Source organism: Toxorhynchites rutilus, chromosome 3 (assembly GCF_029784135.1).
Source record: "Toxorhynchites rutilus septentrionalis strain SRP chromosome 3, ASM2978413v1, whole genome shotgun sequence".
Classification (NCBI taxonomy): Eukaryota; Metazoa; Arthropoda; class Insecta; order Diptera; family Culicidae; genus Toxorhynchites; species Toxorhynchites rutilus.
In genome coordinates this window covers 192,393,768-192,515,663 of record NC_073746.1, presented here as the reverse complement: position 1 = coordinate 192,515,663, position 121,896 = coordinate 192,393,768, and the positions used below count along the sequence as shown (strand labels likewise).

At 40.6% G+C, this 121,896-nt stretch overlaps 3 protein-coding genes across 12 annotated transcripts in view; 1 reads left to right on the top strand and 2 right to left on the bottom strand.

Annotated features, from left to right (window-relative positions):
* Nucleotides 1–15,942: 15,942 nt before the first annotated feature.
* On the bottom strand, nt 15,943–67,571 carry LOC129775276 (uncharacterized). 6 transcript variants are annotated; one of them, XM_055779790.1, is made up of 23 exons: nt 67,511–67,571; nt 66,955–67,064; nt 54,280–54,343; nt 48,949–49,052; nt 41,240–42,673; nt 40,981–41,183; nt 40,537–40,918; nt 40,316–40,476; nt 40,049–40,251; nt 39,497–39,990; nt 39,184–39,434; nt 34,728–39,083; nt 33,218–33,383; nt 32,912–33,157; nt 31,788–32,852; nt 27,353–27,454; nt 23,469–23,833; nt 22,936–23,399; nt 22,500–22,653; nt 22,232–22,430; nt 17,542–17,747; nt 16,321–16,437; nt 15,943–16,257 (listed from the first exon to the last, which is right to left on the bottom strand). In XM_055779790.1, the coding sequence occupies exons 3-23, from the start codon at nt 54,334–54,336 to the stop codon at nt 16,226–16,228; spliced, it is 10,761 nt and encodes a 3,586-aa protein (XP_055635765.1). In that variant the 5' UTR covers nt 54,337–54,343; nt 66,955–67,064; nt 67,511–67,571; the 3' UTR covers nt 15,943–16,225. The 6 variants fall into 6 exon arrangements, with proteins under 6 accessions (XP_055635765.1, XP_055635768.1, XP_055635766.1 ...); XM_055779793.1 differs by having other exon boundaries at nt 67,552–67,569; XM_055779791.1 differs by lacking the exon at nt 67,511–67,571 and adding an exon at nt 67,192–67,494.
* A 43,585-nt stretch (nt 67,572–111,156) lies between these two features.
* On the top strand, nt 111,157–114,466 carry LOC129773769 (uncharacterized). Its single transcript, XM_055777413.1, has 2 exons — nt 111,157–111,249; nt 111,313–114,466. The coding sequence occupies exon 2, from the start codon at nt 113,363–113,365 to the stop codon at nt 114,464–114,466; it is 1,104 nt and encodes a 367-aa protein (XP_055633388.1). The 5' UTR covers nt 111,157–111,249; nt 111,313–113,362.
* A 4,841-nt stretch (nt 114,467–119,307) lies between these two features.
* Nucleotides 119,308–121,896, bottom strand: part of LOC129778432 (neuronal acetylcholine receptor subunit alpha-7) — a 117,861-nt gene continuing 115,272 nt past the window's right edge. For all 5 annotated transcript variants that reach the window (XM_055785324.1, XM_055785321.1, XM_055785323.1 and 2 more), the window contains one exon: nt 119,308–121,896. This exon is cut by the window's right edge and continues 374 nt beyond it. The gene's annotated coding sequence lies outside the window, so the exon portion shown is untranslated.

Sequence of the window (121,896 nt, the reverse complement as noted above, 5' to 3'; positions counted from 1 at the left end):
CAGCCGTTTTGATTCAGTCCGCACTACCTAGATCACAACGTATCACATCGCATCGTATCAGCCAGACAACACAATCAGCAATGTCTGGTAGAGGAGGAAAAGTCAAAGGAAAGGACCGCTGGAGCCGTGCTGATCTTCAGTTCCCCGTCGGTCGTATTCACCGATTGTTCCGCAAAGGTAATCATGCTGCGCGCGTTAGTGCGTAACAATAGAAAAAGCTGCATCGTTTTTCGTTATCTTCGCCATCCTTCCGTAGCGCTTTGGATATTGAACCAGACGGTCATTCCTTAGCGTTTCACTAGAGAGTTTACAGGAATACTTTCCCACCATAACCGGATGCAAGCTTTTGACGTAGGACTACGTCTTTCATTTCTATACCGGGATGTAAAATCAAAGTTTCGAAAACGAAAGCCATACGCCGGAGACCGAGATTTTGATCGTAAATAGCTCCTAAACAACTGAACGAAATGATATGATAAACACTTCATTCAAAAGATAAAATGTCTACGCGTTATATATTTGTTACTTTTTGATCCAAAAACTTGTTTCAATAACCTTAAAATTGCTTTCAAAACAGGCTATTGAAATCACCAATCGATATATAAAGGGTGTGTCACATCACGGAACGGAAAAAACGCTGTAGAAATTTAATTTTTAGGAATTATATCTTCAGCTTTCACTTATAATCATATAAGAGTGTATAGATCACGTTGGCCATGCTTCACTGTCAATTTTTCGTAAATTTGGAAAAAATGTCGTCGAACGAAAAAGAGTGTCGTGAATTAATCCTGCGCACTCATTTCGAGAATCCGGAGTTGTCACATCGGGACATCGGTAAGATGCTGGGAATCGTCCAATCCACGGTCAGCAGAGTACTAAAACGATATTTCGAGAACCTAACCATCGACCGGAAGGTGAAGAACGGCAAAAATGGATGCTCCGTCAGTGAAAAAGATCACAAGCGCGTAGTTAAGCAGTTTAGACGTGATCCGAGAAGTTCGGTCCGGGATGTCGCCAATATGCTGAATTTGTCAAGTTCATTCGTCCAGCGAACCAAGCAGCAGGAGGGCCTGCGTACATACAAGGTTCAGAAGGCTCCTAATCGCGACGAAAGGCAAAACATGGTGGGGAAGACGCGAGCCCGGAAGCTGTACACCGAAATGCTGACGAAGCCGCATTGCCTGGTAATGGACGACGAAACCTACGTCAAAGCGGACTTTCGTCAGCTGTCGGGCCTGTTGTTCTTCTCCGCAGAGGACAAATTCAGCGTTCCGGAGGAGGTTCGCAAGCAGAAACTATCCAAGTTTGCCAAAAAGTACATGGTGTGGCAAGCGATCTGCTCTTGCGGAAAGCGGAGCGCCCCCTTCGTGATGACCGGCACGGTAAACGGCCAGGTTTACCTTAAGGAGTGCCTACAGAAGCGCTTACTACCACTATTGAAGCAGCACGAGGGCCCGACCATCTTCTGGCCGGATCTCGCTTCGTGCCACTATTCAAAGGACGTGTTGGAGTGGTACGAAGCCAACGGAGTCACCTTCGTGCCAAAGGAAATGAACCCGCCCAACGCGCCGGAGCTTCGCCCAATAGAGAAATATTGGGCGATTATGAAGCAGGCCCTCCGAAAGAACCCAAAAGTTGTCAAATCGGAGGCGGACTTCAAGAGGAAATGGATTTCTGTTCAAAAAAAAACTACAACCTGACGTTGTACAGAACCTTATGGACGGGGTAAAGAGGAAGGTGCGAGCATACGGGCTTGGGCTCGAAGTATGAATAAAAAGAAAATGCCAAAAGTTGTTTAATAGTTTTTATTTTACTGTCTAAAATTTTCAAAAGGATCGGTCTACTGGGCGAATTTCTACAGCGTTTTTTCCGTGATGCAATTTGATGTGACACACCCTTTAAGCGAGCGCCGATTGAAAATCCACTCAATTATAATTGAACAGCGATTGGAGCATATTGTCGCTGTTGTGGCGAAGCTAACTCCGTTCATCATGAAAGCACTAATGAATGGTGTCACCAAGAGTCTGTTTGTGCATCTTAGGCCAGAAGAGAATTCAGAAGGAGAGTAATGTCACTGAAAAAGCGACCAAAAGAGCATCAGCATCGAAAAACGGTTCCGCTTGAGGCATCGGAGTAACCGCCACACACATACACGCGAGGAATTCTTTCATTTGGTTGCTATTTAGCATCGATAAGATTCCGGAAAGATGTAATCGTTGCTGAAAAATAATCTGCCAGTTCCCCTTGGAATTGAAAAATACATTCAAGCGAAAGAGTTTGTTTGAATGTTTTTTATCCATATAATACTGCTTCGATCGAATACATTTGGTTTTGTGATTTTTCAATCAAGTGCAATAAGCAGGAAAGAAAAAATATCATATAATTTTCAATCGATTATTGCTCAGTCGCCGAAAGTTTCAAACTCAGAGAGTTCATTCCCCTCTAGTTTGCCTTCCAAATTTGCCATCGTGAAACGCATTCATTTCTTTGTGTGGACACCGACTTGACAACATCGTTGTTGAACGAGCTGAACGACGAGGGATCGAGTGCCTTTCTCAAGGCAATGAGGGTGGAGGTGTAGTGCAGGAGTAGAGTAGAGTTTTCCAAGGGCCTTTCTCAAGGCTAGAGACGAATGAACTGAAAAAGTCTCTATAGTCAAAATCCGAACCGAACCGAACCTGAAATGCATTCATTTTTCACGAGGACATTGACTGGACGAGTTGGACGGCGAGGGATCGAGTGATTCATTACTTGACCTGACCTGAACTGAAACGCATTCAGTTTGTTTCGATCTGTGAGGGAGCGCAGAAAAGCCGATCCATCAGGAGGAGAAGAGAAGGCGACCAAGAGAGTATCAATATCGAAAAACGGTTCCGCTTGAGACATCGGAGCAGCCGCCACACAAACACATAAACGCGCGGAACTCTTCGTTTGGTTGCCATCCAGCATCGAGAAGATTCTGGAAAGATGTCATCGTCGCTGAAAAATAATCTGCCAGTTCCCCTTGGAATTGAAAAATACATTCAAGCGAAAGAGTTTATTTTAAAGTTTTCTATCCATAAAAGACTGCGACCAGACTGTGACATTTGGTATTGTAATTTTTCAATCAAGTGCGATCTACGTAAGATCACGTCTTTCGGCAACTTATTAGAGGTGCAATGAATCTTAAGGAGGAGTTCCCTCTCTACGCGCACTGGCAAACAATGTTTACTCAACAATTGCTCGAACGAGAAATGGGTGTTGTGAGAAAGGATGAGCGAACGCAAAAATTATGTAGACTGATTTGATGCAACAGATGTTTTGTCTATTGGAAATGGAATACAAATCATATCACAATACAAGCAATGTATTATATGTTAGTCACACAAAAGTTGTATTTGTTATATACAACTTTTGTGTGATTGCTTCTTTTGCTGAATATTGTGCCTCCAACGTTTTCGTAATCTCCCAAATATTTATTTATTCATTCATTCAGAATTAATTCAAATGCAACTAAAAACAAATGATCACTAAATCAACCATAGTCTTACGTCACCCTTGCGATTATACCACAGATATAACCCCCTTCCTGTTTTTTCAAAGCTTTAAAACGGTCCTAAATATAACATGTTTTTTTACAGTAACAGTAAGTCCGAGACCAGGAAAGGGGAGACCTCCTACATACCCTAGCTGCCATTACGACAGCTGATTTGGTTGGATTACTCGCTTATACCGATAGTTCTCACTACTCCTTGCGTCTCCCGCTGTTTTCCATTTGATTTTCTGCATCATTTTCCAGCTGGTGACGCGCTTGCTAGCGACATATTTTTCTCCAGTCCACACCTGGATAGAAGGTAGAAGGTTCCCCTACTGCCCATGTCGTCGGTGGTGTTTTTCAGGAGGAACTCCCCTTGTTTTTCGGTAAGTGAAAAATCTTTTCTTCACATAGGGAACAGTTAGATCGGGTCGCCCTCGAGGCGTTGTGTGAATAATAGCTAAAGACAATTTCTAAACATCTTCGATATTTGTCACAAGTGACTGATGTTATTGTTTACAGTCAATCGCAAAATTAAGTATACAACAAAGATACTCAATAGTGTTGGAGTCCGGTGATATCGGAGGTGTTTTGAGTAGATTGGGACATTATAGAACAGGTATTCCCGCATGATGAGGTCAGTTTGCTTCGGGTCGTCATTCTGTTGAAAGTAGAAATCACGAGGGAGAGCCAATTTCTGCACAGGACACTGAAGGTTACGTTTCAGGATGTTCAACGAAGCCATCTTGTCCATCGCCGAATTGATAAACTACACGGTTCCAGTTCCAGAAACCGCCATCGTACCATACATCATCTGAATGCCGCCACCGTGTTTTACCGTGGGAACCAAATGCTGAATCTGAAGCACCAATGAAGTGCGCTGCTTGCCGCAGATTCTGGATCTGTTGAATTCTCGACATAGATCGATCAAATTCACGGTTGAGAGTCGGATGGAAAACTCCCTTTCTTGGACCTAAAAGAAAAGAGGAACAATACTCTAAAATATGGCATCTATCGGAAGCCGACTCCAACCATTATGGAGTACAGAAGCAAGCGGCTGTCCATTCAATGGCTCACCGCCTTTTCAACATTTCAATGGAAAAACAAGAATTCGAAGCGGAAAAGAAGAAAAGCCACGTAGCTGCCCCCTTGAAAGGTTACACTGAAAGGTTTGTGAATAAGATCCTCAAAAAACACGAACGGAAAAAACATCGCAAAACGCGATAACACTACAAACACAAAAAGAGGACATTCAGACACATCAGCCTTCCATTCTACCCGAAAATGACAAACCCGATTCAAGGGATCCTGAAACAACACGGTTTCAAACAGCATACAAGAGTGCCCATACGGTGAACGACCTACTGTGATCTCTCAAAGACAAAATTCCGCCGGAGGAAATGTCTGGTATCTATGAGATACCGTGTAAATCTTGCCCGGCGGTGTACATTGGTCAAACCCAGCGAAAATTAAAAGTACATTTGAGGGAACACAGGAACGCCGTGGAAAACAACAGACCCACAGAATCAAGTGTGGCAGTTCACTCTACGGGGCAAAACCATCAAATCGATTGGGACAACGCGAAACTCACATGATTTCAATATTATACGCTTGGACCGTGATGACAGATACGGAGGGGTGCTATTGGGGATCAATAAGTGCCACTCATTTTTTCGAATTGACCTTCCACCTATTGGAGGGATTGAAGCTGTTGCTTGTCATGCAAACATCAGAGGCAAAGACTTCTGTATTGTCAGCTTGTATTGGCCTCTGAGAGCTGCGGTTAGCCACAAGCAACTTGTTGACATGTGCTCACTCCTTCCTGAGCCACGATTGATCTTGGGAGACTTCAACTCTCACGGAACTGCCTGGGGGGAACAGTACGACGACAATCGTTCATCGATGATATATGACTTTTGTAACAGCTTCAATATGACCGTTTTGAATACTGGAGAAACAACACGTGTTCCTAAACCTCCTGCTAACCCAAGTGCTCTTGACCTCTCGCTTTGCTCGAATTCACTATCGTTAGATTGCAAGTGGAATGTAATCCAGGACCCCAACGGTAGTGATCACTTGCCAATCAAAATTTCCATCACCATTGGGTCGAATTCTTCTGAATCTATAAACATGGCATATGACCTCACAAGACACATTGACTGGAAAAAATATGCGGACGCGATTGCTCTAGCCATCAATTCCAGAGATGGTTTACCTCCATTGGAGGAGTATAACTTCCTTTCTCGTTTGATCTATGACAGCGCAGTTCGCGCTCAAACGAAACCCGTTCCAGGTTCCACCATTTCTCGAAGGCCTCCCAATCTATGGTGGGATAGCCAATATTCCAAGCTTTATATAGAAAAATCGAATGCATTTAAAGCTTTTCGGAAACGTGGAACTCTTGAAAATTTTCAAACGTATTTAGCCCTTGAGAATCAGTTCAAAAATTTGGTCAAAGGGAAAAAACGTGCTTATTGGCGAAATTTCGTGGGAGGTTTGTCACGAGAAATGTCAATGAAAAAATTATGGAAAGTGGCTCGAAACATGAGAAATCGCTCTTCAACGAATGAAAGCGAAGAATATTCACATCGATGGATTTTTAATTTTGCACGAAAGGTTTGTCCCGATTCCGCTCCCGTGCAAAAAATTGTTCGAGATATACCACAGAATAGGTGCGATCTTGATTCTGAGTTTTCGATGGTAGAATTCTCTCTTGCTCTCCTTTCATGTAACAATTCTGCTCCGGGATCGGATCGAATTAAGCTCAACTTGTTGAAAAACCTCCCTGATGTGGCGAAACATCGCTTGTTGAATTTATTCAATCGGTTTCTGGAACATAATATTGTTCCAGATGATTGGAGACAAGTACGAGTTATAGCTATTCAAAAACCCGGAAAACCCGCGTCCGACTTCAATTCGTACCGCCCAATAGCAATGCTGTCTTGTATACGGAAATTGTTGGAGAAAATGATCTTGTTTCGCCTTGATCGATGGGTTGAAACGAATGGCCTACTCTCAGATACACAATATGGGTTCCGCAGGGGCAAGGGGACAAATGATTGTCTTGCGTTGCTTTCTTCAGAAATTCAAATGGCTTACGCCGGAAAAAAAACAAATGGCTTCAGTATTCTTGGACATAAAGTCGGCCTTTGATTCAGTTTCAATAGAGGTCCTGTCAGACAAATTACACTCTCGGTGTCTGCCGCCTCTATTGAATAATATGTTATATAACTTGCTTTGTGAGAAACATTTGAATTTTTCTCACGGGGATTCGACAGTAAGTCGGGTCTCCTACATGGGACTCCCCCAGGGCTCATGTTTAAGCCCCCTTTTGTACAACTTCTATGTAAGCGACATCGACAATTGCCTTACACAAAATTGCAGCCTAAGACAACTTGCAGATGATGGAGTGGTGTCTGTCGTAGGATCAAACGAATCCAACCTGCAATACCCTTACAAGATACTTTGAACAATTTTTCAACCTGGGCCATTGGGCTAGGGATCGAATTCTCCACGGAGAAAACAGAAATGGTGGTTTTTTCTAGGAAGCATAGACCAGCAAAACCAAAGCTTCAACTTTTGAGTAAACCGATCACTCATGCTATGTCATTCAAGTATCTTGGGGTCTGGTTTGACTCCAAATGTACTTGGGGGCCCATATTAGGTATCTGAGTAAAAAATGCCAACAAAGAATAAACTTTCTCCGTACAATTACCGGTACCTGGTGGGGAGCCCACCCAAAAGATCTTATAATGTTGTATCGAACAACTATTCTCTCAGTGATGGAGTATGGCAGTTTCTGTTTTCAATCAGCTGCCAAAACACACCTCATTAAACTCGAGCGAATTCAGTATCTTTGTCTCCGTATCGCGTTGGGATGTATGCCCTCAATGCATACCATGAGTCTCGAGGTTTTGGCAGGCCTACTCCCACTAAAAGATCGCTTCAATTTATTATCTCTTCGGTTCCTCATCCGGTGTAAGGTTATGAACCCATTGGTGATCGGAAATTTTGAGCAGCTGATCGAGCTAAATTTTCATTCTGGATTCATGAGCTCATATAATGAATTCGTCTCCATGCAGGTTGATCCTTCTTCGTATATTCCCAACCGTGTTTGTTTTCCTGACTACATCAATTCCTCTGTACATTTTTATCTGTCCATGAAGCAGGATATCCATGGAATTCCAGATTATCATCGATCGGGGATCGTTCCTACGATTTTCGAAGCAAAGTATGGGCGTCGCCTCACGACCTGTTGAACACTATTACATTGTAACGGATAGTCTGAGCTCTGTCGAAGCTATCCGTTCAGTGAGGCCGGAAAAGCACTCGCCGTACTTCCTTGAGAGAATACGAGAAATTTTGAGTGCTTTATCCAGACGCTGTTATGTCATTACCTTTGTCTGGGTCCCTTCACATTGCTCAATTCCGGGTAATGAGAGGGCTGACTCATTTGCAAAGGTAGGTGCAATTGAAGGCGAAAATTATCAGCGTCAAATCGCCTTCAATGAATTTTATTCTTTAGTTCGTAAAAATACCATCGTTAACTGGCAACGCAAATGGAACGAAGATGAATTGGGCCGATGGCTCCACTCAATTATCCCTAAGGTTAGCCTCAATCCGTGGTTCAAAAGTCTGGACTTGAATCGGGACTTTATTCGCACCTTCTCCCGACTCATGTCCAATCACTGTTCGTTAGACGCGCTGCTTTTTCGTTTTAATCTTGCCGACAGCAATCACTGCGGTTGTGGCCATGGTTACCACGACATCGAACACGTTGTTTGGTCGTGCGAGTTGTATCTTGTCGCCAGATCGAATTTAGAAAACTCCCTTCGGGCTGGAGGAAAGCAGTCCAATGCGCCAGTGAGAGATGTGTTGGCTCGGTTAGACCTTGATTACATGTCACAAATATATGTTTTCCTTAAAGCTATCGATCTTCGAGTGTGATTGTTCATACATCCTTTTCCCCTCCTTTTCGTCCTTCGCGAGCTATCGGTTCCCTTCCTACTAACATTAGAATAAGTTAAATTGTAAATACATATTAGATGTAAGGATAGTTTTAAGAATTGAGTGTGAAGGGTCAGTGTGAATGAGAATGTGATTGTGAATGTGAGTGTGAGTGTAAACACACATCTCCTTACATCCCATCCTTTTCCTAATGAAAAAGTGTCACCCTTCTAAACTCGAGTCGACCGCGAGTAATCGGTTTCCTATTTCATTAACCATAGAATAAAGGAAACAACATGTTTTTTTTTTATCCAAAATATATATTTTTATTAAGGCTCATATGGCGTCAGACTAACGGGGCCGGGAGTTCCATATTTCGACAATGTTTGCTTACAACTATGTTAGTAATATGTAACCGATTACTCGCGGTTGGCTCGAGGTTAGTATTACAAGTGTTCTCATAATTGGTATGTTGCAGTCTTCGATGCTCTGTACGTGTGCCCGACACGGGATACCTCCTATTGGGATGCAGCTGACCATTAATCAGCAACGCCCCCCTAGTCTGTACCCCATACCTAGCGTGGTGCGTCTTCTCGAGTCGAGGAATCCAGGATAGAATGGTCACTAGCCGGCGCAATCATCAGCTCGTGTAGAGTTGTCATGAGCGGTACAACCTTTGGTTCTTGTTGAATGATCAGTGGACTGCACAACCTTTGGCCCGTGTATCTGTAAAGAGTGTGTGTATGTATTGCCGCGACTAAGTAAAAGTTTATCGTTTGGATAGGAGGGATATGAAACGGGGACACAACGAAGGAAACATCATTAAACGTTGACATCGGCGTTTCTGAGGAACAGGTATAGATGAAGCAGAAGATCAGGATCACGGCTACCTAAGATATCCCGGACGGGGATATCCGATTGTCTGCCTTGTGCTCTCAGTGCTCTAGAGAGCTGAGAGCGAGCAGCATGGAACCGGATACACGACCAGACAACATGCTCGATGTCGTGGTAGCCATCGCCACAATCACAAAGATTGTTTGCTGCGAGTCCAATGCGATAGAGATGCGCGTTTAGGTTGTAGTGATTGGACATAACCCGAGATATCACGCGAATGAAATCACGACCTACATTCAATCCCTTGAACCATGCACTCGTCGAGACCTTAGGGATAATCGTGTGTAACCAACGACCGAACTCATCTTCACTCCACATGCGCTGCCAACTTACGAGCGTATACTGACGAGGAATGTGGAAAAATTCATTATAGGCAATTTGCCTTTCAAAAAGTGTGCCTTCTAAAGCGCCCACTTTAGCTAGCGAGTCCGCTTTCTCATTCCCCGGAATCGAGCAATGAGAGGGAACCCATGCTAAGGTAATCTTGAATAATTTTTCGACCAAAACACTCAATAGTTGTCTTATTCTTGTTAGGAAATAAGATGAGCATTTATCAACTTTCATTGAGCGGATTGCCTCTATTGAGCTGAGACTGTCTGAAAAAATAAAATAGTGGTCGATGGGCAATGTTTCAATGATCCCTAATGCGTAATATATCGCACCCAGTTCAGCGACATACACGGAACAAGGATCTTTGAGTTTGAAAGAGGCACTGGGATTTTCATTGAAGATGTCGAAGCCAGTGGACCCGTTTATGAATGAACCGTCAGTAAAGAACATTTTATCAGATCTAACTTTCCCATATTCTGCCGAAAATATCGGCGGAATAGAATCAGAGCGTAGGTGATCTGGGATTCCATGGATTTTTTGTCGCATGGACAGATCAAAAATGACAGAGGAATTGCAAAAGTATGGGAAGCAAACTTGGTTGGAGATGCCTGGTGAAGGGTGCACGTCGTGGGTAAGGTACTCAGGGTATAAAGACATAAAACTTGACTGAGGAGTCAGTTGGAGTAGATTTTCGAAGTTATCAATCACCAATGGATTCATGATCTTGCAACGGATGAGAAATCTGTAGGATAATTCTGTGAACCGAAGAGTAAGCGGGGGTACTCCTGCCAAAACTTCGAGACTCATCGTATGTGTCGAATGCAAACACCCCATGGCTATACGCAAGCAACGATATTGTATCCTCTCCAGCTTGAGAATATGAATCCTGGCAGCTGTTCGGAAGCAAAAACTGCCATATTCTAACACTGATAATATCGTTGTTTTGTACAACTGAATGAGGTCTCCTAGATGGGCACCCCACCATGTTCCGGTAATTGTTTGGAGAAAATTGATTCTTTGCTGGCATTTCTGTTTCAAATACGCAATGTGTCTCCCCCAGGTACACCTAGAATCAAAATATACACCCAGGTATTTGAAAAACATAGAGTGTTGGATCGTTTTGCCGGATAGGTGAAGCTGGAATTGGGCGGGTTCGTGCTTCCTAGAAAAAACGATTTCAGTTTTCTCCGTAGAGAATTCGATACCCAGATTTCGAGCTGCCATGAGAGAAAATCATATGCTTTTCTGACAGTAAATTGTACAGAAAATTGTTAAGAATTGGTGAAAGTCCACGATTATGAAGCTTCTCTGAGAGAATTTCCATGGAAACTGAATCAAATGCCCCTTTGATATCGAGAAAAACGGAAGCCATTCGTTCTTTGCGAGCAAATGCGATTTGGATTTCAGAAGATAGCAGCGCGAGACAATCATTTGTCCCTTTACCTCGGCGGAAGCCAAACTGCGTATTTGACAGCAAATTGTTCGTTTCGACCCACTTGTCCAAACGTAGAATCATTTTCTCTAACAATTTACGAATACAGGATAACATTGCAATCGGCCTATACGAGTTGTGATCGCAAGCCGGCTTGTTGGGTTTCCGTATGGCTATCACTCTCACTTGTCTCCAGTCATGCGGGACAATATTCAGCTCCAGAAACTTGTTGAACAAGTTCAGCAAACGCTGTTTTGCCAAATCGGGAAGATTCTTCAACAAGTTGAATTTAATCTTGTCCGACCCCGGAGCTGAATTGTTACATGAGAGAAGGGCAATTGAGAATTCCACCATCGAAAAATTCTCATAATCGTTTTGAAGTGGAATGTCGCGTACGACGTATTGTGCAGGAGCGGTGTCGGGGCAAACCTTCCTTGCAAAGTTAAAAATCCAACGGTCAGAGTATTCCTCACTTTCGTTTGTATGGTTCTAGCCACGCATTTTCCTAGCCGTATTCCAAAGAGTGCTCATAGCGGTCTCCCTTGACAAACCATTGACGAACTTCCGCCAATATCCACGCTTTTTTGCTTTAATCAAACCTTTTAGTTTGGCTTCTAGAGCTTGGTACTTTAGAAACCATTCCACTAATCCAGTTTTCCTGAATTTTTTGAAAGCGGATGATTTTTCAAGGTAGACCTTTGAACATTCCTTGTCCCACCAAAGTGATGGAGGACGACGTCGGAAAGTGGTAGCCGGTACACGTTCCTTTTGAGCTTGAAGTGCGCTTTCGTAAATCAAACTCGATATAAAGTTATACTCTTCGAGTGGAGGAAGTTCATGCATTGAAACAATTGCTTCAGATATTATTTCCGCAAATGTTCTCCAGTCAATATTCTTCGTGAGGTCATACGAAATATTGACTGACTCACGAAAGCTTGATTCATTAGCGATCGATAAAATTATTGGTAGGTGATCACTACCGTGGGGATCTTGGATTACCTTCCACATGCAATCCAGGGATAACGAAGAAGAGCATAGAGATATGTCTAGCATGCTTGCCCGTGCAGGAGGGTTGGCTATTCTGGTTGATTCCCCAGTATTCAAAACTGTCAATTTGAAGTTGTCGCACAGATCATAAATCAAAGTGGCACGGTTGTCATCGTAGAGTGATCCCCATGCTGTTCCATGGGAGTTGATATATGCTAGTTGAAATATAGTTAAGAGTTTGGCTCCATTAAACTTATGTAACTGAGCCTGTAAAAATAAACGGATTAATAAAAAAAACGCGAAGCTCAGAAAGTGTGTCAGGAAGGCTTCCCATTTAAATGCAAGGGAATCCATGTTCATTCACACTGCTGAATCGCCGCTGACTAATAAATTTGAAGCTCCAATTATATCGCCTTTGTTCAACTTGACGAAGAATAACATCTACTGATTCTACTTCTTTCCGACGTGTATATGGTGAAATATCCACTACATCATGTCATATTATATATTTCGTATTCTTCATTATCAAATCCATAGTCACCTATCGGTATCGGAATTAACATCGACACTACAATTTTCGCTAAATGCTCCTTTTAGTTCGGTCTACAGAACTCTAATCCATCAAATTTTGTGCCCTGAAAAGGACCGTTGATTATATGCTAAAGTAATAGCACGCTCTCCTCGGATACGACGGACCAGATGGATATCTTCGGGCATGATGTGACGCGTTTTGCGTGGATAGCACAAAATTTGGTATCTTCGAATAGGCCTTCTACAGTGCCATAACGGCGGAACTTTGGAAGCGCAAGTCGGTTTTGAAGTCTTGGGCAATTCCACGAACCAAACGCTGCAAAGGTAGCTTGCGGATCAGCAATTCGGTCGACTTCTGATAACGACGAATTTCACGCAAAGCGGCGGTTCCTGCTCGGTAGCGATGAAGCTTCTTCACACCTCCTGTGGCTGGTGCGCTTTTCCGAGCTGCTTTCGTGGCTGTTCGGGAGAAAATAATGACGAAAACAAAGGAAGCGTCATGTTTTATACTCATCCGTTCGGTTCAACTGCAGAAGAGAAAATTTTTTTTTATCCCTTTTGTTTATTTTAGGCTCATTAGCATTTTAGCTGTAACAGAGCCGAATTTTAATCGTGTACATGTCACATATTTATCATATCTATAATTAGCACATTACACAGTTGCCATTTTTCGGCGTTAGAGTATTCCCTTCTATACCATTGAAAATGGTACACATTTACACAGTAGCCATTTAGGCGAAAGAGTTTTCTATCTGTTCTTCCATTATCCACAGTTAAGACTGGACAGCGGAGACAGTCGTTGATCCATTGTTGAGTTATTTATAGAACAGCAGCCCGATGTTTCTTGCAGAGCAGAGCAGTTGTATGGATGAATCGATCTTATTTCGACCGTGGATCGATCTCCATCGCTGATGATTGTTGCGTGGACGTAGTTATTCTGTAACAACACAAAGATGGTCCATGGGGGCCCTGAGTTTTGAACTCACGATCGATCGCTTACTAAGCGAACGCGCAACCAATGTGGCTACGGAGACCCCCCAGAAGAGAAATGGAATTGGAAGAAAAGAGCATAATGCATAGGCATCTGAGTGCGACCGTCCTCATCTCACATCACCGCATCAACTGAATGGATTTCCAGAGCGTATGCGAGTTTATATACGGTTTCAATAACCTATTTTCTAAGCAATTTTAAAGCTATTGAAACAAGTTTTCGGGTCAATAATTGACAATTCAGCCGGAAAAGAGGTACAGTAATCGTTCGTTAACTGGTCTGCTCTTAACTGGGCGGTCCTTGGACCAGTTAAAAAGCAGAATTTCGTAAACAATCGACGCCATATTCAAATGGAAGATTTGCTGTGAGGGACATTCGAATGTAATTTGAAACGTTATGAAAATTGACATTATTTTCGCATGACAAAAACATTGATTAAATTACAGAAAAATAATTTCCTCAAATTATATTTTATACCTGTTGTCGCACTCAATGCGAAACATCCATTGGAATCCCTTTTGTTTATCCAATTTCATGATCAACGCGGATCAAACAATTCATTGAAGTTCCCCTTGATTTTATTTGACGTTTAACATGCCCGACAAGTTAAAACGCGAATGTCGATAGCTAGTCTCCCCTTTTCGCCCAGTTAGTGAATGTTTACTGTATTAACGTTCAAAACCTTGTAGTCCAGCGTCACTCTCTCGTTTTCAAAACTTTGAACTTACATCCCGGTACAGAAATGAAAGACGTAGTCATACGTCAAAATGTGTTAACCAAGGCGCGTAGAAGTATATCCTAAGGTGGACCAACTTGCTAAAACTAAGGCGCCTACACTGAGAGAAATAATTAGTAAATATAACGAATTTTTTGGTAAATACTACCAATCTATAGTCATTTTCGACCGTACTAATAAACACATATGTCAAGCAGAACCATGATTCGGACGCCCAATATCGGCTACATTTTCTCGCCGAAAATGCACGTATCAGAATTATATCCTTATTATACCTCCGTATTGCCTTATGGGAACAATGAAAATGGTTAATACGCGCTTTTCTCACCAATTTTCAGATATGACAATATACAAGCTTACTAATGTTATCGAGTAAAATATACTAATCTCTGGTAGGGATGCGGGTTTGTTGACAATATGTACAAAAAAATTTGTACATTCTCCTAATTTTGCATTACCAAATGTATTTAGTAGTTTTCGACCGAGGATTTTTCTAAGGGTAGAAGTATATACTAAGGGGGGCCAACTTGCTAAAACCACTCTTCAGCCATCTTGGAAGTCTACTGTGTTTTGTTTGTAAACAAAACACAATACGCTATTGCCGAAGCTCGCTCGTGATCAGTCTATCTCTTTCACGCTACAAGCAAATAATTCCCCTTCTACTATCTTCCGTGCTGTTTTCATATACCGCTCCCCTAACCAACTTAGGTACGAAACGGCCTCACCTAGTACCATAGACCCGTCTTGGCTAAAACCACTCTTCAGCCATCTTGGAAGTCTACTGTGTTTTGTTTGTAAACAAAACACAATACGCTAGTGCCGAAGCACGTTCCTGATCAGTCTGTCTCTTTCACGCTTCAAGCAAATAATTCCCCTTCTATTTTCTTCCGTACTGTTTTCATATACCGCTCTCCTAACCAACTTAGTGACGAAACGGCCTCACCTAGTACCATAGACCCATCTTGGTGTTAACGATGGGGCAGACATGTTTAACACGTTGAGCCCCGTACCGTTATTGATGCGCATTTATTAAGTCCGCCACAAGAGAGCGGAGGCGCTCTTAAAGGGAAGCACTTGTACAATATCAGTGTCGGACTCAGCTTCCAAAGATATTTATTTGAGTCACATTTCGGCATCCAAAAATAAACCACATTTTATTTATTTTCTTACTTTGTAACTGTCAGTCCCAGTGAATACGCGGTTCTTCTCTGGACATCTTATCACGTATAGATGGTCGTCAGAATTGAACGAATACAGAAGCGCCTCATTCGATTCGGTTTACGAAACCTACCATGGAATGACCCGTCAAATCTATTTGCTAATCCTGCCCACTGCATGTTTATCAAAATGGAAACATTTCATGCTGGGCGCAGAAAAATCCAGCAACTGATGGTCTTCGACATTCTACGTGGCAACATTGATTGTCCTCAACTCTTGCAGGACGTTCCTCTGTACGTGGATTATGTGATATAAGCGATCATCATTGTAAACTTCATCAGTTCATTTATTTAATCCCTACAATTTATCATACATTATACACTGTAATCTAAAACGGTTGAATTGAGTTAATAAAAACTGCATTTATTAAAACAGTGAAAAGAGAAATAATTTTATTGAATGTCTCTAAACTAGACTATTAGCTTAATTTAATCCATTTAAAATATATGACAATATTGCTTCAAAACATAACGACAAATTCTAAATAGGCGCAGAGATTATTTTGATTGAATTTATTCGTTGAACCAATTTTGATTCATTTCTACAATATGCAACTAAAATAAGTGAAGGTACTAAATATTCTCCCTGGATTATGAACTATATGGTTGAGTATTGCATCAGTGGAAAGCTGATAGATGAAAACAATTAGTTACCCTCACTATCACTATCACTTTTTTCTGTAATGAGAGAGTCGTTAAGTCGTTCAGATATAATATGAAACTAGTTATAAACTTTCGTACCTTTTTTACTGGTGTAGGCGTGTCTTTTCAGTCTATCATACAAATCTTCCTTTGTCCCATATAATGAAGCATTCGATCGTGCTAGTGAATTTAGCTTCCCATTTGTACCATGCAGACCTACGTGAATAAGAAAAAAAAATCGGTGGGTTATATCTATGATATAATCGCAAGGTTGACGTGGGACTATCTTAGCTTAATAATCATTTGTTTGTATTGATCAAATTTTTGATTAATTTAAACAATTTCCGAATTCAATATATTTGCGTTGTGAGTAAAAAGTTTGAACGAATGTCATGTCTCTAGTGTCTGCACGATTTTACCAGGTACCTAAGTTTAGAAGACCGTGTTAGGAAAACGCGCTCTAGTCTGCACAAAGGCAAGCAAGTACAAATGTACTCGCAGTTTGCATGTATTTGCAATGCCGATTTCCCCAGACACCTTGGTTTAGAAGTCTTTATAGGTAAACAGATTTCAGTCGGAACAAAAATACTCCCGATCTGCATGAATTTGCAATCCCAATTTCCCTAGACACCTTGGTTCTGAAGCCTGTATTGAGGAAACATATTTTATTCGGAACAAAAATGCCCCCGACTTGCATGTATTGGCAAAGCCAATTTCCCCTCGCTCCATGGATTTGAAGTCTGTGTTAGGGAAATACATTTCAGTCGGAACAAAAATGACCCCGACTTGCATGAATTTGCAATGCCAACTTCCTCACGCTCCTTGGATTTGAAGTCTGTGTTAGGGAAACACATTTCGGTGGAAACAACAGCTCCCCCTACTTTCATGCATTTGCAATTCCGATTTCCCCAAGGCTGCTTGGTTTCGAAGTCTGTGTTGGGGAAACCGTAAAGCGGTCCAATCAAAACGAGGTAGTTAGGGCGTTTAGATAACACTTAACATTTTACAGTTATTCAATTATTTATCTAATGAAAAATAACATTTCATTAATTGCGATAGATGCGTAGAAATATTCCCTATCAATTGATGCAAACATCTTTCCAATCCAGTAGAAAATGTTCGAGTTATAAACATTCGAAATCTTGCATTTTTTCCTGCATGTTCAGTGTTTATGTTTTCATTTTACCCCCATATATTCCGGTTAGACGTAGTCCCACGTCAAAAACACATTAGTCGATTGAACCAAATTAATCTGTAGAGATATTTAGAAGAAAAATCACTTCTTAGTTTCTTAGACAAAAAATTAATTCTTCAACTCACCTTCTTTCATATAGTTTTCGTTGTAAAAATTTGGCATCTCCCATCCATCTTCCTCGTCGTCATAGTAATGGGCATAAGTGCTGTGGTGGGATGGAGCTATACTTTCTGCATATGGTGTGTGTGCTCCGTAATAAAAGTTAACCTGAGATCCTGTTTGATCAGCTGCTGGCGATAATATTTTTTTGGGATCGCGTCGTTTATTAGCTCTGAAAAGTTGAAATAGAAATTGAATCACGATTCATATACTAACCTTTTGCAATAAGTCGTGTAGTCGGGTGAATATGTCAATGTTTCACCATTTTATTCAGAATATTATATTCAATTTTAATGATAATCTATGAGGCTTCAGTCTCTTGAATCTTAAATCGTATGACCCTCTCTGTAGGGGGTTCAAAAACGTACGTAGGTTCAAATGACCGAGTTATGGTCGAGTTTGACATTACTGTCCCCTGTAAAACCGCTAGGTTTGACATGGGTCTTTTTCTTTTGTTGTATTATTACGAACAAGTTCCGATTAGTCCGGTCGACTTGTAAATAGGCGAGCGACAAGAGGCGAATCTCCGCACGAAATCGACCGTGATGTCCGTGTCGAGGATACGCATAGTCCCCTCTCATCCACTTTTCTGTTTGGATCGCAGGGCATTCTTATTTCAATCATTAAATTGAATCTAGAATTACTTCCAGTATAGAAATCAACGACGTAGTCCTAAATCATTTCAATTGGGTTTTAGCGAAATTTAGGATTTTGCTTCAGATTCTCTATTTCTCCGTATCTTAATTTCTGAAATGACTCTGCAATCATTTCTTGAGCTTTTGTTTGACGACTTCCAAATTATGTTTACATAATTTGGAAATGGGGTAGTCACTTTTGGCGACTGCTGCTGACGTTCTTACAACAGCCTTTGAGAGCTGATCAGATCAAAAGCTGACTATGGATCAACGAGTCCAATGACTTCCGTGCAAACGAAAGTCATTGACAAAAGCGAGAAACATAACGGTGGGAAACTACAGGAGGAACGTGTGCGGTGTTGCGTGTGTTGACGATTGGAAACATGAAGTAATGGCACATTCCACAACATTTTGCTCTCACTGTGTTACAGTAGAATTCTGACACAGTGGACCGTTGATTTCTCTAGTGACTCGTGGGATACAAAAGAGTAAAAAACAAAAATCAAACAGAAGAGCAATGTCAGTCGTTCTAGTCGAAAAATTGAAAACAAGTCAGATGCTTCTACCAGCACTTCAGGTAAGCCCGCTGGATGATTCAGTGGAGGCGGGTCATCTCAATCACTGAAACAGAGGTTCTGATTGAATCGCTGAAGGTAAGTCAGGTGCTCATCGAACTACTAACAACCTTCCGAGTAACATTAAGTCCGTCTGACATGACACAATGGATGCGTATCCTTCCATTATCTGAGCCACGGGATATACTGGAACTGTTGGCAATGTGGGTGGTAATTGAGCCCCTAAGTGAAAGGCTGTTGTCAACCAGGCCACTAGCAGAACCTCAAGTAGCCTTAGAGCGACTAGATGTAAGATCTTTCGAACGGCTACCCCAGAACAAACAGCCAGATCTGTGGCCTAGTTTGTCCGAAAGAGAATAAGGATAATTATTCGATATCACTTTGGTTCGGATCATACGGTGAGGGAAGTCGTCGATTCTCAGCACTTGTTATGGTCCTACGTCTCTCCAGCTATGTCTCCGATATTACCCACCCGTCTTTTTCTTGAAACACAAATCGGAGATCGAGGAGAAAATTCGCGAGCACTTCCAGTTGTTGGAGATATGTGCTGAACAGGTAGAACTGCGAATGATTCGAGGTTTACAGCGAATCATTCGTTCCAATTAGAGTGGTGAATGCTCGAGAAGGGCAGGGTGGCAGTTCTACGAGGACGAATCGATAAAGGCGAAGTATTTCGCAGCATAGTCACCCCAGCATAACGGGGCCTTTGATCGAGATCTGAGTTCTTCTGGATGCAGATATGCACAAGCGAATTCGGGCGGAGATTTAGTTCGGCAGGAAATCGGCTTTGTATCACTTGCGGTTGTTAGGATGCGCTGGTTATGTGCTGGTTCCGTCGACAAAACGAAAGAAGTTAGTCATCAAGGGGTGGGGATGATATTTGTCGGGTACTCCGCCGAGCACAAGGCATATAGGATACTGAATACGAAGACGGGAGAAATCCAAATCAGTCGGGATGTTCGTTTTCTGGAGTTTGGAGATGGATCCAACCAAGACTGGGGATTCGAGCTGGAGCAAATCCTGGAGGCAGCGACGGAATCAAGTGAACGAACCGCACAAGGTGAATTATACAGACTTTTGGAGGTGATTTCCATGAAGAAGACGAAGGCGTGCGAAAAGGTTTTTGTCACGACAATAACAATGTCTGGTTTCGCGGATTGAGTCCGGTTCATAAAGTGGTCGGTGGTACAATGCTTCTATCAAAAATCTGAGACCGATGACGATCTGGTTTTCGTCCCTGTAGTAAGTACGTTCCGTGTGATGTTGGTAGTGACAAACAAGCGGACTAATGACTAACCATGTCGACATCGAAACGGCGTATTTTCACGCGTAGTTACAGGAGGAGATCTTCAAGCGTCAGACTCCGAGGTATGAGTCTGTCTGTCGTGACGTAGCGTCTATGAACTCAAAAGGCAGTCCGCGTCTGGAACATGTAACTCGACGAGGTATTGAAACATACCGGTCTCTACCAGTCGACGGCAAATCCGTGTATTTATATTCGGCAGAGAGTGGGTAAGTGCGTCTTTGTGCTGATTTACGTTGAAGATCTGCTAAACGGAGAAGTTATCCGAGGTGATCGAAGGACTGAAACGAAATTTCACGATCAGCGTGGTGGGGAACTGCCATTTTGTCTTCTAAAAACATGTTCGTATGAATAATAAGGACTACTTCATTGACTTGTTCGGAGTTAGGAGGAGTTAGGAGTCCCATTTGAAGCGATCGATTCGGCATGCATGATGCGAAGCCGTCCAAATGCCCGATGGAACCTGGCTTCCAGTAGCCTACCAAAAGTAGGAGATTGGTAGAAGGTTGCAAACGCTGAAAACATATCAAAGTCTGATTGAGGTTTGCTCTATGCCACCGTTATTACCAGGCCTTATGTCTATATTCATTATCTATTCGATCCTGGGCAGAAGAGTCCAGGAGTTATCCGAGGAGGATTGGAACGAGGCTAAGCGCATACTATGTTACCGCAGAGACACGTTGGACAAGGTGGTGCATATAGGCAGTGTTGTCACACGTACATATTTATCTGAAATGGTACAGGTTTTTTCGTTATTTTTGGTACAGATTCTGTACGGTACAGAGTACAGATTTTCGTCAAAAAGTACAGATTGGTACAGATTTTTTCCATTTGTGAAATTTCTTACACTTGAACAAAGCAACATTGGGGGACATGGCGACTTTTACGCGGCAGTATCGCTTGGTGCTGCTGATCATAAAAGCATTTACCAGGGCTCTGCGTAGTCATAGTCAACTGAGGAAAGTCAGCTGACTATCTGACTGACTTTATCCGTGTTCAGTTAGTTATGACTTTTGGCTTCTTCACGCAGTTTCTCCGCCAAAACGACTAAACAGTCAGTCGGGCGTTTAGTCGCTATCTCCCTCTACCGACTCGACTATATCATTTCATTCTTCCCAGTCAAATTGTCCTCATTGCATTTTGAAGTGACTTCCCCCAAAACGAAAACGTTCCTCTTTTTCTCTCTTCCATATACGTGAGCATGCATCGATGTTTGAGTTCAACGTGGTTTGACATACGCTACAGGTGAGCTAGATTATTTTGTATCGTACACGAAAATTACTCACCAAATAAAACAGCGCGCAGTGTGTGTGCGCTAATATTATTATTAACTAATATTAACTCGAGAACCTTTTTTAGCATACTTGATAAATGTGTAAGTTCGTTGGTTTAAGTTCACGATGGGTAGACAATAAACCGTCCATTGATCGGGTAACTTCTTTTTTGCATCAGAAATCATATTTTCGTTCCTCTTTATATGGACGTAAAAATAAGATTGTGTGCGCGGGTATAAAATTAGTGTCAGGGGCAAATGGAAGTGTGGATTGAAGTCAGTTGAATGAAGAGGCAGATTTGTATTCATTAGTCGAGTCAGTTGAAATAACCACTGACTGGACAAGTTCACCAGTCAACGCTAGTCAAGTCACTTTTGGTTGTGGGCGACTGCCGAAGCATTTCTAGTCGAAGCGAAGCTACTGAGAGTAGAGTCGGTCTTCATTTTTCACCTTCGAAGATTTCGGGCCCCTATCATTTACAATGCAATGATTGATCAGTTTCATAATGTCGAAATTCCTTACAAGGATCGTCTGAAAGGATTCGCGTCGGACGGTGGGACGTATTTTTTGCCCCAGATCAACAGATTGAATCGTTTGTTCCAGGCTAAAAAACCTGAAAGATTTTTATTTCATCATTCACACTTATATCTGCGAGGAATCTTACGTTATTTCAATGTCCAATGCTATTAAATATGAAGATCATTTGAAATGCGACAAGAATTTTAGGTTGGAATAGCAGCAGACGAAATTATCAGTAATGTTTATGTAATGTTCTCTATTGTCTCGAGAACATGACTTCAGTATAAAATAGGAGCATTTTCGAAAGTGACCTTTTTGTATTGTATAAAAAAAATCTAGTTCCAACTCACCTTGCGCAGATCATCCAGATTAATAACACTATGAGGATAATGAAAATCACTGTTGCTGCAATGCCACCAGCAATATATGCGAATTCTGATCGTTCAGTGCACTTGACTCCAGTAAAGGAACCTTTGCATCTGCAGGAAGGAACGCCCTTAATGTCCTTAATGCACTGTCCTGAATTTTCGCAGAATCCATCACAAACGTCTTATAAAAATAGAAAAAAAAGGTTAGCATAATCATCAATTATTAATATTTGCGGTTTCCAATAAGTACCTGTACATTGCATTCCAGTTCCGTTGAATCCAGGTTTACATTCACATTTGAAATCGAATGTTTCCGGCATTAGTATGCAGAACGCATTCGGGTCGCAGTGCTGCTGTCCATCAGATATATTTGCACATGGATTGGTGCACTCAGATTTGCTAGTCTGTAAGGTAACGTTGGAACGTTCAGTTTGGAACATGAACAATTTTTTTGACTAGACCGGGATACACAGAACAATGTTTACAAATGCCAAGTCTACAAACAAAAAATAAGTTTTTTCTATTGCGGAAAATTAATCATAGAAATATTTTGAAATCGAATTTGTCCATAATATATCCCAACAAAAATTATTTCCAACAAATGTTCCAAAAAAACATGTATCCCTAATCATACCGTAATATATAATATAATATAATATAATATATGATCTTAGTATACAACTCACCGCAGTGTTTGTTTTCGTGCTGTGGTTAGGTGGACAAGGTATACAGAAGGTTTGCTGTTGTTCAGGCTGATAGTATCCTTTGCCACATTCTACGCAATAGTTAACTGTCCCGTTGAGATATGTACCGGGAGCGCAGACAGGGAGGGAACATTCCTCAATGCTGTATGATCCTAATTTAGATGTTGTTCTGCCGGATGGACATGCTGTGCATGCTGGATGCACTCCTTGTGTTCGGTATGTTCCACGTTGACATGCTTCACATTTACCATCTAATCCTAACTGCATTCCCGATTTGCACTCATCTCTGCATTCCGATTTAGAAGTTGCTTCAGCTATTCTTGTTGTTTGGCCAAGCCCACAAATTTCACACGAAAATGAGCCTTCGTTTGATTGATAGAATCCATATCCACATGACTGGCATAATCCCGAATCTGTATCTAAATACTTCCCAGCAGGACAGCGTTCTGATAAAGATATGTGATGATAGAATTATACACAAATATTTGATATTATATTTTCCTAACAATAATTACCTTTACATTCCGCAGCAGAACGAGCCCCAATTATAGAAGTAACACCGGAACGTCCTGCGATATTTGGACAGCTTTTACATTGAAGTTGTCCTATTTCTGACTGATATGATCCTTTTGGACAAGAAATGCACGTTTTGCTGGTGACATTGAAGTATGTACCTACTGCACATGGTACGCAGTCGGATGCTATTACTACTTGTCCGATTGGACATGAGTATTCTGATGAGAGTGATAGCGATCCTGGATCAGCGAATGTGTTCGGTAGAATGTCTTGCACGTCGAATTGGTTTTCTTCCAATATTAGTTTCTCTAGTAAAGTTTGGACATCAGATCTTTCACCATTCACCGAGTGTACTACTGGATCACTGCAAAAAACCACAAAGCATGAACTTTGAATTGAAACAATTTTCTATTTCGCGACCCCGTATATATCCGTATATTAGATAGGAGAAAAAGGAATCCATTATTGCAAGTAGGTTATCCCCAAGTCTTTTGCTGATTACTGTTCGGTCAGTCACAGGGTGTTGAGAATGGAATCCACCCAGAATGTGTTTCTAATCATATAAATTCACGCAATGAAGAATCGCGTCATTGTATTGGATGATGAACTTTGTTTTTAAGAGTAAAGTGATAGGGATTATAAATAGACGGATTGCGTCGGCTGGTCCCAGCTTAATTCGGTATTCGGGTCCCAGCTTAAGGCGCACCCAGCTCGAAGTGCAGAGACCGAGAGCGGCTTATGCTGACTATGCTAAAAAGGTTACGTTGTCATAGCAATTGCTCTAAGCTGTTGAAAACAAACCAAACCACAAACGGAGGTGGGATCTTAGTGGTATAGGGGGAAGGGAGGAAAGGGGGTTTCTGTTCACCCTGTAGGTGCGGATCGAAACAGCGTCTGTTCCCCATGTCAGAAGCGGATGATCATTGCCCTCGTGCCTCCGGTGGCACAGGGAGTTGCTGCAGGCCCTGCAGCCCTACGTAAAAATGAAACGCACATGAAAATTCACAAATAATTTCGAGGCAGGAAAATCGGAACAGACCTAACACGAACACGAACTATAGATTGGTAACTCGAGACACGTAATTGTAAGTCTTGAGAGTATCCGAACTCTTACGGAAATATTGAGAGTTTGTACTTTCACCATTGTAGCGCTGCAGTAGGTGTGCTAGAAAAGTTCCATGGTGCGATAGTTCTAAAATTGTTATACCATAAGTTAAACCAAAGCTTTGGACACGTGATTGGCTGGTGGTCTCTCAACGAAAGAATGTGCGAATTGGAAATGCGAGGTCATTTCTTTCACGTCTATAACGTCTACATCTGGGTAGCACCGATGACGATAAAAAAGAATTCTATGCGTAGATAGAGCGTGAATACGATCGTTGCCCAAACCACGACAACAAAATCTTCATCGGTGATTTAAACGCTAAGGACGGTCAAGAGGAGAGGTTCAGACCGGTAATTGGTAGGTTCAGTGCACTTCCGTGAACCAACGAAAATGATCTAAAACTAAAAAAAGACTAAGACTAAGACAAATCAACCTCGTTTTGATCGATGGTTGACATTTCTCCGAATATCTCAGTAATGGTGAAACTGCTCAGTCGTCAATAACATAAGGTACTAACAAATGTTCCAAGCGCTCACCGCGGTACGCTTATTACGGATGCGACGACTGCAGGAACCGAGTGTCTTGAAGCTGCATTACCGGGGGTAGATGATCTGAATGCAGCTCCCCTCGATGAATACTGAAGTGCCATGAAAGCAGCAGTTAGTGACACAGGAGAGATCGTCATCGGATATGAACAACATGCGAACAACAACGAATGGATTGACAACGAGTGTCGAGCGCTTCCGAGCGAGAAGGATTCAGCACGCGCAGTAATGCTGCAACGATCGACTAGATAAAACGTGGAACAATACTAACTTTAGATCAAGGCAGCAAACACACCTCTTTCGGGGAAAAAAGCGCCGCCTGGAAAAAAAGAGTGAGGAGATGAAGCTGCTTCATCGTTCTCGAGAATCGCGGAAGTTCTTCAATGAACTAAAAGCCTCGCATAAGGGCCGAAATGTGCAGGAACAATGAAGGAGGCATCAACGACGAAGTACTACCCCCGACTATGGGTGAAGTTAAGGAGACCATTGATCAGCTAAATAACAACAAAGCAACTGATAAGCGCAGCGGAGCTCTTCAAGGGAGATACGGGAAAATTTTTAGACCAAGTCCCTATGCAGCACATCTTCGTCGAATACAAAGCCGCACATAATACAAGTGACGGACGATAGATTGCGAGAACAATTGTGGGACAACCGTGCATTTGTGATCTTGGAAGGTGTCTACAAAGATTTCGCCGTCTATCACCAATAGTAAGCAAAATTGTTGGAAGTTAACAGACTGAATTCATGAACAATGAACAAGACTGAATTTATGAACAACGGAGCAGATTTTGACACTGCAGTTGATCCTCCAAAAATGCCACGAGTTTCAAGTCCCTACGCACCACGACTTCAATGCTACATATGATTCAATCGATCAACAACAACCATGGAGAATCATGGAAGAATATGGCTTTTCCCGGAAGCTGACAAGACCGATTCAGGCAACGATGAACGGTGCAGTGTGCGGATCTCATGCGATATGTCGGAATAGTTTGAGACTCACAGGAGACTTTGGCAAGGCGATGGACTCTCCGGTCTGCTGTTTAAAATGGTGCTGGAAGGCGTTATGCGGAAAGCGGAGTTCGAAATGCGGGACACGATTTTTAAGAAGTCCGGTTAGTTTATTTGCTTCGCTGGTTCTGTGGACATAATTGGAAGAAAACATGCGACGTTTGCTGACTTGTATACCCGATTGATACAAGATTGGGATTGCCGGACAGTAGGCCCACAAAGATGGTGATGGATTTCACCGTCTATCGCCAATAGTTAGCATAGTTATTGGAAGTTAACAGACCGAATTCATGTCCGGTTGTTTAACAACAGAGCAGATTTTTACACTGCGGTAGATCTTCCAAAAGTGCCGCGAGTATCAAGTCCCAGTACATCTTTGTCGTCTTCAAAGCCAAATATGATTAAATCGATCGACGACAACTATGGAGAATCATGGACGAACACGGCTTTTTCCGGAAGTTGACAAGACTGATTCAGGCAACGATGAATGGTTTGCGGTGCAGTGTGCAGATCGCATGCGATATGTCAGAAAAGTTTGAGACTCACCGGAGACCTTAACAAGCCGATGGACACTCTTGTCTGCTATTCAAAGTGGTGCTGGAAGGCATTATGCGGAGAGTAGAGTTCGACATGCGGGACACCATTTTTAAGAAGTCCGGTCAGTTTATTTGCTTCGCCGATTCCGTGGACATAATTGGAAAAAGACATGCGACGTTTCCAGATTTGTATACCCGATTGAGCTTGGGATCTAAACGCATTGACTAAATTGACTAAACACATGTCACATAGTTGCTCCTGGTAGTAATCGACTGCTATGAGGTCGAGATGGCCGAAGATTTTCATCAACAACCGTGAAACTGAAAGACATGTTGTTAGAATGCCGAATCTGGAGCCGATCTGGCGTGGAGGTAACATCCATACTTCTCACGCTCAAGATCACGAGTTCAATTCTCACTCCCGACATTCTTCCAAAATGGAAGGTAAAAGTGACGAACCAGCCAGAAGCGTTGAAAGTCACTATAATACAGAAAAAAAAAAAAAAAAAAAAAAGAATGCCGAACAGTAGGATGAATAGAGTTATAAAACAACCAAAACCGAAATTAAATTAACAAATGATGTGACATATTAAAAAAACGTTTTTACAGATGTATCAAATAGTGCATTGAATGAGTGCTATCTACAACTTTGGTTGAATTGTGAGTATACAGGTAACACGTACTTGACTGCAGGGAAAATCATTTCCAGTGTGTAGGTGTCGCCATTTTGTTGTCTGCTCTGACGAGAATCGCTTCCAGCATTTTGTGTATCAGCATCGTTGTTGCTAAAAAACGAATTATATCCATACAGTACATTTCGTAAATAATAATTTAATGGAATAGTTGTGATAGGTGTAATACGTGATAATAAACCTAAATAAGCACTAATGATATAAGATATGGCACAAATAATTCAATATCATAGTAACTAGTCCTTAAAGCGATTCAGATGTATATTCATGGAAATGATAGTGCAAAGAATTCTAGAATCCGGTAAATCTGGTGGATCTGACCACTGATGAAAATGGTGGATCCTTCGGTTGAAGAAGGCCTTGATGCCAGGTTCTTTGGTCTTCATAAAGACCGTTTGGATACAGCTTGCACTGGAGAAATGAGAACACAGGTATACTTTTAAACGCAAGTGATTTATTCTCGCGAACTTGCTCTGTTTAAGGATGTATACGGAATGGTTGCATGGCATTGGTAGGAATCGGTTTGTGTGCTGTACGTCAGAAAATGTTACCGTCTGTTGTTATGCACCACATTTAGAATACACTTAAGACATTTGCTCAACATTTGCGTTGTTAGTCGCGAACAACATCGCTAGTCGAATTGCTCAATCATACCAACCGAGGGCCCTGAGAGCAAGCAGTATACTACTGTGGATTGATTTGAGATAGCAACTTCGGAGACATGGAGGAATGTCTACTCTGCATGGTTTTATAAATAATGGTCCTGGATTTTTTTCAGATTCTTAACCCAAAGAGGAATTTTACTGATTTTCGACACTACATACAAGCTGATTTTCTCGCAAAATAAATTATTCTATGTCTCAGAATATATACGAGGGCAGTCCGATAAATACTTAACCTACGAAAAAAATTGGAATAGTGGCGATTTATTTCTCATCATTATCTCCTTTTAGCTCGATACCCTTGACCAATTTGGCGGAATTTCTGTTTTTTCCATTTTCCTAAAATCCGCGGACACGCCCGCTTCTATACACGGTCAAAACAAAACTACGAGTCCGATTCGGCTGAAATTTTGACAGTAGCCGTTTACGAGAATGTGCTATACAATAAGGAATCTCTCTTGCGATACTGACACCGTTGGGCGATGAAGCTAAGTTCTTAGGGGTTGTCCACGTGGACAGTAAAAGCATGATTTCAGACACCCCCCTCCTCCTCTGAGGACAAGCGTGGACATTCCTTATACCCCTACTCCTGTTGTCCACGTGGACATTTCTCCAGTTCTCGGAAGAAAATCAAGAGAATTCTTTATTTTTTGCTTAAATTTAATTACAAGTTTGTTTCAATTTTCTATTACATGTTTTTATTAATAAAAATAGCCTTATTAATAGTAACGATTTGTTTTAAATTCACCAATGTTCACCAGTGTCCAATTTCTGTTACTGTTCATTTAACTGATCCGAAGATTTAGAATAACATTAGTTTACTATTCGCGATAATGACAATGGATTGGTGGATTGAACACACTTTGAAACTAAAAATTATTAACCCTCTAAGACCCAAAATTTGTATTTGTCTAAAGAAGCTCATTAGAGGCGAATGAACTGCAAAGTTTAAAGCCAAAGAAAGAAAGAAGAAGCTCATTCCGCTTTTTAACTCGAATTTACGGCTTTCAACATAAAATACTCCTAGCAGAAATCTGTCAGCATAAAAACAAAGTGTGTGATAGATGAAAATATTCTAAAGACGTTCTAGTGGGGGTTTACATTGATAATAAAATCCGTGATGCCCGTCTCAAAGCGGGGTTGGGTTGTAGAGGAATAATTAAAATTTACTTCTCCGTATCAAACATGTTTTCTATGTAATTAATTTTCGAGTGGTGAACAATTTTAAAGGAAAGGTATAGATTTTATATTGTAGTGATCGATTTTAGCGGTAATATCATAGTAGTTAAGTCAGGGTCAGGACTACGTGTTTCAAGTAATCAAATAACACCAAGTCAAAAATTCCATTCTAAATTGAAAGTAATATGTCTCAGAATCCGGATGTCGTAACTAGATGTTGACATTGTACATTCATGATCGCGGATTGCGAGATATTTTCTTGTCTTACAGAAATCTTAACATTTGATAATCTGAAGATACAACCTACTTCGGGGTTATATTCAATTGCCCAATATTGTTTTAACTCAAGATTATTGTGAATGATTTGCTCTTCACTATTTGCTACAAATGTGTATTTGGTGCTCCCATGGTCGAGTGGTTATCGTCACATCCCGTTCTGGCCGGGGGCTTTTTCGTCAAAGAAATTTCCTCCAACTTGCACTGAGGTCACGCGTATTTTAGAGTTTTACACTGCTGAATACATTCAAGGCGTGATATTGGGCAAAGATATCTCAACTAAGTACTGCTAATAAAAATGACGCAAGTAATACCTACGTTGAGAGGCCCAAAGTTCCACTGGGAACGTTAAAGTCATCCAAGTCAAGTCATGCACTTTCGTTGCGTTTATGAAACGAATCGTAGATTGAAATGCGTTCTTTCAAATGTTTTCCGATAAAGTAAACCCTTATTCCGGAATCCGGTCGGATTTGAAATTAGCACAATATTGCGTTCTTTCATCTGATCGAGTCAAATCCAATCGGGTTGTGCAAATGTTGCAACCTTGGATTGCAGTATGTAAAAGTTGATCTCGTTCGGATTGCGATCTGTCAAATCCGATTGAGCTCCGGAATATGGGTTAAAATGTAGTCCATACATTGTAGCGTTTTTCGTACCCATGCTGCACCAGGTGCTCATGAGCGGTTTTAGACATCTGTAGCGAATTTATCAATTCAGGTGTCGTGTACCGAGGATTAATCTTGATAAGTTTCTCAATTTGATTGACATCAATAGCAGCATGGTTTTGCAGACAACCCATTAGAAGCGTATTACAAAAATTACCAGATAGCAATAAAGAAAAACATCATTGCAAGAAACAGATCTCCACAGCCCGTGCACTCATGGAAGATTTTGTTGTTCGTTTCAATTTTCGGAAAACCTTGGGAGCTTGGAAGCAGAAGATGAATCGAAACCTGCACATAAATCGTGATTTTTCATACTACAAACATTTCAACATTCTTTGTGTCTTCATTCTGACGAAATACATGGTCCTCTATTTATTACCGATTAGAATAAATTGATCGATGCCTGTTCATGCGAACCGGCCGTATCTGAGCAGCAGGCAATCACCCAGAAGGAGGAGCTTGAGGTGCTGGTGAAAAACTTGTACTCATAATGAAATACGCGACGTACTTGATGCTAGAATTTAACGAATGGCAGGGGACCGGGTACTTTACGTTCCCCAGGTAAGCGATGACGTCGAATATATCGTTCACATCAAGTTCTCGAGCTCTCTGACAGACGTGAAGGGAATGTCCAAGCTGCTCTTCTTTCGATTCATATGGTGAACGGGGAGATATATAGTACGAAGTGCTTGCCGGAGTTGGGAAGGTGATGTGGTCTTTATGCCGAACCGAATCAGTCCATTATGCCAAAAGATCACTGGAGGATGGATCGGAGATAAACATTGTCGCGAAGACCACCAACCTTTCCAACATTCCCCAGCCGCGCCCGATAGAAAACTTTTGGGCGAATGGCCAAAATAGAGAGACATACGACCACCAAAGCCACGAAAAGGTAAAATAACAAGCCGATATACATCTTTTCATCGGCCATGGTTCAGGTTCCGGCCAACTTCCGTAAGACCGCCAAGTGCTTCATTTACGATACTTCATCAAACAACTCTGTCTCTTCCTGTCGAGTATAGACTAGTTCTTCCGGCTTATTTAAAACGTTAAGCCCTGACCGAGCTAGGGGACCAAAGATGAACTTTTCGTCTGACTCACGTTGGTCCCTGCGGATAAATAGGGGACTTTTTTAAAAATCATTTTCCAATTTCGTTCCAGTTGACACTATCTGAACAAAAAGCCTAATGTCGGTGCGATGAAACCAGCTCAACGTATTAATCTTTGGATGCATTAGAAGCGCTCTTGAAATAAAATTTTTATTCAGGTTCATCCATTTGAGAAAATCAACTTGATCAAATTGTGATATTGAAATATATTGATATCGCGGGACATTTTGCTGAAATGCTGGATTGTCCGCGGGACGCGGGACGTCTGGTCAGTTTATACTTTGATTTTATATTTAATAATAAATTTGGGTTATTCATGGAATACAATGGAGGCCCTAATAGGCGCAACGGTAGAGAAAGTGTATAAAAATAGCAAACCAATAAAAGTTAATGAATCTAATGTATACCACATCATATATTTCGGTTAGTGAACTGCAATGCAAGTGCAAGGTTATGTCTAGAGTAGGAATATTGTTATTTCAACAAATTTTACAGATATTTGTAAGGTATCTAATGGAAATGTAAAATGACTTACCTCTGAATTGGTATTCTGGTATCTACAGAATAAGTCCAAATATCGTCTTTCGTCGCTCGAGCTTGTCTCTTCACAATATCGTTATTGTGTCTATATTGATCACACTTCACGTTGATTTGTAGGTTTTTGCATTCACGTGATCCCTCGGCCGTATATGAACAGAAGTTCCAATCTCGGTTAAGAGAATTTATTGCGTTCTTAACTTTTTGCCGTAGAACACTTTGACCAGCTTCATTGCACAGAACATCGGATGGGAATAACATTCCGATCTTGAAAATACGCTGTGCTGGTTTAGCTGGTGAACATGAAGGGTACACAAGAGTGGAGGCAAGGTCTTTTGTTGGCCTCCAAAAACCCTCTGCTCCGCATGTATAAAAATCAGGTACCACTTCCGAGAACTTCAGTCTCGGATTACATGAAATACTGCATACTTTAAACTCTCCCCCTGCACCCCAATCCTTACATGTTTGGGAACCACCAATTGGGTCAGTTAATGGAGGGCAGAAATGTGTGGCCAGCGTAATTTTGAAGCTGCAGCTAGCCGTATTTCCTGAAGCATCATAGGCTATATATGTTATGTCGTAGCTGCCTAGTAAGAAGCTTTGGCCCGGTCGCCGCCCGTTTCGTTCTATAATTTTGGTGACACCTGTATTATCCGTAAAGCGAGGTTCATCCCAATGAACGATTGAAGATCCATTCTTCGCTATTATCCACATATCAGATGGACAGTATTCCATTCTAGGAGGCTCTTTGTCGGACTCTAATTGTTTGCATTGAGAACCAACATAGCCATATTCGCATTTTTTTCTGCCACAAGATGAAGGCACTGATCGTTCGATACCGCCGATACTTTCTTCATATCCTGCCCAGTTCAAAATCAAATTTTTGTAAAGAACCGGTTCACTACGACAGTCTCTGACTTGTTTTTGTATTTCTGAAGTAACATCCAATGCTCTACTCCATATCTGGAATTTTGAGATTTTTCCTTGGAATCCAACTTCTGTATAAATAGTTTTATTAGGTTCATTCGCTCTTGTTGCTGGTTTACCTAAAACTGCCCACGCGCTGACAAGAAAATAAATATTAATTATTTTTTCATTATTAAGTGAATTCTCACTACTTACTATGTGGGAAGCGAGCGCCCTGCACCATACTCAGATTTACCAGCAATTAATCCTTGGGTTATAAGTTGCAACAACCCAGTTTTTCCATTCCACACGATGGCGACATGATGCCATTGACCATCGTTTATTGTTGAGTATTCTCTGAATGCTAAAAATGAATCCTGTAGATCCGGGAATAATGATATCTGGATACCACTTGAGTGAGCTTGTAGGATGACTCGTCTATCCACAATATCATGCGGGTTACTAAAACAATCATATATTAGTCTCTAATGTTTGGAATAAATGTAATTACAAAATACATACTTCACAGCATAAAGTGTTGCGAATATTCCTGTGTCATCTTTCTGAGTGAATTGAACCCAAAATGCAATAGTGAAACTGTCGGTGGCTCCTGTGTAGAAGGGCACCACCTGAGCAGCAGATGATCGTGATGGATCGCTAAAATACAGGTCATAGTCCACTTGGATAGCTGAAATATAATCAATCATGTATATATCGATACGTGACCGGAATAAATCACCGCAGTAAACTGCAATCGTAACAGAAACAACCGCTTAGAAAATGTGTAGTAGGCTAGGTATAGTAGGTAGTAGGAATAAACCTGACATTTCTATTATGAAATTATTTTCTCGTTTTTGATTTTAGCCGTCGGAAGCGGCGGTGTCTCGCACGCAAACATATGTTCCGGTGATTGCCCGGTTAGTTTTAAACATAGGATACGATCCTTTAACAATGTCCGACCGAGCTATAGCAAGCGTTTCATTAACCCTTTCACTACGGCAGTGTGCTCCATCGGAGTATGTTTGCAAAAGTATGCATATCGCGCTTGAGCGATCGATGTGCAGTTTCATCCTGATGTTGTCTACAAACGACGCTCGTACACACAAGTAAGGACGTCGGTTAATCGTTCGATTAATTCAACTAATCGAATATCTCAAAAATCAGAATTATGAATACATCGAATAATTATAACAGTAATCGCGATTAATGAAAAAGGGAACCATTTTTTCAGAAAATACAGTGTAAAATTTGTTTAACCTCAAGGTGTTTTGTCGAAATTCATCGAATTTGTTAAACCATTTACGGTTGAAGCATAAAAATAATTCCTTGGTGGTGGAGGAGATTGTGAAGAATTCAGAAATTTTGAAACAAATCTGCTATTTCAACAACATCCGAAGAACATGCAATTTTGAACAGAAAATCTTTTAATCGTCCTCTAAAAATCGAGAAATGGTAAATTTATCAATATACTGAAATACCATTTCATTCAAAAGCCATTAATCTTCACCATGTTTGGTTTAAAATTATATTTAATGTAACTTTTAAATCGGATATATCGGATTCTATAGCAAACTCAACTTGGAACGTTTTTGCAGTTGAGTTATTAATTAAAGAAAAAGTTGACGAAGAGAAATCGATCAAATGTGATTGTAACATTCTAAGCCCCTCAATTATGACATCATAATATTTTTCATTATATTCATAATTATTCATAATTATTTTGTTCATTTCGATTACAAGAAATAAATATTCGCTCGATTAATCAAATACTGAATGACAATTATTCGGATGAAGCGAATGAAATGGCCCCTCGATTAATCGATAATCAAATAAACGAAAAATTTAGACATCTCTACATACAAGACATCGCGTGGATGTCGTTTTTAGACGACACTCGCACATACAGGCCGTCGCGCGGATGTCGCCTATAGACGACGCTCGTAGTGAAAGGGTTAAAGGAACCATAATAATAACTAAAATTAATCGTATTTGAAAAAGATTCCGAAAATAATTGACTATGAATTATACTTACTTTTTCGACAATCATCGCCGGTGAGGTTGAATGGACATTGGCAATAGAATCCTTGTGTGAGGTCAACACAAGTTGCTCCCGGAGGGCAAGAATTGTCTTTGCAGTCTATAATATCTTCGTCACAGTTTTTGCCGGTAAATCCAGGAAGACAAACACATTTATAACCTTCTCCGTGGTCAATACATGTAGCACCGTTTTTGCATACCATTGCATCACATGCATCGTACTCATACTGACAGCCAATTCCGGTATAGTCACTAGAACATGAACAGTTCAATCCGGATCCATAATCTTTACAATGACCTCCATTCATGCACGGATTTCCAATGCATCTGTCAGGTGCCGTTTCGCATTGTTTACCGTCTGTTCCGCTAGGACAGACGCAGAAGTAATCTTCAAATAAGTCAATGCAGCGAGCATCGTTTTTGCAAGGATGCGCATGTTCGCAAGTTGTTATTAGGACTTCACATTGGTAACCTCTCCAACCTTGTGCACATTCGCATTCATAAGATCCAACGCGATCTTGACATGTACCTCCATTCAAACACGGTGCGCCCTCGCAATCATCGATATCTGTTTCACACAACATTCCTGTATAACCATCTCGACATAAGCAAACAAAAGCATTATCTTCATCGATACACCTTTCTGTTCCAGTTGGACTACACGGGTCGCTCAGGCATTCGTCAATTTCAGTTTCACACTGTAAACCAACAAACCCTGGTCTACATTTACACTGGAACCCATCAAGTTGATCAACGCACGACGCTCCATTTTGACATGGATCACTAGCACAATCATCGATGAAATGTTGACAGTTTTTGCCTGTATATCCTGGATCACAACTACACTGGTATCCGTCTATCATGTCTATACATTCGCCATTATTTTGACACGGTTCGCTTAAGCAATCGTTTATATTAATATTGCAGGATTCACCTGTCCAGCCCGGTAAACAAACACATTCATAATAGAAGAATCTATCTATGCACGTGCCATGGTTGCATGGTTCCGATAAACATAGATCCATTTTCTCCTGACATCTCTTTCCAGAAAATCCATTCGGACAAGAGCAACTGAAGTCATCCACAAGATCCGTACAGTTTGCTCCTAAGAGGCAAGGGGACTCTGCACAATCATTCGTGTTTATTTCGCAAAGCTGGCCTTCCCATCCGGGATGACAGTCACACTTGAAACGACCTTGTTGGAGTGCAATGCATGTTGCATCATTTTTACAAGGATTACCGTTTGCAGTGCATGGGTCAATGGTTATGTCACATTCAACACCAGTATATCCACTGCGACATAAACATGTGAAATTATTGTATCCTGGTTCATCTTTGCACATAGCTCGAGAGGGACATGTGTTGTTATCGCAGTCACTTTTTTCTTCTTGACAGTTAATTCCACTATAGCCTGGAGCACAGGTACATTTGTAACCCTGGGGAAAATCTTTACATGTTCCGCCATTATAGCACGGTTGTGATGCACACTCGTCTATATCTATTTCACATCGTCGCCCTGAGAACCCGGCAGGACAGAAACACTGTATTTCATGGCCCATGGGTACACATAATCCTCCGTGATGGCAGGAATTTTCGTTGCACATAACCGGTTTACACTCTTCACGACTAGTAGCGCCTGATCCTTCCGTTTTCAATCCAGTGGGACATTCGTTACAGGTTAGCATTCCCTCTAGATTCTGATAGAAATTTTTAGGGCACGGCGAACATGGTGCTAGTCCTGTAGGAGAATATTGCCCTGCTGGACATTTACTGCGACATTGGTCTTTCGACTGCGCGGCAGGCTGGAACGTGAAAGTGTTGATAGGACAAACTTGGCAATCCTTAAATCCACCTGTTGGTGGCTCACTGGAAAATGAATTTATAGGGCATTCTAAACAAGGAACAAGACCTGTAGGTGAATATGTTCCGTAGCCACAAACCGGAACGCAAGCTTTCAAATTTTTTGATCCATCCTCTTTAGTATATGTTCCCGTAGGACATTTATGGCACGATTCCTGACGTTCTCTATTTTGATAATATCCCTTAGGACAAGAGGTGCAGGTTTGTTGATTTTCTCCAGCAAATGTACCAGCTGGACAATGCAAACACCGAGGAACATCATTCGTATCCATATTAAGTACTTCTCCTGCGGAACACGTAAAACCCCGTTTAATTGAGCTTTTCAGCGCTCTTAAAGGTGGGCATTGATTTCCGACTGCCGACACATTCGAGATAGGTTCAATTACTGCGCTCGCATATGGAACACTTAGGTCGAAGATTAGATTTAGAGTTGAGCCGCATAAATCGTACAGTTGTGGTTGCTTGACAGCAGGTATGATGGATAGTATGAAGTCGATTTGGATCATGTTTTCTTCTAGAAGTATGGGAACAGCTTTGATGAACGATACATTCATGTTTACGTTAACAGCTGAGCAACGTTGGGATAGTATGTTGTCAAGATTTGGATAGTGTTTGCTAAGTAAATCCAGATATTGTGGTAAACATGATTGAGATACTGCTCCGTTCGCTCTGTATATGGTTGTTGCCGTAACACGATAATCAGCCTGCTGTGTATTTTCGGATACACAATCGGGAACAACAGAAGATGGACTCCACAATCGTTTTGTTTCACAAGAGAATTTCTTGACGATGTCTGCATCTGTGAATCTATAGCCTGGTTTACATGTCGCTAGGCATTCAACCCCTCTATCAGTTGTTTTACAGTTTATATTTCCATTACTAGGAGGCTGCAAATCCCAATCAACACATTGCGTAGCTTGCACAGAAACTTGGAAATTACACCTAGCCTTGTTATTGAATTTATCAGTTGCAACAACCGTTACATTCTCAAATCCTCCAATCGGTATGGTGGCAGTTTGTGGGAAATATTCTATTGTAACATCATTTGTGTTATCCGATACTTTTATACGTTTTCTAGTGTCGTTGAAATTAACAACATAACTGTCTTGCTTATCCACGAGTTCGATGACAAAACTTTGGGGGCAACTCAAAGAAGGTGGCGTAATGTCAGGTACGGTAATGTTGATTTCACAAATTGCCACATTCCCATCATAATCAAAAGCAACGTATTTAAGAATCGTATCTTGGAATATATAGGATGGTAATTTGAAGCTTTGTGGTTTCATTTCTAATCTTGCAATCGATCCTGAATTGTCAATAGCGACAGGCTCTGTAAAGTTGACCGGTAGAATGGCTCCGTTTTGATCGCGTTTTATTACAATTGGCTGTTGTGGGCAATTTTGGAACACAGGTGGTTCGTTATCCACGCACGGGGAGTATCCGTAATCATAACCAAGCAATGGATCATTGCTTGGTTCGTCGCAACCCATCAACTCAAATTTCAAACATGCATTATCCATGTAGCTAACGATTCCTAAAATGACAAATCTAGCCTGGACGAATTTCGGCAACGTAATCATTGCCAACTCTCCATAATTTCCTGGATCTCGCATAGTTAGATTAAAGTTGGGGAAATAAACAACATAATTTTCAGTCTCAGACTGCTTGTAGAAGAATCTGATTTCTGTAGGCCTTCCCACAATATCATTTGTAACAACGCCTTTGACGAGTATTGCTTTGATCCTGTAAATTTTCCCCAAGTCAACACTAACATAGGTAAAAGCTTCCTGTTTACCACACCACCCTGTAACCGAGTTCAACCGAATATTTTTTGCTTCGTAGTTTGGTCTCTCTGAAGTAGCATTAATTGCACTATCAGGTATTATACCTGATGACAGTCCTAATGGTTTTATAACCTTACATTCTGGTTCTCTTATACATGTGATCGGCCTTGGATTTATCAAAATATATCCGGGTCTTGAACATCCAAACAACACTTCTGATCCTTGTTCATAGCTCTTAGTGATTTGATATCCATCATTAGGTCTTCCAGGATCTTCACAGACCGGTCCCTCACAACGCAAATCTCCAAAATCCCACACACCATCTTCCATGCACCTGACTACATTGTCGTTCTTTGAACTCTGTCCAGCTAATTTGAATGTATTTTGACATCCGAAGAAGAAAGAGCTTTGATATTTTGTATCTCCTCGTTGGCCGTATTCGGCACCGGGTGTTGACATAGGTTCCCCACAATCAACACGTGGACACGAAGGTATCGTGCCGGAAAGCCAATAGTCTGGATAACCAGGTTTCGGATCATACACACATTGCCTGAAAGCTGCAAAAGCAGTATTTCTTAATATCCGTCCGGGTATATTACAGTTTAACGTAACGTTTTCCTTGAACGGTACTAATATGCTGTTCTTGTCCTCACGCAGTACCACTAATCCTTCATTCTTATCATCTGGTAGTGACACACACTTGGCATCTGTAATGTAAACCATATGTCAAACAAGCGAATTAAAACCTTACATTTCATGATAAACTTTGTAATTTCGTTGGCGATCAATTTATTAAACAAAACTTACAAATGCACTCGGGAGCTGTTGCATTCCATTCTCCGGTAGACATGCAGAGCAAGGATGTGCTCCCCGATATAACGTAACCAAAATTGCATTGAAAATGAGCAACGTCTCCAAAATGGTGTTCTGTCTTGTTGGTCAATAGTTTTCCGTTTTCGGGAGAAGTCAATGTTGGACATGTTACAGGAACACATGTTTTATTTCGTTGATAAATATCACCATCGCGGACTCCAGTTTCGCTCTTATCGACAATGAATCTAATACAAATAGCAAAAGGAATTGCAATACATATGGTATCGAGTTATTTTATATAACATACCCAGCCGTTCCATTTTCAGTAAAAAGCTCATATCCATTATGACATCCACAGGAGTAGGATCCTGGAGAATTGATACATTTTTGATGACATCCACCATTGTTGTTTAAACATTCATTGATATCGATGCAGTCAATGCGTGTGCATCCCATTACTTCTAACTTCAAGCATGGTGCAATTACAAAGTCCTGAAGTCTGAATCGCACATAACGAGCCTCGATCGGTATAGGTAAATTCAGAATCGACAATGTTGGTTCTAGTATCCTGAATTCTACGGCTGTCCCATCTGGATTGGCGTAATCTTTGAATATATCCGTTAAATTATTTGTAAATTGAATACGAATTGCAGAAGTAAATGCCAAACTTCCATCAAATCTTTGTACTGACGTGGTTCGAAACCCTCTAATAATAGTTGGTGCTTTGAAATCGATCATCACCCAGTTAGCACCGGGTTCCATTGAATTTCCACACCAACCAGCTGAATTTAGTCTCAAAAGCTAGAAGATATATACTCAATAATGTTGGATGTGTTAAATGTATACATTACAAATCTACCGTTTTATCGTATCCATCTTCCGTTGAGGATATAAGTATACTGTTATCAGAGATTCCACCAGTAGCTAATCCTAAATCTCCAACCGGTCTACATTCGGTCAATGGTGAAAACCCGTCCTTACATTGACAATGGAATGATCCCTGGGTGTTCATGCATTCCGTAGAAGCGATATCGCAAGGCGAGGTTACGCACTCATTTATGTCTGATTTGATATACACAAAAGCAGTCAGTGGCAAGAATTTATGATCACTTTTAGATTAAATTACCTTCACATGTTGGTATAGCATCGAATTCTTGATCTGCATTGCACTTAACAATATTAGGCCCAACTTGTCTGTAGCCTTTGTGACACTGTATGCGCACTTCGTCTCCATAATAATATTGACGTGTCCGATCCACATAGAATCCATTTTCAATGTTAGGGAACCTGTGATGCAAATCGCAATATGTTAATGCCTATGTGTGAAAAATTTAATACCATTGTTACTTGTAACATCGTTTTCGAGTGCATACGGGTACACTACTGCTCCAAGTACCGTTGGACATGCATATTAATACAGGTTGACCGCTTCGTTGATATCCTGGATCACACTCGTAAGATACGATTGTACCGTAGCTTCGACCACCTCCATTTAGGATAGTGACATTGGCATGAGAAACTTCTGGTAATGAAGGACACTGTGAAGCGAGGCAAGATGGTTTTCTCTCCCAATTGCCATCGGCTAAACAGGAGATTTTTTCGATCCGGATCCCCGATGCGAAAGCAAAGCCAGCATAGCATTGGTACATTGCAACACCTCGATAGGTTACATTTGTAGATCCAATTGAAAACCCGTTATCTATCTGAGGAACAGGTCCGCAATACACCTCTGAAGTGAGAATAAGAAACGAATAAAATAATTTGAAGGCGTAGTGCGGCTGCTAAATTTACCTTGACATTTCGGAATGTAATCAATGCTCCATACTCCACCGTTTTGACATGTTGTTACTATTTTAGATTTTCCTGTAGCAAATTCTTGACCAGTCGGACAGGTAAATGTAATTATTGTACCGAAAGCCGTATCGCGACTTGATGCCAAAGCTCCAAATCCAGGCTTCAATTCAGGACAATCCGCGGAAAATTCAGCCAACCATCTAGAAAATAATCTCGTTAAAAATCAGATAAAATAAGTTATAATTGGTTAGTATACCCCTTTTCGTTGTGCAAAGCATCGGTGGTAAATTTAATCAGAATGTTGCCTGATGACGCAGTGAGTGTGATTTTGGGCACAATGTTGCCTGTAAACCCATCTCCCGGGTGCAGGCGTAATCCAGATGTCGATGATCCATCAAATACTTGAATATTATCGCTTTTGTGTATGTTGAAATGCTTGAATTTAAATGAAACTGGGCCACTCCCTGAATTTTTTATCTTAATGAAGCATTCTTGATTGTTAGGATATTTCGCCAAGCCATAGGCTGGCGAACTGACAGTTCCGTTCGCGGCACGTACAGTGGCAGTGCAACCTTGAGTATATTTAATACTAAATCCTTTTTTGTATCCTCCGAGCGACGTTTTGAAATACACATATAACTTGTTACCAGTAGATATAATTATGTTATTCCGGTCATCAACCGACGTGCCAGTTAACCGAGCCACTGGTTTGGCACGCGCATTGTCTCCGTTGCGAATTAAGATGAAATCTCTTCCTGTGTTAAGATCCAAATCATTAATTTCCAACGAAATTATGCGTCCGTTCTGTGTTTTTATAATATACAAGCATTCGAGTCCTCCAGGATAACTTTTGGGATAGCCCGGACTGCTGAATGTTTGACTTTGAGTGGTGGCTTGTAGCGTTCCACCGCATGTTTGAGGTTCTGTTTTCCAGGTTGCTCGGAACCCTTTGCGCTCAACGCTACCATCAGATGCAAATTTAATTATCATGAAATTTGATGCCGTGATAAATGGTTTGCTGGTCAAATCGTTTTTACCGGATAATGTAGCTAGTGAAACAGCTTTATTTTCAGTTCGACCACCTACCAATATTTGTACGGTATCAAAATGCTTTTCTGTGTCGAACTCTTGAAATTGTAGAATAATATTAGTTCCTTGAGGTCCTTCGAGGGTCCATTTGCAGCTACTTAGAGCGGAATATTTTTGAGGAAAGTTCGGAGATTCTATAACATCTCCACCAGATTGCATGTGGAAATGACAAGAACTGGGACAATCCAGCTCGTCGCTACCATCTCCACAATCATCATTTCCGTCGCACTTGAATGCTTGGTTCACACAAGCGCCGTTCGAACAACGGACTGAATTTTGTAGACATGCGGATCTTTTGCACATGAACGGCAGGAGATTTTCACATGTCTCTAATACCCAGGTTTGTGTGTTGTTCATGTTAGAGGCTGCTACGCATTCACCATTTAGTGGATTAGGCTGTTTCAAAGCCCAAAAACCTGAATACTGTGAAACCAGTCCTCCTGATGTAGATTCCAGTGTATTCGTCCTGAGATCGTCCAAAGACGCTAATCCTAACCAATACATGTTAGCGGTTCGACCTCTGGACTCACCAAAAAGAGCGATCTCTCGAGTCGCTTTGTTTTCTTCAAACGATTCGATAGTAGTAAGTTCAGCGCCATATCTGTAAAAGGTGTGATACAATAAATATGTGTGCAAACAGATTTGTAGCGGTTCAGTGTAGAGAAAATTAACAGTAATTTTTTAGTTGAAGTTAGATTAAAATTACATGGCCTGATCGTATAATCCTTAGGGTGGGTTTAGACTAGGGATATATTCATTTGAAGAAATATGATGAGATTTATAGAAATCGCATCAACCGTTTACACTAGCGTGAACTTCTATAATGAATATATTCATATCTTCGGTGAATTTATTCACCTGAAGTAGAACTGCATCCAACTTTAGTGATTTCTCACCAATGGGAAATTCACAAGCGTTTACATATGTTGAATTTATTCAAGTTATATATACCTCGAATAAGTGTATCATATTTATTCTCACCCGTTTACACCTATTTTCACGTGAATAAATCCATCTATAGCTATAGATCTCCCTAATGTAAATCCGCCATTAGACGAGACATGCTAATCCGCGATGACGAATTACAGGGTGTTCAATAAGTTCGAATATACCTTTTTACCATTGTGTAGGTGCACACCATGTGCATTAGGTGTATTGGTTTTGGTGTCAGCTTTAGCCTCATATAGGGGAAGTGGGGGCATAGTGGTCACCCTAAGGAATATGCCCATTTCCAACGCCCACATTCTGATATAATTCTCGTTTCTCGAAGAGTATTATAGTTCAACTCATTGTTCTTAAAGATAACAAACGGCTTTTACTATAAAAATTTAAAATAGTACACATTACATCATTGGAAAAAAAAGTGAAAAAAAAAGTTTTTTTTTGCTTGGAGGTAAAGTGGTCACCTAGTAGGGGCAAAGTGGTCACCCGCCCATATTAAGCTAAATGTGATAGATTTATGAATTTTTTCATCAAAATTTGTTCAAATCATATTTGTTATAGTAGGTACATGCATGAAATAATCTTCGCCTATTCACCTAGAGTCTCAATTTAAATTTTCTCTTGCATACAAAAGCGTAGTAAGTAACATATAACGTTCCGCATAATGAGGCTTGATTTAGTTGGAGAGGCATATTCATCCAGGGTCAAAGCTCCAAAAGGATCTTCTTCAAGAGCAGAATGTGATGAGGTATATCAGCTTTAGTAAACAGAACATTGTAAGTTGTTATTCACCCATAACCCTCACCTTTGCCCCCAAACATGAAAATAACTTCTATGCTAATTAATCGCTGAGATTAAACGAAATATCTGTTCACCTCTCCTAGAATATATAAACAGTCGTCCGAACTGATGATTTGTCCAACGTATCAGATTGAATAAACTAAATTTCACGAGAAATTCCTTAGATACTATCGAGAGAGTAATTTCGATACTATCGAGAGGCTATCGAGAGAGTAATTTCTGTTTTTATTTGTATTTTGACATGCGACAGCTCTACTGAAGCACAGGGTGACTCAAAAGTCATTAAATTCTTCAAACACTTTGCCCCCATGACAAATTTGCCCCCACTACCCCTATAGGCTAACTGACGCGCACGGTGTCGATTTGCTGTCACATGTTGTTTGTTTACCGCGCAAGATGAAGGAGAACCGCGACGTCATAGTAAAGTTATTTGCGAAAGGTGAGCGAGCCCGTCTTCCTGTACTACCGTACATCGGTACTGGGAGACGGGCTCGGCCAACGGTCGTGCAAGATCAGCCCGACCGCGTTAGGCGAGGACGCGAGCAATGAGGTGAGGAAGCGGGTTTGTCGAAAAATGAACCGCTTGATCCGGAAGACTGCAGCTGACCTGGATGTGCCGATCGGTATACAAGCCGTACAAGAAACGCAAGGTTTCACGGGATAACTAAAGTTATAACAAAGAAAAGGCTGGACAGAGCCTAACTGATACTTTCGCGGCACGCAGGTCAGGAGTTCGTGTTTTCTGATGAGAAACTCTTGTCTTGCAACAGCCGCCCAATGTCCAAAATTCGATATGAACAGCGCCGCGTTGGTGATGGTTTGGGGGACCGTATCCATACATAGAGAGCTCCAACTGGTGTTTATCGCAAAAAACGTGAAAATCAACGCCACGTACTATAAGACAGAAGGTTCTGGAGAAGATTAAGTACCGGCACTTCGGGATCTCAACAGAAAGGATCATTACGTCTTTAGGGCGCACCGAGCTACACGGCGAATATCGTCCAAGCGTAGTGCCGGGGAAATACGACTTTTTTTTCGATAAGACTTAGTGCCCTCACAGTTCCCCGATTCATTTTGTTCCAAAAAAGTTATACTTGATGGAAATCGCAAACCGAAAATCAATTTTGGACACCCACTTCGAAAGTTCGACGTGGTCAGGTTCAAAAATCGAGAAGCCATTGAAATTGGCTAAATCAACCGTATGTAGCTTTCTCGAACATTTCCGTGAGCGGCATACTATCGATCGGCAGGATCATTGCAAGCGTCGTAGGGGAGTTAAAAATCGAATACTGCATCTAAAGGTGTTGAGAACGAATAGAGTAAACGGACTAGACGTCCCGCCTTTCAACAAAATGTCTCGCGTAAGATTGCGTCCCGCATTTAGCAAAAGAAACGAAAATGTCCCTTGATGTCAATATATTTCAATATTAAAATTTGATCATGTTGATTTTCTTAAATGGATGAACCTCAAAAAAAAGCTTTTATTTGGCAGACTGTTCAAGAGCGCTTCCAATGTATCCAGATATTAATACGTTGAGCTGGTTTCATCGTACCGACAGTGGGCTTTTTGTTTAGAGAGTTTCAACTGGAAGCGACAGCAATAAAATTGGAAAATGATTTTTATAAAAGTCCTCTATTGATCCGCAGGGACCAACGTGAGTCAGACGAAATTCTCATCTTCTAGCTCGGTCAGGGCTTAACGTGTTAAATAAGCCGGAAGAACTAGCGTATACTCGACAGGAAGAGGCACGGTTGTTTGATGAAGTATCGTAAATGAAGCACTGGGTGGTCTTACGGAAGTTGGCCGGATCCTCAACCAAGGCCGATGAAAAGATGTTTACCTTTTCGTGGCTCTAATGGACGGCTGTCTCTCCATTTCGGCCATTCGCCCAAAAGTTTTCTATCAGTTGCAGCTGGAGGATGTTTGGAAGGTTTGCGGTCTTCACGACAATGTTTATCTCCAGCCAATCCATCCTCCAGTGATCTTTCGGCATAATGGGCTGATCCAAGGTTCGGCATGAAGACCACATCACCTTCGCAACTACCGGCAGGCACTTCGTACTATATATCTCCCCGTTCACCATATGACTCGAAAGACATGGACATTCCTTTCCCTTCTGTTAGAGAAGGACCTTCTTCGAGAACATGTTGCGGATGATATATTCGACGTCATCGTTTACCTGGGGAACGTGAAGTACCCGGTTCCCTGCCATTCGTTGAATTCTAGCATCAAGTACGCCTCGTCTTTCATTATGAGCACGAAAAGAAGTTTTTTCAACAACGAAAAAGAAGTTTTTCATTCCTTTCGCCGGGAAGAAGTTTTTTACCAACACCTCAAGCTACTCCTTCTGGTGATTGCCTGCTGCTCAGATTCGGCCGGTCTCGTCTGACGGCAGGAGCGGCAGGGAGAGGATGTTGTAAATACCAGATAGGCTATATCTGGCGGCCAAAAGTGCCTCAGGATGTCCAACTCCTTCGCTGTGGGGTAGAGCTTGCAGTATGAAAAAATCGTGAAGTTGCTAGACAATGCTGCGAATCAACAGCCTTGAATCATTTTTGTTGTAGGCCTCATAAACGTAAGATTTGAGGAAAATTTGTTCCATTAAATTATCTTTCATCGCCATCCGAAATTAGTCCATTTTTTGTATGCATACGTTAACACTAAAATCGATGAAAAATGGATTGGAATTTTCGAGCATTCCATTCAGTAATATGAAGAAAATTGTAGGATTTTTCATTTCTTTCGCCGGAAAGAAGTTTTTTACCAGCACCTCAAGCTACTCCTTCTGGTGATTGCAGATGTAAACAAAATCTAAACCACCGATAAATCACAACTGAGTGCCGATTCTTAGAAAGAAATAATACAGATCAAGTTTAACTGCAAGAACATATGTTAAGAGTATCTTTTATTTTATTTTTTTATCACCCTCCACTCACCCCCACACCAATAGGCTCATAGGGAGCCCACTAGTAGTGGACACTTACTAATAGTTAAAAATAAATAAATAATTGAGGACAACGCGGAGAGTAAAATACTAACTAATAAACTATACGGAGTGAAATCCCAGTGAAACTTAGTTTCTTTGAAGGGATTCACTTAAGATAGGAGACGAAAAAAAGTAAAAACAAAAACAGTGATAACATTTATGGCTTTGAGGCTGTTTTGAACTAATTTACAATATAAGAACACAGAAAAGAAAATTTAAAAACAAAAAAGAAACAGGACACGAAAGCAGAATCTAGTGGCCAAATCACGTGTCCGGAAGTGAGATGAGATTCTTACGAAGTACGAAGGATGCATCCGATGCATCAAATTCGTTTTTGCCGATAAATTCGCAATAAAGCTTATGATCTGCCAAGGTATTTGCAGCGGCGCGCAAACATTTGGATTCCAAAATGTACAAGCAGGTGTGCCCGAAAAAACGTATTTCTAACTCATAGTGGGTCTGTAAAGTGTTGGCCCAATTTTGGCCCACTATAGCGGAAAAGTACTACAGTGGTATCAAAGGGGGAAAAAAAGAAAGGGACATCAATTCACGGAACTGCCCTCAATTCCTCAAGAAATGAGAAATATTGGGCAATTGTTAATAAACAGAAGTTGAAGAAGAGTGGAAAGGTAACTCGGGATGCCACAGAGATGAAGAGATGGTGCAAAAAAATGGTCGCTCGGTCGCTCGGCAACAGAGTATCCCAAACATGAGTGGTATTCCTAGAAAAGTTCGAGATTTCATCAAAACCAAATCGGAATTATTTTTTTCCCTATTTTCCCTTCAAGGGGGTATTCTAGTGTAGAGACACGAATGTCGGACGTTTTTCCGAGCTTCTTAAAAATAAAACAAAGAGTATTTTTAGTAACCAGTATATGATTATATGTATATCTTTTAACAATAAAACAAAAATTGAACGGAGAAAAAAAAATTCATAACTAGAATAGTTGCAAGCTGATGAAGTGAGGGGGTTCAAAAAAAAGTTGTACCATGGCGAACACGATTCCAGCCCTTCTAGTTATCTTAAACAAAAAAAAAACGAACAGATTCTGAATCAGTAAAGATGTCGCTATCGCATGAACCTCGGACAAGTCAAAAACATCTTTTTTAACAAAATAACGGCCGTTTGAAAAACAAAATGCGGTTTAAAACGTTTTTTCTTACGTTTTCCGATTTTTTTAAAATACTAAAATTTAAAAAGCGTCATTTTTCAGAGATTCATACGATAGAGAGATGCCTGCAGATTGTATCCAGTAGAACTTGATATATCATGTACGCCAGTTTGAAAAAACTACTTTCGAGAAAAACGCGTTTGAGGTTCATTGTTATGGCCGTACCTGGGTAGATACCGCATCACTAAAATGGCTCTAACGCAATGAAGAAAGGGATTTTCAATAAGTCCTTTCAAGAGTATATTCTTGAATGCCAAATCCATAGAAATATGAAGGATTTTTTTTTTATTTTTTTCAAATTTCTAGACTAGAAAACTGCTTTAAAGTGCGATGACTGTCCTTCATTTTGGAGTACTCAACATCTCTATTTCATAACAATGGTTCCGAGATAGATCCGCTTTTTTGCGTCGAGATACCAAATGCTTCAAGCTTCAAAATATTAAAAGCTTGATTACGCGTCCGCTTACTAATCGAACGGTACTAAGTTTAAAATTCTGGGGCCACAATAGATCATCGCGTCTGGCTTTCTTTAACGGGAACAGATTCAAATGATATAGATTCGTTTGATGAGCAGGCCATAAGAAATCATAATCGTTCAGTTTTGAAATTCTTCACAATCGAAAAGAGCATTGAAGCCGGGCTAGCACCACCTGCTTTTTTGCCGATTATGCCATTTTGTTACGTTTGACCCACTTGACTGATTTTTCGATTCTTTTACAGCAAATGAAAGGTTTTCATAGCTTTTTATATGATTTTCGAGAAGCTTGTTTACGCGACATATCAAAGTTTGAGGAACGTACATCTTTTCGTTATTGAGATTGTATTTTTTTTTTCTAAATTTCAACACTGATATATGATGAATGATGAATTTTCGAAATCATTCCTGCATTGACAATGTTTTGCCAAAATTGTTTTTTTTTCAAACATTTTAAACCTATATGATTCAAATGCTTCCAAATATAATAATATTTCACCTTTTACATAATTCGGCAGATTTCTCCCAGGAGTGCTTGACACTGAAGTATTTGTAACAACTCAACCCTCGTAGTTCCCAGCCGGTAGAACAAGAAAGTGGATCCTGAAAAAAGGAATGAAACTATTAATTTATTGTTGGGCAATGTTATGTTTTACAAAATAAAATATGTGTAGCTTTGTAGATTTTTTTTGTTGAAACCATGAGCATGCTCAATAATCATCAACAGCATTTTAGAGATTTCAATATAGTGTTTCATCGAAGGGATTGCAATGTTAAGGCGAATTTGCGGCTTATCACGAAATGTCAGCGTTTACCAATTTTTTTCTCGAAACACAATTTCAGATCGCTATTTGGTCAAACACTTGGGAAAAAGATGTTTCCATCACATAGAACACGTATTTAATACGGAATGGTCGATTTTCATTAGAAACTTGATTTCAAAAACGCTCTATGGCCACATAAAAATCATTTTTCTCCAAATTTTTCAATTTTTTATGCCGTAACAACACTTCTTGAAGTGAATAGTAGATTGTGTCCAGCTTTGAGCTCAATCGTTTCCGTATTTTTCGAGGTTTTTGACGCGTACACAAACCAACAGAAGATTTTTATATATTGGTTTGGGGAAAAAGAAATGTCGTATATTGTCAATATATGGCAACACTTAAACATATCTTATGTTGTACTTATCGCATCGGGTCATACTATACGGCTATTTAAAGACGACAATCTGTGCTACAAGTGTCGTTTTGACAGTGGTGTGATTGTCCTTTTCAGTCTCAAGTTAAAGCGCGTCGAAGATGGAGTCCATCAAGCAAGAAATTCGCCACATATAGGTAAAACTGCAACGAAGGCGGCCGAAGAATTTCGTGTAGTTTATGGACCCGATACTGTAACGATTCGCACAGCACAGAGTTGTTTTGATCGATTTCGTTCTGGTGTAGTGGCTGTCGAAGATACACCCCGTACTGGTAGGCCAATTGTCGTGGAAACTGATAAAATCGTTGAAATCATCCAAGTAGACCGGCATGTGAGCACTCACTCGATTGGCCAGGAACAGGGTATAGACCATGAAACCGTTTGGAACCATTTTTAGAAGATTGGATTCCAAAAAAAGCTGGATGTATGGGTGCCACACGAGTTGACGCAAAAAAATCTTTAAGACCGAATCAACGCCTGCGATGCATTGCTGAAACGGAACGAACTCGGCCCATTTTTGAAGAAGATGGTGACTGGTGATGAAAAGTGGATACCGTACGACAACCTAAAGCGAAAGAAGTCGTGGTCGAAGCGCGGTGAGCCGGCCCAAACCATCGCCCAGCCTGGATTGACGGCCAGAAAGGTTTTGCTGTGTGTTTGGTGGGATTGGAAGGGAATCATCCACTATGAGCTGCTCAACTATGGCCAGACCCTCAACTCGGTTCAACTCGGTTCTCTACTATGAGCAGCTTGACCGTTTGAAGCAGGCGACCAGAAGCGGTCAGAAATGATTAATAGGAATGGTGTTGTTTTCCACCAGGACAACGCTCGGCCTCACAAATCTTTGATGACCCGTCAGAAGCTACGGGAGTTCGGATGGGATGTCCTATTGCACCCACCGTATAGTCCGGACCTGGGGAGGATAATGAAGTTGCCTCCTAAATGGCAACAAGTTTGCGAACAAAACGGCGCATATTTGACTTAAATTGGATAATTTTAAGTATGTTAAATAAAGCGTCAAATTTCGATCAGAAATACGACATTTCTTTTTCCCCAACCCAATATATAGACAGCCATTCCATGCCAAACCGATATATTGGTTCTCAGATTTTCATGAAAAGTCGTAATTTTGTTCTTTATCACAAAAATTAGACCCGTATTTTTTTCAATTTCTCGTTAGGGTGACAATTTCCATTTTAGGGTGGTTCAGAAAATCAATTATTTCCACTTTTTCCCAAAACGTTTTTTTTATAAATTCATAACTTTTGAACCACTGAACCGTTTTTGATGATCGACATTCAAATTGAAGCCAATGAGCTTTCAAGGAAAAATATAAAAAAAATATAGTGCCCTCCATGTGCCCTCCAGAGCCCTGAAAACAACAAAAAAACAACTACAATCAATAATTACGAAAACGAAAATGGAAAAAGGTCAGTCTAACAAAAAAAAAATTTGGATAGCATTCAACCGGGATGCACACTGCAAAGTACCAAGAGAACCCAACCCAGAACGCTCAGACTCAGTCGAGCGAACCAACGTTTATCATCGATCTTATACTCCCTCTTCCTGCCAGTCACTTCTGCCTTTGAGTCGTCTGAAAATGGTCATCCAGTTCTGCACATCGGGCTCAAGTAAATCCACCTCTCGCCTTTTGGACATGGCTTCTCAACCGGGACGCACGTCATCGAGCATTTCGGAAATCCTCGAATCACCCCCTGCAGACGTGACCATCCAGGCTGCGCTCACCAATTGTCCCGGTCCTTCCAGAGGGTCTGGCGAAGGGATCTTCCAGCTTGCTTCATTCAGCAAGTATGACACACAAATCAACGGTTACTCCTCTGATGCTTCTGTACCCTTCAGTAGCATCTATTTGTCGCAACTTTTCGGAAACGGCTACTCTGTTTACAGAACGGATCGAAAAGCTCAAAACAGCCGCAAATCAACGGGGGTGGTGGAGTATTGATTGTTGTTTCGTCTCGATACAGCTCCTGTATAGATCCAACACCGGTCGACGATACGCTTGAACAGCTCTGGATCAGGATTGAATCCATGGATAGAACCGTTAGAAATGGAGTTCTCTACTCTTCACCAAGTAGAAAGAATGAAACTTGGCTGTTCGTAAACTCATCGATTCAATTGGCGCAATTCATTCGAATCTCTCTCCTAACGACATTAAACTACAGTCTCTGTGATGTACACTGGGCTGTTAACGAGAATGGCTACGCGTCAAATTGATCTGGATCGCTCTCGACCGAGTGCTGCCAGCTGCTCATTTCTGGATGGCTTCTGCTTCCACAGTTTGTCCCAAATTAACAGCTTGGAGAATGCAGAGAACCGGACTCTTGATCTTGTCCTCGTAAACGACATCGTGCTACCTGGTTACCAGATTAACAAATCCATTGACGCGCTCTCTAGGATTGATCCTCGTCACCCTCCATTTGAGCTAATTGTTGCATATACAACGGTTGTAACACACGAAACAGATCGTAACGATCCTGGTTTCGATTTCAAACGGGCCAACTTTGAGCATTTGTGTGCAGCACTACTCGTGGTCGACTGGAATACTCTGGACACGATTCAAGATACCGATAGAGCCGTTGGATTCTTCTCCAACGCTGTACTTCAGGCGATTACAGCACACGTTCCTTTGAAGTCTCCTCCGTGTAACCCGCCATTTATAATCCTTACTTTTCGCATTGTTCATAAACGACGTGTCCTTCATCCTGCCACGTGGAACGAGACTCTTCTATGCTGACGTCTACGTTATTGTCGAAGACATAGATGATTGTCATCATCTTCAAAGCTTGCTGAACATTTTTGAGACGAGGTGTACAAGAAATTGTATGACGCTGAGCGTCGAGAAATGCCATGTTATATCGTTCACCAAAAAGCGGAATCCCATCAATTTCTTCTACATGTTATCCTGCAAAGCCATCGAGCGGGTTCAACGAGCTCGCGACTTGGGTTCGAGGAGTTCACATTCATCTACCACTACAACGACATCATCTCCAGGGCAAACAAGCAGCTCGATTTTGTTTTGAAGGTCACCAATGGATTTAAGGACCCGCTCAGCTTGAAATGTCTATACTGTGCGCTGGTTCGTTCCATCCTGGAATTTTTTTCTGTCGTATGGTGCCCTTTCCCCAGCGATAGGAAAGCGCGCATTGAATCTGTACAAAGAAAATTCGTACGTCGTGCTTTGAGGAATCTCCATGGCGGAACACAAGGGAAATGCCTCCTTACGATGAACGCTGTAACCTGCTGCGAATTGATACTCTGGAGAACAGGCACAAGCAGCACAAGCCATGTTTGTTGCGAAGCTGCTGAGGAACGAGATCGACTCCCTTTTTTTGCTAGCTAATCAACATTTATGCTCCAGAACGCACCCTACGTCATCGTGATTTCCTTAGGCTCGATTGCCGGAATAGTTTGTATGGCCAACATGATCTGTTGCAATTTATGTCTGCTACATTCAACAGGATTTTTACTCATTTGACTTTTATCTCGCTAGCAGTGTGCTTCGGAATAGATTTAATGATTATTTTAGAATAAGTTGACATTCGCAATGCGTGTATTTGATACTGACTTGAGTAGGTCCATTAAGACAATTGGATGTCAGATGGATAAAATAAAATAAATAATAAATAATAATAAGAATAATAACTATGTCCACTATATCCACTATATTAGTGCTTCCATTGAGACTGATTATTAATCCTGCCTATTCACTACCATTTATGGTGACAGCGTTGAATAAAATCAGATAAACATAAGCACGAATATTTCAACATGCTTTGGGTTTCTTATATCGATGTTACAAATGTATATGGAACATACCAATAATAAAACCGTCTCTACAAAAATAGTTATTAATCGGACGACGTATTTATTTTGGTTGATATGGTAAAAATCCATCGTCTACTTCAATAATTTCATGGCCAAGACGGAGAAGCAGCTGATGGCAAAGGCCAGGGAAAGACCGAAGAGAATATTTCGACATCTATCTTTTCATCGGCCATGACTAATGTTCCGACCAGGTGCCGTAAGGCCGCTGGGCATCACAGATTATTTTTTATTTTTTTTATTTTTAGCCGTTGTTCCATTGAATTATTTTTTTGATTATTTTTTCATCGCCATACAAATTAGTTTCCCACAATGGAGTATTCAGCGTTAAACTATTATTAAATGTACAAAGTCTACAAATTTATTCAATCTATCATTTGAAAACAAAAAAAAAAAAGTATGAATAACCAAAATATCATACCAAATATTATTTTCAAAAAGAGAATATTACAAACAGGAACAATTTGAGTCATCCACTCGATCGCAGTCATTTATAAATCTACATTTATTCAATTAACAAAGAAGTTAAACACACATACAACCCTATTTCGAAAATCAAAATATCGATAAAAGAGAGAAAAGCCTCAAGTTACTCAATGAAATAAAGTAATAAAGTGTTTCAGAGTTATGATGCACATATAAAGGAAAAAGCATAAAGTAACAACTCGCGCCGAAAAAAATTGATACATCATATGAGACAACGAAGTCGTGATGGACTTGTAAAAGTCTGGAAGTGGCTATATATTTTATCCATATTTAGTGTACATACAATATATTAGAAAACACTTACCTCTGCTAATACTGCTATGCAGAATGTGGCCAGCCATGCTAAAATATATATAGGCATCGTATCCCTGTAATTGTACAAAAATTTCGTCAGGCATTGCATTGATATAAAAAGGGTGTGTCAGAATATTTGGTTACATCATATATAATCAGTAAATAAATATGTACACGAAATAACACCTAAAAATTGGAGATGTGTTCATTAAACCATAATATATTTTTTCTTCATTTGAGTTCGTAGCGTACAAAATACTTATGCCTACGAATCATCCATTAATCGAATTGCTAATTTTAAACTAATTTTGCTAATTTCAATCAACACTTATGTGAAGCGAATATAAAACGTCCATTGTGAGGAGTGTATCGAAAGGTAATCTTTTTTTTTTTTATCCAAAATATATATTTTTATTAAGGCTCATATGGCGTCAGCCTAACGGGGCCGGGAGTTCAATATTTCGACAATGTTTGCTAACAACTATGTTAGTAATATGTAACCGATTACTCGCGGTTGGCTCGAGGTTAGTATTACAAGTGTTCTCATAATTGGTATGTTGCAGTCTTCGATGCTCTGTACGTGTGCCCGACACGGGATACTACCTATAGGGATGCAGCTGACCATTAATCAGCAACGCCCCCCTAGTCTGTACCCCATATCTAGCGTGGTGCGTCTTTCTCGACTCGAGGAATCCAGGATAGAATGGTCACTAGCCGGCGCAATCATCAGCTCGTGTAGAGTTGTCATGAGCGGTACAACCTTTGGTTCTTGTTGAATGATCAGTGGACTGCATAACCTTTGGCCCGTGTATCTGTAAAGAGTGTGTGTATGTATTGCCGCGACTAAGTAAAAGTTTATCGTTTGGATAGGAGGGATATGAAACGTGGACACAACGAAGGAAACATCATTAAACGTTGACATCGGCGTTTCTGAGAAACAGGTATAGATGAAGCAGAAGATCAGGATCACGGCTACCTAAGATATCCCGGACGGGGATATCCGATTGTCTGCCTTGTGCTCTCAGTGCTCTAGAGAGCTGAGAGCGAGCAGCATGGAACCGGATACACGACCAGACAACATGCTCGATGTCGTGGTAGCCATCGCCACAATCACAAAGATTGTTTGCTGCGAGCCAAATGCGATAGAGATGCGCGTTTAGGTTGTAGTGATTGGACATAAGCCGAGATATCACGCGAATGAAATCACGACCTACATTCAATCCCGTGAACCATGCACTCGTCGAGACCTTAGGGATAATCGTGTGTAACCAACGACCGAACTCATCACCACTCCACATGCGCTGCCAACTTACGAGCGTGTACTGACGAGGAATGTGGAAAAATTCATTATAGGCAATTTGCCTTTCAAAAAGTGTGCCTTCTAAAGCGCCCACTGAAAAATAAAATAGTGGTCGATGGGCAATGTTTCAATGATCCCTAATGCGTAATATATCGCACCCAGTTCAGCGACATACACAGAAGAAAGATCTTTGAGTTTGAAAGAGGCACTGGAATTTTCATTGAAGATGCCGAAGCCAGTGGACCCGTTTATGAATGAACCGTCAGTAAAGAACATTTTATCAGATCTAACTTTTCCATATTCTACCGAAAATATCGGCGGAATAGAATCGGAGCGTAGGTGATCTGGGACTCCATGAGTAATCTGAAACATTTAACACGTTATTACACACGAACGGGTGAACTTTTTTTGGTCGTGTAATCAGAGCTTTGTTTACATGTCAAAAATCGGAATACAAGTCATTTAGTCGCGATCACGAAGTTTTTTTCGAAATGTCGCGGATTGATTTGGAAACTAAAAAGAAAATTCTGCATAATTGGTGCACCGAAAAGAGTGTCACATACCACAAAATAGCAAAAAAAATCAAAGTTTGTCCAGAAAGTGTAAAACACAAAGTTCGGTAATGAGTGTTCTTTCGAGGATCTCAGCAGAAGTGGACGAAAACCCGGACCAAGTAATCTCGAATTTGACCGAAAAGTTGTAAATTATATTCAGTAAAACAGGTCTGCATCTATTCGTGATTTGGCCAAGAAGTTCAAAACCAGTGTTGGGATGATTCTGCGACCTATAAAAGCAAAAAGTGGCCAAACAAACAGCGGAGCATCAAGATCGCGCTGAAATGCGAGCTCGAAAGCTATATGAGAGTATTTTGAACAATCTCAACCAGTGCATTCTTATGGATGACGAAACATACGTCAAAGAAGATTGCAGAACGCTACCGGGACCTCAATGTTATATCAAATTGATTGGAGAGACTGTACCATTTGCAGATACGACTGTTGCGATAGGAAAATTCGGCCAAAAAGTGCTCGTTTGGCATGCGATCGTCAACTTTGTTCACAAAAGGGACTATAAATGTTCAAATTTATGTGGAAGAATGCTTCAAGAAGAGATTGCTTCCACTTTATAGAAAGCACGACGTTCCTCTCTATTCTGGCCGGATTTGGCATCGGCACATTATTCCAAATCCACTCTACAATGGTTTTCGAAAAACAACAGTCGTCGAAAAAGACCTCAACCCACCTAACTGTCCCCATTTGTGGCCAATTGAACGTTACTGGGCAATTGTCAAGGCCAAGTTCAAGAAAGAATGTACAGTGTCTAAATATATGTCAGAGTTCAAGAAGAATTGGTCTTCAGCGGCCAGAAAGCGCACAAAGACTACTGTGCAGAATTTGATGAGTGGAGTTAAGTCTAAGGTTCGATCAGTTGTTAGAAATCAACAATAAGCTTGATATTTTCATTTCATTGCTATGTAAACTTAATAATCTTTAATAAAATTCATTTTGCAATTCTAAGACATTTGGCATAAATTTTTTTTAAACCCCGATTTCCTTTACTCCCTCCTTGGGTGATTTTTCGATTTTCAGAAAACTTAAATTCTGACATCTGCGACAATAGTAAATGACGTCCGAATAGAGGCGAATGAACTGCAAAGTTTAAAGCCTCTTAAAAACAAAGAAGAAGAAGAATGACGTCCGAATGAGCAAATATTTTGCATAGAGTATCGTGCAAATCAACATTCCGCAGGGAGTCCCGTATGAAAAATCGATATGACGATTTTCATTAGCACCCTAAACCATACGTTTTGTCTCATATTATTATATTATCTTATATTGTCAGTCCCAGAGCGTCAATTTTTGACCAAAAAAAAATCGAGATGACAGTAGATGTTTCATGCAATTTGAAGACGTTTGGCATCAATTTTTTTTTCTTAAATCCCGACTTCCTCTTGGGTGAATTTCGGTTTTCAAAAAACTCAAACTTTGACCGCTGTGCGACACTAGTAAATGAAGTCCGATTGAGCTGATATTTTGCATAGGGTAGTTTTTCTTGGGAATCAACATTTTTAATCAAGTTCGCTTTGAAAATTCCAGGGTCACTTTTTTCCCATACATCCATTGGCACTCTAATGTGCAGTATCACCACGACATCAGGGTGATACTGATAGACGACGCGACGCTATAAGCAATACTCGTACAAAAAAGTTGTCGCGCGGATGCCGCCTATAGACGTCGCTCGTAGCGAAAGGGTTAACACGATGAGCCCCTAACTGTTCAACCTGTGCTTTTCACTCAGTCCTGGTTCAAGAGCTATTGCACAATATCAGTGTCAGTCCCAGCTTTCAAAGGTATTTATTGTAAAAAAAGAAAATGATAAGAAATTCAACTAGAAAGTAGTCACATTTAGTAACACATACGAAATATATTTCTTATTTTCTCACTTTGTAACAAAAGAAGGAAGAAGAAGGTGATCATTTCAAACGAGTGTTCAACAATTCCTCAACCTCTGCTATGCAAGTTGCAGAAGCTACCAGCGGACTGCCTTGTGATGAATTCAACTTCGACATTCCTCACTTTACAGAAGAGATGATGAAAACCGCAATGCGTAAATTAACGCTCTCGTATGCCGCTGGGCCCGACGGAATACCCTCAGCAGTCTTGAAGCTTTGTGCAGATGTTCTTTGCTCTCCGTTAACAACGATATTCAATCTGTCGGTTCAGCAAAGCGAATTTCCAACCCGTTGGAAATTTTCATATATGTTTCCGGTGCATAAAAAAGGCGACAAACGCGATGTTGGTAATTACCGCGGTATCACGTCCTTGTGCGCATGTTCTAAGCTGTTCGAGATAATAGTAAATGGGTCTTTGTTTGCTTGTTGCAAATACTATATCGACACACAACAGCACGTTTTCTACCCAAAGCGATCGGTATCCACCAACTTGGTGCAGTTCACATCGTTTTGTTTACGAAGTATGGACTCGGGATGGCAAGTTGATGCTGTAACATGGATTTGAAAGCTGCTTTCGATTCAGTGAACCACGAAATTCTCCTCGCTAAACTGGATAAACTCGGTGTTTCATCAAGAAGTGTTAATTGGTTCAGATCCTACTTATTAGATCGCTCAGTTCGGATCAAGATTGGCCTCTCAGAATCGGAGACGTTTTCCAACAATTCTGGAGTCCCGCAAGGCAGTAACCTCGGGCCGCTATTATTTTCATTATTTTTGAATGATGTTTCGTTGCTGATACCTCCGGAATGCCGTTTCTTTTTTGCTGACGATGCAAAAATATTCAAATTAGTCAAATGCCATTCGGACTGCCAGCAAACTTTGGTATGTACCTTTGCAGATTGGTGTTCCAGAAACATGCTGAGTGTCAGTGTCAAAAAATGTAATGTGATCTCCTATCACCGCAAAAATCAACCGATCATCCATGACTACATCCTGTTTGGTTGTCATCTACAACATCTACAACCGAGTACAACACCTCAAGGATCTCGGAGTTATCCTGGATAGCGGACTTTCTTTTCGGAATCACTATCACGATATTGTTGCCAGAGCCAATCGCCAATTGGGCTTTATATTCAAAATTGCCGACGAATTTCGCGACCCACTGTGTCTCCGATCCCTGTACTGTTCACTTGTCCGATCAATATTGGAATCAAACTCAGTAGTATGGTGCCCCTATCACACCAGATGGATCGCCCGTATTGAAGCTATTCAAAAGAAGTTCGTCAGATACGCCCTCCGATTTCTTCGTTGGCGCGATCCTCGGAACCTGCCACCCTACGAGGATCGTTGTCGTCTGTTGAATATTCAACCACTTGAAGTTAGACGCACAGTCGCTCAAGCTACATTTGCTGGGAAAATATTCTCAGGAGACATTGACTGCCCACCACTGCTGGCTCAACTGAACATGTACGTGCCTGAAAGACCATTACGCCAACGTGATTTTCTGCTGTTGGATCCACGAAGCAGAAATTATGGGTTGCATGAGCCCATCCGTTCGATCTGTCAGCATTTCAACGACAATTTCAATCTCTTCGGTTTTAATATTTCTGCCAACAATTTCCGACAACGGCTTCTCGACCTATTTCGTACTGCTGGCCAACTAAGATTAGCATAAGTTTTTTATTCATTGAGACAACAATTGTCAGTTGAATTGAGAAATAAATACAAATACAAATACAAATACCTTCAAACATTCACGTTTTCTTATTATTAGCAAGTTCATGGGTCCAATCGCAGAACTGTTCATTGATTGATCTTCTAATCGACCCCGTTGAATTTACCTTTTACACACAATTCTCGTTCTAGATTTTTCAACCACTTGCAAATAACATGTTTCTCCGTTACCCGGTACCTGTGCCCCGTTAAACCTTCACATACCAAATTTGGCTCCATTTGCTCGATTAATTCTCGAGTAATTCAGAAATTTGTGATTCATTCGTATGGCAGCCCCCCATTAGAGAGGGAGGAGGGGTCTCAAACTATCACGAGAGTCTAACCGGAGACTATGGAGAGTCAATGGAGAGTCTAACCGTCATAGAAACATTTATTGCACCCTAAAATCTCAATATGCCTAATTTGGTTTCATTTGCCTGATTAATTCTCGAGTAGTGCAGAAATTTTTGTGTGATTTGTAGGGCAGCAGAGTTTAACCACCATAGAAACATTTATTGCACCCCAAAACCTTCACCTGCCTAATTTGGATTCTTTTGCTTGATTAATTCTCGAGTAATGCAGAAATTTGTGTTTCATTTGTATGGCAGCCCCCTCTAAGAGATGGGGGAGGAGTATCTAACTACGTTTATTGCATCCTAAAACCTCAATATGCCTAATATGGTTTCATTTGCTTGATTAATTCTCGTGTAATGCAGAAATTTATGTTTCATTTGTATGGCAGCCCCCCCCCTAAAAGATGGGGGAGAAGTAAAAACATTCATTGCATCCTAAAACCTTCACATGCCAAATTTGCTATCATTTGCTTGATTTATTCTCGAGTAATGCAGAAGTTTGTGTTTCATTTGTATTGCTGGCCCCCCTTAGAGAGGGGGGGTGGAGAGTCTTACCACCATAGAAACATTCATTGCACCCTACAACCTCAATATGCCTAATTTAGTTTCATTTGCTTGAGTAATTCTCGAGTAATGCAGAAATTTGTGTTTCATTTATATGCCAGCCCCCCCTAAGAGAGGGAGGAGGAGTATCTAACTACCATAATAAAAACATTTATTGCATCCTAAAACCTTCACATGCCAAATTTGGTTTCATTTGCTTGATTAATTCTCGAGTAATGCAGAAATTTGTTTTCCATTTTTATGGCACCCCCCTTAGAGAGGGGGTGGAGAGTCTAACCACCATAGAAACATTTATTACACCCCAAAACCTTCACATGCCTAATTAGGTTTCTTTTGCTTGATTATTTCTCGAGTAATGCAGAAATTTGTGTTTCATTTGTTTGGCAGCCCACCTTTAGAGAGGGGGTGGAGGGTCTAACCATCATAGAAATATTTATTGCACCCTAAATCCTCAATAAGCCCAATATGATTTCATTTGCTTGATTCATTCTCGTGTAACGCAGAAATTTGTGTTTCATTTGTATGGCCAGTTTGAGGCAAACAGAGCCCATAACAAGAAAAGTTCAATAACACGGTCATTGTTGAGATTAGATCATATGCGTGTGTGTTCCATCAGCATAACGCAAGGCCACACATGTCTGTACTATAGTGACTCGCCAGAACTTGCAAAACTTTCTGCGTGTTAATAATTGATTGTGATAATTGGGGTCGTGAGAAGATCGCGAACATCGATTTTGGCCTTTTTTTGAAATCGATGCTAAAAATTTACATTATTACAATACATTTTTTTCGTCAATGTAACAAATTATTACAAATTATACAAATTAACAAATTAATCAAAATTATGTTATTATTGTACAGAATTTATTGAAGTTTTCGAAACTGCATTTCGATGCGATTATTATTTATTGAACAATTAATCATCAAAAACGGAGGGGTAAATTTTCCATTCTAACAACAATATCTCTGTATTGGAAGGTCCTACAGGAACGTTAAAGGAATCAAATGAAAGCTGGTAATAAGGTAGATAAGGCTATTGGATTAGCTGTCAAAAAATTGTGTTAGTCCACAAAATATTTGAAAAACAGAAAGAAATCGATTTTTTATTTCTTCCTGATATTTTGTCCATTATATTTTTACACACCAAGATGAGAGTTTGTTAGTAAAATACTCCATCCAATGCTACATCGTTTTATGAAGAAAAAAAAATTGGCAATTACTTTTCGGGCGATCCAATAGTATGACCCCGATTACCCGCGGAATTTCACGACAATGTCACGGTGGATAATCCAATAAGGGACTAAAAATAAGACTCAAATAAGAAAAAAATATATCATAAAAACTATGTAATATCAATACACAAATTGTATTGAGGTTGTGTACACCAGTGTTCAGATAATGTTGAAGCCATAACCAAAACAAAAGAGCTAACTAATCACTGATAATTTAAAATGAACTCGTGTTTGTTAATAATCCGCTTACGGATAATCCAGTTTCTTCTGTATATTAAAGCATGAATTCATAAATATATTGGAAAATAAAAGAATATGTTTATATTTTTCTCTGTCAAGTTGATACTTGTGGACTTCGAAAATCGCGGAAGGATGCATTTGGTATCCTTTTTGTTATACTAGGTGATATAGAAGTTACAAGTCACAACTAACTGTACCATACCAGACGAGAATACTAACGAGACAAAATTTCAACATTCCATTACGTACTCCACTCATATCGAGTACATGGAAATAAAAACCGTGTCGTTTCTTCTTACTTCCAAAGCCATGTGTAACATATGACACGACAGGTATTGAACAAAGAACATTGCAGGTATCCCGAATGGCATAGAACTGACAAACTTTCCCTCTCTCTGTCTCGTCCACATACACATACAGTTTGTGCACACACACCCACTTCTTTTAGCAAATCAAATACAAATACACAGCGTCTGTGTATTATGTACGTGCTTTCATTGGAATCGAACTATTGAATTTCGCTAATCCTCTTCTTAACGGCATCCCATATTGAAGCTGTTTCCTAGAAATGTACAGCGACAAAAATACATCTTTATTTGATTTCCGTTTGAATTTTCCAAAAGCGCATCTTCGATCAAGTACCTGTAACAGACGAGGTAATTAGCATAAAAGCTTCCATATCCGTACAAACCACCTCATCAGTTATGACAACGGTTGTGTCTTGTATTGAACACGTCTAGTATTCGGAGAGGGTGTAGCCGAAAACCGTTATATTAAACAGTACAACGAAAACCCGACATGTATTATAGTGATCGATATATCGCATTGTAAAAGTGCGATGAAATTTCGGTGTGAACATAGCTTTGAGCGCATGTTAAATATGGAAACCAACAAAGAGGAAATTTGTCATCTTCCTCCTTATTTTGCGCCGTAAATGATGTGAGATAACAGTTATCACATCAAAATCACTCGCTTCGTTCTGGAAGTACATTTACTTCTGAGCTTCCTTTTATACTCCAGTCGTTCTTCTGTTAACTACTTCTAGTGATTTCAAATGATTTCATAACTACTTCTAGTTATTTCACAGGTTGAAAATCAATACTTGCCATTTTTTTTAAAGATTATTTTATGTAAATGTTGTTCACGTTTTAGATGATCCATCCTTTAAGCCCGATTTTGTGTTACTTTTCGTTTCGTGTGCTGTTAAGCATTAGCCGTCGTCTTGTTGAAACCACACCCCAATCAGATTTAACCAGTGTATTTTACGCAATAAAAATTCATTGCAATCACTGCACGCAAGCGATCTCCATTGAAAGTAACGTCGTTCTCATTTTCATCTTCAAAGAAGAACGGACCAATGATTCCTTCGGACCATAAATCGGACCAAACAGTACATTTTTGGGATGCATTGCCATCTTTTGTATAAAATGTTCGTTTGTGAAAAATGTGCTTCAGTGCGTCAGACAGTTTTGGATATAACAAAAAAAAAACATATTTTTAACAGAGCATTGTTTGTTAGTAAATCTTTCCATAATGAAATTGTAATTAAAAATACATTATTTTTATTTTCACACATGGCGCAAATTGCGCGTGATCTGTAAAAAACCTAGCAACAAAAAATCATCCGCTACAAGTGGCTCCTAACAAGAATAAGACAACTATTGAGTGTTTTGGTCGAAAAATTATTCAAGATTACCTTAGCATGGGTTCCCTCTCATTGCTCGATTCCGGGGAATGAGAAGGCGGACTCGCTAGCTAAGGTGGGTGCTTCAGAAGGCACACTTTTTGAAAGGCAAATTGCTTATAACGAATTTTTTCACATTCCTCGTCAGCACACGCTCGTAAGTTGGCAGCGCATGTGGAGCGAAGATGAGTTCGGTCGTTGGTTACATACGATTATCCCTAAGGTCTCGACGAGTGCATGGTTCAAGGGATTGAATGTAGGTCGTGATTTCATTCGCGTGATATCTCGGCTTATGTCCAATCACTACAACCTAAACGCGCATCTCTATCGCATTAGGCTCGCAGCAAACAATCTTTGTGATTGTGGCGATGGCTACCACGACATCGAGCATGTTGTCTGGTCGTGTATCCGGTTCCATGCTGCTCGCTCTCAGCTCTCTAGAGCACTGAGAGCACAAGGCAGAAAATCGGATATCCCCGTCCGGGATATCTTAGGTAGCCGGGATCCTGATCTTCTGCTTCATCTATACCTGTTCCTCAGAAACGCCGATGTCAACGTTTAATGATGTTTCCTTCGTTGTGTCCCCGTTTCATATCCCTCCTATCCGATCGATAAACTTTTACATAGTCGCGGCAATACATACACACACTCTTTACAGATGCACGGGCCGAAGGTTGTGCAGTCCACTGATCATTCAACAAGAGCCAAAGGTTGTACCGCTCATGACAACTCTACACGAGCTGATGATTGCGCCGGCTAGTGACCATTCTATCCTGGATTCCTCGAGTCGAGAAAGACGCACCACGCTAGATATGGGGTACAGACTAGGGAGCGTTGCTGATTAATGGTCAGCTGCATCCCAATAGGAAGTAGCCCGTGTCGGGCACACGTATAGAGCATCGAAGACTGCAACATACCAATTATGAGAACACTTGTAATACTAACCTCGAGCCAACCGCGAGTAATCGGTTACATATTACTAACATAGTTGTAAGACAAAAATTGTCAAAATATTGGACTCCCGGCCCCGTCAGGCTAACGCCACATGTGCCTTAATAAAAAATATATTTTGGAAAAAAAAAAAGAAGGCATGCGACTCTCATTGTGCTAAATGTCCATCAAAGAAGATGTTGTTATGTGAAATTTGTGGTCCCTGCTCGTTCTTTGCAATCAGAACGGATCAGAACGAATCGAAAATCCCATCGCCTCGCATTCAAGTTACGTCACATCATAAGGGAAGGGCCACATTACAGTGGAAATGGCGCTTACGCTATTCCGTTTTCAAGCTTTTACGGAGTCATTTTTTCACATTTCTGTAAAAGTCATTTGGAAGGATTTGGTATTCTTTATCTATCTACAGCATGAAATGTAAAATGACAGTTTTGGGTGCTTGCGTCACTTTGAGAGATCACGTCAGAACAGTTACAAAGTAAGAAATTAAAAAATGACTTTGTTTTCGGATGTATTACAAAATGTTGCTACCTTCTAGTCAAATTTCTGACATTTTACTTTTCATACAACAAATATCTTTGGGAGCTAAGACCGACACTGACGTGTGGCAAGCGCTCTTGATGCAGCTGAATGAAAAGCACGACAAGAACAGGGCGAGGCTCTACGTGTCAAATAAGTTCGTGCAACATGCCACACTACGGGTGCCGCAAATTTATTTATTAAAAGAAACGTTCGATACGAGCAAACGGAAGCAATTTCACGGCACACCACACTATTTTTCTGTGTTTAATTTCAATTTGAAGTTCTCTAAACATCCTGTGTTTGTTTGAATAATATCAGAGATATGACGTCTTTTTTTTCTTCCTAAAAATGAAAAAGTTTGGTGTTTTCAGCTATCTTCATGGTCTACATGGTTCATTCTAGAGTTGCAATATTAAATGAGCCCACTTTACTGCGAGAATGATTCGGTGTACAGATTGTTTCAAACATCCTTCATCCTTCATCAATCCATCCTTTTTTTTTCCTTTGGGACTACGGAAAGAGTAAATGGTCGAGTCATTAACTTTTCGAGAATTCCTGTATTACAGTGTAGTTCATAAAAATTGTATCATGAAAAATATTAAAAAAATATTTAAAAAACACATTATTTGTTTTGAGAAAAAAGTGAACAAGTTTGTTTATCAAAAGTTAATTATTCCAATCGTTGGTTTTGAAATATATAACATAGCATTCACTGCCAAATGACGAAATAAATTCGCTCGATTTGTGGCGACAGTTTTGTTGTCTTAATTGTCTGTAATTGTTGGTTCAGCAACGAAATTGTTGTTGCCTTTCCCACAATGTTGACGGTTAGAGTCTACAGGTGCAGAAGAACACTTGTCGCCAACTTATTTTTGGTTTTATTTCAGCCTAACTTCACCTGTTTCTGAGCAACGAAATTCAACCATTAAAAGATCATTTGAACTATCAATTTTCGTATTTAATTCTACCATTGCTGTAGAGAAAAAAAAATTAAAAATGTGGAAACCGAAAAAAAAGATAAGATGGTTCCGAATGTTCGTGAGAAGCTTGAGTAATTAGAACAAATTCTCTGGCACGATGTTCTAATCATAGTACACCTGTCACTCCATAATTCCAAAACATAAGTTGCGTGAAGTGTGACGAGGATAAAGTGAAAGTTTGTGAATTCCTTCGATCTAATACATTGAAATTTCGTATTCATAAATAACATTTTTGTCTTGATCTGCGCGTGAAGATTGAAAGTGTTGTTAACATCTTCTCGATGTCTTCGTCTTCAACAAGACAGATACTTTCCCAATTAAAGATGTCATAACAACTCAAAATAATCAACGGGATTGCTTGATGTTCTAAAAAAAGATCTCCTAATAGTATGGCCTCATTTCCATAGTGTGTTGAAATATCGGAGAAACTGTGATTCTTGTTGCATTTCAGCTAACGGTTAGTGATTTTTTAATTTGTTACTAGTATAGGAACGTTGGAGATGTGTGAGCAGTTAATGAGTCGTATGCTTTTACATATCACTCCAATTACAATTACAATTTTGACCTGTTATCGCATTTTGCAGTCCTGTTGCAGTTTGCAGTGTTAATAAAAATGATACGCTGTGTTTAGATGGCATATATATAATGTTGGTATAATTAAAATGAATTTTAAGCATTACTAATCTAAACTTACGTTTGTTTGTTTCTGTTTCTTTTAGGCGATTTCACGTGTTATTTCATTTTTCGTTTAAGCGGGTCAGTCCTAGATGATAATGTCCACTCCAATGCAGCTCGAATAAAATCCTGTTTGTAAAATAATCCTGTTGTTTCAATTGCACAGCCCACTTTCTAGCACTTTGATGTATTAAATGAATCGTTGAAAAAATCTAATCTAATAATCTTGTCATTTATGAATGAGAAACTTATTCACATGTGTTAGGTACGAATTCCAGGTTAATAGTAATACCAGTTATTTACTGAGCTTCCACGTCTATTCACACCAATAAGCCTGTTTTCACTGACACAATCGAATGATATGAATACATATAAGAAATATGCCAAGATCAAGAAACGGAAGAGAGAAAAATGCCAACGTATTCAATTTTGATCACCGTGTACTTTCGATATTGTTCGATGTTTGCAAATGATCCGAAATAACATTTTTTCTAATTAATCACATCGAATAATGTAATTGGTATTCAATGAAACTATTCTATGAACTATTTGAACGAATAAGTTGCGACACTAACTTAGAAAGTGAGAAATAATGATTCACACGCCAAAGACACACCTTTAACATTCAACTGTCTAGCACAAACTGATCGTTGTCTTCGTAAGACAGGTAACATTCTTCAGTGGTACGCTTTGGTATACGTAATATATATTTACTGGAAGATGAAGAAGGAATACAAAACAGTGTGGTAATATTGGACTTTCAGGTTCGTCTCTATATTTTCTGTCAGGAGTTGAAATCTTTTCTTTCTTTGACCTAATTAAATTAAGTGCGAATAAATGTGAACACAACCTGTGGATATGAAATGTTGAGATGCTTACTTTTGTTATCTATTGTTTTAATATATAATTTTCAATTCGATTTGAACCGAAGATCACTATATTTCCTATCGGAATTCACATGTGTAATTCGTAAATGTTATTTGGTTTGGAAAAGGTTTTTCTTACCTGTCATCCATGCGATTGATTAGAAATGCCGTTTCATTGTATTATCTTCCGGCTGAAAAAATAATATAATAATAAATCATTCATATTTACCGTTTTGTCTCATATTCCGAACACTTAACTTTGATGGCTATTAAACAATGTCTCATTACTCAAAATAATACTTTTTCGCGAAATTAATTTGATTTTTGGATACAACAGAGCCTTCTTTTTCATTTGACTACAATAAAATTGATTTACAAAACATATTCATGGTGAAAAACTAAAAATATGTTTGATCACTTTTGTCTGAAATTCCGAACAGCGAAAACGCAATTAAAAAAAATCATAACTTTTAAACTACTGGACCGATGTTATGTTCGCAAAAAAGTTGGATTTTGGTTTTGTAATTATTGATTGTATTTGTTTCTTAAAGTTTACATGGTTTCGGTACCAAGGGCGCTGTATCGATATAGATACCTGTAAATGATAATAAAATGAAGTTTATAATCCAAAGAATGTCAGGGTTTTGAATATTAAATTATTTATAACATTAAAGTTCAGTAAATTCACATTTAAAAATGAAGTGTTCGCAATTTGAATCATGTGTAGAAACTTGATTCACATTCCGAACACTACTTCAATACTAATATTAATGAATATTTCCGCATAAAATATCATTTTTTTCACCCATTTAGTGTAAGTTCATACATTCTCTAGCACTTAACATGAAAACAACAAACATAATAGCTGAAACAACTACAAAAAAATTAAAAAATTAACGATGCTTGTTTCGGTACTTTCGTATTAGCGTCACCGGAGCCGAAATATAAATGATATATTTCAAAGTGAAACTTACTAAACCTAACTAAAGGATCGTCTCCAATGTTTCAAACTAACCGGGCAATCGATGGAACACAGGTTTGTTTGCGAAAGGCCGCCGCTTCCGACGGCGGGTCGGCGGCCGACTCGGATTGCGTCACCTCGGCGGCTTAGGGTCGCCTCTGTTCCTTATCCTCGATTACGTTGACCTCAGAATAAATTTAATTAAGGAAAACCAATTCATAATGAAAATTGCGCTCCGGTGGCGTTTATACTTAAATACCCCAAATCGCAAATACGCATACGTAGCACTAAAAAATGACAAAACACTGCATACAACAAGCCAACAAAAATACAAATAATATTTGAATGCCAGTGCGAACAATAAAAATGCTATCTATTGTATTTCTGCTCCGGTGACGCTAATACGAAAGTACCCTTGCTTTTTACGGAATTTGCCAACGCAAACATTTTATCATTGGTTTTGATTGTCACTTTTTTGCAAATGTCTAATATTATAAATTATGGACTGTATCGCTATCTGTAAATGATGTCAAAATTGACCTATATTCCAAAGAATGTCTGTGTTTTCATTATTCAATTATTTAAAACAAAAAAGTTTAGTAAATTTACATTTGAAAATAAAGTGTTCTGAATTTGAGACTGTTCGGAATATGAGACAAAACGGTATTGATGATAGATAAATGAAAAAAAATATATTTTTTTCATTGTTTATTCATTTGTATTTTTTAGATTTAGTTTTTAACAGCTTATAACTATATATTTTATTAATCATGGCAAATATATGTTATAAAAGATAGGATGATTTCTTTGTTGCTTCGTCTGGAGCATATCCTGTGGTGGGTCGTAATAAATACATCACTAGGCGCTGTAGAATCGGTATGCCTTGGCCATGAGTGCCCCCTTGTGATGTGTGTCGCTCACGTAGTGTTCTGATTCCAACGGGTATTATGCTCTGCTTATTTGAAGGGAATGTGGTAAAGTAGGATGAGCAAGGGGATTTGAGAAAGTGAAGCGGACTAATTAATAATTTTAGCAGTTTCAAGGAAGACATGAACTCTGGCCAACATTCCAGTTTTTCCTGGATATTGTATTTTTAAAGTATTTTTAAAGAATGTCATTGAAACAGAGAAATGCAAAAATCTCCAGTGTTTTGTTATAATTTAATCCAGCTTTTTTAAATTTTTTTTTGTCATTTTCAAGGTTTTTTAAGCTAGAAGTGCTTTTTTCTAAAAATGGTTACAGTAGGGGAAGTGGGGGCATAATGGTCACCCTAAGGATTATGCCCATTTTCAGCGTCCACATACCGCATCAATTCCCGTTTTTCGAAGAATATTATTGTTCAACTCATTGTTGTTCAAGATAGCATTCGCCTTTTACTATAAAAATTTAAAATAGTACATTTTTCATTATTAGAAAAAAGGTGAAAAATCGACCTTTTTTTTCTTGGAGTTAAAGTGGTCACCTAGTGGGGGCAAATTGGTCACTCGCACATATGGGATAGATTTATGCAATTTTTTTTCGTCCAAATTAGCTCAAATCATACTTGATATAGTAAGTATATGTATGAAATAAGCTTGGTCTATTCACCTAGAGTCTTAATTTAATTTTTCTCATGCATGCAAAAACGTAGTAAGAAACACAACGTTCCGCATAATAAGGCTTCGTTTAGTTGGAGTGGCATATTTTTCCAGGCTCAATGCCACAAAAGAAACCTCTTCAAGAGCAGAATGTGAAGAGGTATATCAGCTTTAGTAAACATAACATTGTAAGTGTTATTTACTATGACCACTTTGCCCCCAAACACAAAAGAAATCTCTATGCTAATTAATCGGTGAGATTGAACAAAATATCTGTTCACCTCCCCTAGAATAGGTGAACAGTTGTCCAAACTGATGATTTGTCCAACATATCAGATTGAATATACTAAATTTCACGTGAAATTCCTTAGATACCATGCGCACAATGGCTATCGAGAGAGCAATTTCTATTTTTATTCATATATTGACATTTTGACAGCTCTACTGAAGTACAGGGTGACTCAAAAGTCATTAAATTCTTCAAACATAAGGTGACTATCAATACGGTTTCAATAGTCAAATGTTATACTACCAAACAAGCAGGTGACCACTTAGCCCCCCATGACAAATTTGCCCCCACTACCCCTAATGCTTTTGAATCCGGACGAAAACTATGACATTTTTGTATACCTATTCCTACCACAGTGGGTCAAGTGTCCCTTTTTAATAGTTAGTGAACAATGACTCGATTTATATAGTTTTTTTTGAGAAATGTTGCATACCATATTTCTCCTGTATATTTCGACATTTGGGATAACAATTATCAGCAAAATTTTGAAATTACAATTTTTGACACGCAAAATAGAACTGGAATTGTTACTGTTAGCTCGCTTGGATAGTCAGCAATACAATTAGTTCTGATCATTCACTATTCATTCACAAATACAACAAAATAAATAAAGCAATAGCAAAAAATGTGTAATGTAATTGTTTTTCTATCACAACCCAAATGACCAAAATGACCCAATGGGCCAAATGACCCGTTGCGGTAGTTAGGGAAGATGACATATATTTCTCAGTAAAAAAAATAACAAGAGAGGAGTGAACACTGAAAAATACATTCGATGTATGTTTTAGGAAAAGTAGTGTAGGCAAATGATGTTGTGACAATGTAATTTGAAAGAAAATTTTGACTAAAAGTTTAAAATGGGTAATTTGACCCCTCGTGGTAGGTTTAGTGTTAAATCAGTTTTGTAAAATCGTAACCGAACTCAAACGGGGTTACCAAGGATCGCTCCATATAGCTTAGTAGAAAGAGGGACCATCGTAGCCCGTGAGAACAGGTTAGGACGTGGTTGAGGGCTCTACAAATTGGGAAGTGTGTATAATCACTGACAGAATTCTCCTCAGTTCCCAACTGACGCCTAATAGTTGACGGTGATCTTTGGGGTAACGACCCTGAAAAAAGAGCTAGTTGTTCATAAAGTAACTTCAACATTACAAAAATTACCAGTCGTGACCGGCAGCAAATGTGAAGTGACGGAAAAAAGCATTATTTTGTTTCTGCGTAATCATCAGAATTCAACAAAGAATACTATTCAGCAACATGAGTCAAGTCGTGATCTCCAGGATTTACAAGGACTGCAGTGCTGGTATTAACAACTCCAAGTGTAACCTCGATAAACTACGTCGGTTAATATCAACAGTTACTCCCCAGTTACAGTTGTGCTCCCGTGGCCGAGTGGTTAGTGTCACACCTAAATGCCGGGGGTTCGGGTTCGATACCCGTTCTGGTCGGGGGAATTTTCGTCAAATACATTCTCTTCCGACTTGCACTGTGGTCACGCGTATTCTAGAGCTTGCCACTCAGAATGCATTCAAGGCGTGTTATTTGGCATGACGCAAGTAATGCTACTACGTCCATGCATCAATCATCATGTGATAATGATCCCAGCCTCTCACTCCACATACGATCGATCTGCTGCATCGGTAATTGGTGCTATTTATAAACACAACAATGGAAGCCTCATATCAACAGTCCCGCTATGTCCAACTGTGAACATTCCAGCAATAATATTCTTACGCCGAAAAATGCGACATGTGTTGTGTATCGATAGAATAGGGATACTTATACTCCTAATGGCTACTGTGTTATATACAACATGAGAAATATGTACACGATAAATTCGGCTCTGTTACAGCTGAATTGCTAGATGAGCCTAATAATAAAAATAAACAGATGGGATAAAAAAACATCAACAGTAATAGAGAAAATACGTTTACTGGGATAAACCTATTCGTTGGATGATACACTGCGTATTTGTGAATCTTTTTTGGTAACGATTTGGCACAATAGGTGTGTTCCAAATCTGAGATGACCATTTTGAGAAAATCGACTGTTTTAGAAATCGATTTTTTTTGGGGTATCCACCATCATATGTAAAAGTTATGATTTCCGTTTTAACTTACCCTTAATTTCAACTTGCCCCGGTGTACCTTAATTATTTTTGTGCTCGTCATTCGGGTTCAAAAGGAACGAGGCCTCGCTCGCAGACAACTAGCACAGAAGCCATTGAGTGTAGGTTTGTGCAATTCGGGTTACAAAGAATTGTGTGCAGTTGGCAACTTGTGGACGTTCGCCATATTTTGTATTCATGCTCTTTCAGTGTTCTCTAGGTTCCAATGGTTTCGAGACGAAAGGCTGTACGACCTAAAGAGTTTTCTCCAGGCGAGTTACGATGCTTAGCCTCGATTGATGACTGGAAACATGAAATCTTTGAGAAATTCTATTGCCGATCGCAAACCCGGAAATGAGTAGCGTTGGAGTCAAAACATTGCCCCAACCTTTGTAAAACCGTGTGGGTAACCCCAATTCCAAGGTATCCGTGCCGAGGGTTCAATCACTAGCGGCACCTTTGGGGCCAGTGCACGGGTGTACCGTGTACCGTTATTTCCCTAGCATCCTTAAATCCGTAAAAAAAAAGAAAAATCAAATGGAAGGAGCTACCGAAAACAAAAGTGGTAGAAAAATTGAAGGCAAGTTTTTTGTCTCTTCGGCTACTGCCAACACCTCAGGTAGTATTATGCCCGGTGATTATGATTCAGTGGCAGAATGTCATCTCGATAATAGAACCACGTGTTTTCATTGAACCGCCCGAAGCGTATCACCAACTACCAACACCTCAGGTAGCTTTAAGTCCGCTGGACATGGCTAGTGGCAGCATGTCATCTCAATCAATGCAAGAAGTGGTTAACATGTTCCGAAGAGATATGCATTAGACGGTCTAGCCGTCCATAAATTATCAGAAACAGAGCTTGGAAATATTGAGATTGTTAAGCAACATTGAAAATATATTTTTATCAGTGTAACGCGTTTATTTTGCTCGTCGATGCTACTGTCATTCATTCGACGGCAAACAAATTTACAACTGTATTCATTCATATTCATTCTGTGCTCTCTGAGCTTTCCTTAAAGCTCGAGTCATGAGAATTCATTCACATTTATTCATTGCCATTGAATTGTCAGGAATGTTGTGACTGTTCATTTTCAATATCCTGATATGTGTGTGATTTTCTCATTGAGTCAGTGCCTTGCTTATTCAGTTGTTTTTGAAGTTACTCCGAAAGGGCAACGCAAATCGGTGGCGCAAGCGGAAATGCCAACAAAAGAGCAAGATCTGCATGCACACTCACAGTTAAGGATTGCTTAGGCTTGGACGGCGAGGGGGCATTCTGCAGAATCGATCTAAGCAGCGAATGCAAACTGTGTCAGCCAAAGCTGGATGTTGGCAATTCCATCCGCTAATCCTATAGCATAGTTTGATCCGTTTTCAAAAGGAAGCTAGAAATATTCCCATTGCGGTCGTGTCTTGGATACCACCATTTTATGTTTGTGTGTTCAGAATTAAAAAAAATTAAATGTTTGAAATTTGAGTCAAGACGGTATTTTTTACATCGGAATTCTTCTTTTGAAGCATTTCTGACAAGTGGATTTGGAACTGCATATTCACTATGTAAAATGGAAGCAATTTAACTGAGACGGAAACCTTGCATGCTTGAACAATTTAATTTATTGTCACTATTATGAGCATTCTGTACTTTCTTATCTTCCTCAACGAATTTCTTCGTTTTGTCAGTGTCCGAGAACGATGCTGATAGTGAATGAACTGGTATGTTAATGTCAATGAATGACAAAACTAGGGATATTTTGTTTTGCTCACATTCCGTGAACGCAGAACAGAACGAAAAACAGACTGAAAAAAACTGGATGAATCAACTGTGAGTGGCTTGCTGTGATTGTGACGTTTGGCGTTGGTTCATTTTCGGTATCCCGAATGCAATGATCGAATGTGGCCGGAAATTCAGCTGAAAAGATTGATGTGATACAGATATTTCCAAGCACTGATCAGAAATGTTGAGCGGGTTCGTAATGACGTAGGGGATAACTTAAGAAAGTCAACGAGGTATTTGGCCAGAAGATATCAGTGGTCAGCCTACACTATAACTAGAACGCTTAACTCCCACCTTTAAATCGGTGATAGTCCATCCTGCGAGATGCGTAACCCTAGAATATTTACACATGAAATATTCTAGTGTAGACACACGAGTTTCGAACGTTTCTTCGAGCCATTATAAAATTATTTGTTTATCTATCCTTTAACAATAAAACAAAAATTGAACGGAGAAAAAATATTCATGACTAGAATAGTTAAGAGCCGATGAAGTGAGGGGGTTCGAAAATCGAATAGATTCTGAATCAGTAAAGATGCTTCTATCGCATGAAGCTCGGACAAGTCATAAACATCTTTTTTGACAAAACGGTGGCCGTTTAAAGAACAAAGTGCGCTTTAAAACGTTTTTTCTGTTGTTTTCCTATTTTTTTTAAATAGTAAAATTTAAAAAATATAACTTTTTAGAAGTTCATGCGATATAGAGATGCACACAGATTGTATTCATATTTTTTCGTTATGAATCGGTTGCAATGCAAATGCATGCGAGTTAAAAGTACTCAGCTTTCATGTATCTGCTATAAAAATTTCCCCAGGTGCTTTGATTTTCTGGGAACATCAACGTCAAATGGACTAACAACGCTCGTCAATATGTAATTGTAGAACACATGCGAATTGAATTTTTCAAATTTTCCCATTTTCCTTCAGAGTTTTCCGAAAATTTTCAATTTGGTTGAAATATGTGCATTATTTTTATGGGACCCCTTCTCCTTTCCAGAGGAGGAAAGGGTGTCATACTATCCTAGAAACATTTCTCGTACCCAAAAACCCTCACATCCCAAATTTGGCTCCATTTGCTTGATTAGTTCTCGAGTTATGCAAAAGTTTGTGTTTCATTTGTATGGGAGCCCCCTTTTAGAAAGGGAGGAGAAGTGTCGAACTACCATAGAAACGTTTATCGATCCCTAAGTTTGATTCCATTCGTTTGATTAGTTATCGAGCATCCTCCCCATTCCCCCTCTTTAGAGAAGGGAAAAGAGGGAAGGGAAGGGAAAACCTCCATTTGTCAAATTTGGTTCCATTTGCTTGATTAGTTCTCGAGTTATGCAGAAATTTATGTTTCATTTCTATGGCAGCCCCCCCTTAGAAAGGTGGGAGCAGTGTTGAACCACCTTAAAAATGTTTATTGCTTCCTAAAACCTCCAGATGCCAAATTTGATTCCGTTTGCTTGATTAGTTCTTGAATTATGCAGAAATGTATGCTTCATTTGTATGGCAGCACAGACCCTCCCCTCCCTCGGAGAGAGGGGTGGAATGTCTATTCACCATAGAAACATTTCGGGACCCCTAAAACCTTCCCATGCTAAATTTGGCTCTATGGCAGCCCCCCTTAGAGAGGGGGTGGGGTGTCTAACTACCGCAAAAAACAGTTATTGCACCCTAAATCCTCCTCATGCCAAATTTTGTTTCATATGCTTGATTAATTCTCGAGTTATGCAGAAATTTGCGTTTCATTTGTATGGCAGCTCCCCCTTAGAGAGGGGGAGGGGTCTCGAGCTATCATAAGAACCTTCCCTAACTCCAAAAACCCCTTCATACCAATTTTCAAGTCGATCGGTTCAGTAGTTTCAGAGTCCATAAGAATCAGACAGACAGACAGACACACAGACAGATAGACAGACAGACAGAGCCGTGGAGCTGCTGGGTCGAGGTCCCCGTCCCTGTCGTAGAAGGCGACTAATCGGGTGACAACGCGAGTAAGGGCGCGGTAAAGCCTATGGAGAAAAAAAATACCGTGGGGAAATACCGTGTACAGAAGCAACGAGAGGAGTGCTGAACACATCAGGATCGACGCCAGTAAGATTCACGACGATATCCAAGTTGGATTACCACTGGTGGGGTCCAATCTTAGATCGAAGCGCAGCGAAAGCAAAGTGAACTGGATTGCTCAACAGTCCGATGCCGAAAGAAAGTTTGCCTCAGCGAGATCCACTGTTTATACTCGAGGCAAGTATTCCCCTTCATTCTTCTACTTTTCGATGCGATGTTTAAAGTGTTTAAACTTCGACCACCTGGCGAAAGGCTGCTTGGGGCCAGATAGATCCAAACTGTGCAGGAAATGCGGAATAGAGGAACACTTTGCCAGCGACTGCAAGGGAAAACCAAGGTGTATGCTCTGCGAAAAAGAAGACAGTAATGACCATACGATTGGTTGGTAAATGACTGGACTAAGCATGCCATCGGTACTTCGCGTACCTGCAGGCATAAAATAGACCCCATTCGTGGTCCTTAGCTTCCTGTCCAGTAACTCCTATCCCTACCTCCCCGTGGTACCGGCTGGGGTACGAGTAACCATAGCGAAGATCGGGTAACCAACCCCGGTGGGATCTTGGCCGTATGCTGACAGGGAAGGGTGCCTGTCTGACTGATTTCAGGCAACGATGAACGGTGTGTGGTGCAGTGTGCGGATCTCAGGTGAGCTGTCGGAATCATTGGAGACTCACAGGGGACTTCGACAAGGCGATGGACTCTCCTGTCTGCACTTCAACGTGGAGCTGGAAGGTGTTATGCGGAGAGCGGGCTTCAACATACGGGGCACGATTTTCAACAAGTCTAGTCAGTTTATCTGCTTCGCCGACGACGTGGACATAATCGGAAGAACACATGCGACGGTAGCCGACTTGTATACCCGACTGAAACACGAAGCAGGGCTGATTGGGCTTGGGATCAATGCGTCTAAGACTAAATACATGCTAGCTGGAGGGACTGATCGCAACAGAGTTCTTCTTGGTAGCAGTGTTGTGATCGACGGCGACGAGCTCGAGGTGGTGGAGGAATTTGTCTACCTTGGCTCGTTGATAACAACTAACAACAACAACAGCCGTGAAATTCGAAGACGCATTGTCAATGGAAGTCGTGCCTACTATGGGCTCCGCAAATCCTTGAGGTCCAACAAGCTCCGACCCCGTACGAAGTGTACCATGTACAAATCCCTAATTCGACCGGTTGTTCTCTATGGGCACGAAGCATGGACGATGCTTGAAAAGTACTCACAAGCACTCGGAGTTTTCGAACGCCGAGTGCTCAGAACAATATACGGTGGTGTACAGGAAAACGGAGTATGGAGAAGGAGAATAAACCACGAACTGGCGCAACTCTACGGCGAACCCAGCATCCAGAAAGTCGCCAAGGCTGGACGAGTGCGATGGGCAGGGCATGTTGCAAGATTGCCGGACAGCAGCCCTGCAAAGATGGTGTTCGCATCTAATCCGGTAGTAACAATAAGAAGAGGAGCCCAGCGAGCAAGGTGGTTGGACCAGGTGGTGCAGGACTGGGAGTTGGAGAACTGAAGCCATGGACCGGGTTTATTGGAGAAGAATAGTGAATCAGATCTAATCTCAATGGGATGTAGAGTCATAGTAAATAAAATAAATAAATAAATAAATAAAATAAAAATGACCATACGACGGGAGGCTTTAATTGCCCTGTGTACAAACAGGCGAAGGCAAGCCAACAGTGATGGAGATAACCCAAATTAATCTCAACCATTGTGACATCACACAGCAACTGTTGTGGCAGTCAACAACAGAAACAAAATGTGATGTCGCATTTATCGCGGAGCCGTATCGCGTTCCCCTCGGTAACGGCAATTGGGCGACGGATAAAGTGGGAATGGCCGCCATCCAGGTCATGAGCATTCAGGAGGTAGCCTCGAGATCTCGCAAGGGTTTCGTGATCACAAAGATCAACGGAATTTTTATCTGCAGTTGCTACGCACCTCCCAGATGGACGATGGACCAGTTTCACTATATGCTGGATGTCCTCACCGAGGAGCTCGCCGAACGCAAATCAGTCGTTATAGGAGGGGATTTCAATGCTTGGGCAGTAGAGTGGGGAAGCAGATACACCAACGCGAGAGGGACTAGTTTACTAGAAGCTCTAGCCAAGTTGGATGTTACCCTGTGCAACAAGGGCACCACTAGTACCTTCCGCCGAGATGGTCGAGAGTCCATCATCGACTTGACTTTCTGCAGTCTGTCGTTAATGGCGAAAATGAGGTGGAGGGTATGCGAAGGATACACCCACAGTGATCATCAAGCCATCCGTTATACCATTGGCCAACGAAACTCCGTGGCAGTAAGGATAAATAGGACATGCCCGCGCAGGTGGAAGACAAAAACCTTTGACAAGGACCTTTTCATCGAAGCACTAAGCGTGGAAAGCGACGTCTTGAACATGAACGCGGATGAACTGACGGAAACGCTAACCAAAGCATGAGATATAACAATGCCAAGACAAAGGGAACCCAGGTACCGCCAGCCTACTGGTGGAGTGAGGCACTTGGCATGCTTCGGGCCAACAGCCTTAGCGCCAGAAGACGCTTCCAACGCTTAAGCATAAACACCATAGAAGAGCGGAGAGTGGAATTTAGGGATGCTAGATCCACTCTTAAACGGGCGATTAAGCGGAGCAAATCTAATTGCTTCAAGGAGATATGTCGGGACGTGGACGTCAATCCATGGGGCAATGCCTATCGAGTGGTAATGGCGAAGCTCAGGGGCCCAACGACACCTTCCGAAATTTGTCCCGAAAAACTAAAAGTTGTAGTGATTGGACATAAGCCGAGATATCACGCGAATGAAATCACGACCTACATTCAATCCCTTGAGTGCATGGTTCAAGGGATTGAATGTAGGTCGTGATTTCATTCGCGTGATATCTCGGCTTATGTCCAATCACTACAACCTAAACGCGCATCTCTATCGCATTGGGCTCGCAGCAAACAATCTTTGTGATTGTGGCGATGGCTACCACGACATCGAGCATGTTGTCTGGTCGTGTATCCGGTTCCATGCTGCTCGCTCTCAGCTCTCTAGAGCACTGAGAGCACAAGGCAGACAATCGGATATCCCCGTTCGGGATATCTTAGGTAGCCGTGATCCTGATCTTCTGCTTCATCTATACCTGTTCCTCAGAAACGCCGATGTCAACGTTTAATGATGTTTCCTTCGTTGTGTCCCCGTTCCATATCCCTCCTATCCAAACGATAAACTTTTACTTAGTCGCGGCAATACATACACACACTCTTTACAGATACACGGGCCAAAGGTTGTGCAGTCCACTGATCATTCAACAAGAGCCAAAGGTTGTACCGCTTATGACAACTCTACACGAGCTGATGATTGCGCCGGCTAGTGACCATTCTATCCTGGATTCCTCGAGTCGAGAAATACGCACCACGCTAGATATGGGGTACAGACTAGGGGGGCGTTGCCTATTAATGGTCAGCTGCATCCCAATAGGAGGTATACCATGTCGGGCACACGTACAGAGCATCGAAGACTGCAACATACCAATTATGAGAACACTTGTAATACTAACCTCGAGCCAACCGCGAGTAATCGGTTACATATTACTAACATAGTTGTAAGCAAACATTGTCGAAATATTGAACTCCCGGCCCCGTTAGGCTGACGCCATATGAGCCTTAAATATATATTTTGGATAAAAAAAAACTAAAAGTTATTGTGGAAGGATTATTCTCGCAGCACGACCCAACGACCTGGCCACCCACGCCATATAGAGAGGATGAGATTGATAACATCGAACGCAGAGAGGTCTCGAACGACGAGCTAGTTGCAGCTATGAAACGCCTCAAAACGAAGAAAGCGCCTGGCCCAGATGGAATCCCCAATGTAGCTTTAAAAGCGGCAGTCCTAGCATTCCCTGACATGTTCAGGACAGCAATGCAGAAGTGTCTAGATGAATGCTTTCCGGATCGATGGAAGGTACAAAACTAGTACTACTGCCCGAACTAGGAAAGACGCCGGGTGATTCAGTATCGTATAGACCCATATGCCTACTGGACACTCTTGGGAAACTTCTGGAGAGAATCATCCTCAATAGGCTGACGGAATGCACGGAGGGAGTTCGTGGACTGTTCGATAGTCAGTTCGGATTTCGAAAAGGGAGATCCACGGTAGATGCCATTCGCACAGTGGTCGAAAGAGCCAACAAAGCATCCAAACAGAAGCTCAGATGAAATCGATACTGCGCAGTGATAACGATCGACCTCCCAGCTGGCACTGTTGAACGCGTTCTTAACGCGACTGCGCTCCACACGAGGAGAGTCCCAGACTACCTGTGTAGAATTCTGAGAAGCTACTTCGAGAACCGTGTGCTGGTGTACGAGACAAACACGGGCCAGACGCAGATTAAAACTACGGCTGGAGTTCCGCAGGGCTCTTTCCTGGGTCCATCGCTCTGGAACAGTATGTACGATGGCGTACTAAAACTGAATCTGCCCAGAGGTGTGGAGATCATTGGCTTCGCGGATGACATCGTTATTTTCGTGACAGGAGAATCCTTGGAACGGGTCGAAATGCTCGCGACCGAGTCGATAGACATGATCGGAAGGTGGATGCAAAGTGTGAAACTGCAGATAGCTCACCACAAGACGGAAATGTTGATTGTCAGCAACCGCAGGGCAGTGCAACGTGCAGAAATCACCATCGAAGAGCATTTGATAACTTCGAAGCGAGACTTAAAATACCTGGGGGTGCAGATCGATGATCGACTGAACTTCAACAGTCACGTCGACTACGCTTGTAAAAAGCAACGAAGCCAATCAATGCACTGACAAGAATCATGCCCAACAACACTGGCCCAAGCAGCAGCAAGAGGCACCTTTTGGCTAGTGTCTCCTCATTGACATTACGATACGGGGGTCCAACCTGGATCGCGGCGTTAGAAAATCAGCGGAACACGAGGAGGCTGGATAGTACGTACCGGCTCATGGCGATGCGAGTCGTGAGTGCGTACAGAACCATATCAACAGAAGCGGTCTGCGTCATAGCCAGGTTAGTCCCCATCGACATCATCTTGGCGGAAGACAGCGAATGCTATATGAGGAGGTGAACCAGAGGAATCTGGAAGCTAATGAGGGCGGAGTCGATGGCTAGGTGGCAGCAAGAGTGGAGTGCGGCTCAAAACGGCAGATGGACGCACAGGCTTAACCGGCACTAATGGGCTGGGTAAACAGGAAACATGGAGAGGTGAATTTCCACCTAACGCAGTTCTTGTCTGGTCGTGGCTGCTTCAGGTAGTATCTGCACCGGTTTGGACATGCAAGATCTTTGTCTGGAGTGTGGAGATGTGGAGGAAACACCGGAACACGTCGTATTTGTATGTCCCAGACTCACCGCAAGGCGCGAGGGGCTGCCTTCCCTTCATGCTGGGAACTTCGTAGAGAAAATGTGTCGTGACGAGGGCACCTGGAACGCAGTGAACAGTGCAATCGTCCACATCATGTCTGAGCTACAGCGGAAGTGGAGGACCGACCAGCTTGCGGATAACGCCTGACTATAAAAGATGAACCACAGCGAGATCTGAAGCACCGGAGTACCACACGAGAGCGGCCGTGACGGAGTGCGCGTTATGTTGGAGGGCACTACCTAATCGGCGCTCCGGTGGGAAGCGAAATTTCGACGGGTAAGCGGAATCTGGTGAGAAGGAACGACAAATTGCTGGCAATGCCTCATGGTGGATTGGAAAGAAGAATACTGCAAGGACTTCGACGGAGCGAGCGCCTAGGAGGGCGTCACCAAATTGGTGTGTACCTCACGAGAGTTGCTGTGACGGAGTGCGCGTTATGTTGGAGGGCACTACCTAATCGGCGCTCCGTTGGGAAGCGAAATACTGCGAGGGTGGCTGTGACGGGGCGCGCGTGGAGTTGGAGGGCGCTTCCTAATCGGTGCACGTCTCGACAGGTAAACGGATACTGTCGCGGAGAACAGAAAAATGCTTGCCTGGCAACGCCTGATCCTGGCCTGGATGGAGGAACACTGTGAACATTTCGAAAGAGCGAGCATCCAGGAGGAAGCCATTGTTAAACTGGTGCATATCCCACAAGAGTAGCTGTGAAGGAGTGCGCGTCATGTTGGACGCGCCTAATCGGCGCTCCGTAGGGAAGAGAAATCCCGCGAGGATGGCTGTGACGGGTTGCGCGACATGAGGCTACGAGTAGAGGGCTTGGTTTTTGTGAGTACGATCCCCACTCGACGTCTGGGTTAACCCTTCCCAGGTAAGGCTGGTAGAGCGTTCCTCACCTTAATAAAAAAAAAAATAGACAGACAGACAGAAATCCATTTATATATATTAGGCTGTCAAAAAAGTCCTGCGGTATTTTTTTTGAATTTTCATTTGTTCATAAAATTAGTTACAATCATCTGTTTCAAGTCAAATATGCGCCGTTTTGTTCGATGACTTGTTCCCAACGAGTTCCCAACTACATAATACTCCTGTTATAGAAGCTCGCTTCCTTATTGGCAAAAAACTAGGATAGCCAATTTTCACAGGCCTCTTTTGTGGCTAACTTCTGACTACCTAGCTCGTTCGCCATGTACAAAAACAGGTGGTAGTCACTTGGTGCAAGGTCCGGACTATACGGCGGATGCAAAAGAACCTCCCATCCGAGCTCCCGGAGCTTATGGCGCGTCACCAAAGAAGTGTGTGGCCTGGCGTTGTCCTGATGAAAGACAATGCGGCCTCTGTTTATCAAAGATGGCCTATTCTTCATGAGTGCTACCTTCAAGCGGTCCAGTTGTTGACAGTACAGGTCCGAATTGAGCGTTTGGCCATAGGGAAGCAGCTCATAATATATTATTCCTTGACAATCCCACCAAACACACAGCAGAACCTTCCTGGCCGTTAATGAGGGCTTGGCCACCGTCTGAGCCGCTTCAGCGGGCTTCGAACACGACAGTTTGCGCTTCACGTTGTCGTAAGTGACCCACTGTTCATCGTCAGTCACCATCCGCTTCAGAAACGGGTCGATTTTGTTGCGATTCAGCAGCGATTCACATGCGTCGATACGGTCAAAGATGTTTTGTTGCGTCAACGTGTGTGGCACCCATACATCGAGCTTCTTTGTGAATCCAAGCTTCTTCAAATGGTTAATAACGGTTTGATTACTTATCCCCAGCTCTTGGCCGATGCTACGGCTGCTACTATGCCGGTCTTTCTCGGCTAATTCAGCGATTTTGTCGCAATTTTCGACGACAGGCCTTCCGGAGCGTGGCGCATCTTCGACGACCTCTACACCAGAACGAAAACGTTGAAACCATCGTTTTTTTTTTTTCCAATTCGTTTATTTGTAAGGCTCAATCGCATAAGCTTTGCGGAGCCGCTAACTTAAGTTTTGTTTATACAAAAATTTCATCTTAAATCTATGTTTAGTAGGTTTCGACCGATTACTCGCGGTTTACTCGAGGTTAGAGAGGCAACAATTTTTGTGGGACGGGTCAGGTTAGGGATATGGATATGAGGTATCATTGTCTCAACCGAGGGTTGCCGCACGCACTGTAGCATTGTGCATAATGACCAGGGATAGCATCTGGTGTTCGACTAGCTGTCGAGGGTGGGCGACGGTGAGATGAGGGGACAATACAAACAAACTAATAACGAAAAAGAAAAAAAACACAAAAGCATTAAATTCTTATACTAGACCGTTTCACAAACATATAGATCAACTGCATATAGCAGATGTCGCGAGTTCCCAACACGTCTCTAACAGGAACATAGGGTTGTCTTCCTTGGACCTCAAGGGCATTCAAAAGGTACTCTCTGGCTGCGTAATTATCCGTACATTGCCAAACTGCGTGATCGATGTCATCGTAACCGTTTCCACACCGACAGACATTGTTTTGAACAAGATTTATTCTGTGGAGGTGCACATCTAGCGAGTAGTGGTTGGACATAAGTCTACTCATTACACGAATGAAGTCACGACTTACGTCCAAACCTTTGAACCACGCTCTCGAAGGAACCTTTGGAATAATTGAATATAACCACCGCCCAAGACTTCCAGTGTCCCAATCGGTTTGCCAACTCAAGAGGGAACTCTGACGCAGTAATTGGAAAAATTCATTGTATGAAATCTGTCTATCAAACAATTCGCCTTCCTGGGCACCCACCTTTGCTAGAGTGTCCGCCTTCTCATTGCCAGGAATTGAGCAATGAGAGGGGACCCATACAAAGGTTATCTTATAAGATCTTTCGATCAGTGCACTCATCTGCAGCCTCACTTTTGTGAGGAAATAAGATGGGTGCCTACTAGTTCTCATCGACTGGAGAGCCTCAAGCGAACTGAGACTATCCGAGAAAATGAAGTAATGGTCTGCAGGCTTGTTGGAGATCATCCCCAATGCGAAGTCGATTGCTGCCAGCTCAGCAACATAAACGGAACAAGGTTCCTGCAGTTTACGGAAGGCGCTTGAATTTTCATTGAAAACACCGAAGCCAGTGGATCCATTGAGGCGAGACCCATCAGTGAAGTATCTTTTCATGCAATGGCTGAAACCATCGTTGTGCGGTGGAAATGGAAATTGTATCGGGTCCATAAACTGCACAGATTTTATTGGCAGCTTGAGATGCATTTTTGCCTTTGTCTTTGTCATAGTATATATATATATATATATATATATATATACTTATATAACGTATATATATATATATATATATATATATATATATATATATATATATATATATATATATATATATATATATATATATATATATATATATATATATATATATATATATATATACATATATTAGGCTGTCAAAAAAGTCCTGCGGTATTTCCGCGAGGTGTCGTTGTAAGCGCGTTGTTCTAGTTGTATTCATTGTATCGAGTCATACTATAGCTTGTTGGAAAGGTATATAGTCCTTGACAGTGTTTTGTTTGGTTAAGTCGTTCATGAGTTATAGTGTCGCAAATATGGAGCAAAATAAAGAGAAAATACAGACATATTTTACAGTACTACTATGACAAAGGCAAAAATGCATCTCAAGCTGCCAATAAAATTTGTGCAGTTTATGGACCCGATACAATTTCCATTTCCACCGCACAACGATGGTTTCAACGTTTTCGTTCTGGTGTAGAGGTCGTCGAAGATGCGCCACGCTCCGGAAGGCCTGTCGTCGAAAATTGCGACAAAAACGCTGAATTAGCCGAGAAAGACCGGCATAGTAGCAGCCGTAGCATCGGCCAAGAGCTGGGGATAAGTAATCAAACCGTTATTACCCATTTGAAGAAGCTTGGATTCACAAAGAAGCTCGATGTATGGGTGCCACACACGTTGACGCAACAAAACATCTTTGACCGTATCGACGCATGTGAATCGCTGCTGAATCGCAACAAAATCGACCCGTTTCTGATGCGGATGGTGACTGACGATGAACAGTGGGTCACTTACGACAACGTGAAGCGCAAACGGTCGTGTTCGAAGCCCGCTGAAGCGGCTCAGACGGTGGCCAAGCCCTCATTAACGGCCAGGAAGGTTCTGCTGTGTGTTTGGTGGGATTGTCAAGGAATAATATATTATGAGCTGCTTCCCTATGGCCAAACGCTCAATTCGGACCTGTACTGTCAACAACTGGACCGCTTGAAGGTAGCACTCATGAAGAATAGGCCATCTTTGATAAACAGAGGCCGCATTGTCTTTCATCAGGACAACGCCAGGCCACACACTTCTTTGGTGACGCGCCATAAGCTCCGGGAGCTCGGATGGGAGGTTCTTTTGCATCCGCCGTATAGTCCGGACCTTGCACCAAGTGACTACCACCTGTTTTTGTACATGGCGAACGAGCTAGGTAGTCAGAAGTTAGCCACAAAAGAGGCCTGTGAAAATTGGCTATTCTAGTTTTTTGCCAATAAGGAAGCGAGCTTCTATAACAGGAGTATTATGTAGTTGGGAACTCGTTGGGAACAAGTCATCGAACAAAACGGCGCATATTTGACTTGAAACAGATGATTGTAACTAATTTTATGAACAAATGAAAATTCAAAAAAAATACCGCAGGACTTTTTTGACAGCCTAATATATATAAATGGATTTCTGTCTGTCTGTCTCTTTTTTTTTATAAAGGTGAGGAACGCTCTACCAGCCTTACCTGGGAAGGGTTAACCCAGACGTCGAGTGGGGATCGTACTCACAAAAACCAAGCCCTCTACTCGTAGCCTCATGTCGCGCAACCCGTCACAGCCATCCTCGCGGGATTTCTCTTCCCTACGGAGCGCCGATTAGGCGCGTCCAACATGACGCGCACTCCTTCACAGCTACTCTTGTGGGATATGCACCAGTTTAACAATGGCTTCCTCCTGGATGCTCGCTCTTTCGAAATGTTCACAGTGTTCCTCCATCCAGGCCAGGATCAGGCGTTGCCAGGCAGGCATTTTTCTGTTCTCCGCGACAGTATCCGTATACCTGTCGAGACGTGCACCGATTAGGAAGCGCCCTCCAACTCTACGCGCGCCCCGTCACAGCCACCCTCGCAGTATTTCGCTTCCCAACGGAGCGCCGATTAGGTAGTGCCCTCCAACATAACGCGCACTCCGTCACAGCAACTCTCGTGAGATACACACCAATTTGGTGACGCCCTCCTAGGCGCTCGCTCCGTCGAAGTCCTTGCAGTATTCTTCTTTCCAATCCACCATGAGGCATTGCCAGCAATTTGTCGTTCCTTCTCACCAGATTCCGCTTACCCGTCGAAATTTCGCTTCCCACCGGAGCGCCGATTAGGTAGTGCCCTCCAACATAACGCGCACTCCGTCACGGCCGCTCTCGTGTGGTACTCCGGTGCTTCAGATCTCGCTGTGGTTCATCTTTTATAGTCAGGCGTTATCCGCAAGCTGGTCGGTCCTCCACTTCCGCTGTAGCTCAGACATGATGTGGACGATTGCACTGTTCACTGCGTTCCAGGTGCCCTCGTCACGACACATTTTCTCTACGAAGTTCCCAGCATGAAGGGAAGGCAGCCCCTCGCGCCTTGCGGTGAGTCTGGGACATACAAATACGACGTGTTCCGGTGTTTCCTCCACATCTCCACACTCCAGACAAAGATCTTGCATGTCCAAACCGGTGCAGATACTACCTGAAGCAGCCACGACCAGACAAGAACTGCGTTAGGTGGAAATTCACCTCTCCATGTTTCCTGTTTACCCAGCCCATTAGTGCCGGTTAAGCCTGTGCGTCCATCTGCCGTTTTGAGCCGCACTCCACTCTTGCTGCCACCTAGCCATCGACTCCGCCCTCGTTAGCTTCCGGATTCCTCTGGTTCACCTCCTCATATAGCATTCGCTGTCTTCCGCCAAGATGATGTCGATGGGGACTAACCTGGCTATGACGCAGACCGCTTCTGTTGATATGGTTCTGTACGCACTCACGACTCGCATCGCCATGAGCCGGTACGTACTATCCAGCCTCCTCGTGTTCCGCTGATTTTCTAACGCCGCGATCCAGGTTGGACCCCCGTATCGTAATGTCGATGAGGAGACACTAGCCAAAAGGTGCCTCTTGCTGCTGCTTGGGCCAGTGTTGTTGGGCATGATTCTTGTCAGTGCATTGATTGGCTTTGTTGCTTTTTACAAGCGTAGTCGACGTGACTGTTGAAGTTCAGTCGATCATCGATCTGCACCCCCAGGTATTTTAAGTCTCGCTTCGAAGTTATCAAATGCTCTTCGATGGTGATTTCTGCACGTTGCACTGCCCTGCGGTTGCTGACAATCAACATTTCCGTCTTGTGGTGAGCTATCTGCAGTTTCACACTTTGCATCCACCTTCCGATCATGTCTATCGACTCGGTCGCGAGCATTTCGACCCGTTCCAAGGATTCTCCTGTCACGAAAATAACGATGTCATCCGCGAAGCCAATGATCTCCACACCTCTGGGCAGATTCAGTTTTAGTACGCCATCGTACATACTGTTCCAGAGCGATGGACCCAGGAAAGAGCCCTGCGGAACTCCAGCCGTAGTTTTAATCTGCGTCTGGCCCGTGTTTGTCTCGTACACCAGCACACGGTTCTCGAAGTAGCTTCTCAGAATTCTACACAGGTAGTCTGGGACTCTCCTCGTGTGGAGCGCAGTCGCGTTAAGAACGCGTTCAACAGTGCCAGCTGGGAGGTCGATCGTTATCACTGCACAGTATCGATTTCATCTGAGCTTCTGTTTGGATGCTTTGTTGGCTCTTTCGACCACTGTGCGAATGGCATCTACCGTGGATCTCCCTTTTCGAAATCCGAACTGACTATCGAACAGTCCACGAACTCCCTCCGTGCATTCCGTCAGCCTATTGAGGATGATTCTCTCCAGAAGTTTCCCAAGAGTGTCCAGTAGGCATATGGGTCTATACGATACTGAATCACCCGGCGTCTTTCCTAGTTCGGGCAGTAGTACTAGTTTTGTACCTTCCATCGATCCGGAAAGCATTCATCTAGACACTTCTGCATTGCTGTCCTGAACATGTCAGGGAATGCTAGGACTGCCGCTTTTAAAGCTACATTGGGGATTCCATCTGGGCCAGGCGCTTTCTTCGTTTCGAGGCGTTTCATAGCTGCAACTAGCTCGTCGTTCGAGACCTCTCTGCGTTCGATGTTATCAATCTCATCCTCTCTATATGGCGTGGGTGGCCAGGTCGTTGGGTCGTGCTGCGAGAATACTCCTTCCACAATAACTTTTAGTTTTTTTTTATCCAAAATATATATTTAAGGCTCATATGGCGTCAGCCTAACGGGGCCGGGAGTTCAATATTTCGACAATGTTTGCTTACAACTATGTTAGTAATATGTAACCGATTACTCGCGGTTGGCTCGAGGTTAGTATTACAAGTGTTCTCATAATTGGTATGTTGCAGTCTTCGATGCTCTGTACGTGTGCCCGACATGGTATACCTCCTATTGGGATGCAGCTGACCATTAATAGGCAACGCCCCCCTAGTCTGTACCCCATATCTAGCGTGGTGCGTCTTTCTCGACTCGAGGAATCCAGGATAGAATGGTCACTAGCCGGCGCAATCATCAGCTCGCGTAGAGTTGTCATAAGCGGTACAACCTTTGGCTCTTGTTGAATGATCAGTGGACTGCACAACCTTTGGCCCGTGTATCTGTAAAGAGTGTGTGTATGTATTGCCGCGACTAAGTAAAAGTTTATCGTTTGGATAGGAGGGATATGGAACGGGGACAAAACGAAGGAAACATCATTAAACGTTGACATCGGCGTTTCTGAGGAACAGGTATAGATGAAGCAGAAGATCAGGATCACGGCTACCTAAGATATCCCGAACGGGGATATCCGATTGTCTGCCTTGTGCTCTCAGTGCTCTAGAGAGCTGAGAGCGAGCAGCATGGAACCGGATACACGACCAGACAACATGCTCGATGTCGTGGTAGCCATCGCCACAATCACAAAGATTGTTTGCTGCGAGCCCAATGCGATAGAGATGCGCGTTTAGGTTGTAGTGATTGGACATAAGCCGAGATATCACGCGAATGAAATCACGACCTACATTCAATCCCTTGAACCATGCACTCAAGGGATTGAATGTAGGTCGTGATTTCATTCGCGTGATATCTCGGCTTATGTCCAATCACTACAACTTTTAGTTTTTCGGGACAAATTTCGGAAGGTGTCGTTGGGCCCCTGAGCTTCGCCATTACCACTCGATAGGCATTGCCCCATGGATTGACGTCCACGTCCCGACATATCTCCTTGAAGCAATTAGATTTGCTCCGCTTAATCGCCCGTTTAAGAGTGGATCTAGCATCCCTAAATTCCACTCTCCGCTCTTCTATGGTGTTTATGCTTAAGCGTTGGAAGCGTCTTCGGGCGCTAAGGCTGTTGGCCCGAAGCATGCCAAGTGCCTCACTCCACCAGTAGGCTGGCGGTACCTGGGTTCCCTTTGTCTTGGCATTGTTATATCTCATGCTTTGGTTAGCGTTTCCGTCAGTTCATCCGCGTTCATGTTCAAGACGTCGCTTTCCACGCTTAGTGCTTCGATGAAAAGGTCATTGTCAAAGGTTTTTGTCTTCCACCTGCGCGGGCATGTCCTATTTATCCTTACTGCCACGGAGTTTCGTTGGCCAATGGTATAACGGATGGCTTGATGATCACTGTGGGTGTATCCTTCGCATACCCTCCACCTCATTTTCGCCATTAACGACAGACTGCAGAAAGTCAAGTCGATGATGAACTCTCGACCATCTCGGCGGAAGGTACTAGTGGTGCCCTTGTTGCACAGGGTAACATCCAACTTGGCTAGAGCTTCTAGTAAACTAGTCCCTCTCGCGTTGGTGTATCTGCTTCCCCACTCTACTGCCCAAGCATTGAAATCCCCTCCTATAACGACTGATTTGCGTTCGGCGAGCTCCTCTGTGAGGACAACCAGCATATAGTGAAACTGGTCCATCGTCCATCTGGGAGGTGCGTAGCAACTGCAGATAAAAATTCCGTTGATCTTTGTGATCACGAAACCCTTGCGAGATCTCGAGGCTACCTCCTGAATGCTCATGACCTGGATGGCGGCCATTCCCACTTTATCCGTCGCCCAATTGCCGTTACCGAGGGGAACGCGATACGGCTCCGCGATAAATGCGACATCACATTTTGTTTCTGTTGTTGACTGCCACAACAGTTGCTGTGTGATGTCACAATGGTTGAGATTAATTTGGGTTATCTCCATCACTGTTGGCTTGCCTTCGCCTGTTTGTACACAGGGCAATTAAAGCCTCCCGTCGTATGGTCATTTTTATTTTATTTATTTATTTATTTATTTTATTTACTATGACTCTACATCCCATTGAGATTAGATCTGATTCACTATTCTTCTCTAATAAACCCGGTCCATGGCTTCAGTTCTCCAACTCCCAGTCCTGCACCACCTGGTCCAACCACCTTGCTCGCTGGGCTCCTCTTCTTATTGTTACTACCGGATTAGATGCGAACACCATCTTTGCAGGGCTGCTGTCCGGCAATCTTGCAACATGCCCTGCCCATCGCACTCGTCCAGCCTTGGCGACTTTCTGGATGCTGGGTTCGCCGTAGAGTTGCGCCAGTTCGTGGTTTATTCTCCTTCTCCATACTCCGTTTTCCTGTACACCACCGTATATTGTTCTGAGCACTCGGCGTTCGAAAACTCCGAGTGCTTGTGAGTACTTTTCAAGCATCGTCCATGCTTCGTGCCCATAGAGAACAACCGGTCGAATTAGGGATTTGTACATGGTACACTTCGTACGGGGTCGGAGCTTGTTGGACCTCAAGGATTTGCGGAGCCCATAGTAGGCACGACTTCCATTGACAATGCGTCTTCGAATTTCACGGCTGTTGTTGTTGTTAGTTGTTATCAACGAGCCAAGGTAGACAAATTCCTCCACCACCTCGAGCTCGTCGCCGTCGATCACAACACTGCTACCAAGAAGAACTCTGTTGCGATCAGTCCCTCCAGCTAGCATGTATTTAGTCTTAGACGCATTGATCCCAAGCCCAATCAGCCCTGCTTCGTGTTTCAGTCGGGTATACAAGTCGGCTACCGTCGCATGTGTTCTTCCGATTATGTCCACGTCGTCGGCGAAGCAGATAAACTGACTAGACTTGTTGAAAATCGTGCCCCGTATGTTGAAGCCCGCTCTCCGCATAACACCTTCCAGCTCCACGTTGAAGTGCAGACAGGAGAGTCCATCGCCTTGTCGAAGTCCCCTGTGAGTCTCCAATGATTCCGACAGCTCACCTGAGATCCGCACACTGCACCACACACCGTTCATCGTTGCCTGAAATCAGTCAGACAGGCACCCTTCCCTGTCAGCATACGGCCAAGATCCCACCGGGGTTGGTTACCCGATCTTCACTATGGTTACTCGTACCCCAGCCGGTACCACGGGGAGGTAGGGATAGGAGTTACTGGACAGGAAGCTAAGGACCACGAATGGGGTCTATTTTATGCCTGCAGGTACGCGAAGTACCGATGGCATGCTTAATCCAGTCATTTACCAACCAATCGTATGGTCATTACTGTCTTCTTTTTCGCAGAGCATACACCTTGGTTTTCCCTTGCAGTCGCTGGCAAAGTGTTCCTCTATTCCGCATTTCCTGCACAGTTTGGATCTATCTGGCCCCAAGCAGCCTTTCGCCAGGTGGTCGAAGTTTAAACACTTTAAACATCGCATCGAAAAGTAGAAGAATGAAGGGGAATACTTGCCTCGAGTATAAACAGTGGATCTCGCTGAGGCAAACTTTCTTTCGGCATCGGACTGTTGAGCAATCCAGTTCACTTTGCTTTCGCTGCGCTTCGATCTAAGATTGGACCCCACCAGTGGTAATCCAACTTGGATATCGTCGTGAATCTTACTTAGCACTCCTCTCGTTGCTTCTGTACACGGTATTTCCCCACGGTATTTTTTTTCTCCATAGGCTTTACCGCGCCCTTACTCGCGTTGTCACCCGATTAGTCGCCTTCTACGACAGGGACGGGGACCTCGACCCAGCAGCTCCACGGCTTTGTCTGTCTGTCTATCTGTCTGTGTGTCTGTCTGTCTGTCTGATTCTTATGGACTCTGAAACTACTGAACCGATCGACTTGAAAATTGGTATGAAGGGGTTTTTGGAGTTAGGGAAGGTTCTTATGATAGCTCGAGACCCCTCCCCCTCTCTAAGGGGGAGCTGCCATACAAATGAAACGCAAATTTCTGCATAACTCGAGAATTAATCAAGCATATGAAACAAAATTTGGCATGAGGAGGATTTAGGGTGCAATAACTGTTTTTTACGGTAGTTAGACACCCCACCCCCTCTCTAAGGGGGGCTGCCATAGAGCCAAATTTAGCATGGGAAGGTTTTAGGGGTCCCGAAATGTTTCTATGGTGAATAGACATTCCACCCCTCTCTCCGAGGGAGGGGAGGGTCTGTGCTGCCATACAAATGAAGCATACATTTCTGCATAATTCAAGAACTAATCAAGCAAACGGAATCAAATTTGGCATCTGGAGGTTTTTGGAAGCAATAAACATTTTTAAGGTGGTTCAACACTGCTCCCACCTTTCTAAGGGGGGGCTGCCATAGAAATGAAACATAAATTTCTGCATAACTCGAGAACTAATCAAGCAAATGGAACCAAATTTGACAAATGGAGGTTTTCCCTTCCCTTCCCTCTTTTCCCTTCTCTAAAGAGGGGGAATGGGGAGGATGCTCGATAACTAATCAAACGAATGGAATCAAACTTAGGGATCGATAAACGTTTCTATGGTAGTTCGACACTTCTCCTCCCTTTCTAAAAGGGGGCTCCCATACAAATGAAACACAAACTTTTGCATAACTCGAGAACTAATCAAGCAAATGGAGCCAAATTTGGGATGTGAGGGTTTTTGGGTACGAGAAATGTTTCTAGGATAGTATGACACCCTTTCCTCCTCTGGAAAGGAGAAGGGGTCCCATAAAAATAATGCACATATTTCAACCAAATTGAAAATTTTCGGAAAACTCTGAAGGAAAATGGGAAAATTTGAAAAATTCAATTCGCATGTGTTCTACAATTACATATTGACGAGCGTTGTTAGTCCATTTGACGTTGATGTTCCCAGAAAATCAAAGCACCTGGGGAAATTTTTATAGCAGATACATGAAAGCTGAGTACTTTTAACTCGCATGCATTTGCATTGCAACCGATTCATAACGAAAAAATATGAATACAATCTGTGTGCATCTCTATATCGCATGAACTTCTAAAAAGTTATATTTTTTAAATTTTACTATTTAAAAAAAAATAGGAAAACAACAGAAAAAACGTTTTAAAGCGCACTTTGTTCTTTAAACGGCCACCGTTTTGTCAAAAAAGATGTTTATGACTTGTCCGAGCTTCATGCGATAGAAGCATCTTTACTGATTCAGAATCTATTCGATTTTCGAACCCCCTCACTTCATCGGCTCTTAACTATTCTAGTCATGAATATTTTTTCTCCGTTCAATTTTTGTTTTATTGTTAAAGGATAGATAAACAAATAATTTTATAATGGCTCGAAGAAACGTTCGAAACTCGTGTGTCTACACTAGAATATTTCATGTGTAAATATTCTAGGGTTACGCATCTCGCAGGATGGACTATCACCGATTTAAAGGTGGGAGTTAAGCGTTCTAGTTATAGTGTAGGCTGACCACTGATATCTTCTGGCCAAATACCTCGTTGACTTTCTTAAGTTATCCCCTACGTCATTACGAACCCGCTCAACATTTCTGATCAGTGCTTGGAAATATCTGTATCACATCAATCTTTTCAGCTGAATTTCCGGCCACATTCGATCATTGCATTCGGGATACCGAAAATGAACCAACGCCAAACGTCACAATCACAGCAAGCCACTCACAGTTGATTCATCCAGTTTTTTCAGTCTGTTTTTCGTTCTGTTCTGCGTTCACGGAATGTGAGCAAAACAAAATATCCCTAGTTTTGTCATTCATTGACATTAACATACCAGTTCATTCACTATCAGCATCGTTCTCGGACACTGACAAAACGGAGAAATTCGTTGAGGAAGATAAGAAAGTACAGAATGCTCATAATAGTGACAATAAATTAAATTGTTCAAGCATGCAAGGTTTCCGTCTCAGTTAAATTGCTTCCATTTTACATAGTGAATATGCAGTTCCAAATCCACTTGTCAGAAATGCTTCAAAAGAAGAATTCCGATGTAAAAAATACCGTCTTGACTCAAATTTCAAACATTTAATTTTTTTTAATTCTGAACACACGAACATAAAATGGTGGTATCCAAGACACGACCGCAATGGGAATATTTCTAGCTTCCTTTTGAAAACGGATCAAACTATGCTATAGGATTAGCGGATGGAATTGCCAACATCCAGCTTTGGCAGACACAGTTTGCATTCGCTGCTTAGATCGATTCTGCAGAATGCCCCCTCGCCGTCCAAGCCTAAGCAATCCTTAACTGTGAGTGTGCATGCAGATCTTGCTCTTTTGTTGGCATTTCCGCTTGCGCCACCGATTTGCGTTGCCCTTTCGGAGTAACTTCAAAAACAACTGAATAAGCAAGGCACTGACTCAATGAGAAAATCACACACATATCAGGATATTGAAAATGAACAGTCACAACATTCCTGACAATTCAATGGCAATGAATAAATGTGAATGAATTCTCATGACTCGAGCTTTAAGGAAAGCTCAGAGAGCACAGAATGAATATGAATGAATACAGTTGTAAATTTGTTTGCCGTCGAATGAATGACAGTAGCATCGACGAGCAAAATAAACGCGTTACACTGATAAAAATATATTTTCAATGTTGCTTAACAATCTCAATATTTCCAAGCTCTGTTTCTGATAATTTATGGACGGCTAGACCGTCTAATGCATATCTCTTCGGAACATGTTAACCACTTCTTGCATTGATTGAGATGACATGCTGCCACTAGCCATGTCCAGCGGACTTAAAGCTACCTGAGGTGTTGGTAGTTGGTGATACGCTTCGGTTCAATGAAAACACGTGGTTCTATTATCGAGATGACATTCTGCCACTGAATCATAATCACCGGGCATAATACTACCTGAGGTGTTGGCAGTAGCCGAAGAGACAAAAAACTTGCCTTCAATTTTTCTACCACTTTTGTTTTCGGTAGCTCCTTCCATTTGATTTTTCTTTTTTTTTTACGGATTTAAGGATGCTAGGGAAATAACGGTACACGGTACACCCGTGCACTGGCCCCAAAGGTGCCGCTAGTGATTGAACCCTCGGCACGGATACCTTGGAATTGGGGTTACCCACACGGTTTTACAGAGGTTGGGGCAATGTTTTGACTCCAACGCTACTCATTTCCGGGTTTGCGATCGGCAATAGAATTTCTCAAAGATTTCATGTTTCCAATCATCAATCGAGGCTAAGCATCGTAACTCGCCTGGAGAAAACTCTTTAGGTCGTACAGCCTTTCGTCTCGAAACCATTGGAACCTAGAGAACACTGAAAGAGCATGAATACAAAATATGGCGAACGTCCACAAGTTGCCAACTGCACACAATTCTTTGTAACCCGAATTGCACAAACCTACACTCAATGGCTTCTGTGCTAGTTGTCTGCGAGCGAGGCCTCGTTCCTTTTGAACCCGAATGACGAGCACAAAAATAATTAAGGTACACCGGGGCAAGTTGAAATTAAGGGTAAGTTAAAACGGAAATCATAACTTTTACATATGATGGTGGATACCCCAAAAAAAAATCGATTTCTAAAACAGTCGATTTTCTCAAAATGGTCATCTCAGATTTGGAACACACCTATTGTGCCAAATCGTTACCAAAAAAGATTCACAAATACGCAGTGTATCATCCAACGAATAGGTTTATCCCAGTAAACGTATTTTCTCTATTACTGTTGATGTTTTTTTATCCCATCTGTTTATTTTTATTATTAGGCTCATCTAGCAATTCAGCTGTAACAGAGCCGAATTTATCGTGTACATATTTCTCATGTTGTATATAACACAGTAGCCATTAGGAGTATAAGTATCCCTATTCTATCGATACACAACACATGTCGCATTTTTCGGCGTAAGAATATTATTGCTGGAATGTTCACAGTTGGACATAGCGGGACTGTTGATATGAGGCTTCCATTGTTGTGTTTATAAATAGCACCAATTACCGATGCAGCAGATCGATCGTATGTGGAGTGAGAGGCTGGGATCATTATCACATGATGATTGATGCATGGACGTAGTAGCATTACTTGCGTCATGCCAAATAACACGCCTTGAATGCATTCTGAGTGGCAAGCTCTAGAATACGCGTGACCACAGTGCAAGTCGGAAGAGAATGTATTTGACGAAAATTCCCCCGACCAGAACGGGTATCGAACCCGAACCCCCGGCATTTAGGTGTGACACTAACCACTCGGCCACGGGAGCACAACTGTAACTGGGGAGTAACTGTTGATATTAACCGACGTAGTTTATCGAGGTTACACTTGGAGTTGTTAATACCAGCACTGCAGTCCTTGTAAATCCTGGAGATCACGACTTGACTCATGTTGCTGAATAGTATTCTTTGTTGAATTCTGATGATTACGCAGAAACAAAATAATGCTTTTTTCCGTCACTTCACATTTGCTGCCGGTCACGACTGGTAATTTTTGTAATGTTGAAGTTACTTTATGAACAACTAGCTCTTTTTTCGGGGTCGTTACCCCAAAGATCACCGTCAACTATTAGGCGTCAGTTGGGAACTGAGGAGAATTCTGTCAGTGATTATACACACTTCCCAATTTGTAGAGCCCTCAACCACGTCCTAACCTGTTCTCACAGGCTACGATGGTCCCTCTTTCTACTAAGCTATATGGAGCGATCCTTGGTAACCCCGTTTGAGTTCGGTTACGATTTTACAAAACTGATTTAACACTAAACCTACCACGAGGGGTCAAATTACCCATTTTAAACTTTTAGTCAAAATTTTCTTTCAAATTACATTGTCACAACATCATTTGCCTACACTACTTTTCCTAAAACATACATCGAATGTATTTTTCAGTGTTCACTCCTCTCTTGTTATTTTTTTTACTGAGAAATATATGTAATCTTCCCTAACTACCGCAACGGGTCATTTGGCCCTTGCAAACATTTATATGATATCAGAAAGATTTGTATATGTGGTTGTGATAGAAAAACAATTACATTACACATTTTTTGCTATTGCTTTATTTATTTTGTTGTATTTGTGAATGAATAGTGAATGATCAGAACTAATTGTATTGCTGACTATCCAAGCGAGCTAACAGTAACAATTCCAGTTCTATTTTGCGTGTAAAAAATTGTAATTTCAAAATTTATATATATATATATATATATATATATATATATATATATATATATATATATATATATATATATATATATATATATATATATATATATATATATATTGAACAGTTAACATATATATATATATATATATATATATATATATATATATATATATATATATGTGAATAGTGTAATGATCCGGAAGAGTATCTGGTGGTTATCACGTATTTAACGAGGTTCACCATGCACAGGGAGACGATGGCTCGGTATTCCTTACCTCACTTGTTCTGGTGGCGATACTGGGCCCCAACACATCGGATGTCAACAAACGTTGCTTCGAGCAGTGTTCCCGAATACATCGTCAAACAACTAACAGAGGGGGAAGGATATCAATTATGTCAAGCCTCATGTACACCTCACATTCTCCCTCTTCTCCAGAAAAAAAAATAGCAGTTCTTATTTAAAGTGCATCGTTTTAAATTTTCAACCAGTTAACATTCAGTCAGCACTCATGGGAATTAATGCAAATTTGAAATAATAATCAGTTTTGAGTTCATTTTCAACAGTTATGTTTTTTTTCAGGTTTATTTTTTTTTATTTGGTGTTGATAGAATATGGCGTCTAAACTTAGCATCAAGAATTACACTTCATAGTATCATTGAACCTGTATGTCCTGTATGTAACCTTTATGTTGCCTCCTTATCGATGGAGCCCCTGTATTTTTACTAATTACATATGCACCCGTCACAAATATATGTACTAGCTCTACCCTGTCACGTTTGCGAGTTTTTGAACCATACACAAACGAACAAAAAAATTTTTTTTTTATATAAAGATAGATAGATATACACCCTTATTCTCATTTCGAACGAATAGGAAACGTACGCAAATACCATCATTGTTTTCGAACGAGCCATTCGTCGTATTTTAATTTACAGTCGTACTAGATCATATTATTGGTGTGCTTATTTGCATAAACTACATTATCGACATTGATGACAGCTGTTCACATTTTTTACACTTCTGTTCTGTTTTTATTTGAGCTCGCTCGGATGGAGGTGTTGACCGAGCTCGGTGCCGCCTATATCCAAATAACTCATCTTTCTCCCCGGCTGGGCGATCTCTGGAATGTGCGTTCACCCACTCTGCGCAACAATCACTTCGTCTATCTGCCTCGGAATCTCACTGTGCTCAGGCTGGTATTTCTCGACATCAGCAGCAAGATTGCTATCCTGCCGGTGGTATTTCGACACATGAGCTCGCTGGTCGATCTAGAACTGTCGAACAACACGGTTACCTCACCACCAGCAAGCTATAGTAAAATACCTATGCCAAATGGCACCCCGAAAAAGGCGGCCGTGTCTTACAGCATCTGTACGGATTACGCATACGTGAAGACGAACAGTTCCTGCAAGGTGTCCACTGGCATTCTGACCCATAACAGCGTTCCTACTTCGATTTCGAAGCCAACGGTAAACGGGGGAAACCAGAAGCCAATCACTGCAATCGTTGAATAGTTGAATGGTATCAAACCGGGACAGAAACCTAACAAGTGGGTTGGAGTTAACTTGTAATGATAATGTGTTTCGCGATAAGTTAACCCACGTTTCTCGTAGTGGCAATATCCCATGAAAGGCTTCTCACATTTGACACAAAGTGCTGAAACAATAATATTATATGAACAAGCGCCAACTTCTGGAAACTAGACTGAACCTGGAGGCAATCGCCGACGAGATTGACACGGTTCAATGCTGTTGCTCGACGAAAGTAGGTAGTAACATATGCGGATTTATTTATCTGAACGCTCTTCGTTCAAGTGTCAGACATTGATTGATCTTATAGTTCCGAGCAGATGAATAATGCTATATTTCAAGTGCTGGGGCGTTGCATCTGGCAACTGGATGCAAATAAAAAACTGACGAGTTTAATGCTGGCTCTAGATATTCGGATGGAATTGATCATCGATTTTACAGCTTCAAAATATAATTTATTAATAAAACTTAGCTCGATCGAACCATTCCGCTTTGCATCACACTGCTTGAACAGTGGAAGAAGCAATCCTAAGTGTGACACATTTGCTTAGGGATTAACTATAAAAAAAGTTGCTTCAATAGCTGGAATACATTGGGTCGTTCTAAGTAGGAAATTAACTTTAACGCCTCTCGGCTCTCGATCTCTGCACATGTTAGCAGCACACATCGTCTGGATGCTACCTTCAAACGATCCTTTCGGAAATATTGTGTAAATTGTCAATTGGCGAAAATATTCGCCAACAGTTCCACTGAAATGCAATTCATTATCCACAGCGAAAGGCAAGTGTCCACAAGAATGTCTGGGTTAAACCGATGTTATCGACTTTGCGAAAGATTCCATAAAAAAGATTTAGGTTGAATTCTAAGTCTTCCAGTGGCATGGTTGAAAAACTCCGAAGGAGCGTTGATAAATCTATGGCGCGGAAGTAGTTTCTTTGTTAATTTCTGTTTCGATGTGTTTGGATAATTCGGTCAGAAACAAGCGGTTCAAATCATCGTCCCATATAAGGTTATCAACGATATATGCCAAAAGATGAGACAGCCCTCGGAAATCAAAACTTTTCCCATGGCTTTGTACAATATTTTTAGGGAATGAGTATGAATTAGGTTTACAATAAAAGGAATCAAGTAAAGTCAATCGTTCCTACCGTGTCTTTTCCATGATTTCTTCGGAACAAATCCGATTCATTTGGGACATTTCACCAATGTGACAAACAAGGCTAAATCACTTTCTTCAAAGTTACAAATTGTCAACCGGTCAAGAAACAATTCGGATTCAATAGCTAGCATATATTTATTAGCAAAAACACAGAATATTATTCACACTAGAGACTGTTGTTTCTAATTAGTTGTTGTTTTTTTCATTTTGTCTTTTACAAGTACAGTCTATTTAATTTCCGTTGTGTTTCTTGAAATTGAAATTACTGTTGCTTCCTCCGAAGCCTCCACCAAAACTTGTACCTGCTCCTTGGAATTGGAAGAACTGTCGGAACATGTGCTGTGGGTCAATGTATGAAAGTAAAACATGTTTTGTTAGAGGCGAATGAACTGAAAAGTTTAAACCCTCTTAAAGCCAAAAAGAAGAAGAAGAAGAAAACATGTTTTTCGGTTGCTGAACTTTTCTTCTCACCTAAAAAAAAAATCAACAACCTGACTGTTCAATATCCTCATTGTCATATTCACTACCGTATCGTGTTTTCATGCCAACATCAGACATGCGCTTGATTGTAGTAGATTTTGCTGTTGATATCCTTGTTCAAAGGGTCCAGCGCGAATGCCTCTGTGTATACTGCCTGTGTCTCTCTGAGTTTCCCGGTATTGAACAACTCGTTCCCCTTTTCCTCCTATTCCTTCAGTTCAGTCACGTCCGGTAGTCCTGCTTGTCGTATGACGTATCAAATGGCGGCTTTCTCGTTGAATTCATCCTCTCGACATTCCTTTTTCACGTCAGTGATTGAACCTATCTCATACTGCGAGAATTGGCCTAATAGATCTTCCAGATGAAGCTCATTTGTATCCAGAATACGCAATTCCGTTAGAAACGTCATCGTGATGGTTATGTATTCTATAAAAAGACCTCTGAGCGTCGCAATGTTGCCCTTTTTGACTTGGGCCAATCCGAGAATGAGGTTGAGTACATAATCCAGCCGATTCCTATAATTCGCAGATGCTGCTTGTTGTGAAAAAAGTCAGTTCCTAAAAAGCCAAATTCGTGGATCGAAATTATCACGAAATCGCTTCCGGAACATGTACGGCATCATCTTACCTCTGGTATTGGAAATGAAAGCTCCTCCAACAGTTCGATCAGTTTAGCACCGTGTTTTTGTCATGTTCATTTAGGATAGTTATCTGTTCCACGGTCTTGGGCTGCAAACACGTCCGATAATCGTGCAGAAGGCGTTCCAGCCTAAATATCGTCATTATTCCACTTTGACCGCCGATGTACTTGACCGAAATTCAAAACAAAACAAAAGTGTAAAAATGTGAACATATGTCATCGATGTCGATAAATAAGTATGTCCAGATAAATCTAGTACACAGAAATACGGCCGTAAATCAGAATAGCTTTTCCTTTGACGACGTATCGTTTCCGACGAATGAATATACGGATACGGCCGTAAATGAGAATAAGGGTGATAATAATGCTAATGTTTTTCATACAAGACCAATCTAACGTTCGTTAAATTGGGACAATTTTCATACACTCAGGAATGAATGATTTATTTTTCGAACATCAATAATATTTTTTTCAGTGTTTGATTCAGTCTTGGGTGCCTAGGTGGCCAATTTAATTTAATATTATGAGTAGTTGCCGTAAATAAGGGTAGTTGCCGTAAATAAAGGTGGCATGATGTGCTTTGACAGCTGGAGGATTTTGTCAAAGCACAGCCGAGAAAGGTTTAATTCTCTAAAAAAGCTACATAGAAGGATGGAACCAAGACGGGTCTATGGTACTAGGTGAGGCCGTTTTGTCACTAAGTTGGTTAGGGGAGCGGTATATGAAAACAGTACGGAAGAAAGCAGAAGGGGAATTATTTCCTTGAAGTGTGAAAGAGACAGACTGATCACGAGCGAGCTAGGGCACAAGCGTATTGTGTTTTGTTTACAAACAAAACACAGTAGACTTCCAAGATGGCTGAAGAGTGGTTTTAGCAAGTTGGCCCACCTTAGGAATACTTCTACGCGCCTTGGATGGAACCGATGTGTAGCGACAAAACTAACCCGGAAGAAGATATGCAAGATTGTCATATAAAAGGAAGTCTTCAACTTTTATTTAATTTAGAGGCGAATGAACTGAAAAGTTTAAAGCCTCTTTAATCCAACATCATCATCATTATTTATTTCTTTCAGCTTGACTCGCGAATGCCGACAAATAGTTCTCTTGAAGGATGCATTGATTCTGTCGCCGTAGTGGTCATATCATTATAATGTTGCCGCCATCCTATATTCCGAGACTCTCTGTGTACCTTTTAATCCTGGTTTAGACTGAATGACTACGTATCAGACGGCCACCTTCATCCCTTTCAGTACTCTAATTTTTGCAGTAATCATGAATTAGTGGGCCATTTTCTGCCTCAATTGCCTTAGCAAATCCTTGCTAAACACGTTATCCAGCATCCGTTGAGTGTTTTCAAAGGAAGTTGATTTAACCGACTTCGCTATCGCATATCTTGACCTGTGGGCAATGAATACCATTACAGACTCCTTGAAATCTTGCATAATTATTGAAACCGATAGCTATTATCTCTTGCCACTTCCATGGCTAACATACAATGCATAGTAGATAGTTTTCCTGATCTCGCTTCACTTTACCCACTCTTCGGTTTCTGTAGCTCTCCGACCACCAGACGCACTCGCATTAGATGCTTTTCATTTTTTCAATCTCAGGTTTTCTATAGCCTGTCAAACCATTTCATCTTCGTGAGTAAAATTCTTATCTATTGACATGGCAATTTATATATCAACACAAATCTTGTTTATCTAGTTTTTTCTTTATTTTGCTTATGCAACCAACCTAGTTGTGGTTCTCTACACACAAATCCGACAAATACAGTTTTTGCGCTATCAAGTAATTTTAATTGATGTGAAATCTTAGGGTGGGTTTAGACTAGTGATATATTCATGTGAAGAAATATGATGAGATTTATAGAAATCGCATCAACCGTTTACACTAGCGTGAACTTCTATAATGAATATATTCATATTTTCGGTGAATTTATTCACCTGAAGTTGAACTGCATCCAACTTTAGTGATTTCTCACCAGTGAGAAATTCACAAGCGTTTACATATGCTTAATTTATTCATGTTATATATATACCTCGAATAAGTGTATCATATTTATTCTCACCCGTTTACACCTATTTTCACGTGAATAAATCCATCTATAGCTATAGATCTCCCTAATGTAAACCCGCCATTAGTACTCGGGGGTCGTCGCGACGCGCCATTTTCTCACATCCTGGTGGTTTCAGATCCCAGGCCTAGCGGTTGCCCTTATGCGCCAACATTTTAGTGGGATTCTTTAAACACCGTAGATATTGGTCCTAACATGCCACTTTTGGAACGTTTTCCTTGCGTATCTTGAATTATGAATCAGGCGGTTGTCCCAACGCGCCAATAATTTCAATTTGGGTGGTTTTCTTTACGCACGTTGTTAGGTATTGTTTGTTCACTGTTCGAGTGATAATGATAGAAAGATGGTGATTAGTAATTTGATGGTGCGTATCACGATAGAAGATGCCTAAGAGAAATGAGATGAAAGCCGCCCTCTGTGGCCCTGGACTAGGTGACTACTGTGTTATGTACGGATAAAATAAGGAAAGAAAAAACCTCATCAATGTAATATAAGATAATTATCATTATCGAAAACAATTATTAAGTTTTCTCACCAGAACAAAAAAGTTTTATTTTTTATAGAGAAAATATATTTGAAATGGAAAAGGTAATTTCATTTATAATTCTTACTTTCTAAGTGTTTACTCAACCCATTTCCATTTTCGCTTTAAACCCAACGAAATGCGATGCTACATGCCTCAATGCGAATTTAAATTGGACATTGATATCGGTCATTGATATGAAATTTCACGAAGCAACCAACATAAAAGTTCCAAATTTAAATTTTATTTATATTTTATCAAACATTAGTTCTATTCAGTTCATTGAAATATCATTTTTCAATAAATTCATCGAAAGATTCTTATTGGAACGAAAATAAAAAAAAACACTTATCGCTCCCTACTTATTCGCTAGCACGTATGCAATCAGCAATGCCCACGCTAGTTACAATGAGCACTATCCATTTGTGCGCGTCGTTAGTCAAATATCGACCACGAGGATATCTACATGCTGATTTCCCCCAGACACCTTGGATTTGAAATACATGTCGGCAGAAACAAAAGCTCCCTCTACTTTCATGTAATTGCAATGCCGATTTCCCCCAGGCAGCTTGGTTTTCATGTCTCTGTTAGGGAATACACTTCGATGGGAACAAAAGTTCCCTCTACTTTGATGTGCCGATTTCTCCGTATCTTCAATTTCGACCAATCAGAACGAGGTATTTCCGTTTGGAGATTTTTTGATTGTTTGCCAGCTAGTTTCATATGATATTAATATATTATCAATTGTGATGAATTGTTATGGAGTGCTCAGATCGATTGATGCAAATGTCTCGTAAATCCATCAGGAAATAACTGACCAATAATTGTAAGTACATGAGCCGCCGCATGTGTCGTCAATTTCGACCAATCAGAAGTGGGTATTTTCTTTAGGATAGAGGTTGAGATTTTCCAATTTTTCGATGGTTAGTTTCATGACATATATAATTTTATTCAATGTAAAAAATTGTTATGGAGTGCCGAAATAGATTGACACAAAAATCTCAACAATCCATCATGAAATAACTGAGCAATAAGCATTTGAAATTGGACAATTTTCACGATTTGCTCGATTTTCGATTTTTAATTTGTACCCCAATATGTTCCCGAAAGACGTAATCCTACGTCAAAAAACGAACGCAATAAAATTTCGAAGTAAGCGTCTTCTAATGATGCACGCGATGTTGATGCAGTGAAAAGCGCTCGCACTGAACGAGTCTTCGCGAGTGTGACACCGCATCGAACAACAGCGAAGTAGGCGATTTCAACGCGTCGGTCGAACATGTAAACGCCGTTACCCAGGCAGCAACCAAATCAAGCTCTCCCCGCTGGTTGTGAGGCGGTCGCTCTTGACAAACTCATCAGCGAATTCGCATCGAAGGGTGTTACAGCAGGGTACAAGCTGTATGGCATAATTCCGTCTTTTTCCAAGCAGTTAACATTGTTTGTTTTCCGTCATCATAAGGGCTTCGTTGGTGCCTTTGAGGATGTATCAATGCATTAAACTGACGTTATGGCGAAGCAGACGTTAAGATTGTGCGCCAAAGCGTTATAGAATGATATCCGAAGATATAAACAAGCGACTTATATAAAATAACAGCGTAGTTCTACGTCAACAATGCGGTCGTATCTTGGACACAACCTCCTGTAATTTTTGACGTAGGACTACGTCTAACCGGAAGATATAGGGGGTGAAATGGAAATCTAGGCACTGAACAAGTAGGAAAAAATGCAAGATTTGGAACGCTTATAACTCGAGCATTTCTCAATAGATCGCAAAGGTTTTTGGATCAATTAATAGGAAATATATCTACGCATCTATCATAACGAATAACATTTCATTCTTCTTGAGATAAATAATTGAATAATTGTGAAATATCAAGCATTGTCAAAATGCACTATGTGCCCATTTTTGATTGGTCCATTTTGTGCTCCTCAAATCGTACCGACCAAAACGGGCAACCAGAGCAGCAGCGAAATAGAATGAAGCACGATTGGAAAGGAAAACGAAAAAAATGAACGAAACATTGGTCGCAGTCTCACACATGCGTAATTCTCGAGCCAGCCAGTCAGCTTAAAAATCCCCGCTCCGCTGCCTTAACGATCATTCTCATTCAAACCGTACACCACATCGGTTCGCATCACAACACATAAACAAACCAACCCAAGCAGTCATGTCTGGACATGGTAAAGGAGTAAAAGTGAAGGGAAAGGCAAAATTCCGCTCGAACCGTGTTGATCTGGAGTTCCCCGCAAGGGTAGCTAGGCCGAGCGCGTTAGTACCAGTGCACCAGTCCACCTAGCCGGCGTTATATAGTTTCGGCCGCCGAAGTGATCGAGTTAGCTGGCAAAGCTGCTCGCGACGATAAGAAAACCCGCATTCGGAACAGAACGCATTCGGTTCGGTGGAGATCAAGACAACAGGCAGTTGCAGCGAGTGGCGAGTGGCAAACACAATCGCAAAACGGCATCAGGTAGCAGAAGAAAAAAGTTTGTTCTTTATACAAACTGCTTTGGTGGCAAATCTAGAACAAGGTGGCATCGAGGGCGTTCGAAATGGTTTTTTTTCGAAACCACGAGTACTAAGTTTTCTAAATTGGAACCATTCCATAAAACAAGGCGCTTTTCAGGGCCATTAAACCTTCCAAAAAAGAGTTTAGGAAATACAATTCAATGCTTTCTAAAACAATATCCAAAATAATAATAAAACACAAATTGATTTTTTCATAATTTGTTTGCCAGGATATGATGAGTATGTGAATTAGGCAGTTGTTCTGAGCTTATTGATTTTCACCAATTCTTAAATTGCTTCTAGATTGAAAGTACAGTAATTTACACTTATCTCGACATTTAGCTAATTGGACGGACCTGCAATGCGACATATTTAGTTGGACATTTTTGTAAACATAGAGTTCGGGGTCCAAATTATGACCCCACATTGAAAGTCGACACTGTACCACTGTCATCGCAAATGTTCAATTACAGGTTAAAATTACCTCCAATCCGATACTGAGTGGTGGTAATGCGACGTGCCATTGAATGTAATTTACTGTAAAATATGGCACAAGCTGGATGGGAAGAAATTTTCCAACTGTGAAAGCTGTGGCGAGTGGCAAATGCAATCGCTAAACAGGAAGGTTTAGCCGAACAAGATGGGGATATCGAGTGATAACAAAACAATAAACTCTTTAGATTGAAGATAATTTTGTGATCCTGAAAAGGACCCTTTTTAGCCTGCATGTGAATCCAACGAGCGAACAAATCGTAATGAATGTATTTTTTGCCATCGCTCCCTTTTAACGCTCATTCGTTCGTCTCGTTGGACTCGCCCCTCTGGCTTCTTCTTCTTCTTTTTGGCTTTAAGAGGGTTTAAACTTTTCAGTTCATTCGCCTCTAGCTCTGAGAAGAGCCGTTGAGCACCAGTCTTGAGGAGGCTGATGAAAAAGAAGAAAAAACCACATTCAGCAGACTTGTCTGTTCAGTTGTAAAACCGGGCGAAGGTAGGAAAAAATCCTATGCCATGTAAGATGTTTAATGTAAGCTGTAACGTAATTGTATTGTTATTAATGAGTACCAAAGCAGCGACAAAGCATCGTAGAACCTAGCTCTAGATCAAAAGGAAATGTAGGGGGAGGGGGAGGTGGGGAGGATAAGGAAAGGAATGGTAAGGAAAAGGGGTGGGATAGAGTGGGAAGGAATGATGTGATGTTGGATGATTTATAAATGTAGTTGAATTTTAATGGTGTTAGTAAAATGCTGGATAAGTATGAATTAGTGTGGTTAGAATTTAGTAAACAAAACAATAATATATTTAAAAGGTATGCTGTTTGATTATATAGTACTGCTGCATATGCTGGAAAAAGTTAATTTGTGAGTTATATATGGAAGATGTTTTATGTTTATATATTTTTATTTGTTTTAATATTTTGTATGTTTTATGTTTATAGATGCATACACATACATACGCCAATTTATTTGTTAGATTGTAATTTTGTACATATACCTGTGCATGCATGCACATGTATATGTATACATATATATATATATATACATTTTATTTATTTATATCCCTCTGGCTGAGTCTGCCGATTTGTCTCTATCCTGTGAGTGTGTACCGCTAGAGTATAAAACACGCGGACCCCAAAAAAATATCTTATTTTCTTTCAAACCGTAAACCCGTGTGGTTGTACGGCATCGGCATCGTGGACGTAACAAAGGAGGACAAGTTAAGGGAAAGGCAAAGTCTCACTCGAACCGTGCAGGTCTCCAGTTCCCTGTTGGTCGCATTCATGATTGCTCCGCAAGGGTAACTAGGCCGAACGGATTGGTGCCGGAGCACCAGTATACTTCTTCTTCTTCTTCAATGACACTAACGTTCCTAGAGGAACTTCGCCGTCTCAACGTAGTATTACTTGCATCATTTTTATTAGTACTTAGTTGAGATTTCTATGCCAAATAACACGCCTTGAATGCATTCTGAATGGCAAGCTCTAGAATACGCGTGATCACAGTGCAAGTCGGAGGAAATTTCTTTGACGAAAAATTCCCCCGACCAGAACGGGAATTGAACCCGAACACCCGGCATGTTAGTTATGACGCTAACCACTCGGCCAAGGGAGCACCAGTATACCTAACAGCGATTATAGAGTTTCGGCCGTCGGAGTGCTCGAGTTGGCTTGCAAAGCTGCTCACGACAATCAGAAAACTCGCATCAAGAACAGAGCAGCTTCGGTTCGGCGCTCATCAAGGCAACAATTAGTTTCAGTGAGTGGCAAAGTGTTTCTCCGGCACGTCGCATTAAATGTAATTTACTGAACAACATGTCACAAGCTGGATGGGAAGAAATTTTCCAACTGTGAAAGCTGTGGCGAGTGGCAAACGCAATAGCTAAACAGGAAGGTTTAACCGAACAAGATGGGAATATCGAGTGATAACAAAAACACAACACCAAAGGTTCTTTTCAGAACCATCAACATATTCATAAAGAGTAAACAGTAAACTAATCTATTTTTCAGGTAGATAGATAGGTATTCACGTAGGAGAAGAAAATAAAACAATATATTTAAAATATATATTTAACAAAAGCTGCCCCCTTTGTATAGTCCTACGTCACTCCGGTTATGTCCCCGACATTACCCACCCGTCTTTTTTCTACGATTTATACTCTACGACTCCACGTCGCACAATTGACAACACTTTTCTAACAGACCTCCCTGTGCAAAGTGATTCCATTCTTTTATAAAAAAAACCGAATTTCTCCTGGCAGGATCGCTAATGTGAATATTGTTATGATCCCGAAGAGTATCTGGTGGTTATCTCGTATTTAACAAGGTTCACCATGCACAGGGAGACGATAGCTCGGTATGCCTTACCTCACTTGTTCTGGTGGCGAGACTGGGCCCCAACACAACGGATGTCAACAAACGTTGCTTCGAGCAGTGTTCCCGAATACATCGTCAAACAACTAACAGAGGGGGAAGGATATCAATTATGTCAAGCCTCATGTGCACCTCATATATATATATATATATATATATATATATATATATATATATATATATATATATATATATATATATATATATATATATATATATATCGGTTTCGAAATTTCTTACACCCCAGTATAGAAACGAAAGACCAACGTGAAAAACAAAAAACCGTAATTACCATTCCTTCATGCTGTTTGTATTTTGGAATTGTTATGGCGTGATCTGCTGGGAGTTGTTGTATACACGCAAGGAGTCGATCGGCACCGATATCAGGATCAGCTTAGCATAGTGGACGAGTAGTTGGCCAGATCCCATGTCTCATCTAGCTAGAAAACCCATACCTTTGTTGTACGATAGTGCGCTTCCGCATAGAGCGTGGGAGACAGTCCGAAGGTGCAGGCATTAGGTTTTGAGGTGTTAAAGCATCCTCCGTATTCACTCAACCCAAGCTCAACAGACAACCCTTGTTCAGGTCTATGAACAATCGTATGAGGAATAAGGAATTCAGCTCAAAGCAGGAGGTCATGGACTTCCTTACGGAGTATTTCATCAGCTTGTCAGATTCATAGACCAGCTCGAGACAACGTGGAGCAAATAGTAAATAGGATAGGATGCTGCTGGAAGCCATGATGTGGGCTGGCCTGGTACATCTTTTATTATTTCCTACATGATCCTTCTTATACCCCCCCATATATTCCTGTTAGACGCAGTCCTACGTCAAAAATCAAATCGGGGATAAAAACGCACAAAAATACTCACAAACAAAGGTTCACGTCAAGTTTGAACACTTTTCTCATAAATGAATGACAACAACTTGCTTGATTGAAATTGTCAGATTGGAATTTTCTTGATGATGATGCTTAAGAAGAATAAGAAGAAAACAAACTATCTGTCATTCAGCTGGCTCCTCTCTCTCAGATATAAACAACACAGTGGATGTCAGGTATAGCAACCCGTACATGATTGGGCTCTTCTGTCAGGAAAGCATTAAGGTGATGAGAAATATGCTATTAGGCATGATGTTTATTTGCAGACATATCTCATTTCTTGACTAGGCGAATCTAGACAGAATTTCCTTCTGCCCCTGAGCTTCTGAAAAGCAAATGAGGACTAGGCTCTGCACAATGCACATATCAGAATGTTCGTGCTGTTTATTTTCTAGGTCATTTTCCAGGATACCGGTAGTTTGGCACGTTGTCTTCGAATAGACCACATTGGAGTGCCAGGTGTAGGCTGCCTTGACCAAAACGGTAAAGCCTCCCATAATGTGCTTTATGAACTATGTGCATAATGACCTAAATAAAGGATCGTCTCCTATGTTTCAAACTAACCGGGCAATCGATGGAACACAGGTTTGCTTGCGAAAGCCCGCCGCTTTCGACGGCGGATCATGGTAGCTCAATAATTATAGTGAACGTTTGAAGTGAAGTGAAGTTTTCCAAGTGCAACTATTATTACCATTTGTCATGGGCTAAAAACCCCTGCAATACAACACATCAATAAATTATCCAAAATGCCATCCGCCCTGTAAAATATAAACAAATATTGCATAAGCAAATTAAATTACGTCCATATGCGTCAGCAACAAGTGCAGTCCTCGACCTATGTTAAATTATCTCTTTCCCCTTACTTCCAGCCGCGTGGTCCCGACCGAGTGGCAATGAAACGAAGGGTTTCAAATTGCACTATCGGTTGAGGGCCATTGCCAACTGAATATTTGACAATGCATTTTTACAAAACCAAAGTGTGATTCTCCCGCTGTCTCATTCACTTACATGATTATTATAGAATAAGAGTAGGATAGAATTAAGCTGAACAAACTGTGTAAATCCATATAAATATCCGACATCAATAAACGAGAGACAATTGCTTTTGAGACCTTCTACAAGCTTAACTCGCGAGTTTGAGGTCCTACTAGTGGATACCGTTTGGTGCTACCTTTCTGGTCCACTGTAGGATACCTTATAAGTCAAAAGAAAGCCTCTACAAGATTCTCAAGCTAACAGTAAACTTTTTGAACAGTACATGGCGACCGTCCGAGATGCGAAGCCTGCCTAAAGTGAAAAATAAATAAATAAATGAAGTGAAGTGCGATAATGACGATTACTAAAATAAATGAAACATTAAGAAGACTAAAACCCGCGAGTGAAGTGAATTTACCAATCCTTATAGACACAAATATAAAAAGCATTTCTAGCCTGTTGAAAGCGCTAGAGGAAAAACAATATGTGGAAGTGATAAAAAAGTTCAAAAATTCGTGTGCAGTAAAAATTACCGAGAAATTCAACATGGTAAATGTACTGAAACATCCCATACCCACCAAAGCAAAAAACATTCGAGCACACGCAAAAAAGTTAATGCCCATTGAACATGGACAACTAATATTAACTACGAGTAGAGGCGTAATGTTACAACGACGAGCAATGTCAGAACACGTCGGTGGTCAAATCATCGCGTTCATATGTTAAGTGCATTTTGAATACAATAGTCTCTTCGTCGACGACGGAAAAGTGAACTATTTTGGTGTCACAATTATTAGCAAGTGGTACAAAACGGTGCAGCGACCTATACAGTGAGACAGTGAGATAAATCAAAAGTGAGCAATGGGGCTAATAAGTTCAAAAAAGAAACAAGACAATACTGGCGACGCCCAGGTAACCATTTTAAACAGTTTGGAACAGCACACGCTGTTCCATGAAAATAGCGAATTTCTCCTATGGATAATACTGGCCATACTATTGGTATCGGCTGGTTTGAAAATATATGAACAGTACAAAAAGTGCACGCGCGCCGAGGCCCTCAAAGCTGCGAGGTCAGTTGCAACATTACAAGTGTGAAAAAACATCGTTTTATGTGAGAAACGAAGATACTGTGAAGTCATCGAAGTGGCTAAGCCAATGGCTTATACGAAAAGCCTCTCGCACCGAGGGAGGCCCAGCAGACACCACGAATAACCCACTGCTTGATCGCACCGATAAGCAGGTCACAACCGGTAAGGAAGGATATCAACACACCAATGTGACAACTCTAAACGCATCAAGCAACAAGGTAAAAGAAATGAAAGACAAATGTTTATAACTACATAAATTTAAGAGATATGTTTTAATGGAAGCACAAATACTAGAACTAGAGGACAAAATATTAGTGCTAAAAAATTTGCAATCGCACTTAAAGAAAAATCCTAATAGGAAATTCCTACAAACTACATTATTATCAAAACAAAGCCTACTAAAAATAACCTACAATGAAGTGATTGTAAAATTAGCTAAAATTGAAGAGCAATTATCATTAACACAGCTCACATACTATACGAAATTAGCAAGGAACGACGAAATTTATGTAATTATTACCCAAAAACTAACCTACTCCCCAGAGAGGAGAATTAAGTTTAAATCGCTAGTAAACACAGTGATATTTTGTAATCGTACAAAATTATTATACGAATCTAAAATGGCTAGCGTAGTAGAAATAATAAAGGTAATCACGTCCCTGGTTCCACCTTACGATGGAAAACCAGATAAACTTAATAACGTAATATCGTCGTTGCAGGCGTGTAAGCCACTGATCAACAACGATAATAATGCAGCAGCAATACAAACAATCCTTTCACGTATGGAAGGAAAAGCACGAGCTGCAATAACAGAAACTCCAAACAGTATCGACACCATCATAACAAAACTGAAAGAAAAATGCCAAATTTCAGTCGAGCCGAACACGTTAATCGCGAAACTAAATGCAACTAAGCAGAGCGACAGTTTCGTTAAATTCTCAGAGGAAATTGAAAAACTAACTCTCAATTTGGAACGTGCGTATTTAAACGAAAACGTTCCACTAGAAACGGCTACAAAACTTGCCACGAATGCTGGATTAAAAGCATTATCAACTGGCGCTAGAAACAACGAAATAAAACAACTACTTAAATACAGAGAATTCAACTCTCTAACCAAAGCAATAGAAAAGGCTTCAGAGATAGAATCTGAAAAATTACTAAGTGATTCAGCAAAAGTATTCGCTTACAATAAACGAAACAATAACAGAGGACCGGGAAATCAGTCTCAAAATAGATATACGTATCAAAATAATAAATATGGCAACCAAAATTACCAAAATCAAAATCGTGGATATCGAAATCCACAATTTAACAATCCAAATCTGCGCCAACAAAACAGAAATAACCAAACACAACAAAACAACTGGCGGCAAAATTAATTTACCAATCAACAAATTAATTCAAGATCGCCAAGAAACCAAAATTTTAATACAAATTTCAGACCTCCTGCTGGTCGAAACTTTAATCCAAATGTTTATTATATGACCCCGGAAAACCAACTGGCCCCCGAACAGATACCAGTTGGGGGTCAGCATATTATTCAAGACCAACAAACTATGTCTGGCCAGCAACACATTATGCAACAGCCACAACAGCCACGACAACAACTAATGGTAACCAATTTGCAAAACCATCGACAACAAATGGAACTTTCAACATAAACACAACTTTTTCAAATTTTGTGGTTTTGAAAACAGAAGTCGCGAATTCTGAATGTACCTTTCTAGTAGATTCAGGAGCCGAGATTTCAGTATTTAAGCCTACAAAATTAAACTATAATGTAATAATAGACAAAAATCAAACATGTTTAATAACAGGTATACAACAGCAACCAGTAAAAACTATTGGTACCATTGATATACCACTGCAATTAACTGACAACTTTATCATAAATCACAAATTTCAAATTATCCCCGAATGCTTACCCATACCTACAGACGGAATTTTAGGACGAGACTATTTAGCAAAATTTAGATGTATAATTGACTATGACACATGGACTCTAACTAACTCAATAAGCTCACAACATATACAAATCCCAATTCAAGATAAATTAAACGAAGACATAATTATACCCCCACGATGTGAAGTTTATAGGATGATAAAATTAAACGTCCCAAACCAAGATTATGTTTTACTATCTACAGAATTACAATCAGGTGTATTTTGCGCAAATTCCATAATAAATCCACAAAATCCACTCATAAGAATTATCAACACAACAGACAATACAGTAAAAATTAAAGAAAACTTTACAAATTTTGTCCAACCTTTATTTAATTACGATATTCTACAATTTAATCAAGTTACTCAAAACAACAGAAACGAAAAATGTTTAGCTGAATTAGACTTGACAAATTCCCCTACTTTTGCGAAAGATAAACTTAACGAATTATGCAAGAAATACAACGATTTGTTTGCCCTTCAAAATGACACTTTAACTTGCAACAATTTCTATAAACAAAAAATTAACTTGAATGACTCGACACCAGTTTACATAAAAAATTATAGAATACCAGAAGTTCACAGAACAGAAATAGACATACATGTACAAACAATGCTCGACGAACAAATTATTCAACCATCTAACTCACCATATAATTCCCCAGTATTGCTAGTACCCAAGAAATCTACTAATAATGACAAAAAATGGCGTCTTGTCGTATATTTTAGGCAATTGAATAAGAAAGTAATTTCAGATAAATTTCCCCTACCCCGAATTGATGATATACTTGATCAATTGGGTAGAGCTAAGTATTTCTTTACGCTTGATCTGATGGCAGGTTTTCACCAAGTTGAGCTAGAGGAAAAATCAAAACAATATACAGCTTTTTCGACAAATTCAGGCCATTATGAATTCAATAGACTACCTTTCGGACTTAATATCTCACCCAATAGTTTCCAGCGTATGATGACGATAGCTCTCAGTGGACTACCGCCAGAATGCGCATTCCTATACATCGACGATATCATAGTCATCGGATGTTCCATAAATCATCATTTAAAAAATCTAGAAAAAGTTTTTCAAAAATTAAGACAATATAACCTCAAATTAAACCCAGCTAAATGCAAATTCTTTTGTGCAGACGTTACATATTTAGGACACCATATTTCAGCTGAAGGTATACAACCTGATAAAACAAAATTTTCAGCCATTCAAAAATACCCACAACCACAAAATGCTGACGACGTCAGAAGATTTGTCGCATTTTGTAATTATTACAGAAGATTCATCGCACATTTTTCAGACAAAGCAGCTCCACTAAATGCCTTGTTGAAAAAGAAAGCAATTTTTAATTGGACTGAAGAATGCCAAAATTCATTTGAGATATTGAAACAGGAACTTTTGAGCCCTAAAATACTACAATTCCCAGATTTTTCAAAACCTTTTATCCTAAGTACAGATGCTTCTAAAATTGCATGTGGCGCTGTACTTGAGCAAGAACATAATGGAATTAGATTACCAATAGCCTATGCCAGCCGTAAATTTACAAAAGGCGAAAGTAACAAATCAACAATAGAACAAGAACTTACAGCGATACATTGGGCAATTACATACTTCAGACCATATCTTTACGGACGGAAATTTACAGTAAAGACTGACCACAATCCATTAGTACATTTATTTAGTATGAAAAATCCATCATCTAAGCTGACACGAATGAGACTTGATTTAGAGGAATTTAATTTCGATATCGAACACGTAAAAGGGAAACAAAATGTCGGGCCTGACGCTCTTTCGCGTGTCGAAATCAATCTTGAAGATCTTAAAACAATGTCGATCTTGCCAGTGCAAACCAGATCTATAACCAAAGATAAACCACAAGCTCAAGTTAATGAACAAATAGATAATAAGACTGATCACCTCAGAGCCTATGATTCTATTAACAATATTGATGCTTTTGATATACCTAAAGTAACATTTGAACTAAATAACACTGAAATTAATATTTACATCAAAAATAAAAACCTGAAAAGAATTCTTGCTCGAGCGCAACTATTCTATTACAAAGGTATGATAAATTTTATAGAATGCATACAACTTATAAACGATATGGCCAAAACAATGAACTTAAAGAAAAAAAAAATTGCAATCAGTGTAAAGGATCCAATATTTAACATCCTTCCCGGGAATGGAACATTGAATGAAGCAAATAATACTACATTGAATGGAATAGAAACGTTTAAAAAAATATGCAATGATAATTTAAGTGACGTCACGATAATTTTATACGTCCCAGCTAAAGTGCTGAAGGATGAAAACGAAATACAACGATTAATAAAAGAAAACCACGATACCCTTTTAGGAGGCCACGTCGGTATTAACAAACTATTACAAAAACTAAGAAGAAATTACTTTTGGAAAAATATGAAAGACACAATCTCCACTTACGTTAAAAATTGTGTTCGATGTAAATTAAACAAACACACAATTAAAACAAAAGAAGTATTCGAGAAAACTTCAACACCAATTAAAGCATTTGACCTTGTCTCAATGGATACAGTAGGTCCATTAACAAGATCAAATAGAGGAAATCGTTACGCATTAACAATACAATGCGATCTAACGAAATATATTATAACATTACCAATAATAGATAAGCAAGCAAAAACCTTAGCTAAAGCAGTAGTCGAAAACCTTATCTTAAAACATGGTTGCCCAAAAGCAATAAAAACTGATATGGGCACCGAGTATAAAAATGAAGTATTCAAAGAAATATGTACAATGCTTTCAATAGACCAAAAATTCTCAACAGCATATCACCCAGAAACTATAGGAGCCTTGGAACGAAGCCATCGTTGTTTGAATGAATATCTTAGACAATTCATTAACGAACAACAGGATGACTGGGATTCATGGCTACCATTTTTTACCTTTTTCTACAACACTACGCCACATACAGAACATACTTTTTCACCATTTGAACTAGTTTTCGGAAATCAAGCAAATTACCCCACAGACCTAAAAAATACAACAATCGTAGATCCAGTTTATAACCATGACTCATATCATAAAGAACTAAAATTTAAATTACAATTAGCTGCTCAAAAGGCCAAATTTCTATTAGATAAATCAAAGCTTCAAAGAATAACAAAACAGTCAGAACAGGCAAACCGAATTAACATACAATTAGGAGACAAAGTTTGGTTAAAAAGAGAAAATCGTAGAAAACTTGATTCGGTGTATACAGGGCCTTTTGAGATTGTTGAAATTAAGCATCCTAACGTGACTATCAAAAACCAAATATCAAATGATGAACAAATTGTACATAAAAATCGTATAATTAAACAGTGATTAGAATAAGTAGAACCGAGCCTAACCTCGAAAAAAAAAGAGAAAAAAAAATAATAATAAAGAGGTAGGCCCTGTGCTAGATGTAAGAAATTCGGTAATTAAGTTTAATTAGAAAAAATATTCAAAACACTCAATTTACAACAACAACAAAAGATCAAAGCAAGTTTATAAAAGTAGAAATTTACACTATTACTTTTAAACACACAATTTATAGAGGCAACTGGAGAATCCTTTTTAGAATGATTTCATTTCATTTCACTCCATTACACCATTCTTCCAAAGAGGGAAGGTGTCATGGGCTAAAAACCCCTGTAATACAACACATCAATAAATTATCCAAAATGCCATCCGCCCTGTAAAATATAAACAAATATTGCATAAGCAAATTAAATTACGTCCATATGCGTCAGCAACAAGTGCAGTCCTCGACCTATGTTAAATTATCTCTTTCCCCTTACTTCCAGCCGCGTGGTCCCGACCGAGTGGCAATGAAACGAAGGGTTTCAAATTGCACTATCGGTTGAGGGCCATTGCCAACTGAATATTTGACAATGCATTTTTACAAAACCAAAGTGTGATTCTCCCGCTGTCTCATTCACTTACATGATTATTATAGAATAAGAGTAGGATAGAATTAAGCTGAACAAACTGTGTAAATCCATATAAATATCCGACATCAATAAACGAGAGACAATTGCTTTTGAGACCTTCTACAAGCTTAACTCGCGAGTTTGAGGTCCTACTAGTGGATACCGTTTGGTGCTACCTTTCTGGTCCACTGTAGGATACCTTATAAGTCAAAAGAAAGCCTCTACAAGATTCTCAAGCTAACAGTAAACTTTTTGAACAATACACATTAAATAGGATTTTGTCATCAAGTACAATAACATTTTAGTGCTCGTTTTTGTTTTATACCAATTTTGTATACACGTATTTTAATTTGCATTATAATATACTAAACAAAACATGTAAAAATATACTACGTTATGTTCTTATGTAAGATAAACCTTTATACAAATGTTAAGAGCTGTGACTACATCATCCAGTGCGTTAATGTATTGTACCAGCCAAACATTCAATACTATTTAAATTTTATCCAAAACATTTTGCTTCACATAACTGTTATAAATAGTTTCTTGCTAACTAATACTTAGTAATAACTTTTCTTTCTTCCAAAAAAATTGTTTTTCGTTAATCATCTTTTATCTTATTTGTAGTTAATAAAATCGTCAATGTGACGAAACTAATTCCGCTAACATCATATTTAAATGACAGGCATTGATGATGATTTATTGATTCATTTTGAATTGTATTTATTTAGTTTCACACCAAATTATTCGGATCGTTTACCACTGGTTATTTACATATGCCATTTTCAACAACATTGTGTTATAAAGCATGATTTCTAGAGCGCTCTATTGTGCTTATATTATCGATTGTTTCATATACAACTTTGCTAGAAAATAACACAAAAATGTAATGCATTAAAGCCAGTTCTGAGCGGTGTATGACATACATGGAACTTTGTTTGTGCTTGTGTTCAAGTAAACTCATTTTGGGTATCTGTATATTGGTTATAGAAAAAGTCGATAGCGTTATCTTTATAGATGACTTCAATGGCGAATAGCGCACGAACTGTTCCAGTTATCTATTGGCAATATTTGAAGAACAAAGGATAAACTTGAGCTTGTTGTACCGCGATTGTAAATATAAGAACACTATAGGAGAATTCGTGAATAAAAACAATTCCTGGTGAAGGTGCATCATCGAAAACTTTTATGCGGAAGCAGTGTTTGTAGAGAAAATTTTAATATTGAAGACACATTGAAGACGCGCTTTAATCGCTAGAGTTCAGTTACATTTTTGAAAAAGGTGTTCTATTTTATTATTTTTTGGCCATTGAAGGATCTGAGCAAAATCCATTTGGACTAACGTCTTATTCAATTGATTATAGAATGTATATTTGTTTATCATAACGGAAAGTATAAAAGATCACTGACAATAACTAAGGAACAGTCAAAAGCTTTGCGGAGCTATTTGTATGCTTTGCAATTGAAATCATCTATCGGACATATTCCATAATCCAATACGATAAAATGCGAATCAAAAACTGAATTTGCGAAAAGTTCGGTTATATCCGTTTCGTTGTAATCTAAATATAAGTCATACTGATGACCAAAAAATCTTGAACAATAACAGAATTTCATCGAAACACTTTACTGATTTATTTTTTCGTTATACTCAACACTTTACTTGCATATAAATTTTTCAACATTTTTATACCGTTAATTCATATTTTAGATGCCCGATTGACATATTACTGAAAGGTTCCGAATATGTTCACGAATTATCAATATGATATTCAACTTTCAATAATAATGTTCTGATTGCTATATTTCATGGGAAATTATTCGTATTTTGATATTTACGCGAATCAGTTTCATTTCTATTATTTGTGAATGTAGATAGATTGTTGATTATCTTTTGAGGCTGGTCTTGGTTGACTCACAAAATATGCTGTTAGTCGGAATTTGCAGCTATTGACAGCTAAAAAACTATGGTCAAGTTATGTTAGACATGTGAATCGGCTGCATTTTTTTAGAACGAGAAAATATATTGAAGATTTGAGTATACTTTTCAAGTTTAAGGTCAACATTTGAATAATAATAACATAATACCAAAACGAAATATGGACAAACGTCTAACACTTCAACGTTTCATTCTAGGTTTTCAGTGTCGGTTGAAAATAAAATTAAGGATTAAGGATTCCAAATCATGAGTGAATTTATATATCTACATGCATTTCATTGCACATTCGTTACTCGTAAACGTATTACATTTCAATTGCATTATTGTTTTACAGTTAAATAATATTTTTATTGGTAAATATGCGTCAATGGATCTTATTATGAATTTTAGTCAGTAACATTTGTCAAAAGGCCATGAAGACTGACTCCATTCGTACCTTTGAAACAAGCTCACGGAATGGAATTGATGTATAGATAAACCTAACTCCACTTATTTAAAAAAAACTTAAGCGCTGTGATGCCACGCTTTAACAAGTTTTATACTAATCTTATATAATCTGAATACAAACAATTGCTTATCGCGTATATCTGAAACATATACGCTATAAATTTAAAATTTGATTTGATATTTAACCATCTACATATAGATGACTCTTTCAATAGTTCATTGATTTTTTTGAAGAACTAGCCTTACATTTTACCCGCCATTGTTTTCTTCAATTCTTCATAGCAGTGACGTTATATTCTATACTTCCTGTCGCGATATTTTATACTAAGATTATTGTTACATTCAGTGATTTTCGAAAACCTCATATATTCCTGGTGGCTTCCTATTACTTGAGCCCAACATTAATTCAATTATCGCGGATGCAAAAATATAGCCTTTATCTTTGGCTTGTATGTGTAGAGGCTTGTCTCCAGTGCTTTTATAGGGCTTTGGTAATGATTGCAGGAACAGTTGCTTTATTTTATCGACGATTTTCTA

What these genes read in the sequence shown, in the direction of transcription:
- LOC129775276 (XM_055779790.1), bottom strand. Translation starts at nt 54,336, where the DNA reads ATGCCTATATATATTTTAGCATGGCTGGCCACATTCTGCATAGCAGTA. An exon ending in AACAGCTCCCGAGTGCATTT is followed by an intron (nt 39,084 to 39,183) that starts GTAAGTTTTGTT and finishes TTTACATTACAG; the next exon opens with ATGCCAAGTGTGTGTCACTA. An exon ending in ATGATTTTCCCTGCAGTCAA is followed by an intron (nt 23,834 to 27,352) that starts GTACGTGTTACC and finishes GGTTTTTTGCAG; the next exon opens with TGATCCAGTAGTACACTCGG.
- LOC129773769 (XM_055777413.1), top strand. Translation starts at nt 113,363, where the DNA reads ATGGAAGCACAAATACTAGAACTAGAGGACAAAATATTAGTGCTAAAA.